This window comes from Oncorhynchus kisutch, linkage group LG2 (genome assembly GCF_002021735.2).
Source record: "Oncorhynchus kisutch isolate 150728-3 linkage group LG2, Okis_V2, whole genome shotgun sequence".
NCBI classification, from domain to species: Eukaryota; Metazoa; Chordata; class Actinopteri; order Salmoniformes; family Salmonidae; genus Oncorhynchus; species Oncorhynchus kisutch.
This window is the reverse complement of record NC_034175.2, coordinates 47,771,225-47,915,403: the sequence shown is the minus strand read 5'-3', so window position 1 is coordinate 47,915,403 and position 144,179 is coordinate 47,771,225. Positions and strand designations below refer to the sequence as shown.

Genomic DNA, 144,179 nt, shown 5'->3' with positions numbered 1-144,179 from the left:
GGGTAACGGTTCACCTTTCAACAGGACAATGACCCTAAGTACACAGCCAAGACAACACAGGAGTGGCTTCAGGACAAGTCTCTGAATACCCTTGAGAGGCCCAGTCAGAGCCCAGATTTGACCCTGCCCAAACATCTCTGGAGAGGCCTGAAAATAGCTGTGCAGCAACGCTCCCCATTCAACCTGACACAGCGTGAGAGGATCTGCAGAGTGGGAAAACGGGAGAAACTCTTCAAATACAGGTGTGTCATACCTGTCATGACTGTCCTATGAGGATGCGAATGGGTCAGATCAACTTGGCAATGGATGACAGTAAAAATACCCTCCCTCATCCACAGAGGGGAGGGAGCTGCTGGGGGTTTGACAGTTCACACCCTGTTTAGAGGAATGTGCTTTGTTTCCAGAGTGAAGTCAGCGTGTGTCAGCCTGATGGAACCATCCCCTTCTACCAGAGTGCATAAAAGGATCCGTAAATAAATGAACATTTAGACCAGGAAAGACGGGGAGTTGCAGCCCACGACCAAAGTGGTTTGAACTCTGAATCTCATAGACCAAAGGCGTCGAGCTGCAGCTCACATACAAAGAGGTTTGAACCCTGAATACCAACACGATTTGTAGAAAACTCTCCCTCTCAGACAATCACTGGTACAGCTGATTAGCTGTCCCAAGATACTTATGTAGAAAACCAAATTTAAGTGGGACCACTGTACTACTCTTCTCAAATCACCGTATTACGCTACTCTCATCGACCCATGGGAACCACCAGCATGGCTGGCTAGCCTGTCTTCAAATGAGTGTAATGGGAATTTTAATGTTTATTTTTCTTATAACTCATGTCTGTGTTCTATTCATGTGCTGTTCTATAAATCAATGTCTGTGTTCATGCAAGTGGTTGACTGTCCAAATCCTCACTGTCAGTAGTGTAGCTGCAATTTGGCAGTACGCCCAGACCTTGTTTTGAGAACGAACGAAAGATAGGTCTCAGCTTAGAGAGAAGAAGCCTCGTGAGGTATTAGTCTGTCACATGTTATGAACCAGCATTGGTCTTTCACACAAATGAAACAAAACGGTAAGGGTTCATTAATGATGCTAAATCATGCAAATATAACTTGTCTGTGTATAGCCGTATATAAGACAACTGCTGGGACTGCCCCAGCAGAGCTCCTGATTGACATCTGTACTATGGTGCATTGAGTTGGTTGGAACCTCTCCAGCGCTGACGATAAACAATGATTCATTTAAGATTGACTTTGAGTGTCCCTGTGTAAGAATTTCCACGACAGGAGCATCGTCCAGAGTGAACAACAGTAGAAGAGGTGGGTCTAGACCTTTTCGGACAGAGCCTTACGCATGCCGCTAAAAGGCCCATCACCCTTCCTAAGGAGGGCTGGTTCCGACAGAGATAAACGGTGAACGAAGGCATTCGCACGTAAATACATGAATGATTTCTTATTCCTAACGGACGGTGGTTCATGTGCAAAGTATTTGATTACTGTGAGAATAGTTTTTTAAATGTATCAACGATAAGTGTCTCTCTCTCTTTTCTCTCCATGTAGTTGTGTAAAAAGCCACCATTTTGTGTCAGTCCGCTTGGGACTTTTTCCTAATGTATTAAGTGTGTATGCTATCCTGTGTTATCATTTAGTTAGCTAGTAAATAAATAATTAAACCAATTTGTGTAGTACTGAATCACCAGTAAGGCGGATTTTGCAGTTGCAGGAGGTTACGACTGTTCAAAATGATATGATAAGAAGTTATGATTAATGCTTTGACAGTTTTATGGATGTGATAGTTAAAGACCTTTTGGAGTTTAATTCAGGAGAGGGTAACTCTAAACAACTTCTCTTGTGGTGCCCCAAATTCCTAATGAGTTAATTGTTACATGATTCAATTAAATCGGGTAACAATTAAACATAGTTAGTTGATTCAATAAATAACAGTCATCAGATGAATGAAAGTAAAGTCACGACATACCCAAGAAGACAAAATGTGCTTAATCAATGTACTGAGTAAAGGGTCTGAAAACTTATGCAAATGTGATATTTCAGTTATTTGTATTTTATAAATTCGCAAACATTTCTAAAAAAACTTTTTGATTTGTCATTATGGGGTATTGTGTGTAGATTGATGAGGGGGAAAAACAATTGAATCAAATTTAGATTAAGGCTGTAAACGTAACAAAATGTGGGAAAAGTCGAGGGATCTGAATCCTTCCTGAAGGCACTGTATGTCTTACAGCACTAGAATTTCTATATGGAATATAATTTGGAATAACAAGGTAAAGAGGTAATTTCCCTAATGCGGTACTCCATCTCTGAAGACCCCACTGAAGTCCCCATTTGGTGAGTAAATGACAGTCGATCACAACAGTCGTTGTGGTTCTGAGAAACTGTTTTAAGTTTAATTCTCACACAACCGCACTCCCTATGTTTTCACCCCCATACTGTACGTATGCATGAGGGCTTTTCACATCCTCAGAGATTGGTCCATCAACGATGGTCATTATACTTCATTGCACACCGGGGCTGATTATCAGCTTTAATAACTAGCAATTACTGAGATGCTACTTTTGTGTTGCCCACGTGCAGAACAGAGAGACCTGATTGCACTCATCAAAGGATCCCAGCATCACCACACATACCCACTGCCTGTCACTAATATTACAGCTCTATTAGAAACTCCAACATCTATAAGTGGGGGTGATAGTCAGAGATATACTATATTTACAAAAGTATGTGGACATCCTTTCAAATTAGTGGATTTGGCTATTTCAGACACACCCGTTGCTGACAGGTGTATAAAATCGAGCACACAGCAATGCAATCTTCATTGACAAACATTGGCAGTAGAATGGCGTTACTGAAGAACTCAGTGACTTTCAATGAGGCACCGTCATAGGATGCCACCTTTCCAACAAGTCAGTTCGTCAAATTTCTGCCCTGCTATAGATGCCCAGGTCAACTATAAGTGCTGTTATTGTGACGTGCAAACGTTTAAGTGCAACAACGGCTCAGCCGCAAAGTGGTAGACCACACAAGCTCACAGAACGTGAACGCTGAGTGCTGAAGCGTGTAGCTCGTAAAAATCATCTGTCCTCGGGTTGCAACACTCACTACTGAGTTCCAAACTGCCTCTGGAAGCAACGTCAGCACAAGAACTGTTCATCGGGAGCTTAATGAAATGGGTTTCCATGGCCAAGCAGCCGCACACAAGCCTAAGATCACAAAGCACAATGCCAAGCGTCGGCTGGAGTGGTGTGAAGCTCGCCCCCATTAGACTCTGAATAAGTGGAAATGCATTCTCTGGAGTGATGAATAATGCTTCACCATCTGGGTTTGGTGGATGCAAGGAGATCGCTACATGCCCCAATGCATAGTGTCAAATGTAAAGTTTGGTGGAGGAGTAATAATGGCCTGGAGCTGTTTTTCATGGTTCAGGCCCCTTTGTTCCAGTTAAGGGAAATCTTAATGCTACAGCTTACAATGACATTATAGAGGATTCTATACTTCCAACTTTGTGGCAAAAGTTTGGGGAAGGCCCTTTCCCGTTTCAGCATGACAATGCCCCTGTGCACAAAGTGAGGTCCATACAGAAATGATTTGTCGAGATCGGTGTGGAAGAACTTGACTGGCCTGCACAGAGCCCTGACCTCAACACCTTTGGGATGAATTGGAATGCCAGGCCTAATTGCCCAATATCAGTGCCTGACCACATTAATGCTCGTAGCTAAACAGAACCAAGTCCCTGCAGCAATGTTCCAGCATCAAGTGGAAAGCCTTCCCAGAAGAGTGGAGGCTGTTATAGCAGCAAAGGGGGTACCAATTCCATATTAATGCCCATGATTTTGGAATGAGATGTTCGACAACCACAGTTTCCCGTGTGTATCAATAATGGTCCACCACCCAAAGGACATCTAGCCAACTTGACACAACTGTGGGAAGCATTGGCATCAGCATAGGCCAGCACTCTTTCGACACCTTGTAGACTACACACCACGTTGACTTGAGGCTGTTTTGAGGACAAAAGGGTGTGTGGAATGTGTTCCTAATGTTTTGTCTACTCAGTTCACACGTACCTGTAACCCCCCTTATGAAAAAATGACAAACTAAATAAAAAGTTGATCACAAAATGGCTTGTTTTGGTCCTATAGGATCCTACCATGCAACATTTTTAAATGATTTTGAAAACCGTACATAACCGTAAGTACATAACATTTTTTTTTTATCATACTGTAAAAGCCCATGAACACCTCTAGATTGTGACATTGCAGTAGGAGGGTAAAGATGAAATGAATATATGTGCTCATAAAATATAAAAGTTTGGAAATAAAGTCAGACATAAGGCAATCTGACAAAGCCGGAGCTATTCTCAGAGCTGTTCTTCTCACCTCAGCTTAGTGTGGGAGTTAATTTAAATAGTCTGAACACTTTTAAGGTGTGAGATTGTTTTAATTTGTACATGATCATTTGATTGTGAATGTTCCCGAATGAGAACTCGAGAAGTATTCCACACACCATAGCACAGCTTATGGCAATCAAGTAACATTATACTTTAGATGTTGTTGTTGTGTATGTGCCTTTTTTGTTGTTGTAATTAAAGCTATAACGTATGCGCTGTTAATTATGAAAAAAGAGCGTGTAGCAAGAAGCATAACTAATAAATGTGAGAAAAACAACACTGTGAATGGTGTCGTTGACAGACTCTTCCTTGTTATTAATTATGGTTGCTATGTTTGTTTCAAAAAGTGACAGCTCGTCAGAAGTCAACTCAAACATCAAATGATTAGAAAAAAAGATGGGTATTAAAGTTAATAATCAAAAGGAACACAACGATGACAATCTTTGGATGCACAATATATCCTGATGAAGAGACTAACAGGGTAGCTTGTGACTATTTTAAATAAGCAAAGATTATTCACAATTTCACATCAAGAACACTTAGTATGAGTAAAGCTCTCTATACACAACTTTAAGTAGAGAGTTAGTCTTCAGGTGACGTAACAAGGAGAAACACATATTTCTGTCAACTAAATTGAGTCAATAAAAGTTTGAATTTACTTCCAATGATTAAGATAATTTCTTTGCACATACGTAGGTGGCGTGCGATGCACAGTGGGTGTTCTTTAAAATCTCATTGTGCATAATTGACATGTTTTAATGTTTTAATTTTTTCTTGAAGGAGAAAAACATCCTGTTCTTGGAAGAGGTTAATAGTTTAACATAAGGTATGGAGACATACAATATTTTATTTATTTTATTTCACCTTTATTTAACCAGGTAGGCTAGTTGAGAACAAGTTCTCATTTGCAACTGCGACCTGGCCAAGATAAAGCATAGCAGTGTGAACAGACAACACATATACATAAATATATATAACATGCATGCATACTGCCTGAGAGGCAACATCAGAGATGTATTCTAAATGTTACCATGGCAGCAACACAGGTCCACCTAAACTGGTGCTGCTGGAATTCTCAGGGAGGGTTTACTGCCAGAACAACAAGAACTCATTAATTTGTGAGAATCTTTCTTTAGCAACATAAATTCATCCTCTCGTGAACAAAGAAACTTGTCACATATTTACTGTTCTTTGCTATTTCAGGACAGACAGTCCACCAAAAACTTGACAAAATAACTTCCCAACAGCATTTTCCCACTTTTGAATGAAACATTATGACAATTATTTCTGTTATATTCCTGTTATGAACTATATGAATTGGTTATGTCAATGTATAGAAACATTTGTTATAGTTATGAATCATTCATTGTTAGCAGGGTCCAATTGTTAACGACAGAAATGAATAAGTGTGATACAGTAGGCTACTGTTGTTCAAATCCAATTGTATTTGTCACATGCGCCGAATACAACAGGTGTAGACCTTACCATGAAATGCTTACTTATGAGCCCTTAACCAACAATGCAGTTCAAGAAATAGAGTGAAACTAAAGTACAAAATTAAAAGTAACACAAAAAAATAACAATAACAAGGCTACAGACAGGTGGTACCGGTACAGAGTCAATGTGCAAGCAAGCTTTTGTGTCACAGAAATTGAGAAACAGAAGAAACACAGAAGTGGCTGCTGTCTCGTTTTTTTTCTGGCATCTCTTTCATGATTCCCTTTTCGTCCCATGGGGCAACACAAGACAATTTCCTGAAGTAGCCAAACGTCGCAGCACCTCTGTCCCGATGCACTCCGGAGTCATAAAACATTCAGCATGCCAGATATCACATGGGGATTGTACCTGGTTGTTTCCTTGCCGACAAACAACACAGAAAGTGTGCAAGGCTGGGAGGCATCACATCAATCTTTTATAAACCTGAGTGTCAGCGGTTTCAGAGCCGATTCTGTTTTTGCTCCCTGACAACCCAAGCTTATAGCTTATAGCCATCAGTCGCAGGGAAGGGAAGGACAATGATGAGGTACAAGAGATGGTGCGGTATCAGCCCTCACCTTATTGCCAATTATGGTTAGTACAATGCAAGCAGTTACCGTAGCTGTATGGTTTCACTAGCCTAAATTGCTTCCGACACATCCACCTGGTCTGTCTATTCCCAGGCACATCCTGGCAATCATGATATCAGGAGATGTGGAGCTACACAAATCACAATAAACCCACTTTATAGGCCTGTGAATCCTGTAGCCGAATCATCTCTACCGTAGCCTCTGCCATCCTCTCTCATGGGTGATAAACATGGTAGAAAAATGAAATGTTCTAATAAAGAAAATCAGTTGGATGAGGGTTTGTTACACCCTTCAGTATCGAAACTCTTTCGGACACACAAGCCGATATTGGTATTGTATTACAGATGTGTAACAAATGCGTTTGACACAGTAATAAAGGGATTTCTTGTAAGTTTGCAAATTGGCTGGATAACTTGTCACCTTATCCGCTTGTCAACTTGTCATTTGGAGGCTCCCGAGTTGCGCAGCGGTCTAAAGCACTGCATCTCAGTGATAGAGGCGTCACTACAGACCCTGGTTCGATCTGTATCACAACCGGCTGTGATCGGGAGCCCGATAGGGCGGCACACAATTGGCCCAGGATTGTCCGGGTTAGGGGAGGGTTTGGCCGTGGTAGGCTGTGGTTGTAAAATAAGAATTTGTTCTTAACTGACTTGCCTAGTTAAATAAAGGTTCAATTACAAAACTTGAATTATGTCGATGGATCTTTTCAGAAAACAGTGAATTCCTGAATGATTAAACATAATATAGTTCAGGTTTGATAGTACCTAACTGCTTTGACTACGCTTCTTCATTACGACATATGAGAAAAATCACTGCATGAGGTCTACAAGAAGCAATAGTCATTTTCATCAGAACATCCTCATGCATATTAGTACATTTGTGTAGTACTTTTAATAAACCTACATCAGTTTCAGATTTGAATGTGTAGTTCACAGCATGGCAACCAAGCAATGTTGCATTGATTTTCCTCTTATCCTGTGGGACTTTCTTCCCACACATTATGATGACAATTGGCCCATTCAGATGTGCCAGTGTTGCATAGACCACGCGATGGGAGCAGGAGAGAAACAACAGCCAGTGAGTGGCCTTACGGTCAGAAGCTGAGTTGTTTAATCTAGCCCCAGTGATTTGTCACAGGGCTGCCATGCCAATCAGCTGGCTTCTGAAGAGACACACCAGCCAACCTGTTCACTCTCCTTTTCATCGCCCAATGATAATTCCTCCGAATATCAAAGCACATATTATACCTAGTATCCCTAGTGTGCAGGGAATAGGTTGCGGCGAACCGAACGTCTCACTTCATGTAGGCTTAAAACTCAGCAAGAAGCTGTTCTTTGCACCCTCTGCTTTCAGATAACACCAGATAACATTTTAATCTGCGCAAAGGTTAATTAAATGACAGAGAGAAGGAGACAGGAGTCAAGGATGGCTCTGTTACTAGAGCTATTAAGTAGGAGAGAATAAATGTCACCTTGCTCGCGTACCCTCTGCCAATCCCCCGACATTTCAGATACTCATTAACGAGAATCACTTGTTCTTGATCTTTACTTAAAACTAACATGACAATTTTTACTCTGTCCCTTGGAAGCTGTTTCTTTCTGATTCTTTCTGCTTTCCCGCTCCTGTGGAATTCGATACAGTACCGTTTTTTCTGAAAAGGATAAGTTCAAGCTAGTTGGGTTTCCAATTCCTCACAGAGTCCCAGGACAATTTTCCAAGAAAATTCACCACCACCCTTCAGATATACATTGATCAATATTGATAAAGTCAGTGTATGAGAACAAAATCAAATGTCTTCTCAAATGATTTGTCCTCTACAATGTGGTGGGATTGACAAAATACACAATAGAGGCAAGAAAGAGAACACTTTGTCTCCAGGCAGTGTTTCAAGCCAAACGTCAGAACAAAATCTTTGAAAAGCAATAAGCAATAAATTGCAAGAAGAAGAAAGTTAGGAGGAGCAGGAGCTGTATTGTCGACACAATATATCCATGATGGCGCTTTTCTTCCAAGACACTGTACTTTTCAGGGATCTTTATGAGGTAATGGAAGAAGACACCACTGACAGCTGAACACGTCCACGTTCATGAGACTCACACTCTGATGGTGAGCGAATATTAATGAATTATTTTACTTAATTACAGAGAATACGGCAACCTGTCAAATGAGGATTAATCAGTTTGGATTGCGAACAGATTAGGCCTGGGTTGCGTTAAACTATTTCTGGATGCGGTGCTTCTATTGTTTCCTCAGAGGCGAGCGACGCCTCCAAAATTAATCAAACAAACGACAGCAGGACAACTACAGAATGTGGGCCTGTGAAGGAATGATTATTAACATATGACAGCCAACTCCACTGACACTTGCTCATCATTAAAGACTGCAGAAACTGATATAAATTGATCAGGTACAAAAGTTGACAGCTGAGGACGTGTCTTCAAGTCTAATTTGGGACGGAATTTCTTGCTTCATTTTCAACATATAATTCTAACAATTGAAACGTATTCAGTCAGGGAAACAGTGTGGGACGTAACAACTAAATTAACTCAGAAATACCGGCCTGTATGAGGCAGGCATGCAATTTGACTATAATCCATATGAACCTAATGAGAAAACGACAGAAGTTTCTGTAATGAATACGATAGAAGACATTGAGCTGGTTTCAAGCACAGGGCACAGCAGGTGTATATTTGTAAAGGACCACAGGAGGAGGCAGGTAACTGGGTCCAGGGGCAGGCAGAAGGTCATACACAGGGGGTCCAAAAAGGCAACAGCACAGGCAGGGAAAAGACTAGTAACGTACTCTAGGAGATTAGGCAAGAGGTTGATAACAGGAAATCCAATTGGCAAAAGTACAGGCAGGGAATAGGCAAAAAGGTGTCGTTAGTGAGGCAGGCCAAATTATGATACACAGGAGGACTAATACGGGAAAACCAGCACTCCGGATAGAAATGTGTATCAAAACAAACAATACCTCAATGATAGGGTGCAAAGAACTGAACTAAATAGTGTGTATAAATGACATACAGCTATGTGAACAGTAGATCAGAATTCAGGTGATTGGGATCTGGAGAGTGAGGGGAGATCTATGTGTTTGAGAGTGTGAGTTGGAAGCAGACGTTACAGTTTATTACCAAATCCAGCCTCAAAACAATGGTGCCCTGATGGTGCCCTGATTACAAACAACTCACAACATGATTATTAAATAAATCAATAAAACAGAAAGAACTGTATTAACTACAGGATACAGCAGATACAGGCACACAACATCTCAACAACCCTAATAAAGCTCCACAATCAACCAAAACCCTAATAAAGCACTACAATCAACCAAAACACTTGCAAACCTCAGTGAATTATTCAAATAAAAAAATATAAATAAAAACAAAACATTATTTGTAAAAACTATTTTGTGGGGTATTTTTCTTAACTGCATTTTTGGTTAAAGACTTGTAAGTAAGCATTTCACTGTAAGGTCTACTACACCTGTTGTATTTGGTGCATGTGACAAATATACTTTTGTTTTGATTTGAATTCATCCCTCATCAGTGTTCTAAACTGCCCTATTGGCACCAGGGATGGGGTGGGAGGGGCATTACAACTGAAGGCTTACCTAGGTTGGTAGTAGAGAAACCAGGGACCTCAAGAGTTAACCAACCCTGTGAGGGGGTTTGGTGCCCCTTATTTTTATGGAGAAGTGAGATATGTTGGAAGCTTCTGCAGAAAAGCTTGGAAACAAAAAGGGAGAAGTGAAGTGATCTAGATGCAATATGTAGAAATCGCTCTGCCATTTCCTGGTTGCTAAAATTCTAATAGTTTGCTTGATTTTAGTTTGTGACAAAACAAACAAGTATAGTGTAGAGAATCATTGTACCATCTATGTGAAACATATTTTCCATAACCAAAAGTATTGTATTTGCCTATTTGAAGCTCGTGTACAAAATCAAAAGTAAAAGACGCAAGAACAAAACTTAAGAACGGAAGCATAGAAATAGCGCACATAGAACATATCTACCGTTTCTTAGACTTGCTTTCAATGAGAATGACATATCTATAACTCACATTTCTATGTGAATTTGGTCAGCTTGCCAAAAAAGTGACATATTGCAGCTTTAAGAAAGGTCCAGCCAACCTTCTGACAATGCCTCTACCAAACACAAACTCCAAAACAGCAGTCAGAGACAGACATAACAGTGAGCTGCTGGGCATGTTCTCAACTCATCTCCAAACAAATGATTGATGATAAGAATTGTGTTTTCTTTGAAACACCCCCATCCCTTTTCCCCTCCTCTCTCGGTTGCATCCTGACACCATTAAGAAAAGCAAGAGATCTCTTAATTATCACTTCCTCTTCAGTGTAACAATTAACACTTTGAATACACCATGAGATACGTGCGTCAATTGAAATATCTGACCTGATTGCGCATCAAAGAACCATCTGCGGATGGATGTATAATGTGATGCTTGGCTCCAACAGTTTGAGGCCGGGGGTATCAAATTAAAATCAACACTTTGCCGTTCATGAAAATCTCTCTGCAAACTATAGATGATCATTTTCATCATTATTTGCTCCTAACCCTATATTTTCACCCTTACAGCGCTGCAATTGTGTATCTGGCAGAGCTGTGCAAATCGATGCTGATGGTGTTGTTGACTTCTGTTGTCTAGATAATAACGATGGTCTATTTTATTATCCTCTTATCCACCAATCGTGTCTCTAAGGCTGCGTTTAGACAGGCAGCCCAATTCTGATATTTTTTTCCCACTAATTGGTCTTTTGACCAATCACATCAGATCTTTTCAGAGGTGATCTGATTATTTAAAAGACTACTGAATTGTGTCGCCTTTATAAACAAAGCCGAAAACACAACTGGCATTAGTGCTGATTTGGTGAATAAGAAAGGCCTAATCAGAGTAGTTATCTATCGCAGACACTTGGGTTTATTTGAAGTTAGTTGAAGCTATTTGAGTAATATCATCATAGCCAGTGGTGTCCTTTTTTAATTGCTGGGGCTCCCTCTTGGCCTGTCTCCACACACAATGGATAAGACTCATGCAGGTGCCTGCTGCCTCGCCGAGCATTAATCATCTGTGTCTACTCAGGGGCTCACGCTCCAAACAGCACGGCATCCTAGGTGAAGGTTGCCTGACAGCAACATGCAGAACTCCTAAATGTTATCTTCCAAATCCACAAGGGCCTGGAGCACAAGCAGCCCCGAAAGGACGACAGAGGATCCCATCTGCTGACAATGACATAATTGAACTATACAAGATAATCGTGCCTCCTATGAAAAGAGAATTTATTAAAGGGGTATAATTAATTCCCCAGCTTCTTTTCAGGTCCAAAATGTCATATTTCATGTTATATATTTTCAGATTTTCAGATTTTCTTCTGCAGTATTCCTTGGTCAGATGATACAAATCAGTTTCTGTATATGCTCTTGGTTCTGTTTGTTTTATCATGATTCATGCCCTATTGAAGAAGGGAAGATACATGATGAATTCCTGTGGCGTATTTATGGCTTTAAACTGTATCTCTTATTCCTTCCGATACAGAGCTCTGTAAGAGACAGAGTGCTTTAGTAGTTGGCTGCTGAGTAATGATGCTAAATGAAAAGTGGCACCAGCATCAACTGTGGTCCGCCCCTGGTGCCAGTCTTTGCTTCTTTATTAGCCTTTTACATAGGATTTGGTGCACCGCTGTGACAGGCCTGACAGGAAACAAGGACAGGGGAAATAAGATAAACACACAATTCATCACGCACACATTTTTGTCTGATATATGATGAGGGGCCGTCTTGATGTCTTAACGTGAAACGTTACAATCCATTAGCTCTCGTAACAAAGATAGCCATCAATGCCACGGCAACTCCAGCTTGCGACATGGGTTAATTATCTGCCTTAATTGTTACTGACCCTCCCTCCCTCCCCTTCCCTTGCATCCCCTACCGGGTACGTGATCTGCATGCATTACCACACTAACCACAGATGATTTTGTGAATGCAGCGTGCACCAATTTGCATTCAGTGTGCATTTCATTACCTTGTGGTGTGAGGAGCTAAACAAAATGTTGCATTTGCACGCTCATCCATAATTGCCACCTGCCGCGCCTCAATTTCCACCTGATTGGCCTTCACAAATGTAACTTTATCTTTACTGTGAACACAGCTGTGCATTACCTCCACTTCCTTGTGCCTTTCCGGTTCAATGACGCCTCATGTCATGTTTGTTACAGTGGTCTTATTACGAGCTTTGATTGTGCTGGTTAATATTTGTTGGAGTGGAGAAAGGTGTCTGAAACATGTAGCTACTGTTGGTCTTGTTTGTTGGAAGAATTAGAAACGAGTGTGTGCCTCTTTGCCTTTGTGCCTGGGACAAGAAACTATAGTCTCATTCAGGTAGCCTACAGTAGGGTAAAAGGCCAAATAACACAGTATTGGGGACTTCTCTCCCTCCTGTAATTGCCTTCCAATACAGACCCCCTGGGAAGCTGGTTTGCTATAGGCCTATCTCTGGAAAAGAAAAATCTATGCCACATTTTTATTTATTTTACCTTTATTTTACCAGGCAAGTCAGTTAAGAACAAATTCTTATTTTCAATGACGGCCTAGGAACGGTGGGTTAACTGCCTGTTCAGGGGCAGAACGACAGATTTGTACCTTGTCAGCTCGGGGGTTTGAACTTGCAACCTTCCGGTTACTAGTCCAACGCTCTAACCACTAGGCTACCCTGCCGCCCCACATGAAAGCCAACATCCACTTGTGTTCCTGGTGTGCTGGTAGGATGAAAGCTGGCTGGGGTTAGGCAATATTACTGAAAATGTCATTTCCAATTCCCTGGCACAGCTTCTCCACACAGTTGAATTGCATCCAGTTGGGGCTGAGATTGTAATCTGTCAGGGGGATGAGGGGGGTGAGTATGGTGACAACCAGCAAGTTTCAAAACACAGATCGCAAATCAAAGGTGGATCTCATCTGTTTGACTGTTGTGCCTCAGATTACAATGCAGAAGAACCAGCAAAGCGAGCAGACTAGGAGTGGAGGTCACTTGCAAGCCTCAACGTTCTTTTCTTAGAACTTTTCCTTTAGGCTTTTTTCCTTCAGGTGTATGATATAACAGGAAGAAAGACCATCATCAGCCAAAGTGTTTTCATGGAAAGGACACCGTTGTCTATTTCAGACCCTGGTGTTTATTTCAAAGACCGCTCCTTTCAGTCAGTGTCCACTAATAATCTGCAGTTTAGGTCTGGTACTTTACCCACGCACCTATGATCCCCACAGCATCCGAAGGAAAACGTACAGAACATTGATGACTGTGGACTATTAATAGTTTAAAAGGAGATATGTATTTCTTATTTTCTTCATCTCTGTCCTCCCCCTCCCTCTGTGTTCTTCAGCTTCCAGGGCAGTAGCAGTAGAGCGCTGAGCTGTGGGGAGTGTGGGCTGAGCGCGTGGGTGTCCTATGTTCTCCTGGCCCTCACCCACTGGGGTGAGTCAGAGCGGGGCTTGAAGTGGAGCTGATACACACACACCACCGCTCAACTCCCTTACTCACTCACTCACCACAAAGCAGAGCCACCTTCTTCCTCAAACCCTTCCTCGCCTATGGGGGGGGTCTTCAAAAAAACAATCTTACAATTATAAAACATTTTCTGGATGTTTTTTCCTCTCCTTAATGTTAGGCTGTTGCTCTTTTTCTTCATATAGTATGACGCACGCACTGTTCAGATCTGACTTTCCCAAAGGCCCAACACAGCTTGGCATCATCATCTGATGCATTTTTCTAGCAAATCCTTTTAACATGGTTTGCCATGTGTGTTTTCAGATACAACCCGTCATACAACTAGTTCCAATAATGATGATTAAAATGTGCAGGAGTGATGCCGATTAGCATGAGCAACAAAACCTCAACAAACCCACACAAATGTGCAGGCATCATTCAGACTAAATGGATCATCAACCGCAGCATAAATGCAATCTCAATACTTCAATGAAACACCTTATTTTCCTGAATTCGGAAGAAAAAAAAACTTTAAGTTAAGGTCTAACTGCCCTGGAGAAAAATAAAATCGAAACCACTCAGGCAATACGGGATGATATAGGAGCCCATCAACACTGGGATAAATATGAATGAGGCAGGGTCAACTGGCCAGTAAAGTGTAGTCTCAGGGAGCCAATACAGCAATGAATACTATGGCAAGAGCCCATCTGGGGGTTGGTGGTGGATATTCAGAGGGGAGCAGATTGCTCCATTATACCAGGCTAAAGTTGGGCTAAATAAGAGCAGGGCTAAAGCCTATACCCCCCCCCCCCCCCCCCCCCCCCCCCCCCAATTTAAACCAGGGAGACAGCGGCAAACACCTCCCAGGGAAAGAGGGTTTGCGATCAATTTACAGATTAATAACCAGGTCGGAGAGTGGTGAGGAGGGTTACACTCTATCCACAGTAAAAACCCTGAAAAATGTGACAAAACCCCCCAGGGAGCAGCCATATTTAAGGAGATGGAGCATCCGAAATCCGCTCTGTCTGGTTTTGTTGTGGGATCCGAGGGACACTGCCTGCTGCCTCGACATAGAGTGCGTTCCAAATGGCACCCTATTCCCAATGTAGGACACAACTTTGAGCAGGGCCCATAGAGCCCGAGTCAAAAGTAGTGCACTATATAGTGAATGGGGTGCCATTTGGGACACAACTGTGGATTTGCACTGTCAGTGGAGGATCAGGGGGAAATAACCTCCGCATGCACCTGGGGAGTCAGTCTATTGGTCTGCAGCTGTAAAGCCAGCCAGCACAGCCATCAACATGGGGCAGGGAGATAAGCCAAAAGCTGTCACGTCTTGTTGAGGACTGTATTGTTCTGGCCACTAAAGGGATTTCTCACTGAATGGCCAATGTAGAATACAATCTTCAGCTATCTTGCATTGAGGCAACAATACCTTAATTGTAATTCTGATCCTGTCCTCTGTTGGTTGGTTAATTACAATAGTAGCTTATCTTTCAAAGGGAAAATTTAAATTGATATTTACTGATATTAATGTCAACATTAGACAATATTTAAAATTGCATCTTTATAGGCCTTGGCTATGTCTCACTTTTCACCAGTTGAGCATTATTTAATTCACAATCTTAATTCATAAATGTTCTCAGGCTAATTAAATCTGCTAAATATAAGATTGTTTGCTAAAGCTACAGTATATTACCGGCAGGAATGTTCTTCATGAACCATACAGCAAAAATTGAAAATGCATAACTACTCCATAATATCCTTTTTGATTGCAAATTAAACCCCACTTTGTTTATTCAAAGTCATAGTGTCCATTTCTATTCCCGGTTTGTCTTATGAGTTCATTGGAGTGTTTTACATAATTTCATTTTTAGTTCTCCCCCCAGTAAGCCAGATTCCAGTTTGAGGGTGCCTGCCTACACATCTCAACAGCTCCAAACAGAGCTCTCCTTTCTCAGCTGCATATGCAGGGCTGTGGCACTGGCCCTCCTCTTGATGAACGCTGCCTGTCCTCCCACACAGCAGTTATGTAAAGATAACAGGGTATCAGAAAACCTGTCACTTCACAGAAGTAGGCAACATGAACGTCAGTAACTGGCTTCTGTAAAGTATCAATCAGTCTGGGGCTATAGGAAGAGGGTTTGCTTTACCTGAACCTGGCCATTCTCTCTGCTGCATTGACGCCATGGAGGTTTACAAGCAATTCCCCACATAAACGAATCAGACAGCGACAAACAGAGACATTATGCAGGTAAATAAAGATACAGTGCATGAGGGAAATATTCAGATCCCTTCCTTTTTCCACATTGTGTTACCTAACAGCCTTATTCTAAAATGGACTTTAAAAAAAATCCTCATCAAAGTGAAAATCAATTTAATTTTTTGGGGGGATTCAGACCGTTATGAGACTTGAAATCAGTTGCATCCTGTTTAAAAAAACTAGGCAGGTCAGTTAAGAACAAATTCTTATTTACAATCACAGCTTACCAGGGAACAATGGGTTAATGGCCTTGTTCAGGAGCAGAACTACAGCTTTTTACCTTGTTATCGCAGGGATTTGATCCAGCAACCTTTCGGTTACTGGCCCAACACTCTAATCACTAGGCTACCTGCCTCCTCTGTTTCCATTGATCATCCTTGAGATGTTTCTACAACTTGATTGGAGTCCACCTGTGGTAAATTCAATTGATTGGACATGATTTGGAAAGGCACACCCAAGTCTATATAAGGTCCCAAAGTTGACAGTCAGAGCAAAAACCAAGCCATGAGGTTTGGGAATTGTCCGTAGAGTGCCAAGACTGGCTTTTGGCGATGCACAGATCTGGGGAAGCGTACCAAAAAATGTTTGCAGCATTGAAAGGTCCCCAAGAACACCGTGGCCTCCATCATCCTTAAATGGAAGAAGTTTGGAATCACCAAGACTCTTCATAGAGCTGGCCGCCTGGCCAAGCGGAGCAATCGGGGGACAAGCTCCAGAGTTCCTCATCAAGGCAAAGGGTGGCTACTTATATTTTGATTTGTTGAACACTTGTTTTGGTTACTACATGATTCCATATGTTATTTAATAGTTTTGATGCCTTCTATTATTCTACAATGTAGAATGGAATGAGTAGCTGTGTCCAAACTTTTGACTGGTACTGTATGTAAATGTGATATTTCCGCTTATTTTTTATACATTTGCAAACAATTCAAAAACTTGTGTGTGTAGATTGATGAGGGGGAAAAAACGATTTATTCAATTTTAGAATAAGTGTAACGTAACAAAATGTGGAAAAAGTAGAGGGGTCTGAATACTTCCATGTAGATACTATGTACATGGAAAGAGGGAGAGAGAGGGGTGGAAAAACTGGTTGATTGAATATGAGCATACTGTACTCGGCACATAACGAGGTGCTTTAAAGTTCACTTGTTTGTGTATTGCTTTGTTTGGGGGGGGGGGGGGGGGGGGGTGTTGAGGTTGACAATAGTCACGGGCAAGAGCAATGTTTGGGGGGGGGGGGTGTTCAGGTTGACAATAGTCACGGGCAAGAGCAATGAGTGGGGCTCTAAAGCTGGGTAATTTATGTATTTGCTCTTGTTTATCATGAATATACTGTACATTTGGAGATCACTAATATCCAGGCACTCAATAAAACATTGGATTATTTTATTGGCTCAGAAGGTAAAGTCAGAGAGGACATCAACAAATTTGCTGTAAGGAAGGGCATTGTTTGAGTGCTCAGCCTCAAATCGATAACCCTTGCTAGGCTTTAGCTAACCTGATCTTTACTAACGCACTGAGAAGCCGGCAGGGAAAAAAGAAGTCCATTGGAACGCAGGCCCTTGTGTCCCATGTTGCTCCCTCAATGGCCTGACTGACCTAACCAGAGCAGCGACTGTTACATCCCAGGGAATTGATTTTACTCTACCAACTCTGTTTGTTCCAAAGGGCACCCTATACCCTTTATAGTACCTTACTTTTGACCAATGCCCTGGTCAAAACTATTGCATAGGGAATAGGGTGCCATTTGGGATACCTACTGTGTCCCTAGGCAGATTTACAACCCCACAGGAATTAGAATCAGCTGAGGCTAACTTTGAAGAAACTTGTCTTATCTGTAACCCTGATAACAGCCCTGGCTAGAACAGATGTAAAATGTTTTTAAAAAGTTTTCGCATTTCACAAAGGAAGTAATCTAAGGATGGTGATAAGGATATATAAGAATGTGAAATTAAAGTATGCGTACTCTTTTCAAATTGTCCAAATGCTTGCCACCACCTGTCCTGTCAAAATACTACGTTCTACTTTTCATTATCTGTATGCAAAACATTACATTATATCTGCCATTTAAAAACAACTTAAATTATAGAAACACACACATTTTTACCTGGGTGGTTTTAATTCTTGGCATCTTCTCCCAGGCCTGCTCTTGACTGCACTCACCTTACATTGACTATCTGACTTCAGCATGGCTGCCTCTCCATAGATTCCAGAGAGCAACTGACTAGTTACTTTTTCAACAAAAAAGTTTCAAATAATTGACTTCATGACAGCATCAATTTATAATAGTTTTATTTTTTCCCCCCACACCTTGTGGCTAGCTAGTTAGTGATAGGACAAGATTCAGTGTCATTCATTTGTTCCACTCTGCATCCCAAACGTCCCAAATGTGGCAATGCCTTCTGTCACGACTGTTGAATACAATTATATTTGAAAGTACTCTGCTGATTTTCCATGGGGTTGATCCTTCAGCTGGTTGAAATCTGAGACAAAAATATCCACAGCACAGTATTATTAAAAGGCCCAGTGCAGTCAAAATGTGACTTCCCTGTATTTTATATATATTTCCAGACTATGGGGTTGAAATAATACTGTGAAAATTATGATGCCCTTATAGTGTAAGAGCTGTTTGAAAAGACTGCCTGAAATGTCAGCCTCTTTTGGTGGGATGGTCGCATACGGTAAAATAGTTTATAGACCAATAAAAAAGTGAATTCCAAACCTCTGTGCCAATAACAGCTTGTTTTCAGTTTCCCCCTCCCCACTCAGACCATTCGCAGCAAAATCCTTGCTTGAGAAATGTATTTTTGACCATTTTAATTGAAAACAATCACAGCAAGGTACTTAATTGTCACCGAACAATTATTTGATATTGAGAAAAAAACGGTTGCATTGGACCATTAAACCGATAAAAAAAAATAGGTCTCTGTATGCCAATCAAGATGTATTTGCTCATGACCTAAAGTACGTGTACAAGACAGAAAAGCACATGCACGCAATGAATGCAGACCAACGAATTCTTGCAGGTGTTCACGTGGTTTTGCACATGTGCCAGGTGAAATTTCAATTGCACCACTGGCACTCTAAAAACTCGGGTAAATAATACTTTCCTGTGGATATTTTGTTTCAAATGTTGCCCAGCTGAAATACCAACCGGTATATTCAAATGAAATGTTATTCAACATTCTGGCAGAGTTTTGTTTGACTTTAACAATAATTTGTATCATAGTCTGTCTGATTAGGAAACCTCCCCCTATCTGTCAGTCAGTTGCAGACGCGCTGCCTCCCCCTCATGTTGCCGACTGACTGGAAATAGAAACATAAATATACACACCGATAACTAACAACCTAACGCAGCCGGTAAGCACAATTTAATGGTTTATAAATGTAACGTTAACTATTTTCTTGAATATTCTATGAACGTAATTAGCGCATCCAAGTTAGCTAGCTAAACGGCTTCCAATGGCGAGAAAGGCAACGTTGACGAAGCTTTGGCCTAGCTGAAAGACTAGCTAATTATAGCCATCTAGCTAACCTGACGAATAAAAACAAGGGATTCTCCCTGACAAGTTTTTTTGTAAGCACGTGTCATGCGAGCATAGTCGTTATTAAAAAAAAAAAAAAAAGTATACATACATATATGGATTTTGTTAAACTGGCGACTAACCTTTGTAACTTAGTCAGCTAACTTAACTGTTATTTTACAGAAGTAGTTAGCTAGCAAATGTTCGCTAACCATGTGAGGCCTGCCATAATCGCGTTCTGTGGCGCTAAGGCAAGGGGGCGGTAACGTTAGGTGACTAGGTTTGGGAGCTTGTCACCAGTTTGCACATTTTTCTTGCTAGTGTCAGTGCACAATGGCCTAACGAGTTAGTTAACTAGCCAGCTAGTTGCATACAGTAATACTGTATACGAATAAAACAGTCGAGGTAGATGTGACCTGGTCGAGTTGCTAGCAAAGTTAATTTTTAACAAGTTCATGCTCTTTGAAACTGACTCGCGCAAGCTAGCCGGTGAGGTTGGATTTTGTATTGCGTTGAAAGATAGTGAAGTGTAACTTTCATGTTTGGCGGAGAGCTTGCGGTGCTAGCCGAGTTTAGGCACATGCAACATTGACTGGGTGATTCTCATGAGACCAGTTTTAATCATGGCATTAACCAATTGTGTTAGAAAACCATGATGCAACTATCATTCTGAAGATTAAGATGCCTATTTTTATTAAAGGGGGTGTGGTATATGACCATTTTATACCACAGATAAGGGCTGTTTTTATGCACAGCGGATTGCCTTGATACAGCCCTTAGCCTTGGTATCCAAGGTGTCTTATTGCTATTATAAACTGGTTACCAACGTAATTAGAGAGAAAATAAATACTTTGTCATACCCATGGTATATGGTCTGATGTACCACGGCTGTCAGCCAATCAGAATTCAGGGCTCAAATCACCCAGTTTATAAAGCACATTATACAACGGGTGGGTCTAATCCTGAATGCTGAACTTCGAGTGAAACTGGAGGGTGTGCAATTCAAGCAAATAATCATAAAATGATGGATATTAAACATTTAGGTACATACAAGTGTCTTATACTTTTGTCTATTCAACAAGTTACCACCGGCTAAATTTATGAAGTTAAAATGCATATTAACCCTGTTCCATCAGACTTCGTAATCCACTATCTCATCAACCCAACCAGGCACTTTCTAAACTTGATCTCTACTATAAAAAGCATCTAGACATTATCACATTTCTCTTAGACTAACATTTTAGTTTTCAACAGAGGAGATTTGAATAAACCATCCTGTCTGACATTTGCAACATTGTTTCAATATTCAAATTCCATCTCCATCTGTCCTATAGTAATGAAGGTGTCAGGACCAGACAGACAGGCAGGCAGCGCTTCTCAACAAGTCGAAATAATGTATCAGCTGGCGTCATTTTTATGGATATACTGTACCAGTCAAAAGTTTGGACACACCTATTCATTCAAGGGTTTTCCTGTATTTCTAAAACAATTTTATACATTGTAAAATAATAGTGTAGACATGATAACTATGAAATAACATGGAATCATATAGTAACCAAAAATGTGTTAAACAAATCAAAATATATTTTATAGTCGAGATTCTTCAAAGTAGCCACACTTTGCCTTGATGATAGCTTTACACACTTGGCATTCTCTCAACCAGCTTCACCTGGAATGCTTTTCCAACAGTCTTGAAGGAGTTCCCACATATGCTGAACACTTGTTGGCTGCTTTTCCTTCACTCTGGTGGCCAACTCATCCCAAACCATCTCAATTGGGTTGAGGTCGGGTGATTGTGGAGGCTAGGTCATCTGATGCAGCACTTCATCACTCCCCTTCTTGGTCAAATAGCCCTTACACAGCCTGGAGGTGTGTTGGATCGCTGTTCTGTTGAAAAATAAATTATAGTCCCAGTTAGCGCAAACCAGATGGGATGGTGTATCGCTGCTGAATGCTGTGGTAGCCATGCTGGTTAAGTGTGCCTTGAATTCTAAATAAATCACTGATAGTATCACCAGTGAAGCACACCCACACCATCATATCTCCATGCTTCACGGTAGGAACCACACATGCAGAGATCATTCGTTCACCTGCTCTGCGTCTCATGAAGACACGGTGGTTGGAACCAAAAATAAAACATTTGGACAGATTTCCTGCAAGTCTAATGTCAATTGCTCATGTTTCTTGGCCCAAGCAAGTCTCTTCTTCTTTTTGGTGTCCTTTAGTGGTTTATTTGCAGCCATTTGCCCATGAAAGCCTGATACACACAGTATCCTCTGAACAGTCGATGTTGACGTGTCTGTTACTTGAACTCTGTGAAGCATTTATTTGGCCAGCAATTTCTGAGGCTGGTAACTCTAATGAACTCTAATGATTCTCTGCAGCGGAGGTAACTGTGCGTCTTCCTTTCCTGTGGCGGTCCTCATGAGAGTAAGGTTCATCATAGCGCTTGATGGTTTATGCGACTGCACTTGAAGAAACTTTCAAAGTTCTTGAAATTTTCCAGATTGACAGACCTTCGTGTCTTTTCTTATTTGAGCTGTTCTTGCCATAATATGGACTTGGTCTTTTACCAAATAGGGCTATCTTCTGAATACCACTCCTACCTTGTCACACCTCAACTGATTGGCTCAAACATATTAAGAAAGACAGAAATTACACAAATTAACTTGAATGAGGTGTCCAAACTTTTGATTTTTGTTTTATCTGATAGTGCCTTTTTGTTCTTTATCCAAATATGGGTACATAAAAATAACATGTATCCACTAGTAATTATGATAAACAAGATTCAGAAAAAGTTGTGTGGTAAGACATTTTAAAATATTTGTTTTAAATTTTTTGTTTAACTCAGGCCTTTTCATTAGGTGAGCAAAAATGTAAATTTATTTGTTTTACTTTTTGGGACTTTCAAAACTATTGTGGTAATGATATTGTTTTGCATTGGTAGTCGTGGAAATGATCTAAAATGCATTCTGATCAATATACATAACAATTATGAAATGGATAACTAAAGATTCTAATTTTAGTAATCCAAGAGGATTTATGGTGGAATTTTTGTTGTTGTTGTCAAGTGCCAGTTTAGTGAGAACTAGCTATCACCCAACTGGATATCCATGTGCAGTAGCTAGATACACTTTTGTCACTACTAGCATAATGACAATATAGTTGAACTACTTTGGGGATCCCCCAATTTTGGAAATAGAATTCTTTAGGCTGACAACCTGCTGACTCGCAGCCTAAAACGTACCCTGCTAATAGCTACTGGTGGGCATGCAGGGTTTTGTATCAGCCCAGCACTAAACACCTGTTTCAACAATCAAGTTTTTGTATTCGTTTTTTAATTGTAGGTGATGGTCAATGTTGGGGAGAGGTGTCAGTCAAACTCATTCCACGGGGGGGGGGCAATTGTCTGCAGGTTTTAGTTTTTTCCCTTTTAAATTAAGACCTAGACAACCAGGTGAGGGGAGTTCCTTACTAATTAGTGACCTTAATTCAACAATCAAGGGTGGAGCGAAAACCCACAGACACTCAACCCTCCGTGGAATGAGTTGGACGCGATGTAGGGTATCTGGTAATTCTATAGCTACAGATTGTAACACCAGATAATGAAATTTTATCAACAATTTTGATATCTATTATAATGGGAGTTGCAGGTTAGGTACTGTTTGCTGTAGCACAGAACATTTTCGACCAACCTTATCTTGGGTGATAATGTCTTTGTCCTCGATTTGTGGAAACAGGAGTCATATAAAATGTCCTTGTCCGTTTTGAATTTAGAAAATGTTCAGTTATTAAAATATACACTACCATTCAAAAGTTTGGGGTCACTTAGACATTTTCTTTTTTTGGCCATTTTCTTTTTTTGGCCATTAAAATAACACCAAATTGATCAGAAATACAGTGTAGACATTGTTAATGTTGTAAATGACTATTGTAGCTGGAAATGGCAGATTTTTTATGGAATATCTACATAGACGTACAGATCAGATGGCCATTATTAGCGGCCATCCTGTGTTCATATGGCACGTTGTGTTAGCTAATCCAAGTCTACCATTTTAAAAGGCTAATTGATCATTAGAAAACCCGTTTGCAATATGTTAGCACAGTTGAAAACTGTTGTTCTGGTTAAAGAAGCACAAGAAGCAATAAAACAGTCCTTTAGACTAGTTGAGTATCTGGAGCATCAGCATTTGTGGGTTTGATTACTTGCTCAAAATGGTCAGAAACAAATAACTTACTTCTGAAACTCGTCAGTCTATTCTTGTTCTGAGAAATGAAGGCCACTCCTTGTGAGAAATTGCCAAGAAACTGAAGTTCTCATGGAACTCTGTGTAAAGAAAAGGCCATATCTCAGACTGGCCAATAAAAATAAAATAATAAGATGGGCAAAAGAACACAAACACTGGACAGAGGAACTCTGCCTAGAAGGCCAGCATCCCGGAGTCGCCTCTTCACTGTTGATGTTGCAACTGGTGTTTTGCGGGTACTATTTAATGAAGCTGCCAGTTGAGGACATGTGAGGCGTCTGTTTCTCAAACTAGACACTGTTGTCTTAATCAGTTGTGCATTGGGCCCTCCCACTCCTATTCTGGTTAGAGACAGTTTGTGCTGTTCTGTGAAGGGAGTAGTACACAGCAAGTCAGTTAAAAACTAAATCTTGTTTACAATGACGGCCTACCCCGACCAAACCCAGATGTCGCTGGGCCGCTGACGATCAATAATAATATACTCTTAGTGAAATATTTTATTTTATTTTACAATCTGTAGAAACTACAAGATTAGAAAGGTTCAGAACTTTTGTAGAACATCACCGCACAGTCTCAAAATATATGGCAAACTGGGTGGTTTTCAGAGATTGATCGGGGGGGTTGAGGGTAGCTGAACGATGGAACTTAAAGCAAACAAAAGATAACTATTATAAAATATACTATCTGTAAAATGTGTATATTATGTATTAGCTGGAAGTAGAAGCTTAGTTTTTTTTTGCCATTTGGTTTACACCAATTAGGGTAGTGGTGGTAGGGTTAGGGGAAAATAATAAAGAAAAATATATAAAAAAATATATAGATATATTTACGAAAAATATATTGCATTCGGAAAGTTTTCAGACCCCTTTTTCCTCATTTTGTTATATTACAGCTTTGTTCTAAAATTGATTATTTAAATCAATCTACACACAATACCCCATAATGACGAAGCAAAAACTGTTTTTGCAAATGTATAAAACAGAAATACCCGATTTACATACGTATTCAGACTTGAAATTGAGCTCTGGTGGATCCTCTTTCTATTTCTCATCCTTCAGATGTTTCTACAACTTTATTGTCCACCTGTGGTCCACCTGTGGTAAATTCAATTGATTGGACATGATTTGGAAAGGCACACCCAGTGCATGTCAGAGCAAAAACCAAGCCATGAGGTCAAAGGAATTGTCTGTAAAGCTCTGAGACAGGATTGTGTCGAGGCACAGATCTAGGGAAGGGTAGCGAAAACATTTCTGCAGCATTGAAGGTCCCCAAGAACACAGTGGCCTCCATAAGAAGCTTGGAACCACCATGACTCTTCCTAGAGCTGGCCGTCTGGCCAAACTGAGCAATCGCGGGAGAAGGGCCTTGGTCAGCGAGGTGAACAAGAACTTAAAGGTCACTCTTACAGAGCTCCAGAGTTCCTTTGGAGATGGGAGAACCTTCCAGAAGGACAACCATCTCTGTAGCACTCCACCAATTAGGCCTTTAAGGTAGAGTGGCCAGACGGAAACCACTCCTCAGTAAAGGCACAAATCAAAGTTTATTTGTCACTTGCGCCAAATACTTCAGCTGTAGACCTTACAGTGAAATGCTTACTTACAGGCTCTAACCAATATTGCAGCCCACTTTGAGTTTACCAAACACCACCTAAAGACTCTGACCGTGAGAATCATGATTCTCTGATCTGATAAAACCAAGATTGAACTTTTTGGCCTGAATGTCAAGCGTCACGTCTGGAGGAAACCTAGCATCATCCCTATGGTCAAGCATGGTGGTGGCAGCATCATGCTGTGGGGATGTTTTTCAGCGGTAGGGGATAGTCAGGATCGAGGGAAAGATGAACAGAGCAAAGTACATAGAGATCCTTGGTGAAAACCGGCTCCAGAGCACTCAGGCCCTTAGAATGAGACACTGGTTCACCTTCCAATAGGACAACTACCTTAAGCACACAGCCAAGACCAGGTCGGATTTGCTTCGAGACAAGTCTCTGAATGTCCTTGAGTGGCCCAGCCCGAGCTCGGACTTGATCCCCATCGAACATCTGTGGAGAGACCTGAAAATAGCTGTGCAGCAACACTTCCCATCCAACCTGGCAGAGCTTGATAGGATCTGCAGAATGGGAGAAAATCCCCAAATACAGTTGTGCCAAGCTTGAAGTGTCATACCCAAGAACACTCAAGGCTCTAAAAGCTGCCAAAGGTGCTTCAACAAAGTAAAGGGTCTTGTGTGTAGATTGAGGATAAAAAAATATATATAATAAGGATGGAATGTAACAAAATGTGGATGAAGTCAAGGGGTCTGAATACTTTCCAAATGTACTGTATATGGGGGACTGGAAATGATTCAGACAATTGCATTGATGGAAGCCACAAATCCTATTTGCAATATTAAAGCTTATTTACCCCCCCAAAAATAAGAATACAACTTCTGTTTCCATCACAGCTGTCATGATTTTTTTATACTGTATGACTTTACTCGCATAAATACTGGGGGTGGGAACGTGGTTACAGAATGATATTACACATGATGGGAAATGGCACATGCTCCAAAGCAATAAATAGTTGATCACCTGAGGGAAGATCTTCCTCTCTTCTCCGGGTCCTGCAACTACTGCAATTTTCCAAACCACATTATTGTCTCGTTTTAATCAGGGCTGCCCAGCGGCACCTCAGTGTTAATACACCTGTCTGCCTTTGAGTGGTTCATAATAGATACATGTGGGTTTTCAGCAATGCTACACTCACGGACTGTCAAACTGCTGAACCGTTTCTGCCTGTTTCTCAGGGTTAGGTCACACACACTAATCCACCAGGACATCCATTTACTCGAGGGCATTATGCCAATTTGCAAAGCACTCCACCAAGACAAGGTGTTCAAACAAGTGTGATCATAAGTCGGTCCTCTAGTGGCAACTGAAGTGAAGCTGGACAAAGCACAGAGCAGCCGCTTTGCCGTGTGCCATGTGGTCAGGACGATGCCTTGCCTTATCAAGAGAACATGATTATCTGTCAGGTGGAGAAAAAAAAACACTGAAAGGAGAAAGAACCACCCGATGAGTCTCACCTTCCTCCAGATAGGCTACGTCCCTGACTGTAATGTTCTCTGGTCGAGGTTTGTCAGGCTGTCTAATTGCATTACAGCTAATGTCAGTCTCAGTATTGTTTGGCAATGGTCTCTTTTTCCCTGGCCTGTATCTGTCAGGGGGATATTAATGGGACTGAGGGGATGTGATGCATGAGTTGCTTGCTTCAGGGCCTGGTCCAAAAGAGTGCACTACATAGGGAATAGGGTGCCATTTGTGACTTAGCCCATATGGGCTCCTGCGGAATGAGAAACAGAAACAAACGTCAGTCTCCATTAGGCCCCAGGAGGCTCCCACCTGAGTAACTGCCTGGCTTTGCACAGCTCGTGTTTGGAAACACAGCAATAAGGTAGCGTTGCCCAACTTCAAACAAAACACTTTAGGATGCATTATCCTTGTTGTTTTAGCATACAGCCTGCCTCTTTATTGACCTGCATGTTGTGAATGACCTCATAATTTCACTTTCCCCACTGATCATCTGGAAACTTGTATTTTATATATCTTATATAGTACATAAAATGTCATGTTCTCTAATCATGTTGTTTTGAAAAGCTTTAAGTGGTATTATGGGCGAGGCAAGCAGGCTCTGTGGTGTTGAATGGAGTAGTTTACCTGCGACACATACTAAGTCAAGAGTTAGCCCATCTGTTTGGTGGCTGCCCTTTGGGTCCCTATGTATGCCTTAAAGAGATCAATGGAACACAGACTGTGGGGGAAAGAACAAGGACACTCATTGGCACACATACAAAAAATATGATCTTGCAAAGTGGATATTCGTCAAATGCGTCATGAATTTTGTGTTCTAATAGGCCCACAATTTCCTTACTAAAATCAAATTTGTATACATTTGGCTGTTTTTGCTGCATAATATTTACAAATTGGCCTTTTTGTGCTTAGAAATCATTTATGGTAAATTCTAACTCCCGTCTGTATAAGCTGGTAGCATAGCTAGCATATATAGAAATTGGTGGTGTAATATGTTTGATTGGTGATGACATGAACATGTATTGGGCTTGACATCCCATACAAGCATTATACTCAGATTTTTACCCCAAAATAGTGTGAAATATTAGTAATTAAACTTTTTTTAGCACTATTCATTACATACATAAATCTGTGCTGTAAAGCAGCAACAACAAACAACATTAATCATCATGGGTAGATCGACAGTCAAGATACTGAAGGTGGAGGAAGTTCATTGCTTGAGTGAGGTCAGAGGATGGAGGAGGTGGTCAAAGGGGAGAGCAGGCAGCACGCTGTCAACCCTGTGTATTACCATCCACGCCATCTGTGGCTCCATAGTAGAACTCAGTCAGATGAAGTTAGGCTTCCATACTAGCCAATGGATTAGTAGCTAGCCAACTACTCTTCGCTACGACCAAAATGCAGCACCCACTTGGGTGATACTATGGTAGTCACGGGCACCAGAAAGTGCACACACACTAAAATAGTAGTTCAGGAGTAGCCTTATAATGTAGTCTTCCATACAGTCATAATAGATCATATAAACAATAGCCTAAATGTAGGTTAAATTTGATGGGGGACAATGTGGAGATTCTGAATCTTGTCCCCTTCGGTGGGACACTTGAGTGGTGTTGCCATGGCATTTCCATTGTTTTGTTTGAGTTCGATTTATCTCTTTACCACACCTATGGTGCTGTCTGAGTCACGGGTGCTGCAGCTAAATTGCACTTCCTTGTGATGAGAATGGAGCACTGAGGTAACAAGGCCCCAGGTTCTAGAAGGATGACAAAACTCCCATCCCCTCTGGGATGAGACTGTAGGACAGAGGGACTGATGAATAGTGTCCTTGCTTTTGAGCTCTAGCCTAGCCTATCATCATTGTGTGAATGACTGGCTAATTGAATCGTATTTTGTCATTTGTACTCGTTCATTAATCATACAAATAGAGTAGCTGACTAATTTGTCCCTTTTGGTTTATTGATATGGTTTATGGAAATGGTACAGCTCAAATGTTTGGAATGGATTATTGCTAGTTTAATTCTCCTAGGGAAACTGCTGCATTGCAGGGCCCTGTAAACCCAGAGGAAAGAGAAATGGAGCTTGTACCTGCACTTAAGATTGGAAAAAATTTGATTTTTGTTAAGCTCATAAAGTCCTAACTTTTTATTCTCTTTCTGTTGTTTTGAAACTGAAATACAGCCATGACACAGTATGTGTATACATGCATTTCAGAACAACCTTGTTCTGATCTTGTTGTAGTACAGTAGCTCGTAGCAATCTTTCCTCCACAGACAACCTGTGCCTTTTTTTCTTATCTTATTTTTTTTGCCATTTATTTTCCTATCCCTCTCTGTCTTCTTTTCCTTCAATTTTTTTATGGAAATGTGAATGGCAGAATTCTGAATTTTCAATACCTTGTGTAAAAGTTAAAGCACTGTATGTATCCCTAGTTTACCTTCACCTTTTTCATGTGGCTTTCATCAAAACTTCCCGTCTTCCCATCTCCAATCTAGTGGCTTAGGCAGCAATCTGTTGATGGCAGGGCCAGCAAAAATGTAGGTGTGCCAAAATGTGGGTATTCAAATCATCACTCAATTATCATAAATGCCTACCCTATACCCTAATGTAATCAATCACACACAACTAACTATCTAACGTGATTTTGCATTTCTGACCAAATTTAAGTAGTTTTGTAGTCTTGTAGGCCTACATAAAATCCGTGACTCTTGCATTTAAAACGTGATTCACACAGGGCTACCCATAATAAATCATAGGTCTATAATTAGACTGAGACTAGGACATAATGCCCTAATATAACAGTAATATATCACAATAGGCAGCCGTAGCCTATATAGACTAGAACAGTGGTCACCAACATTTTCTTAGTCAAAATCACTGAGTCAAAATGCAAGCCAAGTTCCATTCTCTGCTGGGCGCGGGAGTTCAACTGCGCCTAGAATGTATTGTGGGATATCAATTAAATGATCAATAGCCTATAGGGCCCAACTATATAGTGCATGGGCAAAGAAGCATAGGGCAAAGTTCTATATCCAATTAAATTTAATTCTCGAAAGTGACAGTAAATACATGATCCTATAAATGTAAATAACCTATTTTCATATACAGTGTATTCAGTCAGACTAGTGATGCACCGATATGACATTTTTGGTCGATAGCGATAACTGATATTTTCCTTGCCAAAAAAAAGAGATACCGATATTTAACATTTTAGCGGCATTTTAAGCATTATAGTACAGTTAACATACACACATGGATGCAGAGGTCTAAGGCACTGCATCGCAGTGCAAGAAGTGTAACAACAGTCCCTGGTTCGAATCCAGGCTGTATCACATCCAGCTGTGATTGGGTGTCCAATAGGGCACACAATTGGCCCAGCGTTGTCCGGGCCGTCATTGGAAATAATAATGTTTTCTTAAATGACTTGCCTAGTTAAATAAAGGTTACACACCACACTGACCAAAAAGTTATTTTGTTGGCATTTACGTTTGTCCCCATTACCAGTAAAACATAATCACAACTTATTTCTTCTACTTACTTGCTGTTCTGTTTTGTTTTTCATTTGTTCAGTCGTTTCATTCTCAACCAGGATTTGTATGGAACACCGTTTGGATCTTTTGCGTGTCAAAAAGATACATGTCAAATAACACTATTTGACGTGTCAAATAAGCTTGTTGACCAATCAGGACATGTGACATGTGACAGGACATGTGACGTGACAATAATTTAATGCGTTAGTTCATTTTTTTACATAGTGTAATCAATGTGTAATAACTATCACTCGTATTTCATATGTCACAACGATTCATCGATACGTATGCTATAATGTTGGTAATCATCACTCAAGGATTTTTTCTTTTAAGAATTTTTTCAAACATTGTTTAAACGTTCACACCCCTAGCCAGAAACCAACCATTATTTTGAAATTGATAAGCAGATTATTTATTTTAGCATATAAAAATAATCTTCCCTAGTAAATTATCAAGCATTATTCAAATTTATTACATAAGCCAAGGCCTAAATTAAATATTTTTTGAACAACACTTTATTTAAAATGTCCTTGAGTGACCTGAAATACATCTGCCAAATAAAATGTTGTTTAAAATGATTATTGTCAGTGTACACTATATTTACAAAAGTCGTGGCAACGTCTAGGAGCAACAACAGATCACCTGTGAAGTGTGTTCAAACCTGGTCAAGGACTACAGGAAATGTATGATCTTTGTAATTGCAAACAAAGGTTTCTGTACCAAATATTAAGTTCTGTTTTTCTGATGTATCAAATACTTATATCATGCAAATTAATTACTTAAAAATCATACAATGTGATTTTCTGGATTTTTGTTTTAGATTCCGTGTCTCACAGTTGACGTGTGCCTATGATAAAAAATTACAGACCTCTACATGCTTTGTAAGTAGACAAACCCGCAAAATCGGTAGTGTAGCAAATACTTGTTCTCCCCACTGTACATACATACATACAGTGCCTTGCGAAAGTATTCGCCCCCCTTGAACTTTGCGACCTTTTGCCACATTTCAGGCTTCAAACATAAATATATAAAACTGTATTTTTTTGTGAAGAATCAACAACAAGTGGGACACAATCATGAAGTGGAACGACATTTATTGGATATTTCAAACTTTTCGAACAAATCAAAAACTGAAAAATTGGGCGTGCAAAATTATTCAGCCCCCTTAAGTTAATACTTTGTAGCGCCACCTTTTGCTGCGATTACAGCTGTAAGTCGCTTGGGGTATGTCTGTATCAGTTTTGCACATCGAGAGACTGACATTTTTTCCCATTCCTCCTTGCAAAACAGCTCGAGCTCAGTGAGGTTGGATGGAGAGCATTTGTGAACAGCAGTTTTCAGTTCCTTCCACAGATTCTCGATTGGATTCAGGTCTGGACTTTGACTTGGCCATTCTAACACCTGGATATGTTTATTTTTGAACCATTCCATTGTAGATTTTGCTTTATGTTTTGGATCATTGTCTTGTTGGAAGACAAATCTCCGTCCCAGTCTCAGGTCTTTTGCAGACTCCATCAAGTTTTCTTCCAGAATGGTCCTGTATTTGGCTCCATCCATCTTCCCATCAATTTTAACCATCTTCCCTGTCCCTGCTGAAGAAAAGCAGGCCCAAACCATGATGCTGCCACCACCATGTTTGACAGTGGGGATGGTGTGTTCAGGGTGTTGAGCTGTGTTGCTTTTACGCCAAACATAACGTTTTGCATTGTTGCCAAAAAGTTCAATTTTGGTTTCATCTGACCAGAGCACCTTCTTCCACATGTTTGGTGTGTCTCCCAGGTGGCTTGTGGCAAACTTTAAACGACACTTTTTATGGATATCTTTAAGAAATGGCTTTCTTCTTCTTTCTTCCATAAAGGCCAGATTTGTGCAATATACGACTGATTGTTGTCCTATGGACAGAGTCTCCCACCTCAGCTGTAGATCTCTGCAGTTCATCCAGAGTGATCATGGGCCTCTTGGCTGCATCTCTGATCAGTCTTCTCCTTGTATGAGCTGAAAGTTTAGAGGGACGGCCAGGTCTTGGTAGATTTGCAGTGGTCTGATACTCCTTCCATTTCAATATTATCGCTTGCACAGTGCTCCTTGGGATGTTTAAAGCTTGGGAAATGTTTTTGTATCCAAATCCGGCTTTAAACTTCTTCACAACAGTATCTCGGACCTGCCTGGTGTGTTCCTTGTTCTTCATGATGCTCTCTGCGCTTTTAACGGACCTCTGAGACTATCACAGTGCAGGTGCATTTATACGGAGACTTGATTACACACAGGTGGATTGTATTTATCATCATTAGTCATTTAGGTCAACATTGGATCATTCAGAGATCCTCACTGAACTTCTGGAGAGAGTTTGCTGCACTGAAAGTAAAGGGGCTGAATAATTTTGCACGCCCAATTTTTCAGTTTTTGATATGTTAAAAAAGTTTGAAATATCCAATAAATGTCGTTCCACTTCATGAGTGTGTCCCACTTGTTGTTGATTCTTCACAAAAAAATACAGTTTTATATCTTTATGTTTGAAGCCTGAAATGTGGCAAAAGGTCGCAAAGTTCAAGGGGGCCGAATACTTTCGCAAGGCACTGTACGTACATACATGCATACATACATAATTGGTCATGGTTCCCGAGTGGAGCAGTGGTCTAAGGCACTGCATCTCGGTGCAAGAGGCTTTACTACAGTCCCTGGGTCGAATTCAGGCTGTATCACATCTGACCGTGATTGGGAGTGCCATGTGGGGGCGCACAATTGGCCCAGCGTTATCCGTGTTTGGCCGGGGTAAGCCTTGATTCTTAATAAGAATTTGTTCTTATCGGACTTGCCTAGTTAAATAAATAAAGGTTTAATAAATAAAAAAAACTACTTGCTGCAACTATAGCGCAATAAATAGGAGCTGAACAGTGGCTGGTGCTGAAAAATATAGAGAACTTGTTATGCGAGTGTTGCACACCAACAAAGGGAGAACCTACACCAGTCGAGCAATTCATTTCAACATTAATCTTAATTTTAATTTGACTTTACAAACAACAAGAGGGCTTAATTGGAGTCTTCGGAGCCTAGAGATATATAAAATAACTTTGCCTACCTCATCCAGTTATGAGGCTTAACGGCCTAATAGAAGTCAGATTTTTATTTATTTATTAGGCCTACTTACAATTACAACCGGTCTCCGGCCGCGCGACACAGGGATTCATTAGCTAAATAGCCCAGTACTTTACTTTTAACCTTCACGTTGTACAGCGCCATATTTTCCATTCCATCCTAACAGAAACGGAGGGTTTTTCATGTTACATGGAATATAAACACCAAGATATTAATCTAATTAATTAATTAATTACTAGTCAAACGTTTGGGGACACCTACTCATTCCAGGATTTTTCTATATGTTTACTATTTTCTACATTGTAGAATAATAGTGAAGACATCACAACTGTAGCAGGTGTAGCCCATCATGCAAATGTTTCCTATTAGCAGGACAATATACTTTTTTTATAACCCGGCTACTGTTTTGGAAGTCCCTCAACGTGTAATTTATTCGATGCTTAAGTACTCTAAAGTGTTACATTTCTAACTCAAAACAGCAGTACAGTATTTCTTCAACATCTTTATGCTTTCGTTAATAAAATAAAGAGAAAAAAGACATTCAAATGCAGATGTTTAATTAACTACATTTTAGTCGCACTTCCACCCAGCTCCACGACCACAGGTAAAACCTTGCTGAGATGATCAATGTATTTGTTCCATTGTTGTATCGTCAATTTCTCTAGCCACAACATCTTGATGGCTTTGACCAGTTCATCTTTTCCTGTTGGCTTGGCAGAGTTACGGATTAATGTTTTCAGTTGATGCCAAACAAGTTAGATTGGGTTTAAATCATGAGACCTACATGTAGAGAGAATTATATATATATTTTATATATACTGTAGGCCTACCGAAGGTGTTGTAGGTATTTTATTTATTTTTCATTTAACCTTTATTTTACAACATAAAGGTCTACTGTCTCTGCTGGCGTCTTGACCCAGTTTATGCCCTAATTTGCAATGCAAACCCGGGTGGTAGTGTGTTTTGGGTCATTGTCTGCATTTGGAGAAGAAAAGAATACATTTAGCCTAACAACCAAAATGAGGTACAATAATATAACTATACATGTAAATAGGCCTAAACCTAACAAAATATTGCTATAATTCTACCTTGAAATAAACGGTGTGTACCCAGAAATACTTATGCTGGACCCTATGTCAGAGATCTCTTGATTTCTTCCTCAAAGAAATCTCAAGGATGATACCTGAAAAAGGAGGCAAGAGTGAATTATTGTGTAACACATAACAGTCCGTGAGGTGTATGCTACAGTAATTTATGTCAAAAAATCAAATATGGGCCTGGTCCCTGGCGAGATATTACCCCCCCACACATGGAGTTTGAGCAGATGCTTGGGACTCGGGTTGCTTGATCTTCTTCCTTTTTTTCTGTAGCGATTTTGAGCAAATTGCTCAAGGGCCATGTTTGATGCTTTGTTTGTCAGATAAATTATTGGGTCGAAACTACAGAACAGTTCAAAAAAAGTGAACACACGGTTAGTGTTCTGATAATTAAAAAAAAATATATAACGTTTCTTACTGAGCCTTTCCATAAGTCCATGCTAGTTTCTTCAACTGTCTTCTGACTGTAATTAGAGTGATGTCATGCCGTGATGTTAGGAGATTAGATTGCCTTTATCATCTTCATGAATATAAGCAAGTGATGTCTGCAAAATAATCTAGTTTGGTTTCTAAATAAATAAAACATTGTAAATAACAAACTGACTTTATTTACAAATGAGTGCGAAACCCTATGTTCAAGAATAGCCTTTTTCTCGCTCTAAGTTAAATGAAAACAAAAGTTCAAATATTGTTAATTTTTAAACAAAGCTATTATTATTAATTAATTTATAATTTTATAAAAGCCCCGTAGGATCTGTGAGAATATCTAATGGAAATCTATTCATTTAGAGTCCTCCAATCCTCTAAATGTAATTATTAATTATCAGTGAAAAAAATATTTTTCGATATACTGTAGGCCTACCATAGGCGAAATGAGTCTCACAAGTGTTGAGTTAATGTGCTGTTAAAAAGGTGTGGGTCTTATTTATTTAAAGAGCATAATGAGGTTAGAAGCAAAAGCCTACAACTATTTTAGCACCGTTTTGCGCTGCTCTGAGGCAAGCATAGGGAAAATGCGGGTGCAGAAATGTTATGCTCTTAGTGTAACCTTTTATTTAACGAAGCAAGTCAGTTAACCGCGGAACCCCTCGCCAACAGCCAGTGAAATCGCAGAAATCTCAGAAATCAAATTTCTCAAAAATACAAGTATTAGGCACCATTTGAAAGATACAATTCTCGTTAATCCAGCCACAGTGTCGTCTTTAAAAAATGCTTTACAGTGAAAGCTCCACAAGCAATTATGTTAGGTCACCACAAACTCACAGAAAAACCCAGCCATTTTTACAGCGAAAGAGAGGAGTCACAAAAAGCACAAATAGAGATCAAATGAATCACTAACCTTTGATGATCTTCATCAGATGACACTCATAGGACTTCATGTTACACAATACATGTATGTTTTGTTTGGTAAAGTTCATATTTATATCCAAATATCTTCTTTTACATTGGCATGTTATGTTCAGTAGTTCCAAAACATGCAGTGATATTGCAGAGAGCCACATGAATTCACAGAAATACTCATTATAAATGTTGATGAAAATTAAAGTGTTATGCATGGAACTTTAGATAAAATTCTCCTTAATGCAACCGCTGTGTCAGAATTCAAAAAAACTTTACAGAAAAAGCATAATCTGAGAATGGCGCCTTAAGCCCAAATATCCCAAATAAATATCTGCCATGTTGCGCAGTCAGCATTAGTCTTAAATAGCATTTCAAATATTCACTTACATTTGATGATCTTCATCAGAATGCACTCACAGGAATCACAGTTCCACAATAAATGTTTGTTTTGTTCGATAATGTCCATCATTTATGTCCAAATATCTTCTTTTGTTAGGGCGTTTGGTAAACAAATCCAAAATCACGTTCAGGTCCAGTCGGACGAAAAGTCAAAAAATTATATTACAGGTCGAAGAAACTTGTCAAACTAAGTATAGAATTAATCTTTAGGATGTTTTTTATAAAAAAAAATCAATAATGTTCCAACCGGAGAATTCCATTGTCTGTAGAAAAGCAATGGAACGAAAGATCCCTCTCATGTGAAATGCGCGTGACTGAGAACGAGGCTGCTGGCAGACCCCTTAGTCAAACAGCTCCCATCCGGCCCACTTCACACGAGAAGCCTGAAGCCTGAAACAACATTCTAAAGACGGTTGACATCTAGTGGAAGCCTTAGTAAGTACAAAAAAAAACATATCCCACTGAATTCGATTGGGGTTCAAAAACTACAAACCTCAGATTTCCCACTTCCTGTTTCGATGTTTTCTCAAGTTTTTGCCTGCCGTACTCACAGACATCATTCAAACAGTTTTAGAAACTTCAGAGTGTTTTCTATCCAATACTAATAATAATATGCATATATTAGCATCTGGGACTGAGTTAGGAGGCAGTTCACTCTGGGCACACTATTCATCCAAAAGTGAAAATGCTGCCCCCTATCCCAAAGAAGTTAATATCCCAAATTGTTTGCATAGTCAATTTACACACAGCTCTGACACACACACTTATCCCACCAGACATTCCACCAGGGGTCTTTTCATAGTTTCAAATCCAAAACAAATTCAAGAACACATACAGTATTATATAGAGCCCTTATTGCATAGAACTTCCTTCCATCTCATATTGCTCAAATAAACTGCAAACCTGATTTTCAAAAAACAGATAAAGCAACACCTCGTGGCACAACACCTCACCCCTATTTGACCTATATAGTTTGTGTGTATGCATTGATATGTAGGCTACATGTGCCTTTTTAAAAATGTATGGTGAGCTGTTCTTGTCTATTGATGTTCTGTATTATGTCATTCTGTATTATGTTTTGTGTGGACCCCAGGAAGAGTAGCTGCTGCTTTTGCGACAGCTAATGGGATTCTAATAAAATACCAAAATGCCAAATACGGAAGACTATCAAATGCTTCTCAAAGATGCCTTCTGGTGGTCAAACTAGCAATAACTTGCATTAACAAAAACAAATGGCTGACAAATAGATAACGTGCCACAGAATGCTCCAGCAGCCCGCAATATTTTTTTCTCGCCTGAGTAGCCTCGTTTCACCTCCAAAAATAAAATTAAACCATCTAGTGTTCAGCAAAATGACAACACAATGTCACATACAGGTAGCCTAGTCAAATAATTGACATCGAATCACATTAACCGTTACTCTCTTGCGGGAATTCCACTAACGGTCCATATGTAGCCATACGTAGCTGCTGCTTATGTTGTTATCTGTACTGATGGCATAAACGCCATGACAGGGAGACATAGTGGAGTGGTAACTCGCGTGCAAGCAGTTGCTCCCGACGCCACTTGGGTATACTGCAGTATCCACCGAGAGGCTCTTGCTGCCAAGTGAATGCCTGACAGCTTGAAAGAAGTTTTGGACACTACAGTGAAAATGGTTAACTTGGTTAAAGCAAGGCCCCTGAACTCTTGTATATTTTCTGCACTATGCAACGATATGGCCAGCGACCATGTACCGCTTTTAGAACATACAGAAGTGCGCTGATGCCTTCCGGGTGGCGCATCGCAGTGCCACCAGAGATTCTGGGTTCGAGCCCAGGCTCTTGTCGCACCCGGCCGCGTCCGGGAGGTCCATGGGGCGACGCACAATTGGCCCAGCGTCGTCCGGGTTAGGGAGGGTTTGGCCGGCAAGGATATCCTTGTCTCATCGCATGACTCCTGTGACGGGCTGGGTGCAGTGCACGCTGACCAGGTCGCTAGGTGTACGGTGTTTCCTCCGACACATTGGTGCGGCTGGCTTCTGGGTTGGATGTGCGTTGTTTCAAGAAGCAGTGCGGCTAGGTTGGGTTGTGTTTTGGAGGACGCATGGCTCACGACCTTCTCCTCTCCCGAGTCCGTACGGGAGTTGCAGCGATGAGACAAGACTGTATCTACTACCAATTGGATTCCATGAAATTGGGGAGAAAAAAGGGGTAAAAAAAGAAAGTGCGCTGATTATCAAGGGGCAAAGTATTGACACATTTTGTTTTAATTGAGAGATGAGCTTAGTTTTCTTTACTGACCATAATTTTCACTTGTCTGACCGCTTGCATGATGACGAGTTTCTCACACGACTGGGGATGTTTTTTCTCGCCTGAATGATCTGAATCTAGGATTACAGGGACTCTTCACAACTATATTCATTGTGCAGGACACAATTGAGGCTATGATTAAGAAGTTGGAGCTCTTGTGTCTGCATTAACAAGGACAACACACAGGTATTTCCATCATTGTATGATTTATTTGTGTGCAAATGAACTCAAGCTTTCGGACAATATCAAATGTGATATAGCGAAGCACCTGAGTGAGCTGGGTGCGCAATTACGCAGGTACTTTCCCGAAACGGATGACACAAACACCTGGATTCTTATCCCTTTCATGCCCTGCCTCCAGTCCACTTACCGATATCTGAACAAGAGAGCCTCATCGAAATTGCAACAAGCGGTTCTGTGAAATTTTTTATTTAATCAGAAGCCACTGACAGATTTCTGGATCAGGTTGCGCTCCGAGTATTCTGCCTTGGCAAATCGCGCTGTTAATACACTGATTCCCTTTGCAACCACGATTAATACATTTTGATGAACAAATAAGGCTTTATATGTAAGATGGTTATATAAAGAGCAACATTATTGATTATTTTAATTTGTGTCCTGGTCCTATAAGAGCTCTTTGTCACAACCTGGCTCGTGGGAAGTGACAAACTCACACTCGTTCTTATGTTTAATAAATGTATCATATAGTGTGTGGGTGGCAGGCTTACAATGATGGCAAAAAACAACATTTGAGATTGCTTTGACCCTGGTGCTAGAGGGGGTACGCAGCTGGAGGTTGAATGTTTGAAGGGGTACGGGACTATAAAAAGTTTGGGAACCACTGATCTAGTGGAATGTTCTTCCCAGAAGAGTGGAGGCTGTTATAGCAGCAAATGGGGACCAACTCCATATTAATGCCAATGATTTTTGAATGAGATGTTCGACGAGCAGGTGTCCACATATTGTTCGTCATGTAGTGTATATACCTTTCGTCCCACTCCCTCCCTACTGCTTGCTATGAATTCTATTTGATAGTGTATGCATGTCTAGGCCAGTAGTTGACTTTGTGTGCAGGAACTCAATCATTTTGAGCTAATATTCTATGGCGATGCAGTAGCGCAAGCAGAAGACAATTTGAGGTGCTGGTACTCATGCCCAAAAAGACATATAATGTCCTATTTGGAAAACACCCAAATGTGAAATACCTGACTCTCAAGATTTGTTGGAGCTTTTCCTTTGAGGCAGGCAGACAGCAGTTTCATCTATCCACCTTTGCAGTGACGCAAGTGCTTTCTTTTAAGCCATTAGACTCTGATCAGTCTTTCTCATTGTTTGAATGCTCTCCAAATCCGGAGTTGTCCGTCATCAGTAAAAGTGTCCCAGAGCCAATTCAATTGGCACAAAATTATGGAATAACCTGCGATGGCTGGCTAGCGATGTATATCATTCTACACAGCATGAGGACATCTCCCGGACAATGTCAGGTATTTATATTGCATTCAGTTCCCTGTAAGCAAGCTTGCAAGTGCAACATACAAGCGATAAAGCACTGAAAGCCAGGGTTGAAACCCGTTTTTGTAAACTTTTGCTCTCGCCAGACGGTAATCTATTTTTGTTTTGCCGTCTGGCCCTCCCTCTAATCCCTCCCCCTGCAGTCTGCGAGCCAGGCGGGGGTCCACCAGCACCTGGTTCTGTAAAATCAAGGTAGAGGTCGACTAGTAGGACGAGGGTTGACCTAGGAAGAACATATGCCCGTCGAAACCCCACTTATCCGCTTTTTCTTCCGCGCCCCCCGGAGAAATGTTCTGTGGTTGCCCGTAGTCCTGCATATTTTCCACCGACGCTCAGGGCCGCCAGAGAGCGGGGAAGAAAGGGATAGAGGGAGATCAGGCGGGCAGACAGAGCGTCAGTTGTGCTGAAAGCTCACCCTGTCATCTCTGCACGGCAGAGCTGCAGAGCCACTGTTGCAAGTAGAGGTTCACAGCTGACGAGCTCGCCTCTAATTGCTACGGATCTGTCCCATGTGTTTCTAATGAGTTTTTTCTCCCCTAGCAATTTTTCTCACACATATTTGCAGATTGTGGATAGAGCAGGAGCGATGTAGAGAAACGTTGCGGTTTGGTCCTTATAGGGGTTTAATATTGCTCTACAAACACTGTTGCCCTTTCCCTGGAGTGGATTCTCTGCTGCTCTGTATACCTATTCAATAGAAAAGGTCAATCACTGGGGGGGGGGGGTTGCATGGAGATTATTACCTTAAGCAACTGTGGAGGAGACTGACGCTCTGCACTGTGTGTGTATGAAGATGCCAATCTGGATATGTGCATCATACTGCCTGCCTGCCGCTCTGGGAATCAATAAATGTGAGCAGTGATCTGTCGCCTCCTGCATTAATATGCTGTGTTTGTTTATGAAGTCTGGGCTTGGGAAACTGTCTGGAGTCGCATAATCATTTTAGGGCTTTGCTCCGCCGGCTTGGGTAAAGAAAAACAATGATGTAACGGTTGCTAAGAAACACGGTGTCCTATAAAAAGCCCAGAGGAAACCGTGCTCTTCAGATCAATAGATGTGTACCAGAGGTCGGCATTTGAGGATCAAGGTTTGCCATCACAAACCACCCCAGACCTGTGTTCTGCAAACACAGAATTTTCATTGTTTAAAGGAATTTACAACTTTGCAGTTGTATGCCGTTGTTGACATGCAATAATTGTGAGTTGCCTGAATTGACCCAGCCAATCAGTTTAGACCAATATTATTCTATTGGCTAGAGTGCACTGGAAATCTAATGTACGCTAACGTTGGTTTGGGCTGTCAGAATCCATTACGTGCTCGCACTGCTGCCCCTCCACCACCACCAGCCCTCTTGTCTCGGCACAAGCATTTCACGATGTGAGGACGTGTCACCGTCTGACATATGCGGAACCTATAGTGTTTGTGCAGCCCCGGTTTCTGCCTGTGCTCTAAGGATAGAACCGTGTCCACAGGAGGTCTGTCACGTTAGAGAGGGGGAGAAAGAGGGAATGAGAGAGAGAGGGAGGAGAGAACGCGGGAGAGCGGGAAGGCTCTCCCTCTCCCTACACGCCAAGGGACCTCATTAGAAAGTTTTTTTTTTTTTTTGCCTTCCTAGAATGTGCAGGAATCAGTATGTCCTTGGGGAAAATTTTTAATAAACGCATTTGTCACTTCTATCTCCTCCCTCTTATTTTTTCTCCCTCGTCTTCTTTCTTGGGAGCAAATTGCAATTTGAGGCTTAATTAGTAAACGCTGCCATTATGCTTTCTTTATTATGCAAATGAATTGGTCGAGCGGTTTGGAAGTGTTGTCTCACAAGCCCCGTGCCAGGTGTTTCCAAGCTGAATGCCGGGGACTATTTTTTTGCATGTGAAAGAATCAAAAAGACAACTGCACTGTGAAATCATAGGACAAGCTATAATTATTTGACAGATTAGTTTTTCCTCAGTTTTTCCAGCTATAGTGCTGGAAAGACATGAGTGACGGGCTACTTTAGTATCCTTTGTTACAGTTTGGGTGCATAGTGGTGGCTGTCGAGTGCGTATTGGACAGACTGCTGTTCAGCATTCAGTTATTCAGGAACCCTCTCGCTCTCTGCCCTTTTCCCGGGAAACCATATTTGCCAAACGTGGAAATTGATACTCATAAATCCAGAGTGCAATGTGCCTGAAAACTGCAGTGCTGAATAGCCTGCAGGTGTTATCAGTCGTTTAATATTGAAACCTTTTTTATAGGGAGATTAGGGCTCCCTGACACGCCTTCTCCAGTTCCTCTCCTCCTTTTCATAAACCCACAAACCTCCACCACCTGACCAGGCCAGCCACAAACCTCCACATCTGATGGTGGATCCATTGCATGGGCAGTGGAAGAATGGACCTGAGAACAGCTTATTAAACTACAGAAGGCAGGCAGGAATATAGTTGGCTGGTGGTCTGTCCTCATTAAATGTTTTGGATGGAGTCAAATGATAAAACGTTTGATTTTACTGCTTTGTATTGAGAATACCATCTGTTAATGGCTCAATCTCAAAATCTCTGTGAAAAGGAGACACTGGGAATAGTGGGTGTGACAACATTGTTAGATCTGCCTCTCCGTTTGCTCTCCTTTCCCAAGCTGAGCCAGCGCATTCAGCTCTGCCAAGTCACTTAAAGTGCATTTATTGCTCAGAAGAACCCCCTCATTCCAAAACTCATACTTGAAATGGCTTGATGTTGAAGACCCACTCCCCTGTGTAATTTGGATTGACGTCAATTGGGAGGATTTTGATCTAGTCACTTCAATGAGACCTCTTTTCTGTTTTTGATTGGGCTTTTCACTGTGAAAGTATACAGAATAATGGCCAGCAGCATATCACTGTGGGGAGCAATGTAATATAATAGATATACAATGCATTTTATAACTGTAGAAATAGGCATGAAAAACCCTGCCATTGGAATTCTGACTCTTGTCTGGTTGGCAAAAGGTATGCTCTTCTTAACATTGTAAATCACTGCAAAGTAATGTAAGATATTTTGCCTCGGAACGACCATCAAAGAAAAATGTATATATCCTGCTGAGCCAATAACCTAAGGTAATCTCGACTTGATTCAGCTGTGGGACATTTTTTTCTTCTTCTTGAGGGCATGGTCAGGAGGCCGGAACATAAAAACAAATCATTTGTTGACTGCAAGAAGCCCAAACAGATTTTAATTTAAACTTGTAAATGATCACATACAGTATCTCTTTATTATACATGTGAATATTTTTTTTACCCAATTTCCAAAAATGGTTCCAAACTGGGGTTGGAACCAGTTCAGGGAACGGTAGCGAAAACTGGAAAATATATTTTTGTGAGGAACAGAACCGAGAACGAAAGTGGACTATAATGTTCCGGAACAGCACTGCTATTTTTAAAGCATGGAAACCAGTTAATAACTTTCTTTAACGTTCTTGGATTTTTCCAAGAAAAGTGTGTGTGTGTGTGTGTGTGTGTGTGTGCGTGTGCGTGTGTGCGTGCGTGCGTGCGTGCATATTATTCAATTTATTTTGTTGGACCTCAAAACATCCAGTTGTCACTGTAGACATCTTGGGAAATGGGTTGATAGGTCGGGGTCCAGGAAGCATTGTGATTGTGTTACTGTTGGCCATTATAAGCGACCCTCTATCAAGAATGACTCACAATTTTCCAGCCGTTTATTTCCCCCAAATGTTCTTGTTCTTTAATGTTCTTGTTCTTTCCATGGGATTATAGAATCCTGATGAACCAGTGAGTGTGCATAGTGTCCGTCCATTAATTATTTTGAAGTAGGGTGGCACGGTGTGGTTGACTCTCTGAACCTCTGGAGTGTCTGTAATTAGCAGTGCAGTGACGCTACTTCTGATTTATGGTCAGAAGGATTATCATTTACCAATGCTGAGTTGCCCGTGACATATGTTCTTTTTAATTGAATAACGGAGAGGGGGATAATTTTCATCTGGGTGAAAGAAGGCGAGGGGCAATTAGATGGCGGAGCCTGGATGAAAAAATGGCATTTGTTTTGTCTATTTCTTCCACTTATAGTCTCTCTGGTCAACTCCAAGGTTGTGTCTGAAAACTTTACTTGCTGGCGTCAAGTCCTTGCTTCTTCCATCCATGTTTCACTCCCAAAATGAGATTTGAAAATAATTGATAGAAACAAGAACGAAAGCAAGGATTTGACCTCAAGTAACTTTGTCAGACACAGCCGAAGTGAAGGAGCCTGTAACGTGTACGCTGGGAGTTGGGAAGCAAGTACAGGGAGTGATGTTAATAATAAATAACACAAGGAACAAAACAAGAAACACGAGTAGCGTACAGACATGAAACGCTGAAACAGAAATCATAACACCTAGAAAAAAATATAAAATATATATACAGTGGGGCAAAAAAGTATTTAGTCAGCCACCAATTGTGCAAGTTCTCCCACTTAAAAAGATGAGAGAGGCCTGTAATTGTCATCATAGGTACACTTCAACTATGACAGACAAAATGAGAAAGAAAAAAATCCAGAAAATCACATTGTAGGATTAATGAATATATTTGCAAATTATGGTGGAAAATAAGTATTTGGTCACCTACAACCAAACAAGATTTCTGGCTCTCACAGACCTGTAACAACTTCTTTAAGAGGCTCCTCTGTCCTCCACTCGTTACCTGTATTAATGGCACCTGTTTGAACTTGTTATCAGTATAAAAGACACCTGTCCACAACCTCAAACAGTCACACTCCAAACTCCACTATGGCCAAGACCAAAGAGCTGTCAAAGGACACCAGAAACAAAATTGTAGACCTGCACCAGGCTGGGAAGACTGAATCTGCGGGAGCAATTATTAGGAAATGGAAGACATACAAGACCACTGATAATCTAGCTCGATCTGGGGCTCCACGCAAGATCTCACCCCATGGGGTCAAAATGATCACAAGAACGGTGAGCAAAAATCCCAGAACCACACGGGGGGACCTAGTGAATGACCTGCAGAGAGCTTGGACGAAAGTAACAAAGCCTACCATCAGTAACGCACTACGCCGCCAGGGACTCAAATCCTGCAGTGCTAGACGTGCCCCCCTGCTTAATCCGGTTCACCTTGAACAATTCCTGGAAGTAGCGCATGGATATTTCTTTCCATTTTCAGTGATCAGATTTTCCTGCACTTTTCGATGTAACGCACGTTCTGTTATAGTCACAGCCGTGATTTAACCAGTTTTAGAAACGTCTGAGTGTTTTCTATCCACACATACTAATCATATGCATATACTATATTCCTGGCATGAGTAGCAGGGCGCTGAAATGTTGCGCGATTTTTAACAAAAAGCTGCGAAAATTCGCAACAGCCTTAACAGGTTTTAAGCCAGTACATGTCCAGGCCCGTCTGAAGTTTGCTAGAGAGCATTTGGATGATCCAGAAGAAGATTGAATGTGCTGACAACAAAATCACACAAAAATCACACAAAAATGATCAATGGAAATCAAATGTATCAACCCATGGAGGTCTCGATTTGGAGTCACACTCAAAATTAAAGTGGAAATCCACACTACAGGCTGATCCAACTTTGACGTAATGTCCTTAAAACAAGTCAAAATGAGGCTCAGTAGTGTGTGTGTGGCCTCCACGTGCCTGTATGACCTCTCCACAACGCCTGGGCATGCTCCTGATGAGGTGGCGGATGGTCTCCTGAGGGATCTCCTCCCAGACACGGACTAAAGCATCCGCCAACTCCTGGACAGTCTGTGGTGCAACGTGGCGTTGGTGGATTGAGTGAGACATGATGTCCCAGATGTGCTCAATTGGATTCAGGTCTGGGGAACGGGCGGGCCAGTCCATAGCATCAATGCCTTCCTCTTGCAAGAACTGCTGACACACTCCAGCCACATTGTCTTGCATTAGGAGGAACCCAGGGCCAACCGCACCAGCATATGGTCTCACAAGGGGTCTGAGGATCATCTCATCTCGGTACCTAATGGCAGTCAGGCTACCTCTGGCGAGCACATGGAGGGCTGTGCACAAAGGCAGAGGTAGCGGTGCTGCTGCTGGGTTGTTGCCCTCCTACGGCCTCCTCCACGTCTCCTGATGTACTGGCCTGTCTCCTGGTAGCGCCTCCATGCACTGGACACTATGCTGACAGACACAGCAAACCTTCTTGCCACAGCTCGCATTGATGTGCCATCCTGGATGAGCTGCACTACCTGAGCCACTTGTGTGGGTTGTATACTCTGTTTCTCACTGGTGCCATTTCACAGTATACACAGTGATATATAATTGCTTCGTCATCTCACCAAACATTTGTTTTGGTTAAGTTACATGTTTCATGTGTTTTGATATAGTCCAAATAATTTCAAAACTTTAAATTAGATAACTAATAAACTTTGTTGCTAGTCTGAAGCATTACTTACACATTTTTTTTTGTGAGATTTGTCTCCACAAATGTTTGGCGTGGCCATGGTCTGCTCATTAAGAAGGAACACTCCATTACTAATTGGGGGGGAGAGTTTCTGCTCTAGTCCAGCTCTTTAAAAGTATTCTACATATATTTCTGTATCGTACAGGTTATAGTATCTCAACTGTTACTGTAGAGTTGTTTGATCTTCCATCTTTATATTAATTTGGCTAGTTTCAGTTTATTATTTACTTTGAGCCTGGTCCACCATCTTGTTGGATGATTTATAGATTTTGTAAATACCTGCACCTGCTCCAAGAGCCTTAAATAAATACTGTGCACGGGATCTTCTGCTTCCTGCCTCTCCTTGCTCACCAGATTAAGTAAGGGGCCTACCATCCACCCTTACAGCAGGCCATTTTGGCTATTGATTTGGCTCCCATGGCTATCCCTGCATATCAAATCAAATCAAATTTATTTATATATAGCCCTTCGTACATCAGCTGATATCTCAAAGTGCTGTACAGAAACCCAGCCTAAAACCCCAAACAGCAAGCAATGCAGGTGTAGAAGCACGGATGACAATGCCCCCATCCACCACCATCAACAAAACATAAAATTAGGGAATTTCTTGTTTGAAAAAATGTTGTCCCATTCCTCCAATAGAGTTGCAGACACTTGTAGAATGTATGCCAAAGTGCATTGATGCTGTTCTGGCTCATGAAGGCCCAGTGCCCTATTAAGACACTTATGTTGGTGTTTCCTTAAATTTCACAGTTACCTGTATGTTCCTCATGTTAAATTGACTGCAGGATGTATTGCACTACTAGAATTAGTCACTCATGGGTTGGTTGCTCTTTGTAAATACATTGTCTCCACTACCACTACCACACTTGTCAGTTTGAAGTAAATCAGTGCTAATCTGAATTAGGGCTGGGAAGTATACAATTTGACTATATACCGGTATTGATGCAAGGACCGGTTTAGGTTTTTACTTTACCTTCTATAACCTTATTTCTATGTTTGTTTTGTTTAAATGTGATGCCTTACTCAGCCGCGTGTAATGTCCATTTTTATAGTTTACTTTGTCGTCTCTCTCCTCTCCCTGCCGCTTTCCACACAGACCTAGCCCGTCCCCTGTCACTCAAACTCAAGGATCGCAGATCTTACTTGACCACGAGAACACTTGCGTTCAGTCTGCATGGTCAATGGGGCACATGCAACAAAATGATGACGACGATGCTGTTTCCACTTTGCTCCTTAATTTAAATCCACAAGCATTCTATAATTGCACTGTTTGTTTGTTACTGTCTATAAACAGCTAGTTTGTGGCCAAATTATGTAAGCCGCTAATGCTAATCTCACATTAGGTGGTGCCCACTTATGAGAATAATTGTTATATTTCCATGATTCCAACAGTTTCCAACAGCTTAAGTGTTTTGATCTAAATCACAAGTCAAATTGCAATATTTAGTTAAAATAAGGTCTAGATTTTTTGCCCATCCGTACAGCCCTAAGTGGCAGTGTGGTCTGAAATGAGTGCATGAAATTGATAATGCTGAAAAACATTTTTGGTTGAAGTTTAATGAACAGTATAAAACTATCAGAATAGAAAGCCCCATTTTGAAATTACTTAGAATGTATGTGTTGCCACCCTAGGGACAAGCGCTACTCATAAAGCAAATGTCCAACTTTTATTATTCAAAAACATAAAATACTGTAAAAAATGTGAGAAATATTGTAATATGATATTTTGGTCCTATCGCCAGCCCTAATCTGAATCCATTTCCAACCCCAGCTTGCTTTGCAATGCATTCAGTTAATTAGTATGAGTGAATATTCTCCAATTACAGCGGCGAAAGGAACTACCTTATTTGCCAGGGGTGTGTTGTGTAGTGCACCGGGTGGATTTTATCTTCCAGAGGTATTTTGTTAACCAATCTATTCAAGCTGAAGGGCTGGGAATTGCCAGATACTCACAATACGATATCACAATTCTTAGGTGCCAAAACGATGTGTTGAGATTCTATATGTATTAAGATTTGATATTACAAACATATTGCTCACTATATGTCGGCTACAGAAAGACGAGAGAGCATGAGGAAATAGTATCAAAAATATCAATATAATATTGCCAAAAATAATATTGCGGTATGTAACTCAATTTCTTCCAATCACTGGTGAAGTATGAAATTCTGAGGGCACCAGCACCTGTGTGCCTAGATTTTTCCATCACCACCGCACCATGCTGTGAGCGTGTGTGCCTGTTTGTGCGTAAGTATAGCTTGTGTGTGTACTTGTGTAGCCTGTTGGTGTGTATGCAAATAGCCCTGTGAGCTTGTCACAGTTCGCCCAACCAGACCTGCTCTAGCACTCAAGAGCGATGACCACTATATCCCTCCACCTCCACTTATAGTCATCCACCCAGAGGTGACAGTGAAACTTTGCAGCTCAATGGTGTGATGCTTAAAAAAACAGGCTATTTGACCAATTTAGTTAATTATACCTTATGTCATTATTTCTCTGAAATAATTGTTTGTCCGCACAGGTTTGAGGGGTGCAGTTTTCTTCCAACTACAGAGTAAAGTCTAATGGGTTGGATATACAGGAGTAGCCTCTTCTCTCTTTCAGCAGAATTTATCTTTCAAGATAATTTAAGCCATAGCCAAATTATATTTTTACTACAGTTTAGGGAAGGTGTGTGCACTTGCAGTTTCAATCATATCAGGAGCTATCATCAAATATGAATATTGTCAGGGACACCCAGGGACATGTTTTAATCTAGGACTCGAGCCTGCCAGGGATAATGCAACAAGGTTTCAGGGAAATGCTTGCAAACACTTACATTTTTTTTTTACTAACTTTCCCTCTCCCTCCAATTGTCTCAAACTTTCTCATCTGCTTCTTACTGAGGCATTCAAAGCGTCTGTTATTGCCAAACAGCATCACTTTGGGCTCAACTCCCCACGTCGTTGCAGTATAATGTCAACACATTTAATGAACACAGACTCCTGATGGTTGCTTGACAGGGATCTGTAGTATATTATTGGGGGAGGGTAGTATATTATTGGGGGAGGATGGAGGAAGTAAGCATTCAGTCCCTGCTAGATCTGTATAATTCTGAAGGTTTGAGAATCACATTTGTTTACAGTAGAGGCAGGGTGCCGCACTCATGTGCAGTAATTGTTTATTAGGTGTCGGTGTGTTTGCCCCGGGGGGGTTGTGAGGACCCCACGTAGATCAATGGCAGAGGGGTAAGAAAGGATTTCGCTGCCTGTGCCCTATCCTTGAGAGAAATGCTATTGTTTATTTTAATACCATCTAGATTTTAAGTAGTTGTTTAGTAGGTATGTAAAGGTTCACCAAACCCACGGTTCAGTAGTATTGTTGTTTTGGGGTAACTGTTCGGTTTTGGTACTGTAGTTAATTTTTGTTTATTTCAGAAAATACAAAGTGTTGGTATTCCTGATTCCATATATGAATCATATAATGCCTGATGAGAGCACAATCAGGAATACCAACACTTTCTATTTTCTGAAATGAATACACGATTACTCTAACATTAAAACACAGTGCATTATGTGTATGAAATCAATATGTAAAAATGGCTCAGACATTATATAGGCCTGCCATGTTTTCTTACAAAGAGAAAAACATGCGAACCAATGTCTGTAGCAGGTTACTTCTAATTTAACACTCCGAGGTAATGTGATGGGCTATCTCTGTAGCCCTTGAGCTCCTTCCATCTGTTGTCATTGCAACACAGGGTGCATTGGCCAGTTCATTAACAACTTTTGCTTTAGCTTGCTTATATAGAGCTGGTACTAACCGTTTTCTCAAATGGGTTGGAAAGGGCAAATTTAATAACGTAGCTAAAACACTTTTACGAGGTGCTGAAATCCGTTACCCTTCTCAACCACTGAGAATGGGCGCATATCCCCAGCTATTAACATAACTATCGCTCTTGTTATTTATTTGGCCTGGTCAGAATCCCCTGCAAACGGCTGCTTGAATGCAGACGTGTGGGAGAGTTTTTTTTCTTCGCCTTACGGTCTTGCTTGACTGGTAGGAATACTCAAATCGAATTTTATTTGTCAACTTTTTGGTCTTTTAATTTTTAAAAACCTTTTATTTAACTAGTCAAGTCTGTTAAGAACAAATTCTTATTTTCAATGATGGCCTAGGAATAGTGGGTTAACTGCCTTGTTCATGGGCAGAACAGATTTTTTTTTACCTTGTCAGATTAAATCTTGCAACCTTTCGGTTACTAGTCCAACGCTCTAACCACTAGGCTATCTGCCGCCACATGCGCCGAATACAACAGAAATGCTTACTTACAAGCCCTTAACTTCTTAGGGCTGCAATCCCGTTAACGGAATGATATGACAACAGCCAGTGAAAGTGCAGGGCGCCAAATTCAAAACAACAGAAATCTCATAATTAAAATTCCTCAAACATACATGTATTTTATACCGTTTTAAAGGTAATCTTGTTGTTAATCCCACCACAGTGTCCGATTTCAAATGGGCTTTACAGCGAAAGCACCACAAACAATTATGTTAGGTCACCACCAAGCCACAAAAAAAACCACCAAAGAGAGGAGTCACAAAAAGCAGAAACAGAGATAAAATTAATCACTAACCTTTGATGATCTTCATCAGATGACACTCATAGGACTTCATGTTACACAATACATGTATGTTTTATTTGATAAAGTTCAAATTTATATAAAAAAATCTGAGTTTACATTGGCGCGTTACGTTCACTAGTTCCAGAAACATCCAGTGATTTTGCATAGCCACATCGATTCAACAGAAATACTCATCATAAATGTAGATGATAATACAAGTTATACACATGGAATTATAGATATACCTCTCCTTAATGCAACCGCTGTGTCAGATTTTTTTTAAACTTGACGGAAGAAGTAAACCATGCAATAATCTGAGACGGCGCTCAGAAAATAAATAACATTTTCTGCCACGTCGGAGTCAACAGAAACCAGAAATCACATTATAAATATTCCCTTACCTTTGATGATCTTCATCAGTATGCACTCCCAGGAATCCTAGTTCCACAGTAAATGCTTGATATGTTCAATAATGTCCATTATTTATGTCCAAGTCGCTACGTTTGTTAGCGCGTTAGGTACACGTATCCAAACGCTCGTGCAGGTCCAGCCGAACGTCGGTCAAAAACTTCAAAAAGTTATATTACGGGTCGAATAAATATTTCAAACTAAGTATAGAATCAATCTTTAGGGTGTTGTTATCATAAATCTTCAATAAAGTTCCAACCGGACAATTCCTTTGTCTAGAGAAGCAATGAAACGCAGGTCGATATCATGTGGAATGCGCCTGACCAGGAAATGGCTCTCTGGCAGTAACCTGACTCATTCAGCTCTTATTCAGGCCCACAACACAGTAGATGCCTCATTCAAGTTTCTAAAGACGGTTGACATCTAGTGGAAGCCCTAGAAAGTGCAACTTCATCCATATCCCAATTTTGAATTCAATAGGGCCTGGGTTGAAAATCGACCAACCTCAGATTTCTCACTTCCTGTTTGGATTTCTTCTCAGGTTTTTGCCTGCCATATGAGTTATGTTATACTCACATACATCATTCAAACCGTTTTAGAAACTTCAGAGTGTTTTCTATCCAATACTAATAATAAAATGCATATATCAGCAACTGAGACTGAGGAGCAGGCCGTTTACTCTGGGCACCTTTCATCCAAGCTACTCAATACTGCCCCTGCAGCCATAAGAAGTTTTAGCCAATGCAGTTTTAAGAAAATGGTTAAAGAACAGCAGTAAATATCAATAGCGGGGCTATATACAGGGCGTACCGGTACAGAGTCAATGTGCGGGGGCACCGATGTTGAGGTAATTGAGGTACAATGTACACGTGGGTGATGTTGGTGTAAATGTGTCAACATGTTTGGGGTGTTGGCAGCTGCGTAGGCTATTCTCATTGAGAAGTGGCAACATACCCACTCTTTCCATTGCCGTTGCGGTCTATTGTGAAGCCAAAATGTTCCCTAACTGGAGATTTAAACGTTGGAGAATCGTCCTGGTTTATCGACCCCACCCCTTGCCATCGTACAGAACTATACTGAACAGGAATATAACCGCAATAGCCAACAATTTCAATGATTTTACTGCGTTACAGTTCATATAAGGAAATAAGTCCATTTTAAATTAATTAATTAGGCCCTAATCTTTGGATTTCACATGACTGGGCAGGGGCGCAGCCATGGGTTAGCCTGAGCATCTGTATGTTGTCCTATTTTGTTGATTAGGCCAAGCATTCCTTGATAAACAATTCTTCATCACTAATGCATCAAATATTTTTTCTTGTCGTAACTATCTCTTTAGAAACACGTTTTGTTCACTAAAAGACTTGCAGAAGAGACGGGTCAAAACCTTTATTCAAATGAGATGTTTCTCCCCCTTAATTGACTGCTACGGTCAATCAATCAAATACACCTAGACAGTAGAATTCTCTCAAGCTTTCTTTACATCGCACTACCTCTTTACACTATTCCTCTGTAAGGCATATACTGTGGTCCAACATACCCCCACCTTTCCCACACACTCACTCCTACACAAACACCTACACACACACTCTGGTTGGGTTGTGATTTTATTGCGGGGGGGGTTGGTTATGAAGTGGGAGGGATGGGTGGGGTAGGTAAACATCCCATGGCTCCTCTCAATGCCGTGGGCTCGGGCTGTATCGCTAATAAAGAGCTCAATTTAGCCAGTGACGTGCCGCGAGCTCAGCCGAGCCACCTGAGTGGCTGAGCCCGGCTCTGACATCATACAGCCCAGTCGTTGATTTGGCTCTGTCTCCGAGGCTTCGGAGTGAGAGTCACAACCCAACCATGGGCTCTGGCACTTAGGCAGCCCGGCACAGACAGAGCGAGATAGCACTGCAAAGAGAGGAAGAAAGGAAGAAAGAAGGGGGCTGTCTCGGGGACAATTCTCTGAGCAGCAACTTTCACAGCCAATGCAGCCTCTGGTACTATGGAAACTAAACCCCTGACCAATGGAAATAATGGTGGCTACAATGTGGCAGGTGAGTGATATGTGCTGTGCACGCTCCGCTCGAGAGGTGCAAGTACCTACCAGAACAATGTCCAATATATGAGCACCCTGTGTAAGTGGGTCTTGTCTTTGTACATAGAGAAATAAACCTGAGACTGTTTGAGCGTGGCTGTAGTATTCAGCAATTTGCAGTGAGAGAGCAGAGTTTGCCGGGGAAATGCTGCGGCTTTTCTAGAAGTTCACAAGCTTTGCGTTCGAAAAAGGAGGAATATGATTAGCTGTCTGGAGCTTTGTGAGTTTTTTGCACCAAGGTTGTATTTGGCCATAGTCCCATTAACTTCCCCTTTGAAAATATTGTTATTTGCGCTGCTGCGACGTTGTTTCTTTCCCAAAGGGCTTTTTCCCTTAGGATGGAGAGGGGGAAGGAAGCGGTGCGCTTGAACCCCTGCTGAGATCTTTTGATGTGTGCTGAATAGCACCACGACACTCGGACCCAAGCTGCTCAGTCCCTCTCTAAAACCTTACTCGCTGTGCCATGCTTGGACCAGGAGGGAAATGCATGCAACAGTAAGACAGTCTCCATCTCTCTCCTTCAATGGCGTTGTCAATTTGTGACACGGTGGCTTTTTTCACACCGGAAAAGTTGTCTAATGGGGCGCGGAATATGCAGATCTTTTGCAACTCTGAATATTATTACATTGTCTGGTAGGAGTGCGCTTACTATTTTTCTTCTTCTAATTTTTGCAATTCTACTAGTAAGTGCTCAATCAGCTCATAAGCCATTTAGAAGTGTAGAGGTTTGCTGTTTCTGTCTTGTGCCTCTGTCAGCATTTTTATGCTCATTTCTGTGTCTCCAGGTGTGTTTGTTTCCTCAATCGTCCTCTGGCTGGCTGATGAATTGGTTATTATCCCTGTCATAGATTATTCTATAGCGTTACGTGCTTGGCTTTATTTGCTAATAGTTCACTGGTAATTGCGCCTATTCCATTTCCCCATATGATACCTTAGGGGACTGTTAGCAAATTATTTTTCTGCTAAGTGTGTGCGAACTGTGTCGTAATTGGTAGAGTGGGGCCACTTGTATTTAGTTTCCCCTGAATACTATGCATCTAATTTCTGTTAAATGGGGCAATCAGAGTTCTGGTAAAGTGGGACAAGGTTACGATGGGAATGGAGTCCGTCAGACCACAACTGGCAACGCACACCTAACGGCTACTCTGAATCAGCCATTCTCATCAATTCCCCTCCAGTCTTCAACTCATATCCTTTTATCTCTACTAATCGGACATCTAATGAAGGGGACAAGTGAAGGATTCTAATTTGATGCCTAGCCCAAATGTCACTTGCCATCAGTGAGCTTTGGCTCCCATCACAGTCCCAGACGGCCGGAGCGAGGCGACAAGGGTCGTTTTCAGAGTCTGGCTAATGATTCAGTTCAGTCTCCTCCAGCCTCACTCTAAGAGGGGGTTGAAATTAATAACATAACGGGACCCAATGCTACTGCAAGCCACAATGCCCCAGAGATGCACTCCAGATATGGCGTTTAACATTGCCCAGAAACCTGGCGTAATTGCATTATGATTGGGGCAAAAGGCAGGGGAATATCTGGCTCATGAAGGCAATTAAGTGGTGTAATTGCTATATGCATGTAGCCGAGGAGAGAGCGTAGCCCGGCGCACTGCGCTCTAACCTCCGCAGGAAGTCCTCATTAGTGAAAAGTAGCGCTCCTTTGTGTGCTGAGTGTCGGCTGCTGCCGTCCAGCAAAGGAAAGAACTGCACCAAGATTTTGATCCTTATCCATCCCTCCTTCCCTTATGTTTCATTCATTCTTTCTCCTCTTTCTCCCCCGTTGGTAATTGAAAGGAAGCTAGAGGTAGCCTCACCTCTGACGGCAGCCCTGAAGTCACCTGGCCCATCTATTAGGAAACTCACACAGCAGGTGAGAGATTCACCATGTCTCCTCTCTCTGCTGGATGAGATGATGGATAGTGGATATTGTGATTTGCTATTGAAGTCATTAGTGTAGCTCGATGTACTGTGAATTAGAGCTGGGACGATCAATCAAAATGTATCATTACCGACCATTTATCGAGGACATTTTTACTGATATTAATAAGAACGATAAGTAGCCTTTACTAGAGTAATGTGAAGTTTGAAATAAAATAAGTCTGCTAAAATGGGCTATTGCTAACGGGACAATGATAGACACATTTAAAGTAGTAGTAGTAGTTTTAAGGGTACTATAATAAAAAGTAATTGGTGCACATTAATGTTAAACGTATCGTTCAATGTATCGTTATCGTGGTAATTTCATTGCATTTATGGTGATATGGATTTTTGTCCATATTGCCCCCGCACTACTGGGAATTCTCCCATCTCATTTTCATAGCCCTGGCTCGGATATAGATATAGACTTCTTTATTCCTGCATTCAATAAAAAAAAGGTTTGGCCGGCAAGACTCTGCTTTTGATCACGGCTTTGTGTTTAAGCAGATGGAAATGAACAGCACCACTGGGGTCTGAGAGTTGAACCTCCCGCCTCGGGGGCATTTAAAAAAAATCTCCCCTAACTCAGAGAGCGTCATTTTGAGCCTTCTGAGTGTTGAATGCACCGGAATCTTAGAGTCTGTCAATGGAACGGTGTACTCCTTGGTGCAGTTCCAAACTGAAGCCAGGGAATTCCATATTTCAGATGGTGCTGTATGTAAGGGAAGGGGGCACGGTGGGAGTAAAAAGGGGCAGTTACGGATTTGGTATCACTATGGTATTTTTCTTTTAATTTTGTGTTTTAAATGTGTGTGTGTGTGTAGTTAAGGCACAGTTGTGTCAGGCTTCAGAGCACCCCCCCCCCCCCCCCCCTGCAATTTATATTCCGTTCTGACGTCAGCCAACTGTCAATCATCCGTAAATATAATTGGCTATGAAAAAATTGTTCACCCAGTGCTGATGGGGATTATTAATAAGGACGCCATCCCCCTGTGTGTGGGTGGTAAAAAAGAGAGAGAAAAAAAGAGAAACTCTCTCCAGGTCTATGTGCTTAAAAGATAACAAAGGTTGAAAGGAAGGAATTTAATTAAAGTTTTCATCTCCCTCAGTTCTTATTTCAATATCACAAAGTATTCTAATCTTGCAGAATTATATAAATTTACTATTTTATTCTTGACCCCAAAAAACTTTCTTTGTTGCATTGTCATAAATGCTTTCCCCACAGATAAAGGGTAAAATTATTTTTGGTGAGTCACATGCTTTCATAAGAAGGAAATATTGTTTACCTAGTTTATATTCTGGAAAATAAAATGGTATGTTCATGGTTAGTTAACACATGATTGGACTGTCACAGACAGATCAGTCCATTTGTCTCTGTGGTTTATTACGGTGTCAACTTGCAGATCGACCGTAGCGGACTGCTCCCGCTTTCCTCTCCTCCTGCCCATGTTCGTGCCATGCTTCCTCACTATTTAAGTCTATAGGACACCTCCCTGCATGGGTCCCAAATGGCACCCTATTCCCTATATTAGTGCACTACTTTGGACAGGCCCTGGTCAGAAGTAGTGCCCTATACAGGAGTAAGGTGCCATTTGGGATGCTACCCTGCCTCTTGTTTTGTACACAGCAGGGATGAGGAAGCAGCAAACAGCTTATTTATCCAGCCTGACAAAATCAATACCTTTTCCACTCTTAGCTGTCACTCGTTGACACCAACATAGATCTCATTTGTATCTCCAACATCCATTCGCCGACTGGATGACCGATCGGAAAGAGAGCGGCACGCACAAACACACGTTACAATTACTCGCCACTTCCAACCTTATTTGTACTCTTAGTTTTCCCTCTGCTCACTGGTCAGCCACAGTTGGTTGAGCAGCTCGATGTAAATCCTTAACCACCTAAGCATTCCTCGAGTCAACTGTGAGGAGAAGAGATGGCCGGTGCTGTCTCTGTCTGGCTCCAGCTAGCCTCTCGGTTAGAACACCCTGGCCAATTAGTGTGAAATGTGGACTCAGCCCCCCCCATTGAAGAGGTAAGAAGGAAAAGTAACAAAATACAAGCCCCTGGAGGAAGATCCATGAAGCTCCATGAATTGGACCTTTTGCGTCTCCAATGGGGGGGAAATAATGCCCTTTGCCTCTTTAATATTGTCCATCTGTCATCCACAAAAGCATTTGTGTGAACCAAGTCACCTTGTGAGGTGAACGAGCATCTGCCGTAGAAATTATGCACTCATAAATTCACAAGAAAACACAAACCACAAGCATATGGACAAACACCGAAAATTCTACGGAACGTCCAGTCAGTGCTCCGGCTGAGACCAGAAGTCCCAGAAGAGTCATGTGACTACAAGGCTCAACATCCAGGGTCAAGAAAGACCTGCTTCTTAGATGTTCCACTGCACGCACCACAAACTTGTTTAATGGAGGTTGATCCTCATGGGGCCTCAGTCAGGCAGCACTGGTCCTCCCACTAGAAGAGACGGTACTGTACTCTCCTCTCTACCACCAGCCAACCCCTTCTCTCAGCCCGGGGGAGCCTCCATCTGTGGCCACTCCAGAGCAGGGGCGTGGGAGGGAAAAGGTTGGCCAGGCATGGGCGTCCTTGCTCTCCTGACGCTGGATGTGCTGCGGAAAAAACGGGAGGGGGTGGGGTGGTGAACTACTGAGCTCTCATGAATTCCAGAACTGCTCTTGTCTGGTCGCATTAAAAGCATAATTGTCCTTGAGTGTGAGTCCGCCTAGAGAAGAGGTGGGAAAATATGCAGAGTGTCTCGTTCAGCCCCTCGCCGACGTCTGGTCCCTGTGACCCCCCCCCCCCCCCCCCCCCCCCCACAGCGCAGCTTGCGTAGTTAAGATGTGGAGGGCTTATGGCAGGCTGTCACTCCCAAAAAGCACAGGGCAAGGCAGCCCAGACAGCAGGAGGCCTGGGGAAAGAGACTGAGCAGAGGGACTTGTGACAGACACCACACGCCCTGTTGACAGAGACAGGAGGCTGCCGCACACCGACAGACAGGGGTGGGTGTGTGTGTGTGTTGACAAGCATTTGTGTGACCGTAAGTGTGTGTGTGAGACACTAAAAGCCAACCAGACACGCGCACACACCTGTCCTCTCTACTGACAGCCCCCCACCAGCCCTGGGCTACAGATCTCATGAATCCCAATCAGGCGAGGCCATCGGAGGATTAAATAATGCAGCAGCCTCTGCTTCAGCTCTGCGCCACCTCCATTAGCCTGATAAATGTGCTACGTTGTCAGTCAGGTACACAGCAAGTGTTTGCTTAGCTGTACCCTGCCATTCTCAAGTCAACACGTCCCAATGATCTCAGGCCTCTATTTGGACTGGTATTTCCACTGCTGAATTCTGCTAAAAATGTGAATTGAGAAGCACCAACAGAGTCATCCTGGCCAGTGTAGAGCAGATCAGATAACTGTTCAGTAAACTGGACTGAAGAGAGAGACTAGATTTAGGATGAACTAGCTACCATGACGCCATGCTTCTTGGTGCCCATGGCAACCTCTACGAGGTGACACAGTGCCTGGTTACCTCCGTAGGGCTAAGAGGTGAGTTGGAGCCATTGTTAACTGGATTATGGAGCGAGCTGGAAATCCACTTGACCTCCTGGCCAACCCCTCTGACTGGGACTTCCTCCACACAGCTTCTTAACCCAGAAGAGAGCAGAGTTTAGCGGGGTTAGAGCGTGGCGGAGCTCTGAGGGAGCTGAGAGATGGAAACGTTAGCTCTCTGTGACAGCCTCTTGCACTGCAGTTTGGCCTCCAACCACAGGAGAGTAAAGAATCAGAGAAGCAACAAATACACATCTTCTCAGCTAGACAGTGGCCGTTCGGTCAGCCAAATAGAGTTGATTCAAAATTATTGTTTTAGTATCACTCCTACTCTGTGAGTGTGTATGCAACTGATAACTTCAACACCCTGTTCTACAAATATGTTAAAGATGAGTTTACATTTAAATACATAAATCACCAGTGAACACACATACTAACAAACCATTCTCTCTCTTCCTCCCTCCACCTGTCTCTCTCCCCAGGTCACTGAGGGGCATGAGAGCCTTGTTGGAGGCCAGCGCTGTTGCTTGCCGGACCCAGTGCTGGTGACGGGGACATGGGCCTCTTCCTCAGGGCTTCCAGCACGACCCAGCTCCACACAAGCCAGAGCCTCAGCCACCAACTGGTCCAGCACCACCCAGACACCAACGGCAGCAGCACGCAGAGGGACCCCGTCTCAGTGGGTCTCGCCCTTCTCTTCGGCGCTACCACTGACCTGCAGGCCAAGCACCGCAGCCGGTAAATACACACACACACACACACACAATCAGAGATCACTCGCATCACAGACATTACAGCCTCTGCAGTAATAGTCACAGCCCATGTCTCAGGACAAAGCATTAAAAAGGCAGTCCATTTCAGACTAGAGATGGCAGACTGGATAGGCAGGGTAGAGCGGGCAGTGACAGCCAGAGAGACTGGGTGGGAGAGAATAGGATGCCAGTGTGGTGACAGGTTGCCAGATAGGAGATAACGCAGGGAGATTGCTTCTCCCGTTTTCACGATAAGGAAGATCGGGATCCCTGGAGGCCTCAGTGCTGCTTGCTACAGCGTCTACAGGCCCGCATATGGGAGTGTCACCACCACCGTGTCTTTTCTCCCTGCGAGGCAGGCAGCCTGGCAGGCAGAGCAGTCACAGCTCGCTGCACCATCTGGCCATGCTGACGTCCGCCCTGGCACCAGACACGCACTGTCAGGCAGGACCACGGTGTGAGTAGAGGAGCGTCATACACACAGGAGTAGAGCACATCTCACCCTCTAAAGTGTTAATGGAAGCGCTTCAGAAGCCACTGATTCTCATTAGCACCTTTGAGCTGGCTGGGCTCTCCTGAGGGCCAGGTGCTGCTCACACTCTCAGGGACACGGTTTTCATCAATTTAGATCGAGGGAGGGTGGTAGGGAAAGGGGGAGAGGTTAAGAGTTTAAAATGATGCATTATTACACAGTTGGCTATAATATTGGGTGATTTGTCATTGAGGAAACTTCATTGATCTGTTAGTACAAATAGCTGCTGCTGAAACAGTAGCCTCGGGGAGGACAGGCAGTGGCTGAGGCTGACCGAAACAACCGTGTCGTGTGTTGTCCATCTCTTTCTGCACTCTAGGTCTCGAGCTCTTGGTAGACGAAGCTCCAAGTAGCCTTCTCTAATGAGGATGTCTGATACTGTCACTGTAAAGGAGACTAGCGCCACTATGAGAGGTGTGGAGACGGAGGAGAGCCACCATGCCAGTGCCACACCGACACCAGCGGGGGGAGAAGAACCAAGCCCGACCAAGACAAACGGCAGGGAGCAGGCAGAGACCCCGCCACAGGTCAAAGCTCAAACCCAGCTCCAACCCGAGATTCAACCAGAGAGCTGCTGCCAAGACAAGAACGGAACTCAGGTAAATCTCATCACAGAGCAGGGTTGTATCTTACCACCTGGGCCCCACACCGTCCCATACCAGTCAGATTTTTTTTTTTTACCAATGCCTGCAACCCCCCCACAAAATCAACCATCCCTACCCACACAATTTCCGTATCAAAGTATGGCATGTCCGTTGACGGGGTTGGGTTATGTACCAGAGGACTACACTAAATGTATATGCAGCGAGAAATGGTAGGGGACTAGTGAGACAGACGTGTGAGGGTTGGGGGTATCGGTGGGCTTTGTAATGGTTAGCAGAGCGGGGAGAAATAATTGCTTTCTGATACAGCACAGGCTCAGGGGCCCTGGGGAGTCCCTGGCAAAGCACAACCAATCAATTGTCAGATAATTGAGTTGTGAGAACCCGCAGAAGCGGTGTACCACAAAACCACTACTCAGTTATCATACGCTTGAAGGTTAACCTTGTGGAGGTTTTATATGGCAGGCGGCCTATATCGTTTTTTCTCTCCCATCCTCTGACAGGTAGTGCGTGAAAGATTTGAACAGCTAGGCTAGTCTCCTTTCATGCTGTAACATTTCCCTCATGCTATCCCCCTTTCTGAAAAGCCTTGACCCTTTTCATATCTCAGCACCACCAGTCTTCTCTCAACCTGGCTCAATGTGTATAGGTGGTTATATATGGTATTACAGCAGTGAGAGGAGAGCTGCGTTTGAAATGGCACCCTATTTACTATATAGTGCACTATTTTCGATTAGGGCCTATAGGGCTCTGGTCAAAAGTAGTGCACTTTATATGGAAAATATTGCCACTTCAGTTATATCTTAGCCTGGCTGCCCCCCCTTGTAAAGGTGGTTGTATAGTACTAAAGGCAGTTGAGATAAGGGGGGGATATACCTGTAAGGGAATGGAAAGGCCAGGATCCATGCAGTCAGTCTGCTGAGGAGATCCATGCAAGAGCGGAAAAGCAGATAATCTCGATCTCAAATCCCAGTTTATCCACAAACTTCTCCTGTATCACCCCTAGGGGGATGAGGAGGCGGAACAAATGCCTTTACTGCCATCTGTCTCCTCCACTTTGCAGATCGAGGCGCCTCACTGCACACAAGGTGCTGTTTTAGATGTGTGTGCAGGAGAGAACAGTTATTTTACAATTCCCCTCGGCCGTTCTTCCAAGTCTAGAATTCAGAGTAGCATGGAGGGCAAGGAACACTTTCTTTCCAAATCCTCTACTACAGTGACTTATTTATTAGACTTGGATATAATTTAGCCTGATGCATTAGGGTAAACAAATTAAAATGTTATTGTGCATCAACCATTAATAAATAAGGGTTAGAATCTGTTGGATATTTACGCAAAAGAAAAGGTTGCATCTTAATATTTTTTCATTACGAAAACATTTAATGGATCTGTTTTTGTAGAGATGGACTAAATGGTTTCAAGAGCAGATTCCCATCTTTACAATGTAATTGTCCTCAGTCATTTTGTTATTAAGGGGACTCATCCCAGGGCTTACAGACAATGAGACCCTTGTCTCATGTGATCCATTTTGTCTCATTGCCTACCGTACAGCGGCAAACACCGGGACAGATGGGAAAAAGGCCCAAGGTACAGTGGCAAGAGGCATGTCTGTAACAGTGTTTGCTTGATGAACCCTACCATCTAATAGCTGACAATGAGTTGTTTTTCCCTTTTAATTTACACTGCCTGCACCCCCCCCATTTTGTGTAGTATATATTTTTTACCCTTTTTTTTAAGCTTGTGATTTTCAGTTATTCAAGTGTAAAATCTAATGCATCAGAATCATGACGAGTGATCTAACCAGTGACCAGTTAATGGTCAATCTAACCTAGGTGACCGTGTGCATGGTGTTGTCTTGAGCTTGGGTTGCCATGCCAGTGTGTGCCGTGCTTGCATGGGAATTCTGGATTCTTTTTAAGATTTTCCTTCTGATACCCCTCCCTCCATGCGCTTGGTTTATGGTGTGTTTTCAAACTCTGCCTGCACCGTATTTGTCCCATCCTGACTCTCTTCTTAACCCTCACCAATCTCCAATCCCCAGTCTAACTCAAAGTTAAAGTTAGTTCGGAGCCTGGCTGTTTGCGAAGAGTCCTCTCCTCCTCCCCCTATTACCACTGATCTGCCTCGAGAACACAAGGTAAACTGCAAATCCCCCACGCCCCTCCTATGACAATTCACTGCCCCTCCCCAAACCATCAGCTGGTGTCAAACCATCATTTCATTACATATTTATACCTCACAAGTGCATCTCTTTTAATAGTGAAACGTCAAGAAAGAGGTTCACAAGAAATTCCTGTAGTTTCCACACCTCACCAACTGTTCCCCACTTTGGTTATCTTCAGCTTCCAGAACAACAATTTCCCAGCAACAAAAGCTTCAGAAAGGAATTTGTTTGGATAACACAACGTTTCCAGTTGCTTGAAATGATTTGTGACTATTGAAGCACCTACCTTGTTTCAGGTCACTCACCACATGATTCATATTTAGCTTTACATGCTGACCAGACCGGACACGTCGCGTGTGCAAGCATCGCAAAATAAATGTAGAAATCAATGTTATTCAATTATTGCACCCATACTCCTCGCGCGCGCCAATGAGCGTCTGCGTTGCCAAGGGCTAAAATAGAACTCCTTTCTATTTCTGACGCAGATCGTGCTGCAAGTCCTGCCTCTCCCATTTCCTCATTGGTTTATAGAAGCAGGTACCCACATGCCATCTCCTCATTGGGGCGGCAGGGTAGCCTAGTGGTTAGAGCGTTGGACTAGTAACCGAAAGGTTGCAAGTTCGAATCCCCGAGCTGACAAGGTACAAATGTGTCGTTCTGCCCCTGAACAGGCAGTTAACCCACTGTTCCTAGGCCGTCATTGAAAATAAGAATTTGTTCTTAACTGACTTGCCTAGTAAAATAAAGGTACAATTTAAATAAATGTAAAAAATTAATTTGGTTATACCCACGTGGGTGATTGAAAGACTAAATGTTTTGCCGGTTGTTGTGGTAATACTATGAAGGTGTAGATGCCAATCACCATTTAAGTTCAAAGATGTGTGAAAAAGCCTGGAAGGGGGAGAGATGACTAGAAACGATTCGGTTGGCCGTTTTATGTGTGGATTAATTGTCGGAGTAGAGGACCTTGTGCATTTCAGGTAAAATAACAACTCAATGTTTATATCCCAGGACAAATTAGCTAGCAACAGCAAGCTAGCTAAATAGGACAAATTAGCTAGCAAGTGCAAGCTAACTAGCTAAATTGCCATACATGTTTAATGCTTTTTGACCTGTCCCCAAATTAATGTCATTGGTTCAGAGTTTGTTTTGATATTTTAACCTGCGTGTCATGATCGCGTTTGGTGTAGGGGGACAATTTATGCACGATAGCGCACAATTTTTTTTGTTAAAAAAAAAAAAGACCCAAAAGGTCAAACTAGAATTAGCCTATTAAAATAATTAGTTTTAATCTGACAGCAGGGGTTCAAATCTGTTGAATTATTTGAATGCAAGCTTCTGTAGAACACGTTTGTTTTATTAGGTGTTAGGCCAACTTTCTTTCATTCCACCCATTCCATAGTAGAAATAGTGTCTCGTTTAACTGGTTTACTGTATAAAAACCCTACATCAGGAGCAGTATGGAAACTCCCTGACTGTGTGAGTGAATTAAACAAATGCTTGTCAAATTATCTCCCACCTCATGAAAGAATACGCTTGGCAGGGTGTCACGAAGACTCATTCAGTCAGATTTATGCCCTTGAACTGGTGTGTGATTGAGATTTCCTTTCCCAGAAGTTTTTCCCCCCACTCTATTCACTATCCTTCGCTCTCTCGCTTTCACTCAGTCTGTGCAGAATCAAAGTGTTGTTAGCAAACTGTAACTCCCCTAGGCTAGTACTTTTTACAGAGGTGGTGCATTTTATTTTTTCTTCCAATGTAAACATAGCAGATTTCCCCATTTAAAAAAATAAATATATATATATATCATTTGCTGTCCCTCGGCCTCATTGTGTGCATGTTTTACTTTTACTTTACCAAAAGATTAAATGAAAGCCTTTCTGGGTGCTTCAGATTCTTAATCAGAGAAAGAGTAGGCTGGGCTACTCTGTAGGGTGTGAATGCTCAAGATCATAGCATTAAACTGAAAACCCTTAGTACACATGGGCTTTCCTACCATGCCACCCCACTAGCTACATAATCTGTACATTTGGAAAGTTGGTGGGGTCATTATCATTATCCTGATGGATAGCTCCTTAAGAGAGAGAAATCACCTTATCCCATTTGTTTCATTATAAAAGGTGACTCCAACAGTCTTTTATTTTGCAGGATGAAGTTGAGATCCAGGTCTCCCAGTCATTTGACAAAGAGGAGGTGCCACCCATCAAGGATGAGGAGGACAAAGGTGTGGAGAAGCTGCTAGAGAAGACTGAGAGGATGCCCAGGAAGATGCTGTCCAGAGGTAGGCATTGTCTGTGTCCCCTATGGGCCCTGGTCCAAAGAAATGCACTAAATACAAAATATGTTTCCATTTGGGACACAGCCATCCTGTGTGGGTAAGCACCGGCTATTGTCTGGAATCAGAGGTTTCTCAGAGGTTGTAAAGTTGATTTAAAATAAACCACAATAACAGCTTTCTCAGTCAGCACTCAATGAACCTTCAACATTTCTGTAAAATTAAGTGAAAAAGCAATGGATGGTCTTATGTCCTACAAGTTTAGCTTACTTTAAAAATATATATATCTTTCTTGCTCATTAATGCTCTACCTTTGCGAAGTTTCTGCGAAATGAGGAGACACAATAGAAAAGTTTTTCTTTAATGCCTATTTTTCCCCTCCAGATTCCAGTCAGGAGTACACAGATTCTACCGGGATCGATATCCATGAATTCTTAGTAAACACATTGAAAAACAACCCCAGGTGTGTACCCATGCCAGTCATTTGAAAATATTTTGTCTGTTCCCACAAGCCCAGCTGTTGTTCTCTTTCACTGGTGAATAAGCAAAGACTCATTCTCTAAAAGGTTTGAACACTTGGCATCTTCATCAGTTATCAGTTGCAGTTTTTTTCATACCCTGAGGTAATGAGATGGATGCTCAAATGACTAAACAGACTCCAAACTAATTCTCTCCATGTTCAATCCATTATATTCACAGGGACAGAATGATGCTGCTGAAGTTGGAACAGGACATTCTCGACTTTATCAGTAATAACGAGTGAGTAGCTCAGCTGAGTCAAGTTTTTTTCTGGGTGCATTTCAACTGAATTTACGAGTCTCTTGTGTCTCGATTTGTTGAGGATTTTTTTTTTTTGGGGGGGTTCATTTAAACAGAATAAGCTGTTTCTGTTCATTTATTAAGCCTCATGCATAATTTTGTGTGATGTCTCTCTCTGCCTGGGGAGAACTAATGAGATTTCACTCCAGGCTATGTTGGACCGTTTTGCACAGAACGACTGTTCCTAATTGTCCTGTAGTCCCTCTTTGAATTATTGATTTGGTCCCCTGTACTCGCCCCCCACCCTCTTCTCTCTGTCCTCTCCTCCATGCTCCTCTCTCCCTGTCCTCTCCTCCATGCTCCTCTCTCCCTGTCCTCTCCTCCATCCTCCTCTCCCTGTCCTCTCCTACTCTTTTCCCATCCTCTCCCACCTCCTGTCCTCTCCCCCTGTCCTCTATCCTCTCTCCTCCTCCCCTCCCTGTCCTGTCCTCTCCTCATCCGCCTCCTCAGAAGCCAGAAGAGAAAGTTCCCTCCAATGACCTCCTACCACAGAATGCTGCTGCACCGCGTCGCCGCCTACTTCGGCCTAGACCACAACGTTGACCAAACCGGGAAATCTGTAATCATCAACAAAACTAGCAATACAAGAATGTGAGTAATCTCTCTCGTCCCTCTCTGCCACAACCAATAATTTAAATGTTCATCCCTACTCTTAATTCAAATGTCTAAGCCTGCAGAAATGTTCTGCCAAGGCAAAAGAGATTTTCCTTTGCAGCCCTCGAAATGAGTTTTTGGGGAAACGTAATTATCTGCGTTTTCAATATTGGGTGATGAAAGTTAGGAGGAGAGCAACAGCGTTTGAGGCGGAAGGGAGATGGTGTAAACATCTCAGGTTTCTTGGAACGAATTAGTACTACAACTCAAGTTTCCTAATTTGTTTTCTCTTCCCCCCCCCCATATCTCTCTCTCTGTAGCCCTGATCAAAAGTTTTCAGAACACATCAAAGACGACAAAACTGACGACTTCCAAAAGCGCTACATTCTCAAAAGGGACAACTCCGGCTCAGACAAAGATGACAACATGGTAAGATAGTCATTTGATGTGAGGCTCCCCAATACTAGAACTCATTATGATCAATTAACTTCCAAGAAAGAAAGTTAAAAATTAAATAAAATGATTCGCTTTTCTCCATGAAAGCCAGTAAAGTTTTAAAAAGACAAAACCCCATTTTGAAAAGTGTATTTCCTTGATGCGCCAAGCGTAGTCAATGGCCAAATGGTATTAATTGTCTTCACTACTAGCACAGCTCAGAATGTTTTTCCTCCATGCGCAAAGTAAAAGCAGTAGTCAATGGACAAATGGTATTAACAGTGATTTGTTCAGTGTTTCCTAGAGTATATTCCCTTAGCCCTTTGTTACTGTTAACTAACAAACCATTGCTAAAGGAGACAGTGGATGTATGTGTCAGATGTTAGTGCTAAAGCATTGTGTTGACGTGTCTAGATGCGAATGCGGTTGAAGGACGACCGGAGGAGTAAGTCTATAGAGGAACGAGAGGAGGAGTACCAGAGGGCCAGAGACAGGATATTTGCTCAAGATGTAAGAACCATCCCATAGAATTCCCTTAATATATAGTTTGAGTCAGTAAATACAAGTAGCGAACAGAGCTTATTTTATTCCAGGGTCCAGATGGCTTGGCTCTTGAAAAAAGGAAACAGGAGGATGATGCTTGTAACAATACACAGCAAAGGCGGCAAATGTTTAGGTAATTATCTCTCACCGTAACATAGCCATGACAAATTCACCAATCTCTTACTCTCTGCTTAGGAAATGGTTATGCGATTAATTAGTTTATATCTCTTAAAATAGCTAATAAATGTATAATCCCATAATGGTTTAAAATGGCTCCTTCCTCAGGTTAAAAGATGGCCGCCCGGCCAACAGTCGCCAGAGCAGCTCTGAGAATGAACCCAAGTACTCTGACCCTCGGCCGTGGAGCAGCACAGACTCTGACAGCTCCAACCGTAACCTGAGGCCAGCCATGACCAAGGCCAGCAGCTTCAGCGGCATCTCTGTCCTCATCAGGGGAGACAGCTCGGGCAGCAGCAAGAGCATGGGTCGCCTCTCTAAGACTGGTAAATAAATAACCACTACTTCCACTATCAACTAGCCTGGTTAAACTAGACTGAATGCCACCCTCCATGGTGAGTGCAGTGTTCAGTCTGGTTTAACCAAACTAAACACCAACCACAGTTCACTTCACTTTAAATCTCCACCTTTATATTGGCCAATCAGCAGTGCAGCACCTGTCAAAACGGCCTGTCCATTAGAGGAGCGTCCAATCAGAGAAGCCATGTGACATGACAAAGGCAGATTCTAGAATAATGCCCATCATTCTATCAAAGGGTTTGAATGCTTTTAGTCTTTAAAGAGACAAATTCCCTATGATGACTCCTGCTAGGTGAAATGGGTGCTTCACTGTGTGGTCTTGTGCTGTAGGTGTATTCTCAAACAGATGTCGGCAGATGAGGAAAACCAAACCATGCACATTTCATCTCCTGTCTCCTTGCGTTGATATAGGATGCTTTTTGTGTGCCCCCCCCCCATTTGATTTGATCAAGATATTGACGGAGCACTTTTCTATTTGGGAACATTGATGCAGGTCTTAGTGCATTGTCACACCTTGCTGGCACTTAATATACCACTCACATATTGACAGTGTGTACATTTTTGACAGTGTGCTTTCTAATGCGTGCCTTTCCAGCATACTTTCTCCTCTTATTACATTTGCCGCTCCTCTTTCATTTATTACAACCATTTGGTATCTGGAGTGTGAATTCATTGGTTATTACGTTCACAAAAAGAAGAGCCCCATCTCAAACATACAATGGTCAGTTTAATAGGGGAAGTAGCTAGCCAATTCAACAAAGCATTATTTTAGCATTTATGCATTTTCTCTTCCTTTCTTTGAACCATAGTCCTACAAATGTTATGGTAATATGCTATCAGTGGTTTGCCATTCTTTTAGAATTCTAGTAGAATGTCTTAGTCAATCATGTTTTATTTTGTTTACCTGACAGTGATTAGATTCCAGTCTTAATGATCTAATTATGTACAGTTCAAGAATCTATTAGTTTCATTAAGTGTTGTGTTCTGTTCTGCCCACCATGGACTTGGTGGTGGTGCTTGGACACACAAAGTGAATAGCTAAATGAAGACGTTAATCAAGAAATTAATTAAATTGTCATTTAGAGCTGCTGACGATATCATCATCCTCTTTCTATTTTATGACCGCAGCAGTCCCACAGGTAATTAGAATAGATCATTGGTTGTGTAGGTTTGGAATTTCAAAATTGACCTTTCAAAGTAGTGCATTTCTTAATGAAAAACATTAGATTTCTACTTGGGTCAACTAAAGGTTTTTATGGCAATGGCCTCAACCATTGGTGCATTATACAGTTAAAGGTGATTGTCTAAGCCAGACTAATATAAATATAATATAAATGAATTCAAGCAGCTTCTCCAGTAGATACCATCAGTATCTCCTTTGACCCTTGGCATGCATCTTACGACTCCCTTTCCATCCCCATATAACAACTCTAAGCATGGTGTGTTAACTCTGCTGTGTCTGTAGGTTAAGGCTTTCCTTCTCCATCCTTCCTTCCTTCCTTCCTTCCTTCCTTCCTTCCTTCCTTCCTTCCTTCCTTCCTTCCTTCCTTCCTTCCTTCCTTCCTTCCTTCCTTCCTTCCTTCCTTCCTTCCTTCCTTCCTTCCTTCCTTCCTTCCTTCCTTCCTTCCTTCCTTCCTTCCTTCCTTCCTTCCTTCCTTCCTTCCTTCCTTCCTTAGGTTCACTAGAGTCTTCTAGTAGTGTAGGGTCCTCCACGGGTTCGCTCTCTCGCTCCCAGCTGCCCCTCACCGTCCCAGCTCTAACCCAGGCTGGCCACCCTCACAACCACGCCGTGCCCCCCTGCCCAGTGGCTTACCCAGCCACCTGCACTAGTAGTACTGTGACTTATGATGCGGGAGGCAGGAGCGGCCCGGTGCCGCCGCCACCACCAGCAAATACAGCTAACACTAGCTACTATTTGCTTCCCCTGGAAGCCACAGGGATACCGCCAGGGAGTATCCTGGTCAACCCACACACAGGTTGGTACCCTCTAACCCTACCATCGGACCAGGTTGGTTAGGAATAAGTTAGTTGTACAGTACGGGGGCTTGCGTGGGGGATGTAAAATGTGTCTTGTGTCCTGCCATTGGGTTTCTTTCACAAACCGATATCTTCTCCTTCAAACTAACACGACTCACAAACTCTCACAACTTGCTGCTTATACCTTGACTGCTTTCTTCTTCTTGTGGTGCATAGAGAGACAGACAGCGTACTGTAGTTTGTAACATTGGAACCAGCTGGGGAGGGTGATGTATCTCGGGTGGGGGGGGTGTATCTGGAAGAAAAGTGGTGGAACGCCACAGCAGAACACAAGGCATTTCTTCATGCATTATTTATGATGTATTTGAGTTCTGAGTATTTTGGGGGAGGTGAAAATTAGAACTTGCTTTGATTGTCCTTTTAAATAGTAAACCCAACCGACAGAATGTGTATCACTTTCCTCAAATTATTTAGATTTGACACGGGAGTTGCTGTCTGAGGCGGCTTGCATTCAAATGAAGATCCGTCTCTCTGCTGCCCGCAGATGAGGTCAGAACAGAAGCACTTTGAAAAACGATAGCGCGCTCGCAAGATCAATATTTCCCGACGTTGGTCAAAACAAATTCCCTAAAGTGTTGCTGAGACAAGGGATAATGGAGCCATACTGTACGGTGTTGAATATAGAAAAACTAGAGAGTAAGTCGGCGCTCTGATGTATAATGCATTCTTCTTCAGTCTGCTCGTTCAGCGGCCGACATAGAGAAGGTTAGTTCTTAAATATGCATGGGTCTGGCTGATAAGCCCGGATATATGGAGCTGGCACTAATATGTTTTTCAAGAGCCAGTCAGGGGTGTGTAATTGCTTATTGACCTTTCTTAAGGACTTGGAAATGTCTTGTGTAGCACCCAGGAATTAATTTAGCCACCTGATAGTTCAAAACTCAAGAGGAGTTATTTTCAGGTCCATGTGTGCGTCACACGTGCAAAAAGTTGAGGAAAACCCATCCTCTCACCACTGGCAAATGAGCCCAGAGTGCAAATGTATAGCCTATATATTTTCTTCTCAATAATTTATTATGACTCCAAATGTGTAGGAAAAATGCTAACTATAGTAGATACTCACCCATATTAGATTTGGTAAAATAAGAGCATGGCCAAACCCTCTCTAATCCTCGTAGTATATGAGTAACTGTAGAGCTCACAAAGCAAACATGTCTGTGGAGTGTGAAACCTTGTCCTTATGACAATGTATATTACCAACAGGCACTTCATTAGACGTGTGTAGAATACAAATGTAAGGAAAAAACACCCAAGATTTGACCAGGTAATGTGATATATAAGCCATACACTGGAGCGGAGTGTCTCTGCACTGCTCCGTGGCAATAACCTCCTTTCTGCATTAAAAAAATCCTTCACAAAAGGATATTTGGCATTCGGAGCCAGCCTATTTCACAGTGAACCCTCAGAACCATCAATGCATTTTTCACCTGCGATTCAGAGGAGAAATGAGCCCTAGGAAAGAATGAGGGCAGAAATCTATCCTAGATGTTTCTTTCATATTCTCTCTACACAAGGTGCCTCCGCACACAATATTCTTCATCTTTTTCCTGCTCATGCAAAGGTACACATTTATTATAAATATTTACTCACTTCACTGTGTGAATTCAAAAATAGGCTATGTAAATGAAGCCCTTTGGACACTATACTGTCTACAACTGCTGTAAGGATAATGCTAGCCAAATTACATTTCTGGATACCTAACAATTTGGCAAATTCGTCTCAAAGCGTTGAATAATATGTTTAATGTTGATAATGGGGCCAATATCATTAGGGATGAAAAGAATGTTGACAATAATGGTTGATGTCATTTACAAAGATGGTTCTTGTTGATTATAATGCTGAAAATTATGATAATTAATGTGTTAATAGAGATACCAGTGCTGGTGGTTTTCCAGTGCGTTTCAGCCCTTCCTCTCTACCTACAGGCCAGCCCTTTGTGAACCCGGATGGCAGTGCTGTGGTATACAACCCCAACCACAGCATGGCTCCTCAGCATCAACATCATCAGCATCATAATCAGCAGGGCAGGACCCAGCAGCCCATGCTCCCTCCTCCACACCCTCCTGGCCGCCACCAACACCAGCCCACCAATCACAACCACGTACTCTCACAGGTCCGCTAACACCCTTTAGCAGGGCACTGAATTTAATTTGAGATTTAATTCAATTCAATTGAAGCATAGGAGAAAATGTAGATGTCACCGGCTTATTCATATCTACACATTACACATTACAAACCATAACGTGCTTGTTTAATCCCTAGCAGGGCAAGGGAAAGTAGGAAAACAACTGATGTACATGTTCAATTCTTACTCAGTCATCCTAAAACACCCCGGTGATTGACATGGCCCCTATTTCAAGACATTACCATGCCGGTGCTTGACATTGGTACGGTGTAATTCATTGAGGAAATTTTGCAACCTGCCGTTCTCCTTAGTCGCCACCCCTGTCAGAGTAAATGAATTGAGTTCAGAGTGTCGGCTAAACACTGTGACCCTGGTGCAGCACACAGCCCAAACGGTAATCATTAGAATTTATACAGGCCCTCGGTGGTAGGAATAGCAATCTTTAATAGCAAGATCCCCATCAACACAACCTGTCATGGAGAGGTCCTTTAAAAAATAAACTGGAGCCAGAGGGGTTGAGCTTCATTAGTGAAAATACCAGGGCAGGAAAATGAGTTGACCTCTGATAGTGTGGGTGCACAACCCAGGGGTCGGACAAGGATGCCTTTCCAATGACGTGAAGCAGCAATGTCCCTTTCTAATAAAGACATCATTATAGACACAGGGGATGAGGCTGATGAGGGGTTTGCAAATTGGAGGATATTTATTTTGAACTAAGAGCTGTCCCATGGTGTTCATATTTATGTCTTGTAATTGATTTCCACCAGTCAACCTTGGTAGAAGATAGAGGATATTCATATCCATGGTCATCTATTGACTGAGCTCTTTGTCTTAATTAACTTCATTACTGTTTAGTTGTATTTCCCCAGGAGCTAGCACTAAACTAATATCCTTTTCCCCTACTGTAATTATTTTGTTTATGAGATGGCAATGCTTTCTCCTCTTGCAGTGTTTGCATCTTCTGCCTAATGTCTTTGACTAAACCCATTGCCCTCTACTGCTTCTCCTCCTCTTCTCCTCTCCTGTACTTCTCTCCTCCTACCTCTCCTCTTCACCTTCTACGCCTACTTCTCTCCTTTAATCTTCCTCTTGTCTTTTCTGCCTCTTCTCTACCTCTTCTTCTCTCCTCCTCTACCTCTTCTTCTCCTCTACCTATTTTCCTCTCCTCCTCTACCTCTTCTTCTCCTCTACCTCTTTTCCTCTCCTCCTCTTCTCAGTCTGTTCTATCCCTTTCTCAGCCGGTCCGGCCCCTCCAGCCTTCTGCTCAGCCTGTCCAGTACTCATCTGTCTCTTACCCACCTCAGCTGCTCTCCGTCTCCCCTAACCAACAATACACTGTGGTACTTGACTTTCATCTCTTTACTCTTCCTTCATTCAACTCCTCCTTCAACCTCAATATTTGGGTTCTATCCCATCTTCCCTCTTATGGCTTGTTTAAAAAAATCTGTAAATGTGTAGTGTAGCCAAAGAATCTGTTGATACTTTTTGTAAATACATAGTGAACTTATAGTACAGAGCCAAACTGGTGTTTGCTACTGTAGGTGCCTGAGACTGGGAATAAATGGGAATATTATAGGGTCATTTTCCAGCTATATGATAGATGACTGTGATTAATAAAATATAGAAATTCTCTACAGCAAAATGAATGGAGCTAATGTTCTGTTCTTGCTATATGCCCACATTAAGATCTGAATGTAAAATGTAGGCTAATATTCATGAAATAATACACACAAGGACAGAATTTCAAACAAGACTTGCAAAAGTTCCTTAATGAACTTATATTCACTAGTGTCAGGCATTGCTTAGCGTTACTTCTCGAGGCTAATCGAATGCAGTTAGTCAATGGTTAGTGTTTTTCCCCCTTAGTAAGACTTAATATGCCAATTAATGCTAAATGGAATCAGTTTTATTTTCATGTGTTGTGTATTTCTACCCCACTCCATCCATTGATGCAAATCATGTGTTCCGTTAACCTCTTTCCTGACCTCCCTCTACCAATAAACATCCCTTAATAACTAATTACATTTTTACATTTGTGGAAGGCTGCTTTGAATAATTAATTTCACAGCAGATGATGGAATTTGATGTTCTATGAATAGCAATGCTGAAAGTCCCTAACCACCCGCCACCCTGTAAAGTAAACCAAACCACACTTAAACAGGTCAGGAGGAATTCAGTTTTAGGGCCTTCAGATTTTTTATTTGCATGGGTGGCTGTATCCAGCAGTAGTCGTTCGTTAGTACTAGCCTATAGTTTTCTATAGAAGTCTTTGGGTTTCAGAAAATCGTTATATAAAAGTACGATGTATTATTAATTATATACAATGTTCTGTTGTAGTTCAAGTAGAGCCATTACTGAACTCCCATTATATTAATAAATATATAAAAGACATGTAATAATGTAATGTATCAATTTAACACGTTTCTGTGTGCTCCCACAGCAAAACAACCTGGGAGCCCAGTTCAGCCACATGAGCTTGGCCCGGCAGGTCTCTGGAGAGGGCCCAGGTCGGGACACCCACATTGCCATGTACCCCTCCTCCGTCGTGCTCCAGACCCCCCCTCAGCAGCAGGGCTACATGGTGGCCCCTCCAGTCCAGCCCGTCCCGGCACCCCAGGCCTACAACAACCCCGCCCCTCCACCTGTCAACCAGCCGGTCATGCAGCAACAGGGCTACATGCAGCAGCAGGTAGTTTCTGTACATCCGAGCCTAAACTGGTTTACTCCTCTTAGTCTTTACACTATTCTGTTACATTAGTACTAATATACTTTTGTTCCATCTAACTGACTATCTTAATCAATGCCTGGCCAGTATCTTTGTTCCCTCAAATACATGATTGTAATGTTCCTTCAATGCTATCTGAGAGAGACATGTACAATACATTTGTTCATAAATACTTTCTTTCTCTACTTAAAATAGCATTTAAATGGCACTTGGTAACTATATACCACACAACAGCAGAGGTACTGTACTGTATGTTCAGAGACCTCAGAGAGATGGATAGCTGTGTTGGTATTAATGGTATGCCATTTTAGACTGCTCTATCTCTGCCTACAGATGCCAGCATGTTACTGTGCGCCAGGCCAGTATCCCGTGTCCAACCAGCAGTACAGGCCTGTGGGCACAGTGCAGTTCAGCGCCCCACAGAGTCAGCCAATGCCCCCGCCCACACAACAGACAGGTAGGTATCTAGCACAGGCTGAACCAGTAACTCAACCATCCATCTCAGCTGCCAAGTTCTTCTATTAAAAACAGGTGTTACTTTCAGGTGTGTTATTTCTCTGGTGTAATATATGTAATACCATCACTGGAGTGGTTTGCATTTTACCCCCCCTACATGGGGGGTAAAATACCCCATACCACACCTCCTTGTGTGTTTATTTTAATACAGTTAATATCAAGCTGCGGGGAGATGGCTGTTACCGCTCCTCCCTCCCTTTTCACATTTCTTTTCTATTACACTCAGCACTTTCTTCTCTCCGGTTATCTGCTTTTATGGCGGGTACACAATAGGCTAATTTAAGTAAACTGCAGAGGGGAAATTAGACAGTGCCCCTGGGGCAGAGCGAAAAGCTACTGTGTTGGAATGCTTTTCTCTGCAGTTTTGGCCATTGTTTTGCCTTACCCTTTTACCCCATAATAACAATTCCCAATCAAATACACTATTAGCATTGTTTCCCTCCCCCTCTGTGTATCGCTGAGGCATTATTCACTGGCCTGTCTAGAGAAACAGATGCTCCGCTGCACCACTGAAATCCAGAAGCCAATCTGATCTCTGAAAGGAAATGGGGAATTTTGTTTTAATTACCTGCCAGCCTTTGTACATGCATCTGTCATGCAGGTTGGCAGTGGAGAAAAGGATGGGGATTTCAAATGGGAAAATGATTAAATGATGGTGAATTCCAGCAGGGAAATGTCAGAACGTTTATATGCCTGTGGGTCCAAAGTCAGGTGTTTAGATGGGTTTCCTACCTGGATATCAGCCCTTCAGACTGGGTTAGAACCGAAAGGCCTGTCCTGGATACTGGTGGATCTAGACCCTCCATGGGTGGAACCAGGTATTGGCCCTCCATGGTAAAACCAGAGGCTCAGGATACGGGGCCGGGGCACTGTCTGAGAGGCCTATGATTCTCACAGTGAACCGGTCTCTTTTCCAGCCCCTCACTCTCACCTCTTCAGACAGAACTGTTCGCCAACCACATCCTACCGCTAGTAGTGCTGAGCGATCAGTGCTTTTTGAGGTCGGCTTCAGTTTACAGAATTTTTGTAGACATTTTTAATGAAAGGCAGCAGAAGCACACTGCATTATGCTGTAACACAGAATAAAATAATTAATAAAAGTCCCATGATGGTAGTGACTACCAATTACTGCTTATCACTTATTACTTTAATTTAATTTAATATTTTAGTTGTGTATATTACATTTGTTTTATTTGATTACTTTATTTAATTCCTAGTCATCTCATCTCTAGTGTGGCTGTCTATGCTGTCTGACAAATCTCAATTTTATTTGTTCATCAAAGTAAATAAGGCATACTTTTGACTGCTGAATACCAACTATTAATCAGTTAGATCATGTATTTTCAGGTAGAGATACAGTGCCTCGCAAAGCAACTGCTCTTTATCCCTCTCCATCATGCGTTGTCTCTGGACAAGTAGGCGTGCAATGGATTATGGTCATTGTAGTTAATTGCTATGTTTTCTGCGCTAAACCAGTGTTTCTCAACCCTGGTCCTCAAGCACACCTGATTCAACTTGTCAACTAATCACCAGGCTCCCGAGTGGCACAATATGGTCTAAGGCACTGCATCTCAGTGCTAGATGCGTCACTACAGACCTTGGTTCGATTCCAAGCTGTATCGTAACCGCCCGTGATTGGGAGTCCCATAGGGCGGTGCACAATTGGCCCAGTGTCATCCGGGTTAGGGTTTGGCCGGGGTAGGCCGTCATTGTAAATAAGAATTTGTTCTTACCTGACTTGCCTAGTTAAATAAAATAAAAAGTAAGGCCCTTAATGAGTTGAATGAGGTGTGTCTGTCAAGGGTTACAACGAAAATGTGTACTGTTGGGGGTACTCGAGGACCAGGATTGGGAAACACTGCGCTAAACTATAGAATATTGGCCTGTTGAAAACTATAACTCCCTACTACATCACACAGTTCAGGGTTGATCTGATTTGTATTTAGAGAATCTGCAGTGATATCATTTGCATTGAGCTCGCAAAAAAAAACCTGAATGAAATGGAATCCAAATAATTGAACCAATGTTGGACAATATAAAAAAACAGAAATGTTGTTTAATCGCTCGGCACGAACGATTACGCAATAAATCAAACTGCTGTAAAACTCGCACGTTAAAGCCCTCCTGTCTTCTGGACATTCTTGATTATTGACTATCAAATCAGAAGGCCTTCTGACTTGACTGAGACTTTAAATGCATCTCGCCGTGAATATTTGTGAAGACTCAGTGTATGAGTTTTTATCCTCAATGTTCCTGCATTAAAAGTGCCCTCATTTTGGTTTTGACTTCTACATCAGGCTTCGACTTTTTTGTGTGCTCCACTTCTATAATTATTTTATAATAAAATCAGATTTTGTTAACATATATTATACTGCTCATTATTAGCTGATTCTGTTAACTATAAAAGGCTTGTGCAAGAGTCTCAACCTCAATTATGAAGACAAAGTATTATATTCATAATTGTACAATTGTTGTAATCATAAAATATCAGCAGAATTCTTAATGTCAGCTGAAACTGGACATTGTCTGTGAACATGTACTATACTTCTCCACATGTGGTCAAATAAAGCTGAAGGAAAATATTTTTTGGGTGAAAAGAGGGAGGAAGAAAAATGTGGTAGATCTCAGTTGAAGGACACCAGTACCGTCTGAAAACTCCTTTCCCCAGGCGTCTGAGAAAGCCTAGTCCTTTCCCTTATTCTTGTAAGCAAAGATTAAGCTTTTGAACTTGAGAAAGGCAGCGGAAGCCTCAGTTTATCTGCTGTAACAAGGAGAGGGGTGGGGTGCCCGTTTCATCTTATCTGCTATAGCCGCCTGACATTCAGTACCTTTTTAACCAGGCAGGCAAAACTGTCTGCAAGCAGCAAGCGATTCAAACCTTTTGAGTCCCTATGTCCAGGTTCAGAGTCTGGGTGGTACCATAGTGCAACGCGTCTCCTTTCTCCTCACCTTCCTCTGCTCATTCAGCCGAAGCAGAGAGTGTTTAATATTATATTCGCTTCATGCTCAGTTTGTAAGTGGAGGCGAGAGAATGGCACTAAAAATAGCGACCAGCCTCTCTCGTCGCTTGCCTCTCCTTCATTCCCCGCCGGGGGCCATCCATTCCTTTTGTCCCACTTCTCTTCTCATCTGGACCAAATTGATTGCTGTCGCTCTGGCCAAAAGCCAGGATAAATTGAAAATTGCCCAGCCCCCCACCTCACTCCCTTCCTCCTTTTTACCTCGTGCAGTTTTCTCCCCTCCATCCCCCCATACCTCTCCTCAGGGCGCCTGCTTTGGAGGGTTTTTCAATGGCGTTCTCAGAGCTTTACACGCACTCTGGTAACCTTGACACTGATGTATTTTACCCAGTGCAAAAAAAGAGGATCATTTCTCTAACATACTCTATGAAAAGTTTTTTTTCTCTCTCTTCTCGTCTCCCATAATCTTACCAGCGGAGGATAAATCCTATTGAAATGACTTTGGCTCTTAAAGGTTGTTTATTCACCGAGCCATTTTAATGTTGACTTCATTGAATCATTGATCACTTTTCAAAAAAATAAGCACACAGCCTGTCCTGTGCCAAGGAACTTTGCATTTCATTTCGATGCAAGTCTGCTGAAATCTAAGATCCTCAAGTCATTTTTGTCCACTTTTTGATTGTATCAACTTCAACTTGCTCTCTTTATTTCTCCAGGTTACCAAACTGTGATGCCAAATCAGCCACAGAGCTATCAGAGTATGATTGGAGTGCCACAGAGTCAGAACACTGTCAGTGGCCTGCATAGCAATATGGGAAATCAGATGCAAGGCATGATGGTCCAGTATCCCTCCATGCCATCTTATCAGGTGGGTACTTGGCATTTCACCAACACTAAGTCAGTGTAAGTCTATAATGTCAAAACACAATTGTCAATGATGAACATTATTAAGACGTTAAAAAAAGTATATTTATTTAAACCTTTATTTAGCCAAGATCTTGGTTGTTAAGAACCATTCTCTTTTACAATAAAGATCTTGTATATTTTTTTGGCATCCCATGTTGACCATGTGTAATTTGGGTCTGTCTTGGCAGGTATCCATGCAGCCCCAAGGCTCACAGGGTGTGCCACAGCAGACATATCAGCAGCCTATCATCATCCCCAACCACAACCAGTCCAACCAGGGGCCCATGCCTGGTTCTGGTGTCCAGGTCTACTACAGTGTTATCACACCCAATCAACAGAACACCATGAGGTTGGACATCATCACCACACTGTTTTAACATGGAAATACCTATACCCATTATTACGCTTATTGTAGACCCATTACATTGTTGAATAGCGGTTCTAAATGTATTCCCAGTTTAACAAAACACCATGTAGTAGGAAATCACAATGTTTTAATGTGAACATACTCTGATTATAGACGAATTACAATATTACAGACCGTTAATATATTCCTTATTTTACAGTGAGACGTTTTTAGTTTTAACCGATAACTAGCCCGTCTCTGTGATGCTTCACACTGGGCTATGCATGGCAAAGAACGGGGTCACTTTCCTCTTCCCTCCCCCTCATGGGGCCTCTTCTTTAGTAGGCCATGTTCAAGATGATTTATAAGGCCAGATATCTACTGAGTCTTAATATAACATTGCTGGTCCCATGTGGTGAGCTGCTCTCTCTACACCATCCTTCATGCCAGCCCTCTGGTCCGCTGTGCAGACGCACACTATTCCTCAGGGTCCCGAGCGGAGCGAAGAGCCGACTGTCTCCAGCAGCAGCTGCCTGCCTCTGTGCTTTGGGCTGACGCATCACCCTGCCTCCTGCCTGCCTTCGCTTTGCTTTTATCCTTATTAAATCACAACTGAAATGAGCGAAAGAAGAGCCTGGAAAGCAGAAAACCCAAAGTTGCACACTGCAACCGCAATTTGGTTATGGAGACACAGTAAAAAATGATGATTGCCCTTGATTTGTTTTGATTTGGTAGAAAATGAGGTCCGTAGCGATTCCCAGCCTTTACTCGTTTCCGATTGAGGATATTAGTGGTAGTTCTAATGCCCCTGTGTACAGTGTTCCACTTCAGTAATTTAGCCCATTTTAAACTGATGAGCCAAATTCTGATTACATTGAGTGAAGCGCTGCCAGAGCTTTGCCTCTCTGCTGCTCAGCTTTAAAAAGTGTGTGTGTGTGTGTGTTTCTCTCTCTGCAGCTCCTCTGTTGGGTTCTTGCCTCCTCCTGGATCAGAGCAGATGCAGTTCCCTCGGCCGTCCTCCCCCTGCAGCTCCCAGCAGCCCCTCCATCAGGCACAGCAGTGCTCAGGTACACAGCCCAGTCACAGCACAGATCCAGCCTGAGCCACAGCATCCATTACAACGAGGTCTCAACTAGGAATGAAATATCAATCACTGTCAATAAAATTAGCTGCCGTATAGGTCGTCTCTGGAACAAAACCCACAGATCACTAGCTTCCCTGTACGACATTCTCTTCGCACCCTGTTTTAAACCTTTCTGCTACCTGTACTTTTTTGTTCTTTAATACTCTCTTCAATCCAATCCCCCCTGTGCGAAACACTGGAGTGTAATATCCTAAAATAACCTTTCACCAAACCCTGGAATTAGAACCCCACTTAACAGAGGCAGGTGTCATCAGGAGAAATGACTTCAGACTGAATTCTCTGGCAATTCAAAATGGATTGAATCGATTCTAAAAGGGTGAGGGGGCACAGACAGGCAGGCAGTATTCTCATCTCCCAGGGCCAAAGCTATAATTATACGGCGTTGTAACAACAAAAGAAAGGTAGTCATGTAGACGCCTTAACACCCTGCCAGCCCCCCCCCCCCCCCCCCCTCGATTGTTAGCTGTGAAGCGTTAAGGTGCTAATTGAAATGACACTCCAAGTCTTAACGATCTAATTATTGAACAGATATAGGCTGGTAATTAAAAAGTAATTCCTCTGCTGCTTTGTTCCCAGTTATGGCCATCTTAAAAAAGTAAGGGCTTTCATGGGTGTTCTAATTTCAGTTAATGTGAATTTCCTCTCTGTGGCGTAGCCCCTTTGAATCAGTATAGCCATCGTCAGTCACCCCATCTCTCTCTCTCCTTTCCATCTCTCCCTCTCTTTTTGTCTTTTCTCCTTGAATATCTAATTAAAATGGAAAGGGAAATGTTCTTTCAAATCCTGAAATTAGATTTCGCTCCGTTCAGAAGTGAGGTGGTAAATGTTTTAATTTCATGCAGGGATTACCAAGTGAAAAATAATTCCCTTCATTTTTTTTGTGGCAAATACTATCAAATTAAAATATTTATTTTGTTGCGTTCTGTTTCTTTTTTTTAATCAAATGTTTTTTTAAATTTAGTAATAATAGTCAGCAAACATGAATACATACATACAAAATTAAGTTACACCTCCCCCCTCCCCAATCCCATCCGATGACCTAAGGTATCAAATTAAATAAACATACATGGATCAAAATAAATGATAGGAAAAGAGAAACTCAAAGCAACACATCACAAAGTGTTTCAGCGGCAAGAACCATTGGTTCAAAGTGACTTCTTTAGCTCCATGAATGCGAGAGGTAGACAGCTCCATATAAATTACATCCAAAAAAGTGAGGATCCATTGCCAGATAGTGTGTGGAGGCTTCCATCATACGGCAATCATTTTCTTTGCAGCCGTTAGGCCAGCAAGAAGAATGTGCCACTGACAAAGAAATGAAGTACAGAGAAATAATTTAAAAGTAAAACGAAAGGAGATGCAGGAATATTTTCGGACATCAGTGGACAAGATCAAAGCTACTTCATCCCAGAATATATACTAAACCAAAATATAAAACACAACATGTAAAGTGTTGGTCCCATGTTCAATGAGCTGAAATAAAAGATCCCAGTAATGTATCTCAAATGTTGTGCACAAATTTGTTTAGATCCCTGTTAGTGAGCATTTCTCCTTTGCCAAGATAATCCATCCACCTGACAGGTGTGTCATATCAAGAAGCTGATTAAACAGCATGCTCGCTACACAGGTGCACCTCGTGTTGTGGACATTAATGCAACTCTAAAATGTGCAATTTTGTAACACAACACAATACCACAGATGTGTCCATTTTTTGGGGAGCGTACAATTGGCATGCTGACTGTAGGCAGGAATGTCCACCAAAGCTGGTGCCAGAGAATGTAATGTTCATTTCGCTACCATAAGCCGCCTCGAACGTCGTTTTAGAGAATTTGGCACAACTGCAGAACACGTGTAAACAGGCCAGCCCAAGACCTCAGAATCCGGCTCCTTCACCTGCGGGATCATCTAAGGGGGGAAAGTTCTGCTGAGGAGTTTGTTTGTTTGTAAAAACAAACTCCTTCTGATTGACTGGGCCTGGTGTGTGATTCCCGCACAGTCATGTGAAATTCATATATTAGGGCCTAATTAATTTTTTTCAATTGACTGATTTCCTTCTATGAACAAACTCAGTAAAATCTTAAATTGTTACATGTTGTGTTTATATTTTTGTTCAGTAGAGATACGAGGGAATTCCTAAACCATGTGTATAAAGGTAACAGGTTCATTAAGAGGGCACAGTGTACAGGATGCATCATTCAACATTTTCATATGAAACAGCTTACGAGGAGTTAGATAAGTCCTTAGTACAAAATTATAATGGCATTCTCTTTCTTTAAATGTGGAATTGTGTTTTGGTCTTTAAGCTTCTTCATTTGCAATTAAATCCCAATAAACTGCATCATATTGCACCAAGACGGGCCTAAATATTTAATATTTTGCCTGGTTTTCTATTACAAGTACAGCTTTTTTGCCACACTTTGTTTGAAGACTTTTTTTCTTCAAGCATGAGTTAGCCATATACAGTGGTTTACACCCTGTCAGGATAAGAGCATTATATAGACACTGTTTACTTTTAAACCACCGCCAAAAACCATTAGACAGGCTAAGTGCAGTCAGAACTCCTCTTTTAATAAGGCCAAGTGCAGGTCTAGTAAATTCCCTAACCCTTCATTGTTGGGCAAACAACTTTAAATGGATGCTTGACAGCTGAAGGTTTTAGATATGATTATGTATTAGTGGTTGGCGCTGTCCTTGGAAAGAAGACACGCTGAAAGTCACGACCAGACAAGAATAATATGCATATCAACAAACACTTTGTTCAAACATAGAATTTAGTTACTAATAACATATTACATATCAAATGAGTGGAGGTTAACGTCACACAAATAGATTACAAAGGATTCTAACGGTGAGACAGTGAACGTGGACATTTTTTTTTTTTCTAATACACAATGAAATACAAACAGAAGGAAATAATTTAAGTCACACTGACGTATGCTGATCCTATTGAACTTGATAAATATCTTTAAGGTAAACCTGCTACACACCGGATGAACATAATGGAATTCCCACGTTAACAGGCGGAGAAGATGTTTATACACATTAAATCTTTAATTGCCCCTGAGGGGATAAATAAACGTTTATTTAATATGAGATTCTAATGTCTGTCCTTGATGTCTTTGTGCCCCCCTAGGCGTTCCCCCTCCCCCAGGCGGTGGGATGGTGATGATGCAGCTGACGTTGCCCCCCGGTCAGCAACCACGGCCTCACTCGCCCCCCCAGTGGAAACACAGCAAGTACTACAGTCTGGACCACACGAGAGGACAAAAGTCCACAGAGCTCTCCACCCTAGACACCTCACAGGTGAGTGCAGGGACCCAGCTGAGCCTAGAGAGAACCTGCAGATTAAAAAATAAAGATATATGAACAAAAAACGATTTAATTAAAAAAGATATATATTTATCAGTATCACATGCTGAATGTAAATGTAGTAATGAGGTTTGGTTTGATGATGTGGACAGTCGTGACCATGGTCTGTCATTTTCTAAGAAGGGAGTATCCCTGAGACTAAATGTAATGGTGTCTGTGAGCTCCGTGTTCACCCACTAACTCTCCCCTGTCCTCCCCAACTGTCCGTACAGAGCATTCCCCAGCTGGGCAGTCCCTCAACTTCCCCCGCCCAGTCGCCAACTCCCTCCCACCCACACCACCTAACCAATGTGAAGAGCATCCGTCCAGGCCTCGCCCCCGTACCCATGATGCCCCAGTTCTCCAGACCCTTTATGCCAGGGCAAGGTGAGGGAGACACCCAGTGTTTTTCTATCCAGTCCTGGTGGACCTTCAACCAGATATTTCTACATATTTAATCTATTCCAATTATATAGGAATATGATATCCCAAGGGCTTGCTGTCATTAAATCAAATCAAATCAAATCAAATTTATTTATATAGCCCTTCGTACATCAGCTGATATCTCAAAGTGCTGTACAGAAACCCAGCCTAAAACCCCAAACAGCAAGCAATGCAGGTGGAGAAGCACGGTGGCTAGGAAAAACTCCCTAGAAAGGCCAATACCTAGGAAGAAACCTAGAGAGGAACCAGGCTATGTGGGGTGGCCAGTCCTCTTCTGGCTGTGCCGGGTGGAGATTATAACAGAACATGGTCAAGATGTTCAATGTTCATAAATGACCAGCATGGTCGAATAATAATAAGGCAGAACAGTTGAAACTAGAGCAGCAGCACAGTCAGGTGGAAGTTGAAACTGGAGCAGCAGCATGGCCAGGTAGACTGGGGACAGCAAGGAGTCATCATGTCAGGTAGTCCTGGGGCATGGTCCTAGGGCTCAGGTCAGTTGAAACTGGAACAGCAGCATGGCCAGGTGGACTGGGGACAGCAAGGAGTCATCATGTCAGGTAGTCCTGGGGCATGGTCCTAGGGCTCAGGTCCTCCGAGAGAGAGAAACAAAGAGAGAAGGAGAGAATTAGAGAACGCACACTTAGATTCACACAGGACACCGAATAGGACAGGAGAAGTACTCCAGATATAACAAACTGACCCCAGCCCCCCGACACATAAACTACTGCAGCATAAATACTGGAGGCTGAGACAGGAGGGGTCAGGAGACACTGTGGCCCCATCCGAGGACACCCCCGGACAGGGCCAAACAGGAAGGATATAACCCCACCCACTTTGCCAAAGCACAGCCCCCACACCACTAGAGGGATATCTTCAACCACCAACCTACCATCCTGAGACAAGGCTGAGTATAGCCCACAAAGATCTCCGCCACGGCACAACCCAAGGGGGGGGGGGGGGGGGGGGGGCGCCAACCCAGACAGGATGACCACAACAGTGAATCAACCCACTCAGGTGACGCACCCCCTCCAGGGACGGCATGAGAGAGCCCCAGCAAGCCAGTGACTCAGCCCCTGTAATAGGGTTAGAGGCAGAGAATCCCAGTGGAAAGAGGGGAACCGGCCAGGCAGAGACAGCAAGGGCGGTTCGTTGCTCCAGAGCCTTTCCGTTCACCTTCCCACTCCTGGGCCAGACTACACTCAATCATATGACCCACTGAAGAGATGAGTCTTCAGTAAAGACTTAAAGGTTGAGACCGAGTTTGCGTCTCTGACATGGGTAGGCAGACCGTTCCATAAAAATGGAGCTCTATAGGAGAAAGCCCTGCCTCCAGCTGTTTGCTTAGAAATTCTAGTTGACTAGAAGAATCAGGTGTGCTAGTACTAAATTCAACAAATGTGTGGAATGCTCAGGGTCCCTGAGGACAGCTCAGTTGCTCCATCTTTATGGAAAATTGTAACCCTAATGAAATTGAGCCAAACTAAGTGTGTTGTCATCTCTGTGTTTCCCAGGAGATGCGCGGTACCCGTTACTAGGGCAGCCCCTCCAGTACAACCCCCAGATCCGTCCTCCTCTCCACGCTCCACCCATGGTCCCCAACCATCAGGTGAGTCTACACAAGACAGATCATCCACTTAAGTTGAATCTACCTATTGTTTATAGGAGGAATTATGTGGGGATTTCGATATACCCTTCTGAAATGCTTGGCAAAGCCTGGAAACATCTCTTTAGTACTGTGCAAATAAAACAAAAGATGAAGTCAAACATTGGTCTCTGATTCTTTTGTTCCTCATTTGTCTTCCAATTGAATCAATATCATTCCGATACCTTAAGCTGGAGTCCAAAGAAAGTATAGTTGCGAGAGATGGTAATCTGAACATGCTCTTGTCCTTCTTTCTGCACCCAGGTACCCATGGGGATGCGGCACAGCGGTGGAGGGGGCAGAGGGAGGAAGCAGACAAGGAAAGCTCTGTCTACAGATCTCAGTGTAGGTGATCCAGGTAATGGTAGGGAACACCCTCTGTCTGTTAGAGGACAGAGATGTGGACCTCCAAGCCTAAAAAAAAAACTCATATCTCACTCTTAGATCTATCTTATATTTTTCTTTGATTTGAATTCCCACAGATTTGTACATAGAACAAAACTGATTGCAAAGGACGCTAGGGTTAGTCTGTACCAGTAAAACTGGGTCATGGGCCTAAGGTTGTCTCCAAGTTGGTTTTGACAGTTTCTCTCTTGCTCCCCCCCTCTCGCTGCTCTGTCTCTCGCTGCTCTGTCTCTTGCTGCTCTGTCTGTGACAGTGAGTGGGCAAGTCCTGGAGGTGACTGACCTGCCGGGAGAGATCAGCAGGACCGAGGCGGACTCTCTGCTAGGTGAGCTCTCCAGAGCCCGGGCTGTAGTCGGATGGCTCCCAGAGCACCACAGCCTCCGAGATTGGCAGTCAGGGGGCTAACGGTGTCCCCCACTCAAACCCACGGTCAAGCCCCTGCTGACCCAGCCTTCGTCTACACCATCCTGGCCATGTTCCCTTCCGGATACACTGCGCAGGACGCCCTCCTCCACCACAATGGCCCCCAAGCCTCCTTCAGACTCACTGTGAGCAGGGGCCACAGACACCCCCTGGAGAGGGCCAGCTCCCAGTAGAGGGCACTAAGGACCCCTGGCTTGACCTTTCACCCCTCACCAGCACCGCCAGTCACTTCCTGTTGCCATCACACCCCCCAGCCCCACTCCTCACTAAGTTGGCTTGTTGTTAAGGGTTGTTTTTCCACTAGAGACTTGCTTAGGGGGATTGTGTTGTACTTTGTAATGTTCTTACTAACGATTTGATGAAAAGGAACAAAAGAGCGAAACGTAACACTGATCCGACGTGAACGAACATTTAAAACACACGATTATTGAAGTTCCAAATATTATAAACCCGTCTGCTCTCTGTTTTGAGAACCGGCCGGAACATATCAAAAGGGCAGTCTGTATTTTTGTTTTATTTTTTAATTTGTTTTATAGTTGTTGAAATCTTGAGTCAGACCCAAAGCTCATTATTATTCCCCAGCCCAGTTGCAGTGTCTGTCCTGGTTCCGTTTAACTCAACCAAAGCCTCCCCACACCCCAGAGTAGCTGATTATCGGCCACCCTGCCACCAGCCACTTGCCCCATATTGTGGCCAGTACATCATGGAGTCGCCCTTAGCTGCACAATGGGTCTCTTGTGCCTTTCTCTTGAGAGTCTACTGATTTATTCTCCAAGAAACACAAAATGACACCCCAGTCAGTCTATTGTTAAATGAAAAGACCTGCACCTTGTAAATAATTTATATAGGATTGGTAATTAAATATCTCAATCACTTGTCATTTCACAGTGAATGGTTTGTATGTGTTGGTCACAGGCGGGTACAGATGAGTGCAGCAAAGAAAGGCTTTTGTTTGACACGCCTAGTTTTTAACTTAATTTAAAAGTCTAGATAAAAATGACACTCCTCCACTGCAACTGCATATTTTAGCAATCCTCTGCTTGGAGGGCCTCTCTCCACCACACTGTTCTCCCTCTTTCTCCTCTCCTCCTACAAGGCCAATGGTTTAAAATCTTTCATTAGGTCTTTTTAAATAATATACCTACTGGGTCACTGGGGAAAAAAGACAGTTTGCACATTTATACAACTGAATACACAGTACCCGTCAAAAGTTTGGACACCTACTCATTCAAGGGTTTTACTTTCATTTATTTAAAAAAATATTTTCTACACTGTAGAATAATATTGAAGACATCAAAACTATGACATAATACATGGAATCATGTAGTAACCAAAAAAGTGTTAAACAAATCAAAATATATTTTAGTTTCTTCAAAGTAGCCAACCTTTGCCTTGATGACAGCTTTGCATTCTCCCAACGAGTTTCACCTGGATTGCTTTTCCAACAGTTTGAGTTTCCACACATGCTGAGCACTTATTGCTTTTCCTTCACTCTGTGGTCCAACTCATCCCAAACCATCTCAATTGGGTTGAGGTCTGGTGATTGTGGAGGCCAGGTCATCTGATGCAGCAATCCATCACTCTCCTTGGTCAATTAGCCCTTACACAGCCGGGAGGTGTGATGGGTCATTGTCCTGTTGAAAAACAAATGATAGTTCCATTAAGCACAAAACCAGATGGGATGGCGTATTGCTGCAGAATGCTGTGGTAGCCATGCTGGTTAGGTGTGCCTTGAATTCTAAATAAATCACCAACAGTGTCACCTTCAAAGCACCCCCACACCATCACACCACCTCCATGCATCACGGTGGGAACCACACATGCGGAGATCATTCGTTCACCTACTTTGTATTTCACAAAGACACGGCGTTTGGAACCAAAAATCTCAACTTTTGACTCCAGACCAAAGGACAGCTTTCCATCAGTCTAATGTCCATTGCTTGTGTTTCTTGGCCCAAGGGAGTCTCTTCTTATTGGTGTCCTTTAGTAGTGGTTTCTTTGCAGCAATTCAACCATCAAGGCCTGATTCATACAGTCTCCTCTGAACAGTTGATGTTGATGTCTGTTACTTGAACTCTGACGCATTTATTTGGGCTGCAATTTCTGAGGCTGGTAATTCTAGTGAACGTATCTCCTGCAGTAGAGGTAACTGTGGGTCTTCCTTTCCTGTGGCGGTCCTCATGAGAGCCAGTTTCATCATAGCGCTTGATGATTTGTGCGACTGCACTTGAAGGAAATGTTCTGTATTGACTGACTTTCATGTCTTAAAGTAATGGATTGTCGTTTCTCTTTGCTTATTTGAGTTGTTCTTGACATAATATGGACTTGGTCTTTTACCAAAGAGGGTTATCTTCTGTATACTACCCCTGACCTGTCACAACACAACTGATTGGCTCAGAAGCATTACGAGGGAAAGAAATTCCACAAATTAAGGCACACCTGTTAATTGAAATGCATTCCAGGTACCTAACTCATGAAGCTGGTTGAGAGAATGCCAAGAGTGTGCAAAGCTGTCAAGGCAAAGTGTGGCTACTTTAAATAATCTCATAAAATATATTTAGATTTGTTTAATGCTTTTTTTGGTTACATGATTCCATGTGTTATTTCATAGTAGATTAATAGTGAAGACAAACAATGTAGAAAATAACCAAAATAAAGAAAAACATTGGAATGAGTGTTTCCAAACTTTTGACTGGTATGAGATATATATATCCTTTTTATTTCTCTCGAAATATAGAAATGTGTGGATTCTGAAAGGGTGTTCAGTGCTGGTGCAAGTCATTTTTATTTCAGTTTGAAACCAATAAATGTTTACACCAAAAGATGTGCTTTTTCAGATCACAAGAAGTCCTTTGAAATGGATGAGGGTCCTCTGGGTTTCTCTTTCTCTGTCCATCATCACCGAACCGCTTTGGATGGCCTCTTTCATGATGTTTAAACTTATGATAAAATTATTATTTTTCATCAACACTAAGTATAGTCCTACCTCAGATGTCAGTGTAAGCAGATAGTGGTTTATTTTGCTATTGGTGGGGATGTGGGTTTTATACTTTTCATGATCTAATTTGGTCTTTGGTTGGTGCTATTCATCTCAATCCAGGTTTTATAGGGTAATTTGTCTGCTACATTAACCTCCCACCAACCTCATCTCACCCAATGCCATACAGTTCCTTCCTCCACTGTCATATTTTTCCTTTCCAATAACAATAAAGCAATTTACCGCAAGAAAAATCTAACCACCTGCCCCATGTCTCCATCTAGAGCCTGGGGAAACTAGTGTTGCCCGAAACCGTTTTAAATGGATGGCTTAATATCTGCGTTATCTGTTATGTGAAGGAGCCTGTTAGGTGTCCGGTCATGGCATTAAGGATCTCCATACCGACAGTGAGATTATTAACAGATAATTAAGCCAACATCTGGAGGACCTAGCTCAGTGTTGCAGCCAAGGCTGGTGAAATGGAGCCTTATTGAGGAAATTCTCTCAGCAATAAATTACCCTCTTTTTTTTCTGCCCAAGGGTTGATGTCTAGCACAGGGATTGATATCAAGCATATTAATGCATTGTGAAGTTATTTCAAGCAGCAAATGTAATATTAATAAATGTTGCTATGTAATAATAATAATGTATACATGCACTGAAGACCATGGAGAATTGATGGTAAGTCCGTACAAAACCAATTGAACAAAGGTGCACTCACTATCACCTCCAGTATAGTCCCAGACATGCATAAATCATTGAATGAAAGCTGTGAGCAGGGGTATGTTTTCCATGAAATGAAATGACATACAACCCTGTTCTCTGTGAAAGGTGCTCATAGTTCTTACTGAGAATGGTCCTTTTCTCTGATGTGTAGTGAAGCACCCGGTGCATACTGTATGCACTAGCCTATGAAACAGCCCTTCCCACTGTTAGAAGGGTGACAACCTGCTGCCATTACCCTCTCCACTGTTGTATGACTTCAGCTCAGACACAGTAGGAGTAAAGCTAAAATTAGGGCAGGTTGGAAAGGGCTCCATTGACCGTAGATAAGGTTACAGACAGCTTTAATAGCTGTGCCAATTCGGTTGTATTCCTACTATTAAAATGGGGTGGTGGATGTTTGCACACCTTTATTAAACTATAAACAGAGGGCTTGTTTCCTTGACAGATGAGTCCTAGTCCTGGGCTAAAAAGCACTTTAAATGGAGAATTGCCATTGAACAAGCTTTTTAAGTCCAGGACTAGGCTTTTGGGACAGGAAACTGGCCCTAAGGCCCTGACAGTACAGGTGGTCGTTTTGATTGTTTTAAAACTGATGGTTCAGCAATAAGATAGGGAAAGCATTGTGACCATAGGAATAGGTGCTTGGATAGAGAGGGGTATGCTGAATCTAGGTTGATGTGGGTAAATGTCTGGTGTTTGTTTAGGATTCACTTGTTCGGGTATCTGGCATCTGTGGACCACAATCACCCTAAGGAAGAACAAGGTTAGATTGAATTCTCATCTGTCGTTTTGCAAGTCATAAAGACATGGTGACTATCAAATAAGATTTTCTTTATCAACCTGATAAAGAATGCATGTCACTGAAATGCTCATCTTATTGATAGAGAAAGCAAACTAGTGGTGAAAATGTATAGTCCCCCCCCCCCCCCCCCCGCGACACATTGGTCTCAAACTGCAATCGAAGCTAGTGAATTGTTATCAGTATCTCCGCATTGAAGTGAGTGGGTGACGCTAGGTGGGGGCGGGAGGTCCTGCATAAACACAAACTCACTTTATTGACAACAGCGCTGCTCTGCTCCACGAATTGCAAGAATTATGAATGCGTTGAATTCTGCAGAGACTGTATCACAGTAACCATACAGAGCCTTCTAGAGTGTGGGGTAATGATCAATAGGAAAGCACTGGGATGTTTGACATGCTAAGACAGACATTTTGTGACTATTTGCCTTGTGATTTCTTTTTCTTCCCATAAAGAGTAAGAATACAAATAGTGCACGTATTTTAACCCATACTATCTTAATATGGCATTACAAAGTAATGTAGTGGAGGCTGATCTATTAGCACAGTAATACAATGTTATATTATGTGTTGAGTTGTGAGCTACCACACCCGTGTATTTTTTTGAGGGTATTGTTATTAATCAAAGCTCCATAGTTACAAGGCAACAGTAAACATGTCGTCCTGACTTCTGCAAAGGACGCATCTCCGTAAATATTGTAGGGCCAATACAGAAGCCATATTGACCATGAACTACTATTTATGCTTGATCCGACAGTGTGAAAAAAAATATTATAATAAAAAAATGGTCACCGAAAAATAATATGTTTCGTGCGGGACAAAACTAGTAATTTGCTGAACATCTAATGGGCGTAGTTTATGTCCTTATGGGAAACATGTAGCTCATGAGGGGCTGCATATACAACAGTGGTGTAAAGTACTTAAGTCAAAATACTTCAAAGTACTTAAGTAGTATCTGTACTTTATGGTTGATATTTTTGACAACTTTTACTTCACAACATTCCTAAAGAAAATAATGTACTTTTACTCCATACATTTTCCCTGACACCCAAAAGTACTGTTACATGTAGTGTGCCCCTGGCTATCTGTTATATACACTGCTCAAAAAAATAAAGGGAACACTAAAACAACACAATGTAACTCCAAGTCAATCACACTTCTGTGAAATCAAACTTTCCACTTAGGAAGCAACACTGATTGATAATAAATTTCACATGCTGTTGTGCAGATGGAATAGACAACAGGTGGAAATTATAGGCAATTAGCAAGACACCCCCAATAAAGGAATGGTTCTGCAGGTGGTGACCATAGACCACTTCTCAGTTCTTATGCTTCCTGGCTGATGTTTTGGTCACTTTTGAATGCTGGCTACAACCCACACAAGTGGCTCAGGTAGTGCAGCTCATGGTGTGGGGTGGCATTTCTTTGGGGGGCCGCACAGCCCTCCATATGTGCTCGCCAGAGGTAGCCTGACTGCCATTAGGTACCGAGATGATATCCTCAGACCCCTTGTGAGACCATATGCTGGTGCGGTTGGCCCTGGGTTCCTCCTAATGCAAGACAATGCTAGACCTCATGTGGCTGGAATGTGTCAGCAGTTCCTGCAAGAGGAAGGCATTGATGCTATAGACTAGCCCGCCCGTTCCCCAGACCTGAATCCAATTGAGCACATCTGGGACATCATGTCTCGCTCCATCCACCAACGCCACGTTGCACCACAGACTGTCCAGGAGTTGGCGGATGCTTTAGTCCAGGTCTGGGAGGAGATCCCTCAGGAGACCATCCGCCACCTCATCAGGAGCATGCCCAGGCGTTGTAGGGAGGAACGTGGAGGCCACACACACTACTAAGCTCATTTTGACTTGTTTTAAGGACATTACATCAAAGTTGGATCAGCCTGTAGTGTGGTTTTCCACTTTAATTTTGAGTGTGACTCCAAATCCAGATCTCCATGGGTTGATAAATTTGATTTCCATTGATAATTTTTGTGTGATTTTGTTGTCAGCACATTCAACTATGTAAAGAAAAAAGTATTTAATAAGAATATTTCATTCATTCATTCAGATCTAGGATGTGTTATTTTAGTGTTCCCTTTATTGTTTTGAGCAGTGTATGTATGTGTGTATATATATATATATATATATATATATATATATATTAAATGGTGCTGTCTGGTTTGCTTAATATAAGCACATTGAAATAATTTATACTTTTACTTTTGATACTTAAGTATATTTTTGCAATTACATTTAGTTTTGATACTTAAGTATATTTAAAACCAAATACTTTTAGACTTTTATTCAAGTAGTACTTTTACTGGAGGACTTTCTCTTACTTGAGTCACAGTATTTCTAGGTATCTTTACTCAAGTATGACCATTGGGTATTTTTTCCACCACTGATATACAGTGCCCTCTGTAATTATAGGGACAGTGAAGCATTTGTTCTTCTTTTGGGTCTATACTCCTAGTTTGTATTTTTAGTCCAAAATGACAGTACATTATTTACCATTCATTTCTACTGGACACAAAATAATCTGAAACACAACCAAAACAAACATCAAATGCATTCAACAAATTTGTTGAGTCACAAGCTTGATGTAGTCATTGCATGCTACCGGAACAAATACCTAACTTTTGAATACTTAAATACATATAAGTGAATTTGTTCCAATACTTTTGCTCCCCTAAAATGTGGGGGACTATGTACAAAACGTGCTGTAAATTCTAAACAGTTATATGGATGGAAATACCCTTAAATAAAAGCTGACAGTCTGCACTTTAACCTCATATTTGATTTCAAATCCAAATGGACAATGCCATTGAGGGCTTCCACCATTTTAAAGTAGTCCACTCGATGGGGATTTCTACAAGTTGGGAGCAATCAGCCAATGAAGAAGAATATGTACTACTTTAAAATGGAGATAATGGCACTGCCCATGTGTTACAGATGCTATAATGGCACAGATACACAAATGAGTCCTCTATTGCTATGGTATGTTCACACACGTATCTGCCCTCTCATGGGCTAGAATGGTCCCACCTGATCTTGCCTCCCGCCTGCCTTCCATCTTTGAGGACATGTATAGAGCACCACAGTGGAGGTGTCATAATACCCATAAAACCTAGCGGTCAAACAGGTAAATGGTTCCAATCATTTTCCCAACATTCATTCTACCCATAGTTTTTGTTTTTTAGAAACACTTAAAATAAGGGCTGTGTTTCATGTAGGCTTACCCTGGTGTGACGTTTTGATAACCATGTACATTTATGTCGGACACGGTGACATCAATATATTCGGCTATACTTACTCTCAGATTCGAAAATATTAATTAGCATCAAAACAAACATCATGCAAATGCCTGCAGGCTACTGCGCATCATCTCTAATTGACACCTTTGCTAACAGGTATTTTGTCCATGTAAAACTTGCACAAGGCACAGTTCACAGAATTGCCCATTTAAAGAGATGTTTTATTTTATTAATTACTACATTTGTCTAACATTAGTTAATTTCAGAGATTCTTACTTTTGCCTCGATTCGGCAGTCTTGTCTAGATTATCATGGCATTTCTAGTTCTTTAGGATAGCCACATTATCAGCAGATTCGCGTTTATTTTTTGTGGCATAAACAAAGGTGAATATATTGATAAAAGTCCTAGAGAGATTTACACAGTTATCAAAACGTCACACCAGGGTAAGCCTACACGAAACACAGCCCTTATTTTAAGTGTATTTAAGAACCCCTATGGGAAGAATGAATGGTGCAAAACGATTGGAACCATTTCCATGTTTGACCTCTAGATTTTAAGGGTATTATGACTAATACTGTGGTACTTTATTTCCATTATTTTAGTGGTCATGTGACTATCTTGTCATAATATATAGACTTTCATTTTGTAAATGCCGGATCTCTATGGCAAGACGCATCATTCACCAACATTTCGTTAAAATCGTACCTGTGGTGACTGAGATCTCGTGTGACTAACTATGTACAAACGGACTGAGCGAGATCCAGTCCCCCCCTCAGAGTTCATCGTGGTGGACAATTAGTTATCTGCACCAATTACTTTCAGTACCACAGCGCCATCTACTGTTAATTTGGTGACATAATGAACGGACTTCAAGTCCCATAAGCACGATACGTATCTATGGACTACAACTTCCATCATTCTCCGTTAGTTCCTGTGACGAGCTTGAACGTTCTAGGCATTTACAGGATTGAAACGATTAAACAGGAAAAGCCAACACATTTTATAAAAATGATTTGGTTTGAAGGCTCTATTCCAGCAGCCATCATCTCCGCAAAACAACAGAGCTCCATCTTCGTCGTCGTAATAACAGGTATTGTTTTGTAGATTAGCTAGCGCAGTTTTGTATGCTAGCAAAGCTAACCTTAACCAGTCGAAAGATTAGCCATAGTAGCGAATGTGACTGTGTCAAGCTCGGGAGAGCAAACGAGCCCTGTCATTGTCAGTCAGCTAGCTATGCATGTCAACAACATGAAACTCGAAGTGTCGATGTAGCCAATGCTAACTTGTCAAAACGAAAAGGAATGACAGCTGTCAAATCGCAGCTAACTAACGTTAGTTAGCTCTGGCTAGCTTCCTACTAACGTTAGTGTGTTAATCGTTAGATGACGAGTCGCAATTATTCTGGATGGCGACTGTCACCACCAACACCAGCGGACTAAACTCCTTCCTTCACCATGGAATGGAGTTTAGTCCGCTACACCAACACCACATACTTGTATTGTGGGAACTGGGTATTGAGTGTCGTAGGACGAGTGATTCACCAATTCTGAATCTGACATTCTTGTTCTCTACTAGGCGACGATGAGGTGTCAGGACAAATGATGTCCAGTTGGGAGGACGACAGAGTGGCCGAGGCCTCCTATAACTGCTGTGTTGCAATCAAGGTTGATTCCAAGAGGTAGCCTTTATAATGGAATCCTCCTACACTTGTGTGGATATGATGTACACTTTCTGTACAGCACTATCAAAATGGAAATGCTAACAAATGTGATGCATTTTATGTTTAATGTTTTTCTTTTCTTGCAGTGAGACATGCACACAGTTCTCCCAAATCTGTATCCTTCTTCTCCAAAGGGTTCTTATCCTTATCTTAGAGTTAGACTGTTGTGTTTGTGGTCCCTTTGGCTTGATTTCCTTTAGATTATTCACCAAGCTTTGTCTTTCAGACATATTCTAGATCAGTGGTTCCCAAAGTTTTTATAGTCCGTACTCCTTCAAACATTCAACCTCCAGCTGCGTATCCCCTCTAGCACCAGGGTTGGCGCAATCTCAAATGTTGTTTTTTGCCATCATTGTATGCCTGCTACACACACACACTATACAATACATTTATTAAACATAAGAATGAGTGTACGTTTTTGTCACAACCTGGCTCGTGGGAAGTGACGACAAAGCCCTAATACGACCAGGGCCCAAATAATAATCAATCATTTTGCTCTTTTATTTAGCCATCTTACATATAAAACGCATTGTTCATACGAAATTGAATAACTCACCACAGGTCATTTTTAAAAATGTTTTATTTATTTAACCTTTATTTAACCAGATTGTCTAGTTGAGAACAAGTTCTCATTTACAACTGCGACCTGGCCAAGAAAGCAAAACAGTGTGACACAGACGGCAACACAGAGGTACACATGGAATAAACAAGCCAATAACACAATAAACAAGTCAATGACACAAGTAGAAAAAATAAAGTCTATATACAGTGTGTGCATGAGGAGGTAGGCAATAAATAGGCCATGAGAAGGGTGTGCTTGAAAGGATGCACATAACTCTGCAATGTTGGTTTGTATTGGAGAGATTCTCAGTCTTAAATCATTTCCCACACAGTCTCTGCCTGTATTTAGTTTTCATGCTAGTGAGGGCTGAGAATCCACTCTCACATAGGTACGTGGTTGCAGAGGGCATCAGTGTCTTAACAGTGCAATTTGCCAAGACAAGAAACTCTGAGCGCAGCCCTATCCAGAAATCTGTCAGTGCCTTCTGATTAAATTACATTTTCACAGAACCGCAATATCGTTAAGTGGACTGGAGGCAGGGCATGAAAGGGATAACGAATCCAGTTGTCATCCGTTTCGGGAAAGTACCTGCGTAATTGAGCACCCAGCTCACTCAGATACTTCGTTATCACATTTGATATTGTTCGTAAGCTTGAGTTCATTTGTACACAAAAATCATATAATGATGGAAAAACCTGTGTGTTGTCCTTAATGCAGACAGAAAATATCTCCAACTTCTTAATCAAATGCTCAATTTTGTCCCGCACATTGAATATAGTTGCGGAGAGTCCCTGTAATGCTAGATTCAGATCATTCAGGCGAGAAAAAACATCACCCAGGTAGGCCAGTTGTGTGAGAAACTCGTCATCATGCAAGCAGTCAGACAAGTGAAAATGATGGTCAGTCAAGAAAACTTTAAGCTCGTCTCTCAATTAAAAAAAGAAAACACAAAAAAAACAAAAACATGTCAATACTTTGCCTCTTGATAACCAGCGCACTTCTGTATGTTGTAAAAGCGTTACATGGTCGCTGCCCATATCATTTCATAATGCAGAAAATACACCGGAGTTCAGGGCCATTGCTTTAACAAAACGTCTTTCAAGATGTCAGACATTCCCCTGGCAGCAAGAGCCTCTCGGTGGATGCTGTAGTGTACCCAAGTGGCGTCAGAGCGAGCAACTGCTTGCATGCGCGTTACCACTCCACTATGTCTCCCTGTCATGGCTTTTGCGCCTTCAGTACAGATACCAAAGTCCATTTGATGTCACAAAGCTGTTCAGTACTTAAAAAATATCCTCTCATGTTGTCCTGGTTTCCATTGGTTTGCAGAAGAGTATGTCTTCCTTAATTGACCCCACATAAACGTAACAGACATATACCAGGAGCTGTGCCAGGCCCACCATGTCTGTTGATTCATCTAGCTGTAACGCATGTAATGCACTGTCTTGTATGCGAAGCAGTAATTGTTTCAAAACATTTCCTGCCGTGTCACTGATGCGTCTTGAAACAGTGTTGTTTGATGAAGGCATTGTCTGTGTAGTTTTTTTTTTTTTGCCTTTTCCCCCAGCATTGTCCCAGACAAATCTGTGGCAGCAGGAAGAGTTAAGTCCTCCACAATAGTATGGGGCTTGTCTGTCCTACCCACTTGGTAGCGCACCATATAAGATGCTTCTATCCCCTTCTTATTAATGGTATCTGTTGCTTTTATACATATTACTTCTCGAAAGTCATCTTTATTCTTGCTCCAAAAACTCCCGTTGCTTATTTTTCAAATTGTCATGTTTCTAAATGTCTGCTCAAGAGTGGAGGTTTCCTGTGAGAGAGTAACGGTTCATGTGATTGCATGTTCATTATTTGACTAGGCTACCTGTATTTGACATTGTGTAATTTAAATGAACAATAGATGGTTTAATTAAACTGCCAAAATGAGTTGAGACTACTCAGGCAAGGGGGAAAAAACCCACCCAAATGTATAGCCCCGTTGGAAAATATAAATGTACTGATGGAAATGTGATGAAGAAGAAATTGTTATTTTTATTTGGCGTACCCCAGTTTGGGAATACCTGTTCTACATCATGCAATTAAGTCCAATCCCATTTTTTAAAATTATTTTTATGAGCATGGTTGGTTTGCCTTTAACTTTCTGAAAAAGACCCAGTGGTGTGCATCCCATCCAGTTTCTTTATCGGAGAGAATGGAATCCCCCTCGAAGTTGTTGCAGGGAGTGTCTCTGCAGAGGAACTCATGAAAAGAATCAACAAAGTCAAACAGGTATGATAGCCAAATATAACACAGAAAACACTTAAACGACATCAGTAAATGGTCTCCAAGAGCACTGAGATAGATGTAAGGTAGAGGGTATCTAGTTTGCCTGACACCTGCTCTCGAAGTCTCCAGCTCGCTGTGTAGTCATGTGCGTTGCGCATCAGCCAGCCTAGAGCGTGTCACACTTAACATGCATTTCTTGTGCCTAACAGATGCACGCTCAGCAGATGGCAGGTGAGGGAGCGGATGCAGGGGCTCCCATGGAGGGGCTCCCACGAGCCACGGTAGCCTCAGAGCCAGCCCCAGCACAGACCCCCTCAACCTCACAGGAGCTCCAACCCAGCCACACACCACCAGCAGACACAGACAGTGCAGCAGCACCAGCAATGTCTAAAGGTATGTTTGTGTGAGGGGTCACTTTGGAATGTTGATGAAAAGTAATTTTACTGAAAAGCAATGCAACAAAATTACAAGTACTTGCGCTATATGTAAATGCATGTCTGTGCGTGTTATTTGATATGTGTCCTGTTGATTGAGAGATTGAAGTTGAGACACTGTCATGATTGCTTTGATGTGGTCCAACCCAGAATCCCTGTCCAGGCCAGCAGAAGAAGGCGGCCCCTTGGCCTCAGAGGTTGTGACCCTTGGGGATGACAGGAGCGCATCATCAGAGGACGTGTCAACCAGCTCTCAGCCTGACGAAGGCCTCGATGCCAAGGTGGAGAGGTAGGACCTATATACACACACAACGGAGGTGGGATAAAAGGTTGAAAATGGCTTTCTTTTCAAACTGAAACCTTTCCTTCTGTAGGTTAACAAAGAAACTGGAGGAAAGACGGGAGCAGAAAAAGAAAGGAGAGGAGGAGGTAAAGAATAACTGTAGACATTGGTGTCCCATATTGTCACCACAGTAATAATAATAACAATAGAATCGCCTGGCCTTTCAGCCTATAAGTATCCATTGGAGAACGTTGTCTTGCGGCTCCATAAGCATATGCCCGGCCTCGTTGGATCCCCCTCCCAACCAATGATGGGTCAACATTCTAACAGTCTAATAAATACATTTCATATATGCTATGGGAATAATAATCATGTGGTTGTGTTTATGAAGGTCTTAGGTAACATTAGAGTATGAAAATAACTATTTCAAAGAACATAATGCAATTTTCATTAGTTTGTTACTCTAGGCTATAAGTCTAAATGAAAAACCACTAGTTTAAGAGTTAAATCCATCACAAAGATTTTTTTTTTTTTTTGCCAGGCCCAAAAAAACATTGTGAAAATAATAACATTTATATAAAAATAGACAGAATAGCATGTTTTATGTTTATTATGTTACTAGTCTTTGCTTAGCATCCTGAGCAATGCTGCCCCAAGGAAAGCGCGGTTATGCTTTGAAAAAGTAATATTTGGAAATAGAGCTGCAGCTCTTGAATTGAGTTATTTGACAAAAGTGTCTTAGAAACTGCAGAATCTGCTATTGCTGATACAATCAGAGTTTTACCTGAATGTGACTCTGAAGGAAAATTTGATAAATTGGTGCTCCTTTCTCTGTCAATTCCAAAATGTGCCCATCTTCATGTACAATTTGACAACTGATAATATTGTCACTCATCATACTATTGTCAATTTAGTCTTGTCTTTAGGCTAACTCTTATGTGTGAAATTAGTTTCTGATTGTATCGGACTCTGTATTGTTCCCCAACCGTGCCTTTACGCATGAATCAATCTCGTCTTCTCTACTCTATGCTCCCGATTTCAGTCACAATGGCCACAATTCTTCATCATTACACACAATTAAATCACCCTCTTCTCCCTCATCATTCAGTTAGGCCTAATTTAAATACATTTGTGAAGTAATGTGCACAATTATCAGTTTCTATCAACCATTCTAAGAGGCTGAACACAAATGTAATTCATTCAGTGAGGAGAGAGACGCACATGGCTGGGTACCAACGACCTACTGCACATTTGCCCTGGTCGTTAAGGTGGGAATAGGTGTGGGGGGGGGGGGGGGGGGGGGGGCAGGTGAAAAAAAAGGCCCTTAATTAACACTTTACTATTTGTGATTAGAAAAGTCTGACAACTGAGCAATGTAAAAGACAAACATTTAAAGAAATTTCGAGGAGCAGGACGTTGCTTCTTTTTTGGGCCAATTCCTTTTACTTACAAAATCAAACGTCAGTGGCCATTTGCCTATGGCGATTCTGGTGTTAATGCTTGTGTGCGCCTGTATCTATTTCTGTGTGATGATGGTCAGGGTGAAATAAAGAAGGAGATGGAGAGAAGGAAGATGGGGAAGGAGATGCTTGACTTCAAGAGGAAGAATGAGGATGAGAAGACCAAACGCATTATGGATGAGCGAAACAGGGATAAGGCAGAGGAGAAGGCTGCCAGGGAGCGTGTCAAAGCACAGATCGCCCTGGTAAACAAACACATCACACTAACTAATCCCTGGTTGGGCCTCTCTGATTGAACTTTCTCTCATAACTTCCTCTAGTGGTCTAAAGGAGCACTGCAGAGTTTGATGAAATAGCCATTGTTTGTTGTGGGAGGAGGGTAGTGGCTTGCTGATGCACCTTTATCCCCACAGGACCGTGCTGACAGAGCTGCCCGCTATGCCAACAACAAGGATGAGGTGGAGGCAGCCCGGCTGGCAGCACTGCAGGCCAGACAGGCAGAGACAGAGGCCAAGAAGGAGAATGCACAAAGGGAGAGGAGGTATGGAGCTATTCTACAGTCACAGGGCTGGGGGGGGGTTATATATCTATGAGGAAGTTTTAAAGCAGTCACTTTCAATAAAAAGTTTAAACTATTTTTAAAGTTTAAAATTGTATGTCACTACTAATGTAATTCTAGATTGTCATCAAACTGTGTGTTACTGTCCTCCAGCACCATAGCCAGAATACAGTTCCGTCTACCAGATGGGTCATTCTTCACCAACCAGTTCCCCTCAGAGGCCAGACTGCAGGAAGCTCGGCAGTTCGCTGTCAATGTAAGATACTTTTTCTAACTCAATATAATTCAAGAGTTGGACAAGTGACTATTAAGAACACGTTCATCCTCTTTGTTGGAATATGATATTAAATATCATAATGCTGGCTGTCACTTAAGAGTTTATTTTTCCTCTCAGGAAGTGGGAAATAGGTATGGCAACTTCTCCCTGGCAACCGTGTTCCCTCGCAGAGAGTTTACCGCTGACGACCTGGACAAGACTCTTCTGGCGCTTGAGCTGGCCCCCAGTGCCTCAATAGTGCTCCTGCCTGTGAGTGAGCTCCCTATTTCTCTCTGTAAACCTCTGCTAATATTGATGACTACTGGTATCTAGAGTCCATAGCTACATCTCCCATTTTGAGAATTCACAACAAGACAGTGTCGTAGGATCGCAGCACAGTTATATTTACGCCTCTTAGGTTTCTTTGTGTACAGTGCATTCGGAAAGTATTCAGACCCCTTGACTTTTTCCACATTTTATTACGTTAGCCTTATTCTAAAATGCATGAAATTGTTTTTTTCCCCCTCATCAACCTACAAACAATATCCCATAATGACGAAGCAAAAACAGTTGTGTTGAAATTTTGGCAAATTTATTAAAAATAAAAAACTATCACATCCCACATAGGTATTCAGACACTTTACTCAGTACTTTGTTGAATCATCTTTGCCAGCGATTTCATTGAGTCTTCTCCGGTATGACCCTACAAGCTTGGCACACCTGTATTTGGGGAGTTTCTCCCAGTCTTCTCTCTCAAGGTCTGTCAAGTTGGATGGGGAGCGTTGGTGCACCGCTATTTTCAGGTCTCTAAAGAAGATGTTCGATCAGGTTCAAGTCCGGGCTTTGGCTGGGCCACTCAAGGATAATCAGAGACTTGCCCCAAAACCACTCCTGCGTTGTCCTGGCTGTGTGCTTAGGGTCATTGTCCTGGCTGTGTGCTTAGGGTCATTGTCCTGTTGGAAGGTGAAGCTTCCCCTCCAGTCTGAGGTCCTCGGTGCTCTGGAGCAGGTTTTCACCAAGGATCTCTCTGTACTTTGCTCCATTCATCTTTCCCTCGATCCTGATTAGACTCACATTCCCTGCTGCTGAAAAACATTCCCACAGCATGATGCTGCCACCACCATGCTTCACCGTAGGGATGGTGCCAGGTTTCTTCCAGATGTGACGCTTGGCATTCAGGCCAAAGAGTTCAATCCTTGTTTCATCAGACCAGAGAATCTTGTTTCTCATGGTCTGAGAGTCCTTTAGGTGCCTTTGGCAAACTCCAAGTAGGCTGTCGTGCCTTTTGGTGAGGAGTGGCTTCCGCCTGGCCACTACCATAAAAGCCTGATTGGTGGAGTGCTGCAGAAATGGGAGAAACTTCCTGAAGGACAACCATCTCCACAGAGGAACTCCCGAGCTTTGTCAGAATGACCATTGTGTTCTTGGTCACCTCCCTGACCAAGGCCATTCTTCCCCTATTGCTCAGTTTTGGCCGTGTGGCCAGCTCTAGGAAGTTCACAACTTCCATTTAAGAATGATGGTGGACACTGTGTTCTTGGGGACCTTCAATGCTGCAGACATTGTTTGGTACCCTTCCCCAGATCTGTGCCTTGACACAATCCTGTCTCGGAGCTCTAGCTTTTTCTTTTGCTCTGACATGCATTGTCAACTGTGGGACTTTTATATAGACAGGTGTATGCCTTTCCAGATCATGTCCAATCAATTGAATTTACCACAGGTGGACTCCAATCAAGTTGCAGAAACATGTCAAGGATGATCAATGGAAACGGGATGCACCTGAGCTCAATTTCAAGTCTCATACATAGCAAAGGGTCTCGATACGTATGTAAATTATTTATTTATTTTTTGTAAAAATGTCTCAACCTGTTTTCGCGTTGTCATTATGGGGTATTGTGTGTAGATTTGAGGGGAAGAAAGTCATTTAATCTATTTCAGAATAAGGCTGTAGCGTAACAAAATGTGGAAAAAGGGAAGGGGTCTGAATACTTTCCGAATGTTATCTAGCTCCCAATGTTTGTTTTGGGGACTTTTTGCTTGTTTTCCCATCTTTTTCTCTGGTTTCCCCAGTAGAATGATGGCATTGAGAATAGTGTTTATCTCCTTCTAAATCCTTCCAGCAAACGGGACGGCCAAGCAACATGGTAGTCCAGTCGACCTCTGGAGGGGGTATCTGGGCTGTACTGGGTACCATCCTCTACCCTCTGCTGGCTGTGTGGAGGTTCCTGAGTGGCTTCCTCTTCACCAGCCCCCCTATCCCTGGAGCAGCAGGCCCCAGAGGCCCAACCCAGCGGCCCAACACTGCCTCTGGCTCCTCATCCTCATCTGGTGAACCAAAGAGGTGAGGCCCCATCCAGCAGAGTCTTCTATGTACTCATGGTGTACAGGCATATTTTTAAGAGTAGCTGAGATTGTTGTGGTACATTATGGTTAGGAGTTAGTAACACAATTGAATGGTTAAGCTGGTCTACTGGTCCAGTTTAATTGTTGTCAGGGCTCATAACAGCCACATTTAACATGATTTGTTGTAACCAGAGTGCAAAGAATTTGGAGAATGAATCTCGGGGTTTGATTGAGCAGTGTGGCTGGGTGCTCTAAAGCCTACTTACTTACTGACTTTATTGTCCCCATGGGGAAATTTTGTTGCAGTGCCATGTACACGTTTAAAGTGGCGTTTTAAATACAAAATTGACAATACAGCTTTCATAATAGTTACATACCAATAAAACATTTTAAGGCCTAGTTGGGTTATTTCACATCCATTTCCACTTTCTCAGAGAAACCCTTCGCAAACGCACACTGGAGAAGCAACCAGCAGACTTCAAACAAGACGGAAAAATCCACAGGCTACGGAATCACGAGGACAGTGAGGATGAGAATAACACTTGGAACGGCAACTCTACCCAGCAGATGTAGTGCAATAACACTGTCTCACTCTGTCCTCCCTATCTGACCTGGTGAGTTTCCTGAGTGCGTGTCAGTTGGTCTAATGGAGGATAATGCTGATATTAGGGCTATGATGTTTATGTTTCTCTTGTCCAAGCCTGTACTCTGCTCCTCCCTTGCATGGGTAGATGTAATCAAGTTAACCTCCTGACCGTTGGGCTTGGAACAGACATGATTTGTGTTGAAACTGTTTTTTGATTCATTCAGCCTCTTAGAATACGACTGGCCAGGGGTTCCTTCAGTATTCTAAACATGTCTACTGTGTTGAAGGGTTGAGACAGAGGTGTTGATTGAAGTCCTTGTCTTAAGGATATGTTGACCGCTGCATTATTAACAACCTTTTTGTGTTTTATTTAACAGTCAGTAACCCAGATGAAAAAACTCTACTTAATGAAAATGTATGAGGGCTCTCTCTGGTCTGGTGGAAGGGGCTGTGTGTAGCTGTGTGTTTTTATACCAAGGCTGTGGCCCCCTTGGCATAAACTGCCTCCTTCGGCAGTAGAATGAGTTGTTTCTACTACTAGTTGAACATGGGAAACCACTGTACCGCTCTCATTTAACTATGGGAATAAAAATACATGTTTTTCAATAAACAAGCATTTGGCTGGCTCTATACGTTTGTGATTTTGTGCCTTAAGTGGAAGCCAGGTCTTTTGTCATGCAGTGATATCACAGTGAACCAAAGATCTTTGTTGCTTGTACATTTGTAAGTACTCCTGCAGTGCATTAAGAAAGACCATTTTTAATAAATAACAATTATCTACACACAACACCCCATAATGACAAAGCAGAAACAGGTTTTAGAAATGTTTGCAAATGTACCAAAATGAAATCTTATTTACATAAGTATTCAGACCCTTTGCTCTGAGACTCGAACTTGAGCTCAGGTGCATCCTGTTAGTGGCCAGACAGAAGCTACTCTTCAGTAAAAGGCACCTAAAGACTCTCAGAAACAACATTCTCTGCTCTGATGAAACTAAGATTGAACTCTGGCCTGAATGCCAAGCGTCATGTCTGGAGGAAACCTGGCACCATCCCTACGGTGAAGCATGGTGGTGGCATTATCATGTGTGGAAATATTATTCAGCGGCAGGGAGTGGGAGATGAGTCAGGATCGAGGGAAAGGTGATCAGAGCAAAGTACAGAGAGATCCTTGATGAAATCCTACTCAGGACCTCAGACTGGGGAGAAGGTTCACCTTCCAACAGGACTAAAACCCCAAGCACACAACACAGAAGTGGCTTTGGGACAAGTCTCTGATTGTCCTTGAGTGGCCCTGCCAGAGCCCGGACTTGAAACCGATCTAACATCTCCGGAGAGACCTGAAAATAGCTGTGCAGCGACGCTCCCCAACTAACTTGACAGAGCTTGAGAGGATCTGTGAGAAACTCCCCAAATACAAGTGTGCCAAGCTTGCAGCTTGATACCAAAGGTTCTTCAATAAAGTACTGAGTAAAGGGTCTGAATACTTGTGAGTTTATAATACATTTGCTACAATAAAACGTTTTTTTGCTTTGTCATTATGGGTTGTGTGTAGATTGATGAAAGGTTTTTAATCAATTTTAGAATAAGGCTGTAACGTAAAAAAATGTGGAAAAGGTCAAGGGAGTCTGAATACTTCCCAAATGCACATACCCCTTGACTTATTCCACGTTTTGTTACAGCCTGAATTCAACATTTAACTTATTTATTTTTCTCAGTCATCGATACACAATACCCCATAATGACACTGAAAACATGTTTTTAGTGATTTTTGCAAATGTATTAAACTAAATACAGAAATATCTAATTTACATGACTCAGGGGTGTGAATAGTTAATACATTTTAGAATCACCTTTGAAGGTGCATAATGGGCTTTGCAGGCGTGGGTTCCTTCTGCACGCATACATGGAATTCAACTGTTGAACCCTCCTACTTGCTGGCCAACAGATTTGCTCATGGAGTTTTCATTACATTTATCTTAAGCCATCCCTTTAAATATGGTATACCTTTAATTAGACGTTTGTCGACAGACTAGAATACATTGAGAGAAGGGGTTCAGAAAATAGGGATCAATGAAAGAATGCCATCTATGCACCTTCATCTCCATTTCAGCGCCAACTGGTAGAATTAAACATACTCCAATCTTGTAGATTATTTAGGCACATTTTAGGGTTAGGAAAGTATGAATCATAAAAAAACAACCTGGAGAGCCTTTACGCACTAAATATATTGATACACAAAACACATCTGAGTAATGGTGCAGCATTATATTGCCTATTTCACAGTGGAAAAGGGTCCACAATACATGTCATGTTGATATGATTTTCAGTTTGCCTTCATATGGCTGGTTTCACAATCATCTCCACTCACCAGGGATCATAAGGAAAAATCACCTAAAACAATTGCTATGTGTATTTACAATCCCCTTCTCCAAACGGATTACTCATTTACCTAGCTCTTATCAATAGCTCTTACACATTCAGAAATTACAGTGCATGGAGAATGCTGTTATTTCTATAATAAATATATAAAAAGTAGATGCTTTTCCCACTTGGAACTGGTAGGTTGGATAGCATTTAATCATGGTTTCCTTGTAAAGGTGGTGGAATTATTAGGGAATGATGTCAAGGTCAGAATACGGTATTTGTAGACACACCTCTGCCACACCTTCATTTCTTAAATCTCCACTTCGAACGAATGGCGGGGTTAACAGCACGCTATTCTCATGCTTAAATTCAAGGTTAGAATACACATTTTACTACCAGAGTTTCTAGCATTTATGGGGCATTCCTACGTGTTCTGCTTCACATAGCAGAGCTGTTGTCAAGGGAAGTGAGTTTGTGTTTATACAGGACCTCCCGCCCCACCTACCGTCAACCAATCATATCAATGTGAAGCTATAAGGAGCTTCCCGCATTGATACATTTGTGAGGAGCACGGCGATGCAGTACAAAGTTCAATTTGGCCTCGGCATAACTCTGGAGGCTCCACAATTGCGTCACACACTCCTTACGGCGCCTCAGACTACATTTTCAGATCAAGCTTTTTTTTAATTTATTTTTTATTAACAACAAATCAATACATAAAGCACATGAGGGAACAGGAGCATACATAGATTACAAACAATGGACAATCGAGCTAGGGGGTACAATATCACATTACAATTACACAAGGACCTTAAGGGACATACAGTGGGGAGAACAAGTATTTGATACACTGACAATTTAGCAGGTTTTACTACTTACAAAGCATGTAGAGGTCTTTAATTTTTATCATAGGTACACTTCAACTGTGAGAGACAGAATCTTTAAAAAAAATCCAGAAAATCACATTGTATAAAGTATTTGATCACCTACCAACCAGTAAGAATTCCGTCTCTCACAGACCTGTTAGTTTTTCTTTAAGAAACACTCCTGTTCTCCACTCATTACCTGTATTAACTGCACCTGTTTGAAGTCGTTTCCTGTATAAAAGACACCTGTCCACACACAAAATCAAACAGACCCCAACCTCCCCACAATGGCCAAGACCAGAGAGCTGTGTAAGGACATCAGGGATAAAATTGTAGACCTGCACAAGGCTGGGATGGGCTACAGGAAAATAGGTAAGCAGCTTGGTGAGAAGGCAACAACTGTTGGTGCAATTATTTGAAAATGGAAGAAGTGCAAGATGACGGTCAATCACTCTCGGTCTGGGGCTCCATGCAAGATCTCACTTCGCGGGGCATCAATGATCATGAGGAAGGTGAATGATCAGCCCAGAACTACACGGCAGGACCTGGTCAGTGACCTGAAGAGAGCTGGGACCACAGTCTCAAAGAAAAAACATTAGTAACACACTAATTAGTAACACATTAATAACACACTACGCCGTCATGGATTATGCCAGCGCATAATCAAGCCAGTGCATGTCCAGGCCCGTCGTAAGTTTGCCAATGACAATCTGGATGATCCAGAGGAGGAATGGGAGAAGGTCATGTGGTCTGATGAGACAAAAATAGAGCTTTTTGGTCTAAATTCCACTCGCCGTGTTTGGAGGAAGAAGAAGGATGAGTACAACCCCAAGAACACCATCCCAACCGTGAAGCATGGAGGTGGAAACATCATTCTTTGGGGATGCTTTTCTGCAAAGGGGACAGGACAACTGCACCGTATTGAGGGGAGGATGGATGGGGCCATGTATCGCGAGATCTTGGCCAACAAACTCCTTCCCTCAGTAAGAGCATTGAAGATGGATCGTGGCTGGGTCTTCCAGCATGACATCGACCCGAAACACACAGCCAGGGCAACTAAGGAGTGGCGCCGTAAGAAGCATCTCAAGGTCCTGGAGTGGCTTAGCCAGTCTCCAGACCTGAACCCAATAGAAAATCTTTGGAGGGAGCTGAAAGTCCGTATTGCCCAGCGACAATCCCAAAACCTGAAGGATCTGGAGAAGGTCTGTATAGAGGAGTGTGCAAACCTGGTCAACAACTACAGGAAACGTATGATCTCTGTAATTGCCAACAAAGGTTTCTGTACCAAATATTAAGTTCAGCTTTTCTGACGTATCAAATACTTATGTCGTGCAATAAAATGCTAATTATTTACTTTAAAAAATCATACAATGTGATTTTCTGGATTTTTGTTTTAGATTCCGTCTCTCAAAGTTGAAGTGTACCTATGATAAAAATGATAGACCTCTACATGCTTTGTAAGTTAAAAAACCTGCAAAATCGTCAGTGTATCAAATACTTGTTCTCCCCACTGTACATATACTTACAATTCTAACAGCTTTTTTGTTAGTAGAGCATTTAACAGTCTTAAAATACAGTTCAATTTCTTTTTGTAGGGTACGAAAATGTGGTTTTCTGTTTCTAAATATACATTTGTGTATATGAAATTTGGCCAAAATAATAATTCAATTAATTACATAATGTTTCACTTATTATTTCTATTGTATGTAAAGAATCCAAACAGTACATCTCTCCACAATAGTGTAAAATCTTCAAAAATGTGTTCAATTATAAACTTACTGATGTCTTGCCACAGTTTTCTTACATGCATACAATGCCCAAAAATATGTTTCTGGGTGGTCATTACAAAAGGAGCAGTTTGAGTTGATGTTTTCTTTAAACTTCTTCATATAGTGGTTGGCAGGATAATATTTATGAATAGTTTAAGGAAACTTCCTTAATTTTGTTAACAAGTAGGTATGTGTGTGGCAACATCCAAACTTTTTCCCCACAGATATTATCAATAAATCCATTCCAATAAGGCATGACATACGGTATAGATACAACATCCTGTTGAAACAAGGTTCATATCGCTCTGTTGTTGAATGGACCAAAAGAGAAACAAATCTTTCCTACTGATGAGTCAACAGGGTCAATAGAAGGTAGGCTCTGAAGGTCAGGTCTTGACACGTTCCTGAATAACATAGCAACACCTGAGGGAATGGCATCTAAAACAATTGCAAAATCTTTAGGTGTTACAGGGACCTTGTAAAGTGATAAGAATTCTTTATAACTGAGTAAAAGACCCACTGCATTTACCAGTTGGCTCACCAATAGGATATTATTTCGGAACCAATATTCTAAAAACAAAGAAGTATTTTTATACAATATATCCCGATTATTCCATATATAATATCTGTGTGGAGAAAAATTGTGTTTATAAATTAAGGACCATGACAAGAAACCCTGCTGATGAAAAGCAGAAAGTTTCACTGGAACTTTGTCAATATTATAATTGCAAAACAACATGAAGTTAAGGCCACCAAAAGTAGAGAAGACATGAGGAATAACATTCCAGATAGAAGTGGGTCTTCTTAGGAATTGTTTTATCCAATTGATCTTAAAAGTATTATTTAAAGTAGTAAAGTCCAGAAAATTCAGTCCACCATTCTCATAAGTGTTCATTACAACAGTTTTCCTAATGTAATGGGTACGGTTTCTCCAAAGAAAGTTGAAAAGCATCTGGTCGATCTCCTTGCTTATTTTACTGTCCAGATATAAAGATAGCGCATCATATGTTAGTCTAGAGATACCTTCAGCCTTGGTTATTAGGACTCTACCTTTTAAAGATAATTCCCTCTGTAGCCATTGATTTAGCTTCTGTTTTTTTAATAAGAGGGTTCAAATGTAGTAAGCCTCTAGACTTCTGATCCTTTGTAATGGTTCTGCCTAAATATGTAAGTTCTTATTTTACTGGAATACCATAGTATGAAGGTGTCACACAATCTTTGACAGCTAGGAGTTCACATTTATTAATGTTAAGATATAGACCAGACGCTTTGGAAAAGGATTGTATCACATTGATCGATATGGCAATTTGGTTAGCGTCTTTCAGAAAAAGTGTAGTATCATCAGCCAGCTGGCTTATAATAATTTCTTTACCAGCTATGGAAATACCTTGTACAGGACTATTATTTAAAGAATTTGCAAGAAGTTGGGTGATTAATAAAAACAGGTACGGAGAGATAGGACAACCTTGCCTAATTCCTCTCTTTAACTCAAATCTAGGTGAGGTGCCATATTTCAATTTGATAGAGCTGTTACCATTTGCATAGAGAGTCTTAATAGCCTTACAGAACAAATCCCCAAAGCCACGTCTCTCGGGAGTGGAAGAGAAACTGATGCTCTACTGTGTCAAATGCTTTATAAAAATCTAAAAATAATATGAAGCTATCCTCAGTTATTAGGTCTGAGTAGTCAAGTATGTCTAATACTAGTCTGACATTGTTAGAAATATGTCTGTTCCTCACGAAGCCAGACTGTGTTTCATCAATGATTGCATCCAGGACTTCTTTAATTATTTTTGCAAGTAGTAAGACTAATATCTTATAGTCATTATTAAGAAGACAGATTGGACGCCAGTTATCGATGAGCAGCACTTCTTTTTTAGGCTTAGGTATCAGTGTTATTAACCCCTGACTCATTGTAGGAGGGAGAACATTGTTTTTAATACTCTCTAAAAAAGACTTCAAATAGGAAGGGAGCTACTTGTTCAGAAAATAATATGTAAAATTCTGATGTAATTCCATCAACACCTGGTGATTTATTGTTCTTTAGATGTTTGATACTCTATAATCTCTTCAACTTTGATGGGTTCATCACACTGTTTAGATTCTATATCATTGATAGAGCGAAAATTATTCAGTGAGTTAAAAAACATATTTGTAGATTCCTGACAATAATGTAGAGCTATACAGTTTTCTGTAAAAATTGCTACAGTAATTAGCATTTCATTTTTGGTCATCTGTAATAACACCATCATGGATAGTGTAGATAGTGTTATTTTTAGCATTTTCAGATCAAGCATAAGTTGTCTTAGATGCAGCTGCATAACATAGTTCTTAAAGGGGCAATGTCTTAAAGAGCAATGACATACTTTGTAATATAAATCACATTTTATAGCAAATAATAATTTATATATTTATAATAAAATCAAATAGGTTCTATTTTTAAAACCTCTTATGAAGTTGGTTTTGTAGCAGAACTTGATATTTTTGACAGATATTATATTATGATTGTCTGTTTGTTCATATCTGCAAAGTGACTAGGGGGCAGTATTTTCATTTTTGGAAAAATAACATTCCCATATTAAACGGGATATTCTGTCAGGACAAGATGCTAGAATATGCATATAATTGACAGCTTAGGATAGAAAACACTCTAAAGTTTCCAAAACTGTAAAAATATTGTCTGTGAGTATATCAGAACTGATATTGCAGGCGAAAGCCTGAGAAAAATCCAATCCGGACTTTTCTACGTATTCCCCAAGGTGTCTACAGCATTGTGACGTAGTTTTACGCATTTATGTTGAAGAATACCCGTAAGCGGCTACATTGCGCAAGTGGTCAGTTGCACACTTCTGCATGCAGATGATATTCCGCTGAAACTAGGCTATTAGAGCGGCACACATGTGCATTTATTTCACTGCTTTGCGCTTGTGTAGGCTATTTTGTGCATGATTTCTCTATTGTACTATATAATTGATAAATCGTACCTCCTCTACAAGAGGTGGTTATATGGTTTATACCTGCGTATACCCTCCACTACACTACTGATCCTTAGTGTTTTACAAAAAGTGCACTCTCCTACATGAATGTGCTGTTATTACGGTTGCTAGCCTTTCAGAATCAAACTGGTCACACACTGAAGGCCTGCCAAAAGGTTCACCACTGTGCAAACATGTCTATAATATATGATGTTAAGATATTAAAGTTTCAAGAAAGGTGTGTATATATTTGGCCTGGCGATGCGGTTTTATGTGCTGACTGAATGGAAGCTGATAATGAGCTTTTTACTCCCCTTACAAAAAAAAGATAGCAGTTTTGAAACTGCAGTCGACTGGTATTTCGGACACAGTAATTGCAGAATTACTGCAGTTATACTGCACTGTAACTGCAGTCACACTGCAAAATTACTGCAGTAAATTTCTTAAATTTTGGATGCAGTATACTGGAGTTATACTGCACTCTGACTGCAAATATTTTTCTGGTCTGGAGAAGAAATGACTAGTCCTCACTGTCTGAGACAAGACCGACAGCGAGACAAGACCAAGACACTCAATATGTGATCTCCAGACCGGACTCAAGACTGAGACAGGTCTTGAGTAAGACAACACTGGGCATTAATATGGAGTTGGTCCTCCCTTGTTGCTATAACAGCCTCCACTCTTCTGGGAAGGATTTCCACTAGACGTTGAGATATTGCTGCAGGGACTTGCTTCCATTCAGCCAAAAGAGCATTAGTGTGGTCAGGCACTGATGTTGGGCAATTAGGCCTGGCTCGCAGTCACGTTCCAATTCATCCCAAACGTGTTCAATGGAGTTGAGGTCAGGGCTCTGTTCAGGCCAGTCAAGTTCTTCCACACCGATCTCAACAAGCCATTTCTGTATGGACCTCACAAAAGGAAATGGCCTTCCCCAAACTGTTGCCACAAAGTTGGAAGTATAGAATTGTCTAAAATGTCATTGTATGCTGTAGCGTTAAGATTTCCCTTAACTGTAACAAAGGGGCTTAGCCTAGCATGAAAAACAGCCCCAGACCATTATTTCTCCTCCACCAAACTTTACAGTTGTCACTATGCATTAGGGCAGGTAGCATTTTCCTGGCATCCGCCAAACCCAGATTCGTCCATCGGAATGCCAGTTGGTGAAGCGTGATTCATCACTCCAGATAATGCATTTCCACTGCTCCAGAGACCAATGGCGGCGAGTTTAACACCACTCCAGCTGATGCTTGGCATTGAGCATGGTGATCTTAGGCTTGTGTGCGGCCATGGAAACCCATTTCATGAAGCTCCCGACAAACAGTTATTGTGCTGACATTGCTTCCAAATGCAGTTTGGAACTCGGTAGTGAGTGTTGCTACCAAGGACAGACTATTTTTGCGTGCTACGCGCTTCAGCGCTCGGTGGTCCCGTTCTGCCAACTCGTTTGTCCTTGATTGTTTGGCGGCTGAGCCGTTGTTCCTCCTAGATGTTTTCACTTCACAATAAGCAGCACTAACAGTTGACCGGAACAGCTCTAGCAGGGCAGCAATGTGACTAACTGACTTGTTGGAAAGGTGGCATCCTATGACGGTGCCACATTGAATGTCACTGAGCTCTTGAATAAAGCCATTCTACTGCCAATGTTTGTCTATGTAGATTGCATGGCGGTGTCCTCGATTTTATACACCTGTCAGCAATGGGTGTGGCTGAAAGCGCAAATCTACTAATTTCAAGGGGTGTCCACATACTTTTGTATATATAGTGTAGTTTCTACAGTTTATAGAGTGCAAATGTTACATTTTGCAGTATTGGTGTTTCCGTTATGTATTCTTAAAAAAAAAAGGCCAACAGGTGCCTCACTGTCTCTCTCAGACAGTCTTGAAGCTGATGAGGTAGTCGGGGTAGGCCCCTGCATCACAGAACACCACATAGATAAAGGGATTCTGCAGGTCATTGACAGCACAGTCATGCAGGCCCTGATGGAGATCAGTAGGGTTCAGAGGGTTCGGCTCCTTCATGCCCCCCACCCCTAGGCAGGGATTACCCACTAGCACCCTGGCACGGTACATGTACTTTAGCCCACTGGCGTCTGGGTTGGAGTAGGCATCCTGGCATGAGTACCACGTCTCTTTGGCAAAGTAGGTCCCATCCCCGTAAACAGTAGCTGAAACCAAAGAAAATCCAAAAGATTCGAGAAACCGAATGATTCAAGAAAGTTTCAAGAAGTTAAAAATGAAATGAAATGGAGGGGTTCACTACAGGAATCTATAATGACTTGACAGTTTTTTAAGTGATAATTTGTTTGAATCTTTGTTTGATTAAGCTCTACAGAGCATTACTGTTATGATAATGGAGAGGACAGTGTATGAGTTGATAAAGAATGTTCTTTACCGTTTCTCCCACAAAAGCTCCTATTGAAACCACAGGCATTGATTTTCTGACAGATGTCTTTGGTGGTGCCATGGTAAAGGTTCAGCTCATTCTTGTTTTTAGGATACTTCTTATCCAATGCCTGTTTCTTCACTGCGTACCTCTGCCACTGGTCCTTGCTCTGAATCCTCTGGATCTGTAGATAAAGCATTATAGATATTGTCAGTGATACAAGCACTACATTCCTCTCCTGGTTGTATATAATCTACACTGAACACAAATATTTAAAGCAATATGTATAGTGTTGGCCACGTTTCATGAGGTGAAATATAAGATCCCAGAAATGTTCCATACACACAAAAAGCTTATTCCTCTAAAAGGTTGTGCACAAATTTGATTACACCTGTTAGTGAGCATTTCTCCTTTGCCAAGATTATCCATGAATCTGACATGTGTGGCATATCAAGAAGCTGATTAAACAACATGATCATTACAAAGGTGCACCTTGTGCTGGGAACAATAAAAGGCCACTCTAAAATGTGCAGTTTTGTCACACAACACAATGTCACCGATGTCTCAAGTTTTGAGGGAGCGTACAATTGGCATGCTGACTGCAGGAACATCCACCAGAGCCGTTGCCTAATCATTAAATGTTCATTTCTCTATCATAAGCCGCCTCCAACACCATTTTAGAGAATTTGGCAGTAAGTCCAACCGGCCTCACAACTGCAGACCATGTGTAACTACACCAGCCCAGCCAGGACCTCCACATCTGGCTTCTTCACCTGCGGGATCGTCTGAGAACAGCCACCCGGACAGCTGATGAAACTGTGGGTTTTGCAAACGGTCAAAAATCCTCTCAGGGAAGCTCACCTGCGTGCTTGTAGTCCTCAACAGGGTCTTGACTGGACTGCAGTTCGGCGTCGTAACCGACTTCATTGTGCAAATGCTCACCTTCGATGGCCACTGGCACGCTGGAGAAGTGTGCTCTTCACTGATTAATCCAGATTTCAACTATACCGGGCAGATAGCGTGTATGGCATGGTGTGGGTGAGCGGTTTGCTGATGTCAACGTTGTGAACAGAGTGCCCAATGGTGGGGTTATGGTATGTGGAGGCATAAGCTATGGAAAACAAACACTATTACATTTATCCATGGCAATTTGAATGCAGAGATTCCGTGAACAGATCCTGAGGCCCATTGTTGTGCCATTCATCCACTGCCATCACCTCATGTTTCAGCATGTCACCCATTGAGCATGTTTGGATGCTCCGGATTGACATGTACGACAGCGTGTTCCAGTTCCTGCCAATATCCAGCTTCTTCGCACAGCCATTGAAGAGGATTAGGACAACATTCCACAGGCCACAATCAACAGCCTGATCAACTGTATGTGAAGATGTGTCGCACTGCTTTAGGCAAATGGTGGTCACACCAGATACTGACTGCTTTGTTTGATCCACCCCCCTACCTTTTTAAAAAGGTATCTGTGACCAACAAGGTATCTGTATTCCCTAATCCATAGATTAAGGCCTAATTTATTTATTTCAATTGACTGATTACCTTATATGAACTGTAACTCAGCAAAATCTTTGAAATTGTTGCGTTTTACTTTTGTTCAGTGTATATCATATCAGTAATAGTTCATTTACCTGGACAATCTGAACGGTTGATTGTGTTTTAGTATTTGGTTTCTTGGAGGTTGCAACAAATTCCTTCTCTATGCTCTGGTACTCCCCTGAGTTAGGAGCCAGTGTGACTATCTCCAGATCCTTGCCGTCCATTCTGGTCCAGCTACGTGGGAACTGAATGACAGCTGAAAAACAGAAGCACAGTGGAAACCATTGAACAGATCATCAATGTAAAAACTCAGGATCAATGAGTTATTATCAAATACATTTTTATTATTTCAAGTCATATTCTTTTGATGTTCTGTATTATACACTTTTGATAAACTATACATTTGTATGAACTATAAATGATGCTTTACTATAAAGCTTTTTCCTAAACATATAACCAAGGTATTACCTGTGTCAGAATCTGCCACAAGGCTCCTTTTGACCCTGGTGATGGTCCCTTTGCTGTCAGTCTGCTGCATTCGGCTCAGATCAACAGTGAATGTCTCCCCCTGGTGGTTATATTTAAAACTATTGTCTTTCCTGTGGCAGGCCAGCTCCAGGTCATAGCTGAGACTCTGATCCAGCTCTCCCCAGACCTCTCCCTCCCCGGCCTCCCAGCGCACCGTCTCCCTCATCCTCTTCTCCTCTCCCTCCCGGTTATCCCTGTCCCTCGCCCCCAGCAGATAGTCCCTAATCTGGAGGACAGCGGAAAAAACGTTGTCTTTCTTCCCAGAGACAGTGACTTTGTTTGGGGATGCTACCAGGACACGGACCTGGTTATTCTGGCTCAGGGCCACGATGGCCTGTTTCTGCGGCTCCAGCAGCAGGGGCAAGTGGCTGGAGGGCAGGTCCTGGCTAATGCACTCCTCAGAGACCAGCTCGTCCAGAAGTTTCTTCACCTGAGCCAGGCTGGCAGGGGAGGACCCGTACACCTCAGCCTCCATACTGGGGAAGACCACCGCTGCTGTGGCGCTGGCCAAACACAAGGCTGGTTTGGTAGGAGCAGGCTGGGCTGGTGTGGTTTGTTGGACCGTTTTTGATAACTTTTTGGCTGTTGTAGAAGTAAATAAATAAAGAAATAATATGAGAAACATGCATAGTAATACTTGTGGAAAAGATTAAACACTTGGGTTACGATTAGGTTACTACTAACCAGCAGTCTTGGGTGTCACCTTTTTGAACTTTTTCATAACCTCATCAAAGTCCTTCATCATCTTGGTTTGGAATATAACAATGTGAATCGTTTTAACTGATGGGTTTCCGATGGTTTTCTGTAGCTCAGTTATTGCGTGCAACATTGCATTCCCAACCTCCACTGCTCCCAAGTTACCAGCACCTGTACAGGAGCATAAACATTTGTGTTTTTGGTGCCTGTATTTCTTTATCATTACAGTACATGCAAAGCAAATAATAAATGCCACTTTTAGGTTTTTAACAACGATACTACAATGTTATTACGCCTACCTGTTCCAAGTGCTGGGATGGAGACCGACTGGATTTGATTGTCTTCACACATCTTCAACACCTTGAGCATGGAGCTGGTGATCTCCTTCTCCTTGGTCTGCCCCACCATGTGAATGATGTGCTTGGCCTGGATGTTTCCAGGTTTGGTCATGACAACACCATCATTGGGTTGGGTCCCTGGGGTCAGAAAAGAAAGGCATTAGCATGTCTAACTTCTTACACAAACACCACTTTTTTTTATCCCAGCTACCCATATTTCAATTCTCGTTTACTTTGTTTGTATTTATGGAAGAAATGGGAGACTCATGCCTAAAGCTTTGCACTCGTCCACAACCGACTGTCCAGCAGCTTTTAGAATGGCTCCTGAAACACCTACACAGTGAGGAACAACATGAGTGTAAATATCTTCACTTGAAGACCTTTCTGATGAAAGAATATCAGATATGTTCAGCTGATCTGAAAGTTGGAATAGGGATCTTGCCTGAGTTCAGATCGAGGCTTGAGTTTGTACTGCTGACGATGGCGTCGGTTTTCTCCTTAGTGATGTCCCCACATACCACCTTGACCTTCACTGGCCCAATTACTGCTTCAATGGTGTTTCCTGGATAAAGGGAAAAGGTTACAGAGGAAGAATAAGTAGCAGACATCAACTGTCGCATAACATCACATGCCGTAATACATTGGAACTGTACAAACCTGTCTGGCCACTGCTGCCCTCTCCTTCCCCAGAGCTGGTGTCATCATCATAAATATCATCCTCAGAGTCACTGTCTTCATCATCATCATCACTACAAAGATCATCTTTATCCTGGTTGAGAAACCAAAGAATGGGTTTAAAAACAATAACTATACACAGTAATGTAAACTGAGTGTACAAAACATTAGGAACCCATTCCTAATATTTAGTTGCACCCCCCCATCCCCGTGGAAAGTGTTCCAGAGGGATGCTGGCCCATGTTGACTGCAATGCTTCCCACAGTTGTGTCAAATTGGTTGGATGTCCTTTGAGTGGTGGACCATTCTTGATACACACACACAGGAAACTGTTGAGCACAAAAAACTCTGCAGTGTTGCAGTTCTCGACACACTCAAACTGGTGCGCCTGGCACCTACTACCATACCCTATTAAAAGACACTTCAAATCTTTGTCTTGCCCATTCACCCTCTGAATGGCACACATACACAATCCATGTCACACTTCTCTCAAGGCTTAAAAATCCTTCTTTAACCTGTCTTCTCCCCTTCATCTACACTGATGGAAGTGGATTTAACATGTGACATCAGTAAGGGTTCATTGCTTTCACCTGGATTCACCTGGTCAGTCTGTCATGGAAAGAGCAGGTGTTCCTAATGTTTTGTACACTAAGTGTAAGTATACTATACATCCACAGCATGTCTGAAGTTAAGTTCTATTAACAATGGCAGTTATGACATTATTATTACAAAGTTAGTACATTTTCAATATTTCTTTAAAGCTAGAATCCTTAGCTACATACATTTTTGGACTTATAACATGAATGATATGTACCCATTGATTCTTGAAGAATATAACTTATAAATGCCTCATGAGCTTAGTTGAAATGTTGTACCCCACCAGAACCCAAATTATAAGCTTGTTTTACTCCATTGTTTAGAAACAACATAAACTAACACTATCCTCAAAACATGTTTAAAACTATAATTTGAATCATGGATGGCCAGTCCTTGCATCCATAGCTCTGTCTATAGATCTGAGAGTGGTTCTCCAGCCCTACCCCGTAGCTTTTTAGCGAAACGGGGGCTTTGTTATTGTTTCAATTAAGGATTCTAGCTTTAACATACCATCTGTCTAGTCTTCCACTGGTTGAGCCCCAGCTGACACTCCTGCAGGACCTTGTCCTCGTAGATGACAATATAGATCAGTTTGATGATGGTAGGAACGAGGCACTGTGATAGATGATCCTGGATGCCCTGGAGGATGGCACCAATGGAGTCGGCACCATTAAGGCCGCCACCTCCTACAATGAGAATGTTTAAAAAAAATAATAATAATCACTGCATTAGCTGTAGCTGAAAAATATGACAATAGCTGTGGATAACTCAACAAATTAAAATGCCTGCATGTTTGGAGCCTACAACTGTTTATAATAACCTGTAATAACACTGAACCACTAATAAACCATTGCCTACCAGTGCCCACAGCAGGGAAGGACACGGTTGTGATCTGTTTGTCCTCACAGCACTTCAGCACCTTGGTGACTCGTAGTGTAGTGTCAGCCACAGAGTGGGGCCCCAGCATGTGGAGGATGAAGTCACACTGCAGGGCCCCCCCACTGGTCACCCCTGCTGCATCAGCCCTCAGAGGGCCTTGAGAAATAAAGCAGATGACACACGGCAGAGAGACAGAGAGAGAGAAAAGAGTCAGACTAAATGGCTGTGATACACCACAGGTTACATTTTTCCTTAGATGGGAGACACTCACAAATGGTTTTGCACTCCTGTTCAACTGCGCTCCCAGCTGCTTTGAGAATCGCAGCACTAACTCCTGAAGAGAACATGTTTAAAATGAGGTTGTATCCAGTAGGTAGGAAGAAAGTTATATTAACAGAATAAATCATATTTTCCGGAGTGCGCTAACAATGTAACATTTTATGCCGTTTTTTTTCAGTATACAGACCTTTTGTTAAGCTGATTCTTGAGTTGGTGGTATTCACGATACCTCTGACAGTTTCTTGAGTGATGTCGCCTCTCCTCACTTCAATTCTGACACCATGGATTTTAACTAGGGGAGGGAAAAGGTCAACATTTCACCCACACATATTGTGATAACGATACCAATGCACATTTTAAAATAGGACACCATGAATTAATTTCAAATGTAAACAAATATGAATTAATTTCAAATTCAAACAAAGTATCAAAGTCACACCTTGATTTGGGGGAAGACTGGACTGAGAAGGTGTAGATGGTGATGCAGCCTTTGCCTAAATAAAACCCATAACCTCTAGTCATCACACTCATCAACAAAACATTTTCAAATGAGCCTTAGGTGAATTAAATCTACCTGCTCGATTTTGTGTGGGCCCAGGTTCCTTTCGTTAAAGTAATCTCTCAAGAGGTCAAAGATCTTTTGCTCAAAGGCCACTATGAAGATGATTTTGATGCTGGATGAAGGGATCTGTGATATGTGATTCTCCAGTCCTTTTAGTATGGCCTTGATGGAATCTTTGGGCTCAATGCCACCTTTCCCTGAAGCACAAGGCATCAGCATCCAAAGTGAGAAATAGATCAATTTAAACAAATAAATGGATTGATTAATCAGTACAATTGACACTGGAATGGAACATTTAGTTTTATAATATATTTCAGTTGAATCACCTGTGCCAATAGTAGGAATGGACATTGTGACTGCCTTCCTGTGCTCACACAGATTAAGGACATTCTCTATGGAGGTAGTGATATTTGCAGAATTCTTGGGCCCAACTATCTGAGCTATGTTCTTACAGTTCAGTTTCCCACCACATGAGAACACAACATCATTGTCCTTCAGGACACCTGGGGAAATTGGGACAAAACAAATCAGTATTCTGTGATTAAGGTTCAACACTAATGGTCTGGTAGCAAGCTGAATACTATATTATTTCTGGAAATATTGATTTTATAACCTAATCTTATCATATCAAGTATTATCGCTTGACTTAGTCCTCTTGTAAATGGGACTTCCTGGATAAATTAAGGTTGAATAAAAAAGTATGCCTTACCAAGTGATTGTACCATTCTTCTGCATTCATCCACTACTGATTTCCCAGCTTCCTTTAGGATGGCTCCAGACACACCTGTTGAGATAAGACATACAGTAAGTTAGAGACTTACCGTACACCGTCAAATGAAACCAAACTGAAAACAAACTGTGAAACATGTCATTAAAAACAATTAAACACACTTGCCAGAATTAAGATTCAGATGATGGTTGTTGGAATTCACTATGACATCCACCGTCTCTTTGGTGATGTCTCCCTTCTTCAGGAACACTGACACTCCACTAATAATCACTGTTAATAGAAGAAAAATTAAGAAAGCAGATCTAATTCAAATGGAACAATTACCCCACCGAAGACATTCTCCAAAAAGTATGCAGCAACAATCAATACATTACAGAATTAAAACACACAACATTATCCAGTCTAAAAAAGCATTTCCACTCCTCCGTAAGAGTCTCTCATCAATATTTTAAATTCATTCAGTGGCACTAACATATCTAGATGAAGCATGGATTGTAGACTATTCCATGCATCTGGTGTACAAGAAGAGAAGGCAGTCTTGCCTAATACTGTGAATGTCCTGGGGACTTTACCTTACAGAACAGGTATGGTAACTGCTGGTGGTGAAAGAAACCAGACTGCAGAGGTAGAGGGAGTTTACCCAAAAGGACTTTGTAGATGAACACATACAAATATAGCTTCCTGCGCATATAAAGTGAGGTCCAACCTACCATTCGGTACAAGGTGCAATGGTGGGTGAGTGACTTGGCATTTGTAAAAAAAGCGCAAAGATGCATGATAAACAGAGTCCAGTCTCTGTAAGACGGAGGAGGTTGCATGCATATACAACAAGTCACCATAATCAATTACAAAGAGAAAAATGGCCTGAACAAGCTTCTTTCTAGCCATAAGCGGGAAGCACGCCTTATTACGAAAATAAAGACCCAATTTCAATTGAAGCTTCCTCACAAGATTATCTAAATGAACTTTAAAGGACAACTTGTCATCCAACCATATACCTAGGTATTTGTAGGATGACACTCTTTCAATGGATAAGCCACCAGATGTGACAATGCTAACCTTCTCTGGCAGAGTTCGAGCTTTGGTAAGGGTCATGAATTTTGTTTCTTGTACATTCAAGACCAGTTTGAGACCACAAAGGGAGGACCGCAGAGACTGAAAAGCAGTCTGGAGCTCTTGAACAACCTGAACCAGGGAAGGAGAACATGAGTATATGACTGTATCATCTACATTTAGATGTAACTTTGCTGGTTGCATCCCACTTCCCAAATCATTAATAGAAATTGAGGACACAGGAGCTAAAATGGAACCCTGGGGCACACCTTTATTCATCTCAAGAAAGCTAGACTTGTGATTGTCAGTATGTACACATTGTGTTCTGTCAGAAAAATAGTTCCTAAACCAATGTGCTGCCCCTTCACTGAGACTGATGTTACTGAGTCATCCTAGCAACAATTTATGGTCAACTGAATGAAATGCCTTTGATAAATCCACAAACAGAGCAGCGCAATGTTGCTTTTTATCAAGTGCATTAATGATGTAATTTGCCACTGCCATAGCTACAGTTGTGGTGATGTGCCCCGATCTAAAGTCAGACTGAACTCTGCTCAGTATGTTATTTTTAATGAAGAAGTTTTTTTTAACTGAGTTCACTAGGGATTCATAAACTTCAGTAATAACACCAGCTGCTATTATTAAGAGGTAGGGATCCAGGTTGTCTGGACCTGCAGACATTTTAGTGTCTATTGCCTTCAATGCTTTATAGACCTCAGCATAAGAAACAGGCTGAAGCCTGAGGGTGGTTTTAACCTTCTAGACGATGAATTGTATCAACTCGCTACCCAATGTTTTTACTTGCGAAATATACGCTGAGCTTTTCAGAATTCACCGATAAATTGGTCCAACTGGAAAATTAAAGGCACAGAAACTGTAATTATTTGGTAACAGGAAATATATTTAGTTTTGTACTGACCAATGAAGATATTTTCAAACTTAAAAGTTAGATATCACAACATTTTGATTTAAAATCTTTTGGACATTGAGTCAGAAAATGATGCTCATATGATAGGTAAGATATACAAAATCTTGCAGAGAACATATCCAACGGACAATCTCAGAAAAAATAGATAAACTATTGGAACCAAGACTTGAAAAGAATAGATGTTGGCACAATATGGAGGGAATGTTGGAGCATAACTAATGCAATTAAAGGTAACTAAAATGTATGCTTATTTCAGTATAAACTAATGTATATAATTTATTATACAAAAGACAAAATTCACAAATTCTACAGCATAACGGTCATAATGTCTTAAGTGTAAAACTAACAATTACCCAATTATCCATGCTTTCTGGGAATGCTATAAAGTCCAAAAGTTATGGGCAGAGCTAGAAAGTTGGCTGTCAGAAAAATTACAAGGAAAACATACTTTTAATCCATCTGTCTGCATATTTCATAAGGTGGTGTAGTGAGATAAGCATTGGGCTGGATGATTCTCTTCTCATCACTCATCTTGAAAAACCTTATACTAAAAACTTCAAACACTTCAAACACAAATCAATTTGTGAGGACAGGGCATGCTATAGGTTTCCTGCAGTATTCAACCATATGGTATGATTATACAAAAAGTATGGTTGAAGGAACTAACCTTTGATGTCTGAGCCTGGCTTAGCCACTAGGGGTGGTGGTGGATGTGTGTTATGTGGGGCAGTGGCTGCAGAGGGAGCAGTTGGAGTTGTGCCTGTTGCTGTTTTGTTGGTTATTTGTTGTCGACGATAACCCTGTTGAATGAAGTAGGACAAGAAGAGGTTTGACTTTCAACGGGAATACTTGACCCCATTTACAATAACACTGCACATTTCCTCCTTAATCAAACCTAAGCATGTACCAAGGTTTGACATGGTATGTTAATCACAGATATAGCCAGGTGGCATTATAAATGAACACTAAACATCCAATGGAATGTTGAGAAGCGGACTTACCTCTCCTTCAATAGCCGACTGGAACTCCCCCACTATCTTGGCATCAGAGTCTATCACAAATATGTTCCTCAGGTGTTGGGGTTTCTGTTTAATGAAACCGAGGACTCCCTTGATAACTGCTGCACAGCTCTCTGTGACGGGAAAACCAAAGGTACCGCACCCCATCGCTGGCATCCATATGGAGACGCACTTCTTGATGTCTGCTTTCAGTAAACTGTCCTGGACCGTCGACTGTAGATTGATATTTCTAAGAGTTGAGGTGTCCTTCCCCCATACTGGAAGCACTGCATAGATGAGATGCTGAGCTCCAAGGGTGCCTGGGTTGGACAAGACCACATCTCCTGGCTGTAGAGTCTGCCTCTCCTTCAGGAACTTGTCAAACACCTTTGTGATATCAGGCCCACCAATCTGAAGGAACTGCTTAGCGATCGGAGTATCAAAGGACAGACTGCTGCTCAGAGGGCAGATCAAAGCATCTGCAGCATGTTGGGAGATGTTACCCTGACCAACAGTTAAAGTGACGCAACCTTCAATGTTGTATCTGCATTTCTGACAGTGGGTAATCACTGGTGATAGGTAGAGTTTGCACCCTAAATCCTTGAACTTAGCCTGCAGATCCGCTTGGTTTTTCTCTAGGACTTTGGACTCCCCGGCCTTGGAGTATGTGTACCTCTCCATTGTAATTGTACTGACCTGCTGTTTCACTGCATCTACGGCCTCTTTGATTTTATCACTCGCTGCCGTGATCTTCAGACAAGGAGATCCTAGTGTTTTGCATGGCAGTATAGTCACGCCCAGAGCCTTGATTTCAGGGACCTCTGAGAGGTTCATGCAAGAGGCCACAAACTCTACTTCCTGGACTGATTTGAGAGAGACATCCACTGTTTCCGGCTTCTTGTTGTCCAGGTATCCCCTCAACTTCCCTGCCACATCTGCCACCACACTGGAGAATCCACAGACTCCAATCTTCTCCTGTGTTACGGAGATGCTGACATTGTGGTTGTTCTTGGTGAATTTGAGGTCTCCATTAAGTATGGCAAAGAACTGTGCCCATTGTTCGCCATTGGTCACATGGGCTTGGTCTGGTGTGAGTTTGATGACTTCCTCTTTGATGACCTCATGTAATGTGTCTTCAGCTCTCTGGATGTCAGCTCTTTCTGCAAGGATCTGGATGGAACCATCACTAAGGAGGAATACAGACGATATGTGGTTCTGGGCAAAATGCTTCCTCTCAAACTTTTTCAGGTCCAGAGATTTCAAGAACTCCATCAAAGGCACTGATACATTATTAAGCAGTCTGGTTTCAACATTCCCTATTGCCTCATGGACAACACCTTCTGCGGTACTAACCTTGTTCTCCAAACCCTTTAGACATATAATGAAGCTTTCTTCATCTTTGGAAAACTCCACGTCCACTAGTTTGCCAGAGACAAGTTCCCAGATGATCTCAAACTTCTCTTTGGAGTCCAGTGAGATTTTTCTTACTATTGTGTTCCTCTCCATCTGAAGCTCATCACTGACCTTCTTCACCATGTGCTCAATCTTCTCCACAAGGGTCTTCACCTCATTCTGCACTCCTACCACCACAATCTCACCATTGCTCTTCTTGTAAGAGATGATGGCATCAGAGGATTTGAGACCAAGACAACTATTCTCAACCCTTTCCCAGACCTCCACCGCTATGGGCAGCTGAACCTCTTTGTATTTCTCTAGCAAGGCCAGAGCCTCTCTCTGGGCAATTCTTCCCCATTTAGGGCCCAGTCTGAGCATGCCCAAGGACTCCTTCTCCATGGTCATATCCAGCTCCATCTGTGGGGGTTCTGTGATCATATTGAAGGAGACGCTAGCATTGACCTTACGTAGTCCAGTTGTTAAATCCTGCTTGCGGGCTTCATCACATTTAATGAAGTTGAAAAGTGCTGAACTGAGACAAAGGGCTATGTTAGAAGGGATGTCTGATTGGAGGGCTGTTTGCCCTGTTAACGCCTTCTGCAGACTGGAGTAGAATAGCTGAGCTATGAGGTCCACCCCACCGAAATGATGCTTGTGTTCCGCAACCTGATAGGCAACTGAAATAAGGAGAACAGAGGGCAGAATTATTTACTGAACAGGTTAGCTTAAAACGTCATCCTATTTCTAGAGGATAATGTAATTGAAAAGGGGCCTACCATGACAGTCTTCAAAGGTGATGACCATGCTCTTGCCCTTGGTAACCCAGATCTGGGACTTGATATCTCCTCCTTTGCTCCTTTTGCTAGAGAAGTAGAGATTGAGGGCCTCCTCCACTCCTCCTTTGATTTGGCTCATGTCCCCCTGGACAAGCACAGAGTCTGTCAGCTCTAAATGACACGCCCCGATCTCCATGCCCTGGTACTTCTTTGATGAACATTTCCTAAGGAAGGACTTTATGTCTGCGTAACATAAAATGTTAATAGTTAGATTAGTATTGTATGCCGCTTTTTGGTCACTTAATGGCGTAATATTAGAGATAGTGTGTATACATGTTTTTGATGTATCTGTGGACCCACCAATGTTCTGTTTGAAACTGACCACTACTCCGTCTCCATCGTCCAGGGTCTCCCAGGCATGCTCAGCTCCTTGGCTGCAGCTGCCGATGAACAGAGAGATGATGTCGCACTTGCAGCTCTCATTAAACCCAGTCAGGACGAAGCGCCTGTTGTCCAGTTTCCCTTCCACAGCAGTGTCATTGTACACCTCCACAGAAATGCCATACTGATACTCCTTCTTGGCAAGGACTTTCTCTGCATCTGACAGGAGGTAAATAATTTATTGGTGGGCATGATTGTCCAAACAGACTCAAGAAATTAACTCATATGATGTTCACCTGTTGATATAAGTAGATGACATGTAATGTAACAATGTAAATTCTCTAAAATGCAAAGACTCAAATAGCAGCCATTGTGTTCTTGTGACTGGGAAGGAAGCATTTCCTCATGATCCATATTCCCAGCTATGATGAGACATTCCATTTTACAGTCATAGCAAAGCAACTTCTGAATGATAAACAAGTATGGCAGATCTAATTACAGTGTTTATTCCAACAGGTACAAAGTGGAAATGTACACTGATTACAGTAAAATAAATCCAAGTGTGTGGTTAATAATACAGTAAATCATATACAGTAAATCATATAATATGAATTGGAGGAAAGAATATTTAAATTATATAAGTCTATGTAAAAAAAAAACTCCTTACCTGACTGAAAGGACAGTTTGAGGATCCAGCTATTCTTGCCATGTCTTGTAATGCTGGCCCCTTCTTCTTCCGATGCAAACTGGTCAAAATACAATTTAAGGAGCTCCTTTTCAAGTTCCTTTGTGGTTCTAACAAGCAGTGTATGTGTGTTTGCTTTAATATCCTTATCCTCCCCTGAATCTGAAAAATAAACAGAAACACACACACACAGAGAGAGAGAGAGAGAGCATTAACATGAATATGATTCCCATACTGATGTTATACATTGATGAATAAGTGTCTTTATGAATATCAGTCTTACCTGCTTGACTGTCTGACACTGGCTGCTACATCACAGATAAAGACAAGCACAGAAAAACACATGTCAAAATATTGTAATATGGCAAACTTGATGCAATATAACAAATAAACAAAGAATCACCTTCTCTTCGGTGTTGAGTGCAGATTTTCCCACAAGAGTCAGATTGTCTCTTTTTGGTAAGAGAGGTGGTTTAACATTCTTCACTTTTGTTTCACCGCCATTCTCTTTCAGTTCCACTTGAAGCTCAACCACCCCAATGGGTTTTTTAAAATCTATCTTATGATCTCTTTTAGCCAACACTTTCTGCAGAGCTGGGGATATGATAAAATACCATCATTAGGTACAGTATATGTAGTCTCTGCCAAATTAACCCATTGTACAAAACCAGATTCTGCTGTTTTGGCTCCTAAGACATTACATTACTGAACACAATCTTGGTGCCTCAGATGTTTGTCAAAATACTTTACATTAACTGTTTATCACAATACTTCAGATATAGGCCGGAGCACAATAGATAAACTGTATAATTAGGCTAATGTATTCACAATCAGATTATGTGTCTAAATTGACAGTATGTACATATTTTGATTTCAAAATATTTTTATAATTACATGCATCTTCGAGGTAAACGAGCAGAGCCTTCTTCTTGTCCCCAGGATAGTCTTGAATTTGTAATACCTCTCCTCCAGACCTCCTTTTGTTTTTGAAGTACAAATCCAACTTGGATCTAATTTTGTCTAGGTCGTCTGGCAGACCCTCCAAAATCAGTGTTTTTTCCGTCATTATTCAGAAAATTAGGTCGACCTATATTGATTGAAGCGTGATCATACTTGTATGACTCTTATTTCAGAAACTTTGATTGCTCACCTGTCCTGTTGAAGTGACAGTTCGTGTCTCAGGGGAACGAGGATTCTGAGATTCCACACTCTGAAATCGTGCTAGTGTCTTTTTTTATTTCGGTTATTATGGAAAATCCGTGCTAATATGTTGTGTCGAGCCCAGATGGTTGCGCCCTGTATAGTGCATAAAATAACTTTCACTTTTGATTTTAACCTCGTGACTTCAAGGAATTTGAAGTATTAGTGAACAAGAAAGTTAATCGGTTCTCCACCGAGGTAAAGCCAGTTTTAAATTGGATATTCGACGGATATTCGCGCTTTCAAACCACTTGAGCCACAGACTCCAAATAAGTGTCATGATTTTGGACAAATTGCGCACAACATTGCACAGGTCTTATTTTCACGATTTGGACATTCATTCGCTTTCCAAAGCTAATAAACATGTGGAAATGTGAGCAAGCAGAATTTTGTATTCCTAGATTAATTAGTTAGGGAGCGTAAGCAATGTTAAACTTTTTCTACATTCGAATTTCAATAGCTCCTTGGTCATGTGACCTATTTGACTCAAACAAGGTTCAGAATGTCCACTCAGTGGGCCTACACATTGCACACCCTTTAGTTTGTCCATTTTCATCTCACACGGTTTTTCATAAATGTTTTAAAATTCATAATTTCAATAGCTCCTTGGTCATACTGACTTTAAAGAATGTACACTCAGCGGCCCTACACATTGCAGACCCTTTAGTTTGTCTATTTTCATCTCATGCAATTTTTCAATGTTTTTCAATGTTTCTAATTTCAATAGCTCCTTGGTCATGTGACCTACTGACCTCAAACAAGGTTCAGAATGTCCACCCCTCTGTCAATTTGATCGGCAGGCTGTAACAACAGATTGCTTTGATATGAACTTAATATGAGGGAACTAAAAATAAACAAACACTCACAGTATTGACTCTGCTAGCTTCAGATCTATGCCCAGATCCCTGAGAAGAATGTGACGTTTTTCCAGTAAGGAGAACGAGGGCAGTGATGACAGCGGTCAGTGCATCAAGGAAAAAGGTACAGGAATCAGGGCGGCCAGATATGAACAGACAAAGGGACCATGTCTTCTCATTTTGGATTAGCCTTTGATATATAATAGGATAGATCACTTACTTTTGTGGCTTGATAAAGGACAAATGAATGTATAGTAATGTACGGTACAAATCAGATTTGATCCTATTCCAGAGTTATCTATGTTCATTGTATGTGTAATACTGGGATTCCCCTTTTTTCCCTAGTGGTAGCACAGATCCTGAAGATCCTGAAGATCAACACCGACAGGGAGGAGGTGAGGGCCCTCGGAGTGTAGTGTCAGTAAAATAACCTCACACTCAATGTCAACAAAACAAAGGAGATGATCGTGGATTTCAGGAAACAGCCGAGGGAGCAGCCCCCTATCCACATCGACGGGACAGTAGTGGAGAAGGTGGAAAGTTAAGTTCCTCGCCGTGCACATCACAGACAAACTGAAATGGTCCACCCACACAGACAGTGTTTACTACATCACTACACCCTGGTTACACCTCCACACCTGGTGACATTCATTTACTACATTACTACATCCTGGTTACACCTCCACCTTCACACCTGGTGACATTCATTTACTACAGCACTACACCCTGGTTACACCTCCATCTCAACACCTGGTGACATTCATTTACTACAGCACTACACCCTGGTTACACCTCCATCTCAACACCTGGTGACATTCATTTACTACAGCACTACACCCTGGTTAATGTCACCAGGTGTGGAGGTGTAACTAGGGTGTAGTGATGTAGCAAATTAATGTCGCCAGGTGTGGAAGGGGACCTACTGACAGTGCGAAATAATAATAATGTGATGTCTGTGGTTGACACCAACTAGAAGTACTGAGGGACTAAAATTGGGATGCAGAGCTGACGTCCTGTCTTCATGAGGCCTCTTTCTAACTACCAAAACATCAGTGAAGTTTTACAAGAAATGCATTTTTGGAGCAAACATATTATACAAGAAGAATAGTTGGAAAATATCCCTACAATTCGTCCATAACGATTGGCTTATTTCTCTTTACTTTTGTATGTCTCACCAGCTACACTAAAACTTGGTGTTTCCAGTGGTCTCTACTGGCATGTCAACAGCACTGGTGTGGTTAAATTTCACAGCAGCGTACTGGACATCCTCCTCCTGTTTCTGGGGTTGAGACGGTTGGGCAGTGGAGTATTCAGGCACTTCCTGGTTTCTGTGTTGAATGCTGGCATATTGAACGTTATCCTGGTTGTCTGTGTCCACTGTCGGTGCTGCAGTATGGGTTATGGCCATGCCTGAGATGTTGTCATACACGGGACTAGAGTCTTGCTGATGAGGAGAGAGGGCAGACAACATGAGGGTTGAAAAATAAAGTAATACCACAGTCATTGAGTCCATCTCTTCAAAGACCACTTTAGTTCTCAGTCAACTGATTCCAACACTCACCTGTCCATTGTCTACTGTGTCTCTTGTGTCAGAGGTGGATTTGGAGGCCTTCTTCCTGTTTTGTAAATTAAAGAATGAATGAACATGAATGGATGAATCAATTCAAATCAATCAAGATCAATTATAAAAAACACAATGTAAAAGAGGTAAATTATTCACTCACCTGAACCACATAAGGACAGAGAGACAGAGGATGAGAACCAGAACAACCACTATGATTCCTATAGATGCATTCTTCACAGAAGCTTGTTTCTCTAAAGCATAAAGAATGATATGAATGTTATCTGATAGTGTAACTTGAAATTTAAAATAAAAACACAATCTTACCGGCTACAATGATCAATTGAGGTGTAGATATCTGGGCTCCAATTGTATTCTCAGCCTCACAGTAGTATTCTCCACTGTCCTCAGAGCTGATGTTAGTGATGCTGTAACTCTGTCCTGATGCTTTTGGTGAGGTTACGTTCTTCTTGTACCAGGTGTATTTGTCCACAGTTGGGTAGGCATCACTGCTGCAGGTCAGAGTCACTGAAATGCCCTCCACTATTTTACCAGAAGGACTGACTGATACTGACACTCTCTTTGGGCCATCTAGTGTTGGGAATGAACACACAGTGTAACCAAAGTATAATACTAGAATTAAATTGGTTAGATTATATATATTTATTGTACTCACATCTGACAGTGAGAGTCTCTTCAGCAGAGGGGAGATTCTCATGGCCGTTTACAGCACAGGAGTATCTGCCTGTATCCTCACTGCTGACTGGGTCTAGGTACAGGTAGTTACTTTTGGTCTTTGGGTTTGTGAGACGTTGTCTGTTCTTCTTCCAGATGTAGGTGGGGTTGGCAGTCAGAGTACAGGTGGTGCTACAGGTCAGTGTCACAGGCTGTCCCTCTGTCACTATAGTTTGAAATTTTGCCTCCAGGCCTGTGATTAAAAACAAACATTATAACCTTATCAACTTACCCAACAACCATTGTAAGCAAATGACACAAGACGTCCATATTATATACAGACTGTCATTCCTAATGTACTGTATAATATCAAATTAAAACAGATTTCCAAAGACTTGAATGTAACTGATAAAGTATTACAAAATAGTGTACCTGTGACGGACAGCCTGACTCCAGGACTGCCAGAATAGCTCTCACTTCTCACACTTTGAAAGACATGACCTTGTATGATCTGAGTCCTAAATGTAAACCAGTACTCAGCTGAGTCACTCTCTCTCAGGTCTGTGATTCTCAGGGTGCAGTCATTCACTCCACACGATCATCATGCTGAGGTTTCACAACAGACCATCTATAGAACCATGATGTCCCTGTGACTGTATGACCTCTGGGATATGTATAAGAGCAGGACAGATCCACTGTTGACCTCTTCAAGGCACAGATACTCTGAGGGTTGTAAGTCACCCTCCAGCCATTCTGACCTAGTACCACTGCAACACAGTCACACATCACAGGGCAACTAAAGAACCATTAAAGAAACCCCTGGCCCACACCCAATTTTTTTCACCAGTTGAGGAGAGATAAGCGAATGGAAACCACAAGCATATACTATATGTGAGGTGTGAGGAGCAAATCTAAATATTAACAAGGAAATTAATCACTTACAACAAATGAACATTGAGAAGCAACTTATTGTGAATTGTTAGAATTGTTTAGAAATGTCTATAGATTGAATAGCAAAGGATAGGAAAAGGATGGTTACTGAAAGGTTAGGAATAAGACCATACCTGTCTCAGACCAGATAAAGACCATCAACACACTTCCTGCTGTTCTCAATGCCATTGTTGCATCTCCATGCAGTCTTACAAACAGAACGGTAGACAACTAAAACACACTTTATAACTGGTGAATAACTGCACTTGATACTTAGCACACAACGGTATTATATATATATATATAGCTCTAAATACATTTCCCCCTCTAATTCTGACCATAGCGTTAAGGCCAACGATCCTATCATTATCACAATATATGGTTTATTACTAAAAACATCAAATTAAACACAATGTTATTAGATATTGTCACACGTACTTACAGAGTGAAGTGGAAAGGACTTGTACAGTAAATCAACTGACTAGCAGTGTGTGGAAACAGGAACTAACAGTGTGGTTGGCACATATTGAAAGTAGCTGATAGAGCTGTCATTCCACTGTAATGGTTTTCTAGGTGTGAAGGAGAGTCGGACCAAAATGCAGCGTTGTGATGATTCATGTTATTTTAATAAAGGAAAACCTATACATGAAAAAACTACCAAAATAATGAAAACTGAAACAGTCCTATCTGGTGCAAACAGAGACAGGAACAATCACCCACAAACACACAGTGAAACCCAGGCTACCTAAATATGGTTCCCAATCAGAGACAATGAATAACACCTGCCTCTGATTGAGAACCATATCAGGCCAGACATAGAAATAGACAAACTAGACATGTAACATAGAATGCCCACTCAGCTCACACCCTGACCAACCAAAACATAGAAACATACAAAGCAAACTATGGTCAGGGTGTGACATCCACTTTAGACATTAACATAGACGATGCTGTTACGATGAGCGTAGGGGGGGAACCCAAGAGCGGACTCAGAAGAGGAAGTCGGGATGAATGTGTTTATTGAACACAGAGAAATATGAAGTGCAGAACCGGGGTAGCTCAGATGAGTTTAGAATGAGGTTGGAGTTGCCTGAGCAGGACAGGGAAACGGGTCCTGAGGGGAATCCAAGGTAATGGTGGGGAGTGAAATCCAGAGCAAGGTGGTGAGATGTGGAACAGGAGACAGGAGCCAGAAACAGAGCGGTACTGTAAGGAGAGGACAAAAAATGGTTTAAGGCAGGGAAACAAGCACAGCAGAGCAACAGGATCTTGTGAAAAGACAAAAGGCTAGATATTTTTTTATTTATTTCACCTTTATTTAACCAGGTAGGCTAGTTGAGAACAAGTTCTCATTTACAACTGCGACCTGGCCAAGATAAAGCATAGCAGTGTGAGCATACAACAAAGAGTTACACATGGAGTAAACAATTAACAAGTCAATAACACAGTAGAAAACAAAGGGGGGGGTCTATATACAATGTGTGCAAAAGGCATGAGGAGGTAGGCAAATAATTACAATTTTGCAGATTAACACTGGAGTGATAAAAGATCAGATGGTCATGTACAGGTAGAGATATTGGTGTGCAGAAGAGCAGAAAAGTAAATAAATAAAAACAGTATGGGGATGAGGTAGGTGAAAAGGGTGGGCTATTTACCAATAGACTATGTACAGCTGCAGCGATCGGTTAGCTGCTCAGATAGCTGATGTTTGAAGTTGGTGAGGGAGATAAAAGTCTGATTGAGCAGAGATTACGTTCTGGCAGAGTGGAAGTGGCAGGAATGGGTATATGTAGAGATCTTAATTTATGGATGAGTTGCAGCTGGTAGGGATCTGCTCTGACTCCAGCACACCTGTCTCCAATCACACAATTAAACAGAGAGGGAGAGGGAGAGGGAGAACACAAGGAAAGAACTGTAGGTAAAGGAGACACCGGACAACCACCAGAGGGCGGAGCAGGAGCAGATGTGACAGATGCAGTCTACCTAATAATGATAATTACAATCATCCTCATTATGATCATTATAATAATCAGAACACCACAACAGACCCAGAGACGCTAGAAGCAGAACAACTGATGATGTCACCTAGGCCTACAGATCTGTTAACAGAGCAGATTGAATAGAACATGATAGAAGAAATATAGTTACTATGATGAAGAATAGATTACACCTGATACTGCAATTAGGAGGTATCAGGCAATGAGACTAATGTTGTATTACATGCTAATACATAACACATATGGAAACAGTAATGCAAAACAAAACGTTTTACAATGAGATTCATATGCAGAACAAATCATCAAATGCAGTACAATCACATGGAACAAGCTATTATCAAGCTGCAAAAAGGAAGCAAGCCTAAATATCCTTTATTGACTGATAATTACTTTTTTTCTTGTTTTTTTCTTAACAAGCTAAAGCTATTTTACCTTGATAAGACGATTAAAGTAAAACAATAACAGTAATATAATCTGATAGAAAACAAATACTATTTGATCTGAACTCACCTGTCCGTTGTCTGCTGTCCTTTGTTGCATCTCCCTCCCTGCAGTCTTAGAAACACAAAAGGTAGACAACTTAAACACACTTTATAACTGGTGAATAACTAAGCCTGATGCATATAAAAATGCACAATACTGTTGTTCACATCTAAGGACACTATGCCTCTTTTTTTTTGTGCCAAGCATCTTTGGTATGAATCAAGGACACATTTTTTTTATGCTCAACTTCAAACCAAGGATTTTAATCTGTCATCATGAAATTAGTCATCAATATATTTGATGGGTAACCTTATTGATCAGTATTAAAACTGTGATACAATTGAGAATTGTATTGTCTAAGGCAGTGGTTCCCAAATGTTTTATAGTCCCGTACCCCTTCAAAACATTCATCCTCCAGCTGCGTACCCCCTCTAGCACCAGGGTCAGTGCACTCTCAAATGTTGTTTTTTGCCATCATTGTAAGCCTGCCACACACACACTATGCGATACATTTATTAAACATAAGAATGAGTGTGATTTTGTCACAACCTGGCTCGTGGGAAGTGACAAAGAGCTCTGATTAGGACCAGGGCACAAATAATAAAATAGTTATAATCAATAATTTTGCTCTTTATTTAGCCATCTTACATGTAAAACTTGATTTGTTCATCGAAAATTGTGAAAAAATCTCCACAGGTTAATGAGAAGGGTGTGCTTGAAAGGATGCACATAACTCTGCAATGTTGGGTTGTATTGGATAGAGTCTCAGTATTAAGTCATTTTCCACATTGTCTCTGCATGCATTTCGTTATCATGCTAGTGAGGGCTCAGAATCCACACTCACATACTGTAGGTACGTGCAAAGGGCATCCGTGTCTTAACAGCTCGATTTGCCAAGGCAGGATATACTGAGCGCAGCCCTATCCAGAAATCTGGCAGTGGCTTTCGATGAGGCTCTCTTGTTCAGATATTAGTAAGTGGACTGGTGACAGGGCATGTAAGGGATAACGAATCCAGTTGTTTGTGCCATCCGTTTCGGGAAAGTACCTGCGTAATTGCGCACCCAACTCACTCAGGTGCTTCGCTATATCACGTTTGACATTGTCCTTAAGCTTGAGTTAATTTGCACACAAAAAAAATCATACAATGATGGACAGACCTGTGTGTTGTCCTTGTTAATGCAGACAGAGAGGAGCTCCAACTTCTTAATCATAGCCTCAATTTTGTCCTGCACACTGAATATAGTTGTGGAAAGTCCCTCTAATCCTAGATTCAGATCATTCAGGCGAGAAAAAACATCACCCATATAGGCCAATCGTGTGAGAAACTCATCATCATGAAAGCAGACAGACAAGTGAAAATTATAGACAGTAAAGAAAACTTTAAGCTCGTCTCTCAATAAAAAAAAAACATGTCAATACTTTGCCCCTTGATAATCATGTTAAATGAGCGTTACATGGTCGCTGCCCATATCATTGCATAGTGCAGAAAATACACGAGAGTTCAGGGGCCTTGCTTTAACAAAGTTAACCATTTTCACTGTAGTGTCCAAAACATCTTTCGAGCTGTCAGGCATTCCCTTGGCAGCAAGAGCCTCTCGGTGGATGCTGCAGTGTACCCAAGTGGCGTCGGAGCAACTGCTTGCACGCATGTTACCACTCCACTATGTCTCCCTGTCATGGCTTTTGTGTCATCAGTACAGATACCAACATGAGCAGCAGCTACGTTTGGCTACATACGGACTTTAAGTGGAATTCCCGTGAGAGAGTAACGGTTAATGTGATTGGATGTTAATTATTTGACTAGGATACCTGTATTTGACATTGTGTTGTTATTTCGCTGAACACTAGATGGTTAAATTTTATTTTTGGCAGTGAAACGAGGCTACTCAGGAGAGAGAAAAACCTCACCCAAATGTATAGGCCCTTTGGAAAATGTAAATGGACTGTTATTATTTATATATAAGATTATATATATATGTATATCAAAAACCGTGAATCACATTTTTATTTGGCGTACCCCAGATGGCATTGTGTGTACCCCAGTTTGGGAATACCTGGTCTAAGGTACTGTACCGCTCAGCTCATAATGACTGCTGAAGGCCACTAGATGGGAGTGCCTTGTCATTATTCCAACCTTCATCAAACACGAGATTACAAATCTTTACCAATTTAGCCATGCATCATAAACTGACCTTGAATGGGCTATTTCAGGCAATATTTGTTACGTCAGCATAGGAGGGCTACAAACATCCCATAATGCTGATAATTTGATTAGAAGTGGCATCATCAGAAATGCAAAGCATCTAGGAAACATGTAGGATACATTGAACACATCTCAAATGGCACTCTATTCCACATATAGTGCCCCTTTTACAGTGCTCTGGTCTAAAGGAGACCACTATTTAAAGTGAATAGGGTGCTATTTATTCTCTGTTATGGACACTCATACATCTCACAGTGGCCATTCAAGGTTTTTTTCATAATTGAAAGCCCTACAACTGCAGTTATTGCCTCCAATCACAGCATGCCATGTCATAAGTCAAGAAGTATGGCTATTCGTAATATTTTTAGATTTTCCCTGACTTAACCCTGACTGTAAATCAATCCCTGATGTGAATATGGAGGTATTAAAGCACCGCCGCTTCTAAATCGTGGCCGCCACTGCGACAAAACAACAATTCACTAAAATATAAAAACTAGACGGTCAGGGAGAATCCAAATGTTAAAAAAGGACATGGGGACCACATTCATTTTGTTATGTTTGAGTCACTCAGATAGCATAAGTCATGGCTAGTTGTGTTGAATTGCAGGAACTTAGCTTTGAAACTTGTATTTTTCTCTTAGACCCATGACCAAATGTGTAGAATTGCAGAAAATCTGCTTTACAACTGTAAATGTTTTCTCCGCCCCATGGCAACGTGTAGAATTGGAGGAAATTAGCTTTAAAACAGCAACATTTTACCTCTGTGGCCAAGAAGGCCTCTGAAACCTCTCCCCCACCCAACTTTGTCACTGCTGAAAAAAATCCTAGGGGAAACACTGTTATGGCAGTCTAAGCTTTCGTGTGTGTTGTTCCATTGAATTGAACACCATTGAGGACCCAAAACAATGCCCAGTATAACCTTACACCCTGGCAAGATCATTAGTCACTTTAAATGTGTCTTCCAGCCCTGGCTGACTCTGAGGGAGGTACAGTAATGAACATCTACAGTACGAGACATTGAGGCTGTGTATGTACTGTGAGACGGTAGTAAGTCATGCTAGGGAGACTGTCTTGTACCATAATTGGAAAGTGAAATGGGGAGGAAAGATCCCTTAATGATTTAACCCGTCTGTCACTGCAGGCAGGCAGGTGCCTCAGAGAGAGAGAGAGAGAGAGAGACTCCTCCCTCTTGCTCACCTCCGCCTGCCTCCCCTCTCCTGCCTCCCCCCAACCCCCCTGCCTGCCTCAGTGCCTCCTTCTGCCTCCCCCAGCCTCTCCTCTACTACAGCGCCTAATTGGTTGAATGGTGACTGCTTGTCCCTACACCCCTGGATTCTATACAGTATGATCCATGTCGCATGCCAGTGTGAGTTAAGCATGTCAGAATAGATGCATTTGTCCAAATCTCTACAGGGGATATCTTGGGGGATAGGAAGGATGAAGCCGGACCTTCATAGCCCAGAGTGTGACATTTTTATTCTTCCCTTTGGGGGCTCCCGAGTGGCGCAGCAGTCTAAGACACTGCATCTCAGTGCTAGAGTGCAAGAGGCGTCACTACAGTCATTGGTTCTACAGGCGGTATCACATCTGGCCGTTATTGGGAGTCCCATAGGGTGGCACACAATTGGCCTGGGTTTGTCCGGGGAAAGCCCTCATTGTAAATTTGAATTTGTTCTTAGCTGATTTGCCTAGTTTAATAAAAAGGTAAAAAAATACCCTTTTTTACCCCTTTAACAAACATTTTAGGTGGTGATGTGATTGATGCCCTCTAGTTGAATTTAAGAGAGATTTGCACTGTGATAGGGTAAGATGCTGAAAAGTGTGAAACAGGGAGAGAAATTGAAAGACAGTGTGACAATTGAAGTTCTTCCAAACAGCACATCACCAACCCTGATTAGATTCCCCTTGTTTGGGTTGTAAAGGATATTCCTCATTAAAACGTTTGTTATCTCATTTTGCCAAGACAAGCCGTTGGCACCCTGAATGGAGCCAAAATAAGCCAAATACATTTCCTGCCGTGGATTATTTAGCCTCCACTCAGTCATTCAAATAAGATTAATGTCTCCCCATAGTGAATAATGTATGACTGAAGTGGTCTGCAGGGCCAATTTAGCTGGGCCAACCGGCTGATACAAAACCACTTACTGGCCCATTTGATGCATACATCTTTGGAGTCCGGGGACTGATGAGGATTGGAAAACAGGACTTAACCAGATCAATTACTCCACCAGTGTCATGGCAACATATTGGGCGCCCTAAAATAGGGAGCTATCTAATCTAGCTCCCTCGGCTCAGACTGTGTTGTTCTTTACCCGGCAAATGAGCTGATGGATGCACAAATGAAGGGAGAGCGAAGGGCCCAAGAAGGGAGACACTGTCTGAGCAGTGCAGTCTGTTAGGACGACAGAGGGGTGTGATTGAATGAGTAGAGAAACCCAATGTGCTGGGGTCAGCTACTAATTCCTCTAAGGTCACAGATAGGGATTCGGCTGAACATCAGATGGATTTATGATTCTTTGAGGCCCACTTATTCTCACAAGTCAGTCACCACACTGGACACAGGTGTAGGGGTCCTCTTAACGACAGATTCTGACAGATGGTGAACAACTCCGACCTTCAGAGATCTAGGTGACATCCATCCCTCTGTGACAGAACAGTCACATTCATCCCTTCCATATCCATCTTCTGTCTCGTTTCTGTCTGGCGCTGTCACATTGTGTACAGACTACTCAGAGTATTGATTAGTGACATACCCACTGTAGCCTGAATACCCATCCACATCGCTCTGTCCAAAAGCCACACCCACTAGTGTTTCTTCTCCACATTGAGTCTGAATTTGCTTTCCTCCCCGACTCTTTTAGAATGCGAACACATTCTGACCGTTCTGATTTGAAACAAGCTATACAAAACATACAGATGTTATGGGGGAGAGCGTTGCGCAAGACATAAATACTTTACACTTCAATACGTTTTAAGGAGAGCATAGACAATTGATCTAACCAGGTCTCTCCTTCCTTTCCCTCTCTCTTATTGCTCTCTGAGTTCCATTCATTACTCATAAGGCCTTTTAACACCGATCTGTCCTTCTGTTTTATGTCCATATCCCAGGGCCAAGGCTACATTCAGACTAATAGAACCAATCTCTCTCGCTCTCTCTCTCTCTCTCTCTCTCTCTCTTTCTCTCTCTCTCTCTCTCTCTCTTTCTCTCTCTCTCTCTCTCTCTGTCTCTCTCTCTCTCTCTCTCTCTTTCTCTCTCTCTCTCTCTCTCTCTCTCTCTCTCTCTCTCTCTCTCTCTCTCTCTCTCTCTCTCTCTCTCTCTCTCTCTCTTTCTCTCTCTCTCTCTCTCTCTCTCTCTCTCTCTCTCTCTCTCTCTCTCTCTCTCTCTCTCTCTCTTCTCTCTCTCTCTCTCTCTCTCTCTCTCTCTCTCTCTCTCTCTCTCTCTCTCTCTCTCTCTTTCTCTCTCTCTCTCTCTCTTCTCTCTCTCTCTCTCTCTCTCTCTCTCTCTCTCTCTCTCTCTCTCTTTCTCTCTTTCTCTCTTTCTCTCTCTCTCTCTCTCTCTCTCTCTCTCTCTCTCTTTCTCTCTCTCTCTTTGTCTCTCTCTCTCTCTCATACTGCTGTTCTAGTTTATCCTCTTAGGAATGACTGTAATCTAAGAAAACAAAAATAAATGATATTTTAAAGAGCTCTTGAGAGAGGAGAGGTATTAGATATCGATCCCTCCTCAAGTATTCTTAGGTGCGTAGACATACAGCATATTGCAGTGAGAAAGAACATTGCCAAGTCTGTCAATATGTTTAGCCAGCAGCATACCACACTGCATCCCACTGCTGGCTTCCCTATGAAGCTATGGACTGGATGGGAGACCAGATGCTGCTGGAAAAACTGTTGGAGGTCCAGTAGGGGGCACTCTGGTCTCAGGAGATCCCAGGGTAGTTAGGGAGACATTATCCTGCGTAGTGTGTTGTCTTTTGGGTGGGACGGTAAAATGGGTGTCCCATGGCACTTATCGTAAGAATAGGTGTGCTAATCTCCGTGTCCTGGCCACCACCTAATCATCCACAGCTTCCAGTTGAATCATTCCTCCCCCCTGCAACTCTTTCCCAGCTTGTTGCTGTAAAAGATAATTTGTTCCCAGTCAACTTACCTGTCGAAATAAATGGTAAAAATGTAATACATGGCTTCTAGAAATCCATCCTGTTTAAATATGCTTTGGCGATATGCCAGGATTTGTCCGATAGGGGTAAAGGTTGCTGTGCTCTGAGGTGATGATGTTTTGTAGATGGTGGATGCCATCATGCCAGTCCCTGGGGGAATATCTAGAGTCACACGTAATATCCTCATTCCTTTTGATCTTCATTATACAGTCCTAGTACTGAAGAGACTGGCTATGTTGGACAGGCTTGAATGATTTATAAATTGATAGACAGAAATTATAAAAAAGGATTACAAAATTGTCTCGAGTGACCAGACACTGTCATTCTGTTTGTTTCACACAGACTCTGCACTTCAAATGTTTCCCTATTTTTTTGCAATGTGAATTGATATGTCGAAAGACGGTAGTCTAGCACTGCGACACTGAAATGAATGAGATTGGACTCATTATTGTTACACTTAGCATTTCTTTGAAACATCAAAAGTGTCAAGTAATGAGCATCTCTTTTGGATAAACCGCTGAGCCACACACACTGATTAAGCTATCTATTTTTAGACAACTTTTCAGTTGAATACTATAGTTTTCCCCAAGAATAGGATCATTCTTTTGAATGCACGATTAAGATTTTAAGATTTCAAACTGCTGACATGTGGTGGAGAAAGACTAGCGCTTTGTGACATTTAGAAAATTGGATCCCGTGTTAAAAATCAGCTATGGTGAAATTATATTTTAATGAAGAGATTAATGCTAAAATCTAATCCTAAAAAGCATTGCCTCATTGGCGTTATATGAGTATTTGCAGCTTCATAGCCCTCCTAAGGCTCTTCCAAAATAAATATACTCCATTCCTTCAAGTTTAATATGGAATCTGACTCCTCTTCAACTTCCAGCACTGATGCTCCA

General features: G+C 41.8%; 3 protein-coding genes across 3 annotated transcripts; 2 read left to right on the top strand and 1 right to left on the bottom strand.

The window, feature by feature from the left end:
* The first annotated feature begins 53,567 nt into the window (after positions 1-53,567).
* Positions 53,568-88,466, top strand: LOC109867481 (R3H domain-containing protein 1-like). Its single transcript, XM_031796202.1, is given in 27 exon segments — positions 53,568-53,785; positions 59,792-60,047; positions 60,986-61,192; positions 62,747-62,782; positions 63,237-63,332; positions 65,508-65,640; positions 66,019-66,097; positions 66,334-66,393; positions 66,904-67,044; positions 67,368-67,476; positions 67,897-67,992; positions 68,076-68,158; positions 68,311-68,528; positions 70,239-70,538; positions 72,525-72,712; positions 73,942-74,064; positions 75,165-75,413; positions 75,783-75,906; positions 79,642-79,793; positions 80,020-80,180; positions 81,135-81,244; positions 84,455-84,624; positions 84,903-85,056; positions 86,628-86,722; positions 87,023-87,116; positions 87,417-87,563; positions 87,566-88,466. Coding segments are annotated over 25 exon segments (3,504 nt in total). The 5' UTR covers positions 53,568-53,785; positions 59,792-60,047; positions 60,986-61,000; the 3' UTR covers positions 87,760-88,466.
* Positions 88,467-96,259: 7,793 nt separating this feature from the next.
* Positions 96,260-106,439, top strand: ubxn4 (UBX domain protein 4). The gene is made up of 13 exons (XM_020456653.2): positions 96,260-96,428; positions 96,914-97,016; positions 97,145-97,173; positions 99,773-99,891; positions 100,098-100,281; positions 100,473-100,611; positions 100,697-100,751; positions 102,146-102,310; positions 102,479-102,606; positions 102,778-102,880; positions 103,019-103,150; positions 105,001-105,221; positions 105,658-106,439. The coding sequence occupies exons 1-13, from the start codon at positions 96,347-96,349 to the stop codon at positions 105,794-105,796; spliced, it is 1,599 nt and encodes a 532-aa protein (XP_020312242.1). The 5' UTR covers positions 96,260-96,346; the 3' UTR covers positions 105,797-106,439.
* Positions 106,440-115,460: 9,021 nt separating this feature from the next.
* Positions 115,461-130,584, bottom strand: LOC109867464 (uncharacterized). Its single transcript, XM_031802138.1, has 26 exons — positions 130,110-130,584; positions 129,619-129,809; positions 129,499-129,523; positions 129,198-129,377; positions 128,510-128,749; positions 128,150-128,392; positions 125,982-128,050; positions 125,648-125,780; positions 123,159-123,269; positions 122,979-123,053; positions 122,596-122,772; positions 122,282-122,466; positions 122,147-122,201; positions 121,895-121,999; positions 121,700-121,762; positions 121,408-121,584; positions 121,060-121,235; positions 119,935-120,046; positions 119,720-119,839; positions 119,548-119,610; positions 119,239-119,415; positions 118,928-119,110; positions 118,184-118,825; positions 117,808-117,971; positions 116,177-116,351; positions 115,461-115,949 (listed from the first exon to the last, which is right to left on the bottom strand). The coding sequence occupies exons 1-26, from the start codon at positions 130,279-130,281 to the stop codon at positions 115,654-115,656; spliced, it is 6,309 nt and encodes a 2,102-aa protein (XP_031657998.1). The 5' UTR covers positions 130,282-130,584; the 3' UTR covers positions 115,461-115,653.
* Positions 130,585-144,179: the final 13,595 nt, after the last annotated feature.

Coding starts and splice junctions, on each gene's coding strand:
- ubxn4 (XM_020456653.2), top strand. CDS start 96,347: ATGATTTGGTTTGAAGGCTCTATTCCAGCAGCCATCATCTCCGCAAAA. Junction 97,174..99,772: donor CACACAGTTCTCCCAAATCT/GTATCCTTCTTC, acceptor TTTCTGAAAAAG/ACCCAGTGGTGTGCATCCCA. Junction 100,752..102,145: donor AAAAGAAAGGAGAGGAGGAG/GTAAAGAATAAC, acceptor GATGATGGTCAG/GGTGAAATAAAGAAGGAGAT.
- LOC109867464 (XM_031802138.1), bottom strand. CDS start 130,281: ATGACGGAAAAAACACTGATTTTGGAGGGTCTGCCAGACGACCTAGAC. Junction 120,047..121,059: donor AGTGGAAGACTAGACAGATG/GTATGTTAAAGC, acceptor TTTCTCAACCAG/GATAAAGATGATCTTTGTAG. Junction 119,416..119,547: donor GGACGAGTGCAAAGCTTTAG/GCATGAGTCTCC, acceptor TTCTGACCCCAG/GGACCCAACCCAATGATGGT.